The sequence below is a fragment of the Gymnogyps californianus genome, chromosome 1 (genome assembly GCF_018139145.2).
Source record: "Gymnogyps californianus isolate 813 chromosome 1, ASM1813914v2, whole genome shotgun sequence".
Taxonomy (NCBI): Eukaryota; Metazoa; Chordata; class Aves; order Accipitriformes; family Cathartidae; genus Gymnogyps; species Gymnogyps californianus.
Window position 1 is genome coordinate 129,010,322 of NC_059471.1, and position 143,753 is coordinate 129,154,074.

At 46.1% G+C, this 143,753-nt stretch overlaps 2 protein-coding genes across 2 annotated transcripts; one reads left to right on the top strand and one right to left on the bottom strand.

The window, feature by feature from the left end:
• The first annotated feature begins 24,320 nt into the window (after positions 1 to 24,320).
• Positions 24,321 to 29,897, top strand: UPK1B (uroplakin 1B). The gene is made up of 7 exons (XM_050908044.1): positions 24,321 to 24,389; positions 24,936 to 25,136; positions 26,675 to 26,749; positions 27,488 to 27,610; positions 27,910 to 28,089; positions 28,873 to 28,956; positions 29,587 to 29,897. The coding sequence occupies exons 1-7, from the start codon at positions 24,321 to 24,323 to the stop codon at positions 29,635 to 29,637; spliced, it is 783 nt and encodes a 260-aa protein (XP_050764001.1). The 3' UTR covers positions 29,638 to 29,897.
• Positions 29,898 to 37,112: 7,215 nt separating this feature from the next.
• ARHGAP31 (Rho GTPase activating protein 31) lies at positions 37,113 to 97,203 on the bottom strand. Its single transcript, XM_050904994.1, has 12 exons — positions 97,104 to 97,203; positions 61,312 to 61,414; positions 60,662 to 60,806; positions 55,860 to 55,942; positions 55,118 to 55,225; positions 53,337 to 53,482; positions 51,345 to 51,543; positions 49,435 to 49,559; positions 46,932 to 46,991; positions 45,639 to 46,265; positions 44,991 to 45,304; positions 37,113 to 44,097 (listed from the first exon to the last, which is right to left on the bottom strand). The coding sequence occupies exons 1-12, from the start codon at positions 97,201 to 97,203 to the stop codon at positions 41,629 to 41,631; spliced, it is 4,479 nt and encodes a 1,492-aa protein (XP_050760951.1). The 3' UTR covers positions 37,113 to 41,628.
• Between the last annotated feature and the right edge of the window lie 46,550 nt (positions 97,204 to 143,753).

Below are 143,753 nucleotides of genomic sequence, written 5' to 3' on the forward strand. Positions count from 1 at the left end.
AAAAAGTGTCCCCAGGAGACAGACACTGAATCTCTAATGGCTATCTTATTTCTCTGACAATTTATTTAAGTTTTAACTTAACAGCAGGAATGATAGCCACAGTTACATAGTGACTCCCAACAAAGGAGCGTATTGCTGATCTGCAGCTGGTGTTTTCTTATTTATTTCAAAGTCTTTAAGTTCCAGACTTAGCATATGGTGCCATATAAATAATGATATAATAATACGTTTTTGCTTTCCATGTGCCTGGATAGAAAAAAGCCATGTGATTTATGTTACATGAGCATTGTATTTAAGGCATTATTTTGCTCAGAATTTTTAATGCATTTAAAATGCATCTTCTGCTTTTTGTAATCTGTTCTTTTGAAAGAATAAACAGAGCAGTGATGTTTATTTAATGGAGTCATTCATCTTACTTCCTTGTACAAAATCCTAGCTTTCCAGCCCCAGCAGCCAGATCCCTGCAGTAGGAAGCAGGGTTGGAAATGGAGAGATCTGCTGTTTACCAATGAGGCACAGATGAAAGGAAGACATGGGGCTTGAGATTTACCCACAGCAGGACACTATTTGAAGCCAGCAGGCAGCTGAGAACTGCTTAGCCCCGTCCAGTAAAGGATGAAGAGGAGAAACCCATGGGAGAAGTTCTGCAGGGAGTCATGCTGCGGAGAAAACAGCACTGGGATGCCTCAGCACACAACTACCCATACACACACAACTGAAAGCAGATGCCTACTTCAGTTAAAACTGTAACTGCAGTTACTAGAGCAAACACCGCCCCCCTGAAGTATGACAGGGATGTAACAATTTACAGCTTTCCTTTCAGACCCTCAATAAACTAGCTCTGTTGAGCATTACAGCTGTGCAGAAATACCTAGCTGCAGGGCAGGGAAGATCTCCTCACTCACACCTCAACTGTTTCTGGACGTTGCTGTCTTAGTTTCCAGACTCACTGGCAGCAAGACCTCATCAAGCAAAAACTTCTTCACAGCTACAAGGGTTGCAAATGTGAGTTTAAACATGCACAGATCACTGCAGAAGAGACAGAGTATTTCTAAGCGGTGTAGAAGACAAACCAGTGAATATTCTGCCTACAAACTTAAGCCTGCTCCATTGGTCCACAACTCCTAGAGGAAATATGTCAGGGTCCACAAATCAAAGACTGATGTCCTGGTTTCGGCTGGGACAGAGTTAATTTTCTTCTTAGTAGCTGGTACAGTGCTGTGTTTTGGATTTAGTGTGAGAATGATGTTGATAACACTCTGATGTTTTAGTTGTTGCTAAGTAGCACTTATCTTCAGCCAAGGACTTTCCAGTTTCCCATGCTCTGCCAGTAAGCAGGTGTGCAAGAAGCTGGGAGGGAGCATAGCCGGGGCAGCTGACTTGAACTAGCCAAAGGGGTATTCCATACCATGGACCGTCATGCCCAGTATATAAACGGGGGAGTTGGCCGGGCGGCGCGGATCGTGGCTCGGGAGCTAACTGGGCATCGGTCAGCGGGTGGTGAGCAATTGCATTGTGCATTGTGCATCACTGGTGGTTTTTCTTCCTTTTGTTGTTGGTTGTTTGGGGTTTTTTCCCTTCCTCCCCCCTCCTTTTTGTTATATTCCTTTTCATTACTATTATTATTATTGTATTTCATTATTACTATTGTTAGTATTATATTTTACTTTAGTTATTAAACTGTTCTTATCTTAACCCACGAGTTTTACTTTTTTTTTTTTCTTCCCTCTTTCCTCCTCCTCACCCCACTGGGAGGGGGAAGGGGGAAGCGGCTGCGTGGTGCTTAGTTGCTGGCTGGGGTTAAACCACAACAACTGACAATGCCGCGCACCAGACAGTGTACTGTACCCTCTCCCATCATGTGAGGACGGGATAATCAGTGGAGGCTGAAGAAGTCAGATCCTGAAATCTCCCTGAGAGTCCACCCCACCCCACCAGCTGCCTAAAGACCCTTCAACAATTTTACAGATTTTACCCAGCATCTTTCAAGATCTTTCCACGTGAACACAGACCAAATAAAACCCACACTCAAAAAGCCATCAGTCCCATGCTGTCCGGAACCATTGCAGTCACACGGTAAAGTGGGAGAGGCAAGATGGGCTCAGAGAAGTTGAGTAATGACCTGGCATCCCATGAGTGTAAACAGCAGTGCTCCAGTGCAAGATGATGTGAGTGGCCAGCGTGGCTGAGGATACGGACAACACTGTCATGAACCTAGTACTGGAGCAGTGGGGAAGCCGTTTCTCTTAAAAGGTCAAGAGCATAACCTGAAAAACACACAAACTGAGCCACTCTGAATGGAAGTGACATCTGTTAGTTTAGCACAGGTTTTGAAGTCCTGTATCTGCCTCCCTCTCACCCCCCATCAACCCCCCATGGCAGTTTCAGCCACTCGTGTTTCAATCCCAGCTCTTGTCACACTGGAGCATGAACCAGAGTATTTCAGAAGCTGGTTACTGTGGTAACCCAGCACAGCTTTCATCTTTATTCCTTTCATCTCCTCTTTGGGGGAAACTGGCAATCTGTTTATTTGCTTTTTCTGACGAAGTTCATCACGCAGCACACCAACCGTGTCTCTGTAAAACTGAGAAAGTACCTCTCACATGAACGCACATGTAAATATTTCTCTCAGCGCTCTACTACCCTACCTCTTGCTTCCCCGCTTCTCTTTACAAGCTATTTGACATGTCCTTTTCCATCTGACCCTCTGCATACAGCTTGTCTCTGCCCTTCTCCTCCAGGCCTCCTCACTACCATGTTACTTACTAACAAGGCCAACAAGAGCAAACGGCTACCCTGGGCTTTCTCGCGTCCTTTAAAGGAGCGTGGTAAGGCTGAAAGGCCGCAGCCAGATCACATTTTGCCGAAGGGACACTGGAATTCACAAGTGAAGTGACTCGGCTCCCTTCAAAACGCAAGGCCGCTGGCAGGCCGGGCTATGGGCGACCCCCACGCCCTTCCCTCTGCCAAGGGACCCCTCGCTTCCACCAGGCCACAGGCAGCCGGAGGCCCCCCCAGAGGGCTCGCTGGCTGCTGACACGCACCAAGGGGCCTCTCCCGTTGCTGCGGGGGGAAGAATAACGCAGGCGAGGGGGAGGTCGCCAGGGCCAGGGCCAGGGCCAGGGCCAGGGCCAGACGCCGCCGCGGCCCCTCGCAGCTCCTCACCCCCCACCCCCGGTCGCCCAGCCGCTTCCGCCCTAAGCCATGATGGCAGCGCGGGACTCGCTGCCCACGTGACCCCGGCGGCACCGCCTACCGAGGCGAGGGGCGGAGGTTTCCCCGGCAACCTCCCCGGCGTCTTCCGCCTCCTCTCCCGCCTACGGCGAGCGACGAGCAGCACAAAAGGCCGGCGCCGGTGGGAGGCGAAGCGCAACCTTGCCCTGCTATGGAGACTCGGGGGCTGGTGAGGGAGGGCCCCGGCCCCGGCCCCGGCCCCGGCCCCGGCCCCGGCCCCTGCCCCTGCCCCTGTCCCTGCCCCCTCTTCCCCTGTGCACACCCGCACACCTTCTCTGGCTGCGTTAACCTGTGCTGCCCCCGAGTGCCCCATCCCGGCCTCCTGCTACCCCTGGCCCCCTGACCCCTGCGGCCTGCTGCCCCCCCCCCCCCCCCGCCACTGCACACACACACACGAAGCATCCTGCCCCTCTGCACACCCTGCCCCCAGGCACAACACCCCCCTTCCCAATTACCGGGGTGGGTGTGGGTCCTGCCTCCCCTCCGGCCTCCCCCCAGCACCCTGCTTCAGGCAACACAGCTGCAACCGGGTAACCCCAAAACCTGTGAGCAGCCGTCATGGGTTCTGCCTCTTCTGCCCCAGGCGGTTTTCGGATGAGGGGGAGAAATGGGGCAGGACCTGCCTGAACTCAGTCACAGGACTAGGAATGGGAGTGTGGGGCATGGGTACAGCATAGTCCACAGCCAGTTGCTCAAGGGGGAGATGGGTGAAGCCTACCCAAATTTCAGCTGCTTGCTATCAGGGAGCAAGACCAGACCTGCACCAAGCAGGAAGACAAGCCAGGAGCTGAGGGCAACCACACCACAGGCAGGGCAGTGCCCTTAACCAACAGGGCACAGGCCTACAGCACTTGGGCAGGGTGCTGATAAAAGGGCTCACCAACAGTCCCAGACAAGGCAAGGTAATGAGTTGGGTCAGAGATCCATCCAAGGGACTTCCATCCAGAGACAAAACTACCTACAATATACACTTAGAGTCCCCCTAGGAAAACCAGTCAGTAAGCGAGGAGCAGGCACAGGTATACCTACTGCATAGCTCAGACCAGGTCTGAAGGCTTGGGTCTGAGCTTAAATGGAGTTCCCGGTCTCATCAGTAGAAGGTATGGGTGGGACCAGTCACGGGAATTAAAGCATATTAGTGCATGCTCTAAGAGCGGCTGCAACATATTTGCAGAAGGATGCAGTAATGTGACGTATCTGGGCTGCGGGGCTACATGTTTAAAATATTCTCTGTTCTTTATTTGTTAAATATTTTAGCAAGAGCCCAATGATCACTCAGAATCTGAAGTGGAGGAATCTAGCATACCACCAGCTGCTGAACCATCTGAGGATCAGACACCTATAGTTGAATCCCCACCGTCACTGGATGACTTACCTGGGATTGAAACACCAGCGTCTGCAGACCAGCCATCTGTAGTGGAATTGCCAGTGTCTGCAGATCAGCTGGTTGTTGAGAAACCACCAGGTTCTGAAGACCAGTTACCTGTCATTGAATTTCCTGTGTCCAGGGAAAACTCACATGAGATGAGATCACCTGTGGGTGAACTGCCAGGTTTCAAAGTCAAGATGTACGTGTCTGACTCCGCACAGGCTGGTGGTAAAACACCTGAGGCTGGGTCATCGGCAACTGTAGTCAAGCCAACAGAGACTACATGTGAAATATCGGAGCAGCCAATGGTATATGAAGACCCCTTTGAAGTCTCCATTAAGTACATGGAGAAACATAATATTCTGCAGATATTTCAGGTGAAATATCTCTTTCCCTTCTCTCTCCAGAGGCTTGCTTGAGAAGCTGGGCCTAAAGTTAGCTTGGACCAAAATATCCCTTCCCTGGATCCCTCCTTGTCCTGTGCTTTCTTAAGCGAAACTTAAGAAAAGCAGTAGAAAAGGACCATTGATCATCTTTGGGGATTGAAAGAGATGCTTGCTTTTTAAAATGCAGCTAGTGTTGGAGCAGGAAGTGCAGCCACCCATCTACCCAAGGATCAATACTTCTCTCCTTCTGTCTGTCTCTGTCTCAGGAGATCACAGAAAAACTGGTGTACCAGAAGCCCGATGATCCCTTGCAGTTCATGTTGCTGCAGGTATGGTGTCTTGCTGGGGCTCAGCGGGGACTGTCTGTTAGGGCCACAGCAGAAAGCCAGCTTTGCTGAGCACACCAGAAACATGGTCAACCCATGACTATTTCTCTCACTGTGTGTCTGCTCACTTGGGAGGAGGAGAAGCACGGGGCAGGAGCAGAGGGCCCAGGGTGCAAGGGACCACATGTGCTCTAAAAGGAGAGGGAGGAGAGGTATGGGAGGGTGGGTGTGTGGAAGAGCCGGATGTGGGGGGGAGAATGGGGTGGATGTGCCCTGGAGGAGTGTTATCTGAGAGGTGAGGGAAGCTTAGGGACAGACACAGGGCCCCTCTATGTCCCTGTGACCTTTCTCCAGCTCCCTCTTTCCCACACTCTGAGGGACAACTTTTCCTGCCCACACAACCCTATTCAGGAGAGCTGTCTCTGCTGGTCCTGCAGGGTATTAAAACACAGGATATTCAAAGTCAGTGGAGTCAGGCGATAGTTTGGGAGTGAGTTAGAAGAAGTGTGGGGAGCTCCTTGGGGAAAGGAGGAGGTTAGAGGAAAGAGAGCAGACAGAGAAAGAGGGAGTCTTTTCCTTCACTGCCCTCTAGTCAGTCAGGGGAAGCACCATCTTTGTGATTTGCTGCTGGGTTCATGCCGTACTGAATGCACAACCTGCAGAGGAATGGCAAAGTCAGTTCTGGGCACCAGTGGTAAGGAAATAGGCTCTCAAGTGACCCTTTTCCTTTTCCTTTTGCCCAGGTGCAGTCTATGATAAATGCCAGGCAGGCAGAAATGGAGGGAATATTTGAGGAGAACGAAGATGCAGAGGTGTTTCTGGAAGAGGTCCTGTGCGCTCCTTTTGGCTCCTACTGACCTTGCTATTGTGGTATTGCATGGGTCCTTCACAGCACTGTGCTTTTGTAGTCATTGGCAGTAACTTTGAACAGGTCTGCCTGTATCTCTGTTTCCTGATTTTTCTGTTTTGTATGCTTGTGCTTCCCCTTGGGTTTAGATCCTGCAACCAAGTATTGGTTTGGATGCACAAACTCAAATCTTAAAGTGTGCATGGACCTGCATGCACATATGGCACACCTTGAAGAGGCAGATCTGCTGAACTCCTATGCAGTCTCTGCATACAAATGCATAAATCCCACATTTAGGCCACCCCTAGACTCTGCTTTTCTGTGCAGAGAAACCTCACAGCTCAGACAATGCAAGCACAAAAACAAGTGGAATTCAAAAGCAGCCCTGGACGACCCACAGTCCTCTCTTTTTTCATGCTGCATTGGTGGCTTACTGTCTCCAGCTATGTAGCAGCACCAATGCCCATCTAATACTTTGAGAGGCTGGGTCTGTGGCTTTCCCGCTGCCCCCAGACCTCCTCTGATGCAAGAAGCTGTCTCTCTGCCACTTCCACACACCGGGTGCAGCTGTCTCACCCTTAACCGTCCCTGCTGGGTTCCAATCACTCTGCTTTTGGGGGTTGCCCTGCTTGTATCATTGCAAGTACAGTGTATATTTTGATAAACAGAACGGTAAAGCAACAGTTGCACGCACCCTCTGTGGCTTCAGAAGACATTGTCACTCAGGAATGTGGGAGGTGAATAAAATTAAACAAACCAAAAACAAGCACTGGCAGCCCAGGAAATTCAGAGTCAAGGTACACTTTGCAAACACATCATTTGAACTGCTTTTGATTCTCAAAACACTTACAATCCTCATTTTCATACCGTACAAGTGTCTTGTTTCCACCCTGTAAAGAAAGTTTGTCTTTCTTTTTCTTGTCTCTTGCCTGAACATTATTGAAAATGTGCAACAGAGCATACTGTTACTTTGGCTTCATTTCATGTGCATGTGCAGTAGATGCCAGAAAGTTTTTTGTCACTACAGACTTTTTGCTTTTTTAGGCAAGTGCTCTAATTTCCTGATGGATGGTAGTGTATTCCCAAATGACTGTCTCTATGGCTATGAAGAGAGCACCATAGAAACTTATCTTCCATCTATCTATTTTCAGCTAAAAGTCTGATGATTAGGTTGTGTGATACTCCAGAGCAGAGCTTGGGCCCCAAAAGTTTGGGAATAACAGAGACAAGTATTTGGCGTACAAAATCTGCGTCTGAGAAGAGTTGCCTTTCTATCCAAGACTCTCAGAAAAGATCAGTTAACTCATGTGTTTCCAGGTTAAAGGCAGGTAAGCACCCCTGTCATTCATAGGGCAGGAAGGTTTTCAAGGTATTGTGAACCTAAAGACGGCTCAAGATTCAGATAAAATCTTCAGGCATTTTATAAGAGGTTTGACGTAGACTTTAGGCATCTAGGTCCCACTGAAGCACTGAGATGCTTTTGAAAGCCCTACTTATCTTCAGCTACTGGAAGAACTGGACACTTAATCAAGCAGAGAGAGCAATTGGTTTTCAGCCTGATAAATATTTGATCAAGAATTTGTAAGTGGCCCTGTACATACACACCCTGTGAACATAAGGGAAGTGCTAATGCACCTCTGTGAAACAGGCAATGAATGGAAGATGAAGATACCGGCTGAAGCCTTTTCATCAATATGGTCACTTGTCAGCATGTTTTCCCAAGAGATGGAGATGTTGGCATGTCTTTGAATTTTGTTGTAGAACAGAATTAGGGCGCTTTGGGGTACAGCTTTAGCTGTGAATTTCCTGGGTTTCTGTCATTTGTGTATTGTACTTTGTTGTTCTCTTTTACTTATGAAAAACTTCTGAGTTGTAATATGTTCTCAGACTGTAGGTGTATGCCCTCAACTTCATGTCAGCATTAAGGGAGTTATGCAAGGAAAGATCCTTAATTTCTCTTTCAGATAAGTTGAAGTGAGCTGGAAAGTAGTCTTTTTACAGATGACAAAAATTTTGCAAGAGAGGCCCTACCCAGTGTTCCTCAGCAATATCAGGGCCAAAATTTTCCTTTCGTGGCCTGGCCACATTATCTCATGCTACCAAAGTTGCTGCATGGTAGCAAGAAGTCCTCCCCAGTGCACGAAAGAGAGAGCAGCTGTCTTTTCTGTTTCTCAGGATCAAGGTCCCCCTCCTTTGAGGAGCAGCAGTTGTATAGAAATGAATGCGGCTGCACTCAGGACAGCTGTGTGGGCCTGCAATTGGCTTGTGTAGATGGTAAGAGACTGTGGAAGGCAGTAGGCCAAGGACAACCCTTCAGCTTTCACGAACTTAGGGCGGAATTGATCAGCTCTGACCAAGGGCTTTGACCAGAAATCTTGGGAAACCCATCATGAGCTATCTGAGGAGAAATGTCACTTCCTTCTCCTCAAGCCTCGCAGATGATTGGATTGTATTTTGAACTGCATTTTTTTAAGGAAAAATGTCCAGGAACTTAGTTTTATGAAAACAAAAAAGCATCCTCCAGGAGGTGTGTAGATTATTGTCTTTAGGCTAGTGCAACACAGCTGTCCTTTTTGATTTGCTTCAGAGTTTTGCTGAAAAACACCTTAGCTCTAGAAAAAATTCTACGTCATGTTAAGGCACTAATGCACCACTGCTGTTTGTGTGTGTGAAGGCTTTTTTGTGGTGAAGAAAAGGAGAAAGGTTAGATTTAAAATGGAAACATTTGTTGTAGTCATAATTCCAGAGTGATTGTCCCTTTTCCATAATTTCTTTCCCAAACCATTGGATCCATGTTTTTTTCTTCATAAGTGGACATTTATCAACATGACATCAAACTGTCATTAAATTTCTTGCCTTGGGTGCTCTGAAGGAATTAGCAGTTCATTGTGCGTAACTGAAACTATTCCATATAAGTCCTTACAGCATGCTAGTCGCTGTATATTTGAATGCCCTCCAGTAGTGTGCTAAGCAACGTGACTAACATCTGTTGTTTGTTCTTTCTCCTCTCCATGAGGGAGATGTCTGTGCACTGAAGTGCATTTTTTAAAAGGGTGTTTTGGTTTTTTACCCACACCTGTGTGTTGCTGTGTGCTTCTAATGGATAGGGATAGGTCATGGAGCGGAAGGTGGGGAGGGTGGAGATAGTTTGTAGTTCCTAAGGATGTTTCCTCTGTAGTTTGAGCTGGACACTGAGAAAGCGCAGTATTTTCACAGATGAGATTTTTTGTTGATCCGTGGACTGACATAGAAGCATGACATCCAGTTCAGCTGCCAAATAGCATGGTCTTATGGTGCGCAGACTGTTTTTGTTGTTAACCTTGTAATCCCCCAGAAGGAGGTTGCGGAGGGGCCAGCCAGAAGGAAATTGTACTCACCTTGAAATAGGTGTCTTGGATCAAAATATCAGATTCTTTTTCTGCCATCTTTGTATGGAACTTAAAATGACTCAGATGCCCCAAGCAATACTCAAGTTGCTTGTGTACTGCCTCTAACCAATTAAGAAAAAATAAATAATGTTGTAACTGCTGATTAAACATCCTTTGAAAAGTTCACACAGACTCTGCTCCACTTCTTAGTTAGGCGGAGGGCACAAGCAGAATAGCTCTTCAATGGCCAACTACTTATAGCATGAGACATTTCATTGTGACTCACTGGATATGAATCATTCCTACATAACACCAACTTTAAGCTAGTTTAATGCCATTGATTTCAAAGTTTCACAATCATGTGAAACTCGAAGTAGGCAGCATCAACTATACAGAGCTTGCATGTCTGAAATTAACCTCTGGGTAAAGCCTGACAAAGCTTAGCTCAAGAGAGAGCTCAAGGTGAAGACTGGAGAATGTGGGAGCACTTAGAAAGGGAATATACCATGGCAAATTGATCAAACCCTGTCTGACATGCCTTCAGGTTGTATTCAAGGGAAAGCTTCTCTTGACCATTCTTTCAGCCAATGAAATGCAGAAGAAAAAGAAGAAACATTCCCTTAAGGTCAGGCATCAATATCCATGGCTGCATTCCTTTTTTGGGACTGCCTTCATGGACAACTTTGATGTAGCAGCACCACCAAAAGTTCATGGCCATGCCTCCACATACACAAATGAAAAGGGGAACTTTGAGTTGTTGAGGTGACATGGGTTGGATGAAGAGTCACTTGCCATCTTCTCCTGGGGCAAGGTGGTGGGCTGGAATGTCACTGCAGAACAGCTGAAGTTAGGCAAAGCAATCCCAAGAGATTTCTATACACATAATTCAAGACTGTAAACTGACTGCAGACACTGCGGTACTTGGTCTGTATTAGAATTGCCTGGTATGAATGAATGGAGTGACTCTTTCTTTCTCCCTCAAGGCTATCATCCCAATTCCCCATGCAACTCCTCTCCCAGGTGGGAAGACCTCACCCTCCTTTGCTGGTGTCATTTCATAAACTGCAGTAAAATAATACCAGGGAAGAAACAAACTGTGAGATGGATGCAGTTGCTTTATTTGTTGTTACTTGCTTCGAGACCAAAATTAACCTCTTGTTCATTGTCACTCATTAAAGTGGCAAGAGATGGAGGAACACAGGGCTACAGAGAGCCAGACTTACGATGGTGCACAGCTATCTAGCACAGTTCACAAAGTAAAAAGGTAGGCAATGTAGCTAGGGGAGTGCAACACCCAGCTTACACTGACTGTGAAAACTTCACCATAAAGTTACAAGCCTTTAAGACAAACTTCTTACTTGGAATCACCTGGTCCAACACTTTAAAATTCTTCTTACAAACTAGGAGCCAGGATCTAGAATTAGGGAGTTTGTAAGAACAAGAGGTGACCTCTGTCCTTCCTCATTCCTGTCCCTGAGCTTATCTTCTTGTATAAAACAGGAACAGAGGTGAATAAAGATATGCGGAGTAGCACATTTGTTTGTTAATGGGAAAAATGCGTGTCATACCAACCTTTGAAGAAAAATAGTTCCCATCTTGAGGAGCTGTTGGTGTTTGGACAGATGAGTAGACATTAGGGAGAAGGCTATATTAAAATTCAAGCAAGTGGTCAGAGAGCCAAAGATTTTTAACAGTGACTCATAGTTGCATAAACACCATGAACACCACAGGAGTCCCTTTGAAGAGCAGAGCGATGCCTGCTCTATCCCACTATTGTTTAGGTATACCCTTGGGTCTAGCAGAATATCCTGCCTTTTTGCAAGGAGATTCGGGGAAGGGCAGTGTTGCCAGTTTGCTGAAACCCCACACTACTGAAAGCAAGTACTGCCCGTTGGACAACCCAGCTTTTGGCCCTGTTGTTTGAATCCTTGATAGCATAACAGAGCTATCTTGAGAGACTCCTTGACCATGGTATGATGCCATGATGCTGATATATGTTTGACATGGCAGATAGGAGTGCATATGGGAGAAGCTCAGCCTGGTTTTGGGAGCAACAGCTCCCTACTTTTTGCCCTATTAGAGGTCTAAACGTTTCCAAATGAAGAGCAAAGCTCTTTAGAAAGGTAAGAGCTGGGCAGGGTCCAGCACAACTATAGATAGAATTACTTTTCATAGTTACCTTTCATAGACCTTTTAGAAGTTGTTCATAAGCCTTCTTGGCTTTTCAGAAATCATGTGTTGAAAAATGGCGCTTGACTTGTAGGTTAAAAAGTATCTTGAAGAAAAAGAAGGGTGAAACTTAACCTTTCCTATCTGTGCCCATGAGAGGGCAGCACAGACCGGCTGAGCCTTCGCTGAAGGCTATTAAGAGGCAGGGAGACTAACTCAAGAGTTTATGTCCAGCCGTGGAGTAGCTACAAGTAGAGGAGAAAAGGTCCACGTAAAAGGGCTGGATGGCCCAAAGCACAGCTCCATCCATCGCCCACCTGAAACTAAAACCCAGGTACAGCTGGGGTACCGGATTGACTGGGTTAAACCCCAGGCACACAACAGGGTCTGAGTCTCACAGAATTCTCAGGGAAGTTTCCAGTTAGCTATGGAAATCTTAAAAGACAGTTTCAGAGGAAGAATATTGGACAGCGCCTACATTTCTGTCAAAGCAATGAGTCGGTGTGAGACATCAACCACACCCTTGCCAAAGCAGAGGCTTTCACCCCAGGAGTGCTATAAACTCGCCCAAGGCATGCATGCTATGTATTTCCATCCCAGTACTCCTAAGCACCGCACCAGCCAACACCCCTCTGCTACTCCCCTTTCCTCCTGCTGCCGAGACTCTTGCGATGTAGCTTTAACTTGACTGTCCTCCCTCTTTCTCTCCGGTGCTGCAGCCCCCTGGCAAGGTGGATGGTAGAGATGCTGAGACAATATGCTTGCAGCACTTGGCTTACAGCAAGTGTGTTGGAAACTGGATAGTGACAGGCAACCGTATGTAGATGGCAGTGCTCCACTGCCAGCGCATTACAGCCTCCCAGATCAGAAGCAGCTAATGCCGAGGAAGGAAGCAGGACGGATTTGGGAGGAATGAGGTATCCCCAAACACCCTTCAATAATGAGCTGGAACAATTAATATGAACAAATTTCTCTGGCCCCTTGCAAACAAGCAGTAAAGGTCCCCAAACAAGACCTCTTCTTTCTACCATGTTGTGGCTTGTGACTGACACACGGGATTTTGGAGGAGAGGTTTTTAACCATCAGCAAGAGCAATGCAGTCACTAGGTCCAGACAGAACAGCTTGTTCCCAGTCTGTTAGATGAAACTCAACTGAACCACCAGCACCAAAGGACCATCACAGTGCCAAGGCCATTCGGGAGCTGGGACCACATCCTAACAGATATATCGACACTGACATATGCAGTCTTTCAGAGGCCAGAAAGCCATCAAATTCACAACCAAGAGCAATAAGGAGACTCTTGCTAGCAGACCTTCCCTGGACATTGTCAGCCTTTTAAAGAAGCTATCTGAAACACAAGCAGAAAATTTCTGTCTTCTCAAAAGTCTTTTCTCCTGCTATGTGTTTTGCAAGATCCCAGGCAATCCTTTGCCCAGGCACAGTGAGATTTCTAGCCTCCTGCGAGCCTTCCCTGCGGTCAGGCTCCTGTTCAGAGTGACCTGGCCTGCCCTCATCTGAAGACGAGATTCAAGAGGAAGCCACATCCCATTTACTGACCCTTTTACACCATCAAGGGTGTTGCTGGGGAGCGCCACTCTTGCAGGGGTTGGGTCCCTATCCCTGCCCGGAGAAACTCCTGCCAGTGGGAGGGGGAGCCAGGGCAGGGCTTGACCTCAGGTCTCCCCCAGGCTCCTCCATGCTTGTTTTATCTTCTGGTCTCTGTGTGCACAAAAATGTGACCTGTAGCTTGCTGAAAGACCTAGGTGAGATCAGCAGCTCTAAGATGCAGATATTTTGGTCTGGGATTTCCTTTGCAGAAATTAGCCTCAGGCCTGTGATGAGGCTCTCCTACGAGTTTCCTTCATAGTCAGCAAAGTAAAAGAGGCATCCTTAGGGGGAGGTTTAGAGCCCAGATCTCTCTCAATGTGTACAAGAAGGCACCCTGAGGGTCTTCTTTATTAACAGTAGTAGCAGCCAATAGAGATTAGCCTTTATAAACATCCACTATTTCTCTAAGCTTTTGGGTTGAGACCACTGAGGAAGGGAGCCACAGCAGCTGGCCTAATTGTTAGCAGTGGGGTACCAAGATTTAATTTGTTACTGCCTTTACCCACATGTGCAAATTTCTCTATGAGCACTAGCCCAAAACTCCCTGGGGAAGCAGTTCCCCACCTGAACCCAGTTCTTTACCACACAGAGCAGCTTCCTCCAAGTTGTTTGCCCTTTCTGCTTGCTTGCGTGTCAGAAGGAGAAGAAACAATCTCTTCTGAAAGGCTGAAAGTACAGATTTTCATGCAATCACATGATTCTGCTAGCTTGAGCTTTATGCAACACCCAAAATTGCAAGTCTTAACAACACCAAAATACAGCCATGGTTATAAGCTCATGAATAAAACTACTGAAAATAAGGTGTATCCCTCTCCTTCCCCAAAAGATTGAGAAACCCCAATCCTTGAGAGTGTGCTTTATAGCATTCTTCTTAGCAACGAAGAGTGCAATGCCATATTCATGGGTGGAATATGCATTGCCAAATGCAAAATACCAGGATTACCAGCATCACAAAGATGCCTGTATCTGGATTTTCTGTAACGCTCTTCATCAAGGTATCTGAGGTTTTAGAAAGAAGTTACTTACTGCATTCCACATTATACTAAATATATACATACAGTTCTGCTTTTCAGTCTATATGTTTGCAGGCTTAGCTGGAGCGGCTAGCCCAGCGACCCGGTGGTTTATCCTAACCCACTATAATTAGCCCATGGTTGTTGCTAACGGTATGCCATTTGTCTCCCCACACTCAGCACTGTTTGGTAAACAATTTCAGGGACAGAGTTGCTCTCCCCTGATCTCCCTAGGTGGTGTTCAGTTATTTATTCTCCGCACCCCGCAGTTATTCCTCTCTCTTGAGGCTGGGAGGTATAGAAGTGGCAAAAAAAGGGCAAAAACTTTGCAGAAAGGGGGAGGCAGCTGTAGCAAAAGCCACGACCCGGCTGGGGAGGCAGGAGGCAAGGCTGGCGTGAGGCCAGGCCAGCTGCAAACCCGAGGGGTGCAGCGGACACCTGTCCCCCACGGCCCGCATCCTCGCCCCCGTGAGGATGCACCGAGATGGGAGAGGAGGCAGCCATGAGGAATTCCCTTCTCCTCCGGGGAGGAGCTGGCTCCCAGCCATGGCACGTGGAGGGCTTGGGTGGCAGGCACGAGCCTCAAACCCAAATCTGGCTGAGGGAAGGAAGGTCGAACTGTGGACCGGGAAGCAGCTGTTCACAGCCCTCCTGGGAATGCGGGAGCAAAGCCGGGCGGCAGGAATTGGGGCTGGGGCCGCTGGCGGCGGTGCCCTCAGGGGGAGGTTGCTGACCCAGCTGGTGAAGTGGGGACTCCGCCGGGAACGGCAGCAGCCCCTCCGCTCATGGGCAGCACCTTTGCAGCATACTGCGGCAGAGATGCTCGGCTACACTCCCTGCTCCTGGCAGTGCTGCCGTGCACTGCTGCTGTGCGCTGGAGGGAAGATCATCAAAAAAGTCCCCCTCCCTGGGACAAACAGATGGTGTGGGTCAAGCTGAACCTGTGTGTGGGTGCACAGGCTCGGCCAACGCTGCAGCCACACTGCTAGGGATGTGGGATTTCCTGAGCCTTCTCCCTTAACCGTGAGATCTGATCCTCCTGTGCAACATCGCAAATGCAGTTAGGAGCCTCCTGTTCATGGATGGGAGTGGTTCCTTCGTGACGCTGGCATGAGGTGGTCACAGAAATGACTCCTGGTGTAATACGTAAGCTGTCATGTGTAAAGTAATCTTATCTTGTATGTATATAGAGGATTACAAAAGGACGGCTGATCACTTCACAATGTTCTGCAGGCCAGTATATCTGGTGCATCTTGAAGGAGGATGCAAACAGAAGCAGTTAATCAACTTTACTTAGATAACTTTGAAACAGACTCAGCAGTATTGTGGAGTTAAGTTATCCCTTAAATGAACTGTCTCATTAGAATACTTAGAATCACACCACAAACCTAGAAGCGCCTTATTCACAGAAGCCCCTTCCTCTCTGAGCATGCGTGGTAGAAAAAGGAAACTCTGTACCTTTAAATGAAACCAAAGACTACCGGGACCTGTAAGAATCTTGAAGGATTACATGTAAACAGTATTGTCCTGATAACGAATGGTCAAACAGTATAAAATGTTCACTGTGTGTTAACCGGGTGTGCTAGCTTTGTGGAATTACCACCTAGCACCCATCTTTGCACAAACATGAAATAAATACCTTGGCTCTGTGTGTGGCTGGATTATTGCACACCAGGTAAAAGAACCCCGATTTTGGGACAACATTGGGACTCTGCTGCTTTGACCATAACCTCCTTTTCCTCCCTGTGTGCTCTCTCCCTCTCTAATTCCTCCCTCTCACATTCTCTCATTCTTAAATCATTATTTCCAAGCTATGAAGAAAAGAAATTCAAAGGATGCAGGAAGGTGAAAAAGTATTCTTAGAGGTTAGGAGCAGGGCCAGCCCGTTGGAATTACCCACAGCATCTAATCAGCCCTCTTCAGCATCTTTGTTCTCACTTTGGGCATCCTCCAGCATCCCTGCCATGCCAATTTTGAAAAAACACAGCATACTTCATGACAGGCATGTTCCCACATTGCCCTGTCACCCATAGAGCACATTGCTGTAGTCAAGTGATAGATCTCCTAAGAAATTTCATTTTCCACCTCCGTCTGAAAATGAGCCAGGCTGTCGCCTCAGAATCTGACTGTGTCTCCACATGAAAGCCCAAATTTCAGTGTGTCTTCACTCTCAAGCCAGCACTTTGCCTTTAACCCACATGCAACAGAGGTCTGCATGTATGTGGACTTATGTCTGGATACACATGAGGAAAGCACATGCATGTATGGATTTGTACGTGCGTATGTATGGCTCTGTGAGGGGGTGTGTGCACTCGTGAGTCTGTAGCTTTCACAAGTGCAAGAGCTTGCAGAAATGTCTGGGTCTGGGTATATACAGGTGTTGGCGCATTCTCATCTGAAGTATGCCAGCGCAGACGCAGACCTACAGGGGAGGCAAAAGCAGCTGCAAGCACCCCACTGGAAGTACCCACGGTGGCACCTGGCCTTGCCACTGCATGGTTTGTCAGCCCCACTGCATTCCCTTGCTCAGGCAAGGTCTCTGTCTGACCCTCTGCTCTGCTCTGCACACTCATTCATGCAAACTCATAGTCTGACCTGATTCACACACACCAAAAAAAGTGCAAGCAAACAAACAAACCCCCCATCCCAGCTCTCTCCTGCCCAATACCAAATTTCTCTCCGGATACCACCAAAAATATTCTTACCCACTAAACCAGATTAACGACAAGCTGTGAGCAGCCAAATGGTGATGGCAGCTCAGGACTGACCACCACCCTCCCCAGCCTTACCCACTCTTCCAGCCCAAACAAGGATTCACACTAACACCCTTTTGCAACTTCCCAGACAGGGCTATGGAGCAGCAAGAGCTCAGCCGCACCAAGGCTCTCTCCCAACAGCCGCTCTCAGCGCTGGTGACTGGCAAGACTATGAACTTCACTACCAGCTTCCCCTTCCCTCTCTCCTCTTTCCTCATCTTCTTTTCCCAAAACAGCATTTCCACACTTGCTGCCTTGGCAGCCTTACCATGGCAGCCTTGTGTCTAACCGCTGCCCCATGACCAGCTGGGCTGTGATGCTCAGGAGATGCCCTGCTTATCCCCCCGCTGGCTGCTCTCAATGTCCAGCAGCGATGATGGGAGCCTGCCTTCCTAGACCCTAGCACACCAGCTGCCTGGTCCCCCCAGCACTGCCGAAAGATGGGGTGGTGACTGCACCAAAATAGACTTCACATGTTGTAGGGAGCACAAATAATGGGCAAGCAGGTCTGAGTTACTTAGGTCTAGACAAATCTGCATCCCTACTCTTGAGCACTCAAGTGACAAATTTCTTGTCCCTGTCTACTAGATCAGGCTGGCTGTAATGGCTGGGTCTTCTTTTGCTTATCGCTGTGATAACTCATGGAGCTGGAAATGCCAAAAGCACTGTCCTTTCCTCAGGGTGAAATCTCATGGGGATTTCATGGGAGAGCTGGATCTCTCTTCAGTTGCCTCCAAGTGCCAAGGGGATCCATAAAACATTAGAGCTATTGCAGTTCTCACTAATTTCCGACAAGATATTTGCAAGGATGGCTACCAAGGAGATAGAGATATATATTCTTTTGATGTTTGCTTTTGACTTGTGAAGGGCTCTAAAAACGTGGAGCTCCCATCACCCTTCCCAAGCCCATTATTCATTTGTCTGGTTTTTGCACCAGCAGATGAAGAATACCAAGCACAAGCACCTGCGCTATTGCCAGAGACTTGCTCAAGGCTCCAGTAACGGGAATCATGACTTTTGGCAGACTTGTACTGGAATGGATGAGGGAGAGGAAGGTGAGAGACATTCCTTTTCTGCTGTGCTCCTCAGCCTCAGCCCTTCTCAGTTCATCATAGACCAATTAATATATATGTCCGTGCTTGACTTTGCTCAGTCTTAATAAGACTGAGTGTGTTAAAAATCCAGAGGGCCCAAGGAAATGCAATAGTCTCCCCACTTTTCATGTTATCCACAGTGCCTTGCAGAGTAGCCAATGCCTACACTTCTGTTTCCAAAAAAAATCCCAAGCTAAATAAAATGAAAACAAGTCCAACCCAAACCACTGGATTTTCCCCATGCAACATAATTAAATGAAAACATTAGAATTAATTTACTTTCTTTTTCTAGTCAGTACATTCTTCTTATACCCATGTTCAAACAGAAGTCCAGCAATCCTAATATTTATATTTACGTCCTTCCAACTTGCCCATCCTCTTTAAAGTTCAAGTATCTATCTCATACAAGTGAGTCATTCATCCACCCTTTCGAGAGTATAATAATAGAAATTCTTTAAAGCTTTCTGTTTTCTGCACAACGGCATTCCGATACGATCTAAGAACCACAGAGACACCCTCCAGCCCCAGGAGGACCTGGGAACAGGTTTGGCCAGAAAAAAAGTTTTCCTCATGTGATGGGCACCCTACCAATCACACAGCACTTTCCTCAAGCAACCTGGGCTCTTTAAAGCCCAGCAGAGGTGGGACAAAGGGGCTTTTTCAGCTTTGCAGCTGGGTCAAGATTTCTGCTGGGAAGCATCACGAGAAGGGAGGGGTGAGTGCCTTGCTTTGGTCATCGTCTTCCTCTTAATGAGGCATATGAGCGATAAGCGCCTGTTAAGAGAAAAGGAAGCTTTTATGTTTAATGGGTTTTATTTTAGTCCTGGGGCTGTGTTTAGTATGTGGGAGTCTGGTACCTGGGTAAGGTTAACTGCAGAAGATTAAGTATTTCATTTTTCTTACCTCAGGCTGTGTCTTCTCTATGGCTGTTTTAATTTGTTTCATATTTTTTCTCCAAAAGACTGGGGAGGAGGGAACGGGAAAATTAAATCTGTTGCAAATATATCTGAGTGTAAAAAAAAAAAAAGAAAATTGTTGCAGAGAAAGATGAATCCTGTAATTCCCCCTCACTTGTGAAAATAGGAAAAGCAAAAAAAAAATCTTCTTGTTTTGGCTGTGCTGAACTAATGAGGGAGAGAGGAAAAACCTACCTCCCAGCTCTATTTCCGAGGTAATTATGCTTGATGATGATTTACCAGCCACTCCACTGTTCACACAGGCTTCATTTCATAGCAATCTCTCTCGAAAGGAAACTTAATTAGTCTCTGACCCCTGCTTGATGCTGAGCTTTGGTTTTGCTTTATTTTTCTCCCCTGGTAGCACAGAATAACTGGCTGGCTCTTCCTTTCTGAGTGTGGTCGACTCCTGGCGCACAAGCTGTTCTCTGTCAGAGGCGGCTGCATTTCGGGGCAGGTGGAGCAACAGGGAAAGTCCTGCAGGGCAGGAGGAGGTGTGTGGTTTTGTGTGCACTGGAGGTGTTTGCTTTAAAATAAGTAAACGAATGATGAATTGACACTTGTAAAGCATTTGGCTTCTTGCAGCAGAGTCCAAGCGATTCATCAGTAACATATTTAACTGTATCCTCTTAAAAACTGTATAACTCTGAAGATGTCCCAAGCACTTGGAAACTTCCTTCTCTTTAAGCACCCTAGGGGCTAAATTTTCTGCTAAAACCAATTAAAAAAAAAAAAAAGTAGGTTTATTGCTGTCTGGCCCCTCAAGACTTGATGCGTCAGAGCCCACAGCAGGTCAGGGTGTGGGCAGGCCACCAGCATTGGCACCGGCACCGGCACAGCACCTCCGGCAGCGGTTCCACCCCACTGGCTTCCCTCCGTCAGAGCCCGAGCCCCAGCCCAGGCATCTCGCTCCTGCCTGTAGAGACATGCTCTCCAGCCGGGGCCAGGTGAGCACGAGGGGCAGGAGGTGTGGTGCCCGGGCTTCTGCGCCGGAGGGGGGTACAGGCAAGGACCAGGTTTCTGCTGTTGAACAGCTGGGTTTGTTTAGTTGCACTCGAGTGGCGCGGAGCCCTTCGGTCAAGGCGTGCGGAGCCCATGAGTAATAAAACAAATGCGTCCCTTGTCTCTGCCTCCTTACACCAGGGGATGAGAATGCAACGCCCTGCACAGGGCCGCCGAAGCAAAGCAGGGTAGCAAGGGGTGAGGTGAAGCCCCTGTAAGCCCTGCCGCCACGCTGAGAGACTTCCAAGAGCACAGTGTAGAAACAAATGATACTCACAGGAGTGTTTTTGGACATCCCTTGGTCACAGTGCTGTGACTCCACCATGACAACTGGCACAAAACGCAAGGCAATCAGAATGCAACCCGCTTCTGTGTGGGGCAATGCCAAACCAATTCTTACTAGCTTTTTTGGCTATAGATGGAGTAGGACTAGGCTAAGCGGGGGCATTCATCTGTAAGGCTACTGAAATCCTGTCCCAATCTATAGAAAGAGCATGTGGAGGCTTCAAAAGATGAACCACCCCAATGTGTGTGAGGGCTGCACAAGAGAGACTGAATCCTGCTTGAATCCAGGAACTGCCGTGAGCACGGCTTCCTTTGAAAGCCTGCATGGGGTTGTCACCTAAAATACAAGGGCAGAAGCCAGCCTCTGCAGAAAGGAGCTTCCTTTTCGGCTCCCACAGTTGTGCTGCAGGTCTCGCAGAGCCAGTGTGAGTAGAGGAAGGGAGGAGATGTCAAGAAAGCTCCAAGGGCATGGAAATAACAGATCTGTCTGCAACTTGTGGAGGAACAGGGGGAGGCAGGGCTACCACTGCTCCTGGGCTCTGACAGGCTCAGCTGGACCCCCATGAGTGTCAGGAGTGTTTTGAGGGTGTGAGGGGAGAGGAGAGGGGAGAAGTTGCAGTCTGGGTTGTGACCAGGGTGTAAGGAAGAGGAAGAAAGATGTGCTTCAGGAGGGATGTAGGTTTTTGTGGTACAATGGGAACAACAGACACCTTTCCAAAACTGCTTGGAGCATGGAGCAAAGTCTGTGGTAGTGATAATTGAATACCTGGGACCTAGACGGGTCACGGCTAAATTGCAAGGTGCCCGGGATGTGCTGAGGAACACCAGGTCCATGCAAGCTCAAGACTGAAATCCTAGAACCTGGTCGCCTTCTTGTGTGGAGATTTTGGGTAACGTCTGCAGCTAAAGCTCCGGTTTCCTCAGGGGTTTCCCTGAAACTCCCAGAAACTGTATTTGGGTCATAAAACTAATCTTAACCAGCCCGAGAAGAAGGCTCCTCTACCTCCAAACATATTTGTGTCCGCAGGCAGGAGCTGCTGGCATCTGTCTCTCTGGGTGCTGGGAGGAGGACTGCCTACCAGCGCCACAGCCGAGGGCTGTTGTGAGTCATACCTGCATGCAGCTTGCCTCGGGCAAGCCAGCCAAGGTTTGCCTCATGCCTCTGTTGTCATGCACCTGCGCCACATGCTGTGCAAGCTGCTCTTGCCAGACGCAGCTTACCTCTGAGGCGTGAGGAGCAGGCAGCAGGTGGAAAGTCCCAGGCCTCCCGTGGCTTCTCCTCTGCGGCGTGTTGGAGGGTCGGCTCTCCAGCTGCCCAGCTGTTGTCATGGCCTTGGAGCACCTCCCCAGTCTCTCATCTGTGATGCCAATACTAGACCCTCTACAATCGAGAAGGGGCCAGACAAGGGGTTGCCACATGTGGCACAGGGGAACGAAGTGGACACAGAGAAACAGACTCCTTCGGTGCCAATCACTTGGAGGCAGAGGGAGAATTCATGCTAATATGGCAACATCATTACAGTGTTTATTTTTAGGTCTACAGTAAAGGCTCTTCCTTACCTTTTCCTCTTCCCGGTCTCTCTGCTTCCCCCTGCCCTGCAATCCCATCGGAATTAGGTAAGGTACTGGAGAGCCCTAGGTTGCCTAGAAGCCTGCCGCTCTCCAGCTGATATCTGTGTGGTGGTGACCATGTCCAGCTTTCCTCCCAGCTACAGTAGCCTAGGAGATGGGCTTGCCCCAGGAAAAGAGGCTTGCTTTCTCGGACTGGCGTGACTGCAGTAACACCTGCCCAAGGAGAGGCAAGAGCGAGCCAGGTCCTGCCTGCTAGGGAGGAGAAGAAAGCCAGCTTGTGGGGAGGCAAGTTCATGGGCTGGGTGGACAGCCCACGTACGAGGTGTGAGTGCTGTCGTTACACTGTAGGGGTGTCTGTAGGAGAGAAAGGGAGGCAGAAAGAGGTTCCTCCTATGTTAAGGAAAGTGTTGTGACTTTGTTAATCACACTTGGTGTGATCTGTCGTGCTAGCCACAAGGCACACTCAACCCTGCTATCTACATAGCAGCTGGAGCAGACCTGCTTTTCCATGTAGCAGTCAGAGTTCACATGCCTGCATTTGAGCAGGGAAGATTTCCTTGCTTTTTGGACTGCCCCTTGACTGTGATGTCTCTTAGACTGCAATAACTAAAGGCTTTTTGAAAATCTCTGGAGTTTACTGCACAAAGATCCATGAGCCAGGCGGTGGTCTCTCCAGCTTTCAGATGAGTAGAGGACCAGTGTCCGTCTCAGGTTTGGCAGACTCTGCGGTGTTGTATTGTAGACCACATGTGGCCAAACATTGCCCAGACCCAGATTTGACCTGCAAGGCAGTTTTATATGGCCCCCTGGGCATGCTGGCTGGTCAACAAGTTTGGCAGAGACAGAGCTTCAGGCTGACCTCATGAGCCTGCCATTTTCAAATACAAAGCCATACAGCTTCAGGTGTATTGGGCTGGCCTCCAAACACCTGGCTGGGAATAAAAATGGCTTCTCACCTTGGAAATAACGGCCATCCCTACTCACGCTATCATGGGAAAATACTTATGTGGTCTGCTGCTGGTATAACGGTGAGAGCACTGGAGATCTCTCCATGTGTAACCCTCAAACCACAGCAGGAAGGGTGGTAGGAAATTCTGGTTTTCCCCCTGCCACTGTTGGAAGTTCTGCCTGCCCTAAAAGGGCCCTCAGCAGCTGCTGAGGAGGCTGAAGGTGGCATTGTTAGAGAGGTCCCACAATACTCTGTTCCTCAAGAAACTCCCCTTCATTGACAGCTGTGTCTGCTCTTATCTTCCAACAGCTTCTTTGAAGAATCCCAGAGTCAGTAGCCCCAGCAAGAGAAGGCACTAGTGCAGGTACTCCGGCAGAAGAGGGGTGTTCAAGCTGCTTTTCCTGTTGTCTGCTCAAGTTGGGCCCACTTCAGCCTTTCTTTCACGGCTTATATTTTCTTAACCACCCGGCAAACGCAGCTGTCTCAGGGTTGGGGGTTTTTTCCCTCCCCCTCTCCATGCACACATGCACTCCATCCCTTTGAAAGAATGACTTGGTTGGTGCTGGCATCTGGGCTTGTTTCTCCAAGAGGTCTACACCTCTGACTAGTGCCTTTATGCCGCTCGCTCTGGAAGGGGATGAATTCGACACGGGGCGCCTGGCCCCAGCCTGCAGGATATAGAGCTCTCAGGAATTTGGTGGGAATGCTATTTGGCCCAGCTCCCGTGAGCCAGCTGCAGCCTGAGCTGCTCCCTCCCTCCCTTGCACCTCACCAGGAACAGGGGGCCCAGCTCCAGTTCCCAGCATGGGTGGGAGATGGGGCTACCCCAGCAAGGTGCTGCCAAGCTGGGTGCTGTAGGTATGTGTGTGGGATACAGCTAAAGCGCCGTGGTTACCTGTTCGGTCCCACGGCAGCACTGGCCAAAATCAAACAGCCAGCGGGGTGGATAGCATACCCTAGGGTAAAGCTGGCTCCTTTGGAAGAGGAGCGAGGTGAGGGCACTGAACTTGTCCCCTGTCCATCCAGGTGTAGCTGGTGTTTCTAGCCAGGTGCAAATGAAACACCATGAGCTGAGGTTTGCATGGGTGCTGTTGTGATGATGAAAACCCTACCCAAAAGAGAGACAAAGACACTGGCTGCTCCCAGAGTGGTTCCAATCTTCTGTAGCTCAAGTATCAGGGAGAGTTTGAGTTACCAGATTCACACCTGGGGAAGCTTCTCCTCTGAAACTACTACGAAGCAAGGAGTGGAAGGTGTACAGACAGGCTGGCAGATTCTGTCTATCCTTCTTCTCAGGGATAATTTCTATTTCTGAGTGAAGCCTATTGTACCACTCTAACTGAAGACTGTCTTTTGTTTTTCCCAGGTTGCATGAAGAATTAAAGATGGCGAAAAGTGATGATGGCATACGCATCTTGCAGGGTCTATTAGTCTTTGGGAATGTGGTCATTGGGGTAAGTCAAGTGGGACAAGTATGGGTGGAGGCTTCCTTCCAGTATGACACTTCTTAAAACAGCAGTTCCCAGCCATGAAATCCCTCTTCATGTCTGAAGTCTACACATAAATAAACCAATAAAGCGTGAGAGGAGGGGTAAAGGAGAGCTGTGCTAGCTGATCAGTTGGGTGAGGAGGGGACAGCAAGGGACAGAAGGGGCTGAGCCACAAGACCAACATGTGTTCTAGGGGAAGAGCCCTTGCTGCTGACCAACATCTTTCCAGCCACCTCCCTCTATATAGTGATGGGAAAGGTTCTGTTAATTCTTTCTTAACATCCTCAAGTCCTAGGCCAGACCTTTCAGGTCTAGGCTGGGTGAGTTTTGCCTGCAATTCTTCTGTGAAGGCACAATACAAGAGATTGTAGAGTTGGGCAGAGGAGGAGTTGAGCAGCTCCTGTTTGGCAGGAAGTTGAATGAAAGGAAAGCGGTCTCTGTCTTTTTCTGTGTCTGCTATTTCTTCGGGGAAGCTTGATCTAATGGATTTCCCAAACTTGCGCTTCTCAGATGTGCGGCATTGCCTTGACAGCAGAGTGCATCTTCTTTGTGTCTGATCCCCATGGTCTCTACCCTCTGCTGGAAGCCACAGAAAACGATGACATCTATGCTGCTGCCTGGATTGGCATCTTTGTTGGCTTTGCACTCTTTGCTCTGTCTATCCTTGGTATCGTTGGAGTCATTAAGTCCAACAGGACCTTGCTGCTGCTGGTAAGTATAGCAAAGTTTGCCTACTTATTGCTGCTAAACTGAAAAAATGCCACCTTAGTTTCCCTGCTTACCTTGGTAATCACCCACTGAGAAAAGACAACTTTTATTAGTGATAAGGCGCCAAAGGTTACTCTTGATCGTGGCTGTGGTGTTCCACAAGGTGACTCCTGTGAGGACACATGCATGAGAAGCTCCCAAACCAGGCTGAGGGAATTAATGGTGATGATAGCCACAATGGAGGTTTAAGCTGACTGGCTTGACCCTGACCTTGCCCTGAAGCAATGCAGAAGCACTTGTATAATCAGATGTAGCTGGGATGTGGTTTAGATCCTTTTTTCTCCCCACCCCTTACTGCCTTTCAGCTGTCATATACCATTCAGTTTAGGAGCTGATAAGTAATGACTTCTGTGCAAGGCATTAGTATGTGTTAGTATACCAAATATGGGTGCAACTGAGAACATTAGACATCAGCAGACAGGCAGAAATTACAGGGGTGTGGACAGAGAGCTTTGGATAAGCCAAGGACAATCTTAAGATGTGAACAAATCTCTGTACAATTTCTTACTTAGTCCTTCAGGTTGGCAGTGGCGAAACTTAATTGGTGCTTGCATTAATGAAGGGTAGAGCTGAAAGCTCTGGAATCGGCTCTCTCTTGGATTAATGTGGGATGGCAGGGTGTCTGTTTTAAACAAGAAACACTCAGAGATCTGAACTCTTGTGCCAGGGAATTTGCTAGCAAACAACTGATGGAAGAGAATTCCCTTAAGTCTGAATTTTGGTGTCTTGGCTGAAACCCAAGGCTGTGGTATAGGAAAGAAGAGAGGGTACAAGGGGCAGAAGCTGGGGTAAGAAGAAAACAAATGCCTTGAATCTGAGAAGAACATTATAAAATGCGAGAGGAGAAATAGAGGCATGAGAACTGCAAAGGGAATATGGGAAAGGTTAAAGGGGTTGTGCTGAGAAGGGAAGAGAAACAGTGAAATAGACTGAGAGGTGATCCTCAGGATCTGTTTTCATGAAGGATCTTTGGTCACAAAGTAGGAGTGCTGAGGAAATCTGACGATGCAAAATCAGGAGGATCTGAACGACACCCTAAATGGCACTTTCTGTTTCCCCAAAGTACAAGCTCTCCTACTAGGAGTGAACAGCTTCTTGCTGAAAAGCTTACAGCTGGCAAGTGGAAGTGGAAGGAGGAGACATGGAACAAGCATAAGTTGCCAATGAGATGCAACAAAGAAAAGGGCCAATGTTATTCTGGGACATATCAGGCAAAGTATTTTCCATAGAAGCAGGGTGGTATTAACACCATGAGGTTCTGAGGAAATCTTGTCTGTGAGATGGAGAACAGTTCCAGTCATACACCTTCAAGAAAGCAGATTGCACAGGGAAGGGCGACATGAATGTTCAGGGGCATGGAGAAGACTGAGGAGACTAGGGTAGCCTGGCCTCCTTTGCCTTGAGCAGGGTTTCAGGCTTAATTTTGAAAGAACTGCTTAACTGTCTCTCCAAGAGCTAACTCTGCTGTCTGTCTCCCACAGTATATTATTCTGATGCTGATCACTTATGCATTTGAAATGGCTTCTTGTATCACGGCAGCGACTCACCAAGACTTCGTGAGTATTTCTTTCCTTGTGTATTCTTGCAACTGTGCTGGGAAACATTGCAGTTCTAGGGCACACGGCGGTTCTGTTCAGTGTAGTAAATGGCCTGTTTGGTGGTACAGTGTAAACTCAAAGGACTACTGCTGAGTTAGAAAAAACCCCACAGGGAAAGTCTCCAACATCATTATTCTAATTAAGGAAATAACTTTGTACTTTTTAACATAGCTTTGTTATTTTTAACATTTTAAAATGTTTACAACCTTGTAGTTAAGGAAATAATAACGTGGGTTAGCTGAATCATCAATACAGTGTTTAGTCTTTCAGCTACAGCCTGATTAATCTATCATACATGCAGAAGACAAATCTTCAGCATTGACCCAGGCAGTGTTAATAGTGAGGGAAAGATTACGTGGGTTATTGGAGATACTGGTAGGGAGGGAAATGACTTGTGGTGCTTTAGTTCCAAGCAACATATCAAATGTAACCGATAGCTTCTGCACATCTCCTGTGATCTGACATCTGGTAGAGCCTGCTGAAGAGTCATGCTCAAGTTCTGCATCTTTGTTGCTCCTGCTCCTCAAATCCTGCTCTTTATTCTCCTTTGTGTAAAACTGGGGGAGAAGCAGCATTCCTGTTCTCCAGCAGGACAGTGAAACAAGCAAACAAACCCACCCCAAATAACCCTATATTTGCTTTACATGTCCACTTATTTACATAGTTCCTGCATTCTTCTCTGTTTTTTTTCTGTAGTTCACTCCGAATCTCTTCCTAAAGCAAATGCTGGAGAGGTATCAGAAGTCAGAGACAGACAATAACAATGACAAATGGATGACTGAAGGGGTCACAAAGACGTGGGATAAACTCATGCTTCAGGTAATAATAACACTGAAAACTCTCACTAATTACTAAATGCTCTGCAGCCCTGGAATTTCAAGTCCTCCTTGGGGCCGCTCGGTAATAGAGAGGACAGCATCTGCCTTGAACCTTAGAGAAAGTCCTGTTACACTCCCAGTTTTGCTCATTTATCAGGTGGCAGACTGTCAAAGGCAAGCACTTCAAAAATCTCTCCCATAAATCTGTAGTTAATGCCTAACCAGCCATGTGCAAGGTCCAGCTGTGTGCAGAGCTGTGACCTGGGCCCATAAAGACCGTTCCCTTTTCTTGCCCCACAGAATCAGTGTTGCGGGGTGCAGGGCCCCTCCGACTGGCAGGAGTACATGTCCGCCTTCCGCATCACGCACAGTGACGCCGACTTCCCTTGGCCGCACAATTGCTGTGTCATGGATGCCCAAGGGTCTCCCGTCAACCTCGATGGCTGCAAGCTTGGAGTCCCCGGCTACTATAACAGCAACGTAAGATCCTCTCCCCTTTTTCCAGTTAACATATGTTAGTCAAAAGCACCTTGCTGGAAGGGAAGGAAAGAGTGAATAGCCTTCCTCCTCCACTGTAAGCTACAGGTGTTCAAAAGATTTCTGGAGGAGAAGCAATGCCTGTAGGGTCCTGGCCATGTTGCTGAACACAGCATAGGTTGTAATAAAGACTTTCCTGATGGAGACAGAACTATTAAGAAAACTCTCCCAATGCCACCAGTAAGAAGTGACATCTCCAACACGTAGATGGACAGTAGCTAAATCAAACTTAGCCCAAAGATGAATGCATACAATATGAGTGAGCAAGTCAGCAGTTCTCCTCCTCAAGGTAGAACTTTTCAGTAGACCAGCTTGTCCTGTTCAAACAGATTGCTGGGTCATGAGCATCAACTTTTGCACTAGCAAGCATTTCTAGAAGGCATTCAAGCTTCCAAATTTGCCTGCAGCTTCTTGATTCTGGAGGTCAGCTCTGTGTTGGCCTGTGTTTGGTTATATATGTATACTTGGCAAGTGGATGGCACAGAAAGTTGTCCTTGAAGTGTCTGAGATGGGTCTACTTTGTGTTGGGAGCTAGAAACAGGTAGGCTATTTGCAAGTTGTCAATAAGCAGTGTAGCTCTGGCTTGTCTTCTTGAGACCCTGTGAGCTATCCAAATTGCAATAGGAGAGGAGCATGCCACCTCAGTCTCTCTGAGAGGTGGATAAGCTTGTCGCCTTGCAGTACAAGCTCAAAGCTGGTGTTGATTCATTCACGGTTGTCTTACAGGGTTGTTATGACGCTATTTCTGGGCCAATGAACACACATGCCTGGGGTGTTGCCTGGTTTGGTTTTGCCATCCTCTGCTGGACTGTGAGTACTTAATATTTGCCTTTATTTCATCTTCTTTTTTCTTGCTATTTCACACCCAGTTGGGTGGAGGTGGATGACAGGACTGATGCATTTAAAATCTCTGTAGATTATGGTTATTAATTCGTCACAAATCTGCCTGTAGCCTGTTCCAGTAACAGGGCTACATTTACAAGTTTCCCTCCATTCTGGCTTCCACAGGTGAGGAGCTAGATGGCTTTCCAGCCTGCTGCGGCCTGCTGCCATCTCAGCAATACAACACAGCAAACACAGCTTGCAGATACTTGTTTGTGAAGGGTATTGGATCATCTAAACAGTAATCATGACACATAATTCAGTTTCTAGTTTGAAGACTTTGTATGAGTGTTTTAAGTACTCAGGGTTCAGCAGCTTCATGACAGATAATCCCCAGCAAGCTGAGTGATCCAGTCAAATAGTTATGGCTGCACATATCTTTTCTTCACTGTGAAGCTTCTGTGCATATAAAAAGCTTTAAGCTTCCTCTGCCTGAACGAACTTTGCTTATCAAGAATTTCTGTTGCTCTCTCCTACCAGCAGGACTAAATGGGGCTGGGGGAGAGGTGGGGAGAAGGAAATGGGGAGCAAAGAAACTTAGTAGTCTTGTCATTTCAGTTCTGCGTCCTCCTTGGTACCGTGTTCTACTGGAGCAGAATTGAATACTGAAGGCCCAGTGTCCTCAGCGCTGTCCTGAAGCACCATGTGAAACTACATTCGTTCGTCTCCTGCTCCATTCTCCTTGTGTCATGGAGGATTTGAAGTTTTCCCACTACCTCTCCCATATATACTTTTGCCCCTCCAAAAACTTGACACACAGAGCTGATGACTCCAGGAAAGAATCTTCTTGTCCCTTCTTTGCCCCTTGTTCTGCAGCCTTAATGCCTCCTGGCTGAGGCACAATCCTTCTTTTGCTGTGCAAGAAATCCTTGGAGCATAAGATAAGAAGTGATCTGATTTGTTCTGTGATGACATCAGAAAGGAAAATGTCCATATATGCTTGCTCCAGGAAAATTTCTCTCTAAAACTAGGTTGAATGTAAATCATAATGCTAAAGTCTCCGGCAAGGGCTATGTGAGCAAAACTGTAACCTCCTGTGACCAATAAAGACGGATGCTGCAAGGGAGAAGACTGCAGACCTCTCCAGTATATTTTATCGCTCAGCTTCTGTTCCTGGTTTCTGTCACCCCTTGCCTTAGAATAAGGCAGATTCTCTAAGAGTTTAAGTGTTAGCAGTAAAGACATGTCACAGATAAAAAGTCTGTTGCTAGTCAAGCCCAATAAAAGGCTAGCTCACTCCTCAGCAATATGCTGCCTATATTCAAGCCTACCTCCTGTCACTGATGAAACTACTGCATGTGCTTCTACCTTCAGAAGTGCCAGTCCCGAAAAAGCTCAGCTTGCTAACAAGTGACTCCTTCAAAAAGCTGTTATGTACTTCACACAAGATTTCACACATCTACGGGCTAGAATTTGTGCAGAATACAAGGGGTCCTGTGCTGTAGTTGGCTTTGCGAAAGTGGCTGTCCCACGCCCCTAGATTACCATGCTTCTTGCTTCAGCTACCTGCATGTATATGGTCACGTCCCCTGTGTAATTCCCCTTCCACACCCCCAGATCAGGTAGGACAAAAGGCAAATAATGGCAACAAGTAACTCTTGTGAAAAATGGAAGGAAGGAGCTAACTGAACCAAATCTAGTCCTTGCATCAGCAGTTACAGTTCTCACTCAGTTCAACAGAGGCTGGTTACTTTGGCCCAGACTGATCTGGTGCCTTTCCTAGTGAACACTTCAATAGTTACATGTGTCGTGTGAACTATGCTCCTGTATAGAGTGTTTTAAGGTGAAGCCTCTTCCTAAGGTGTACTGGTTCAGGTACTGACACTTGTCAGCTGCCTTAATTCTTTGTTTTTGTATATTCACCAAAATACTAATTAAAAAGAAGTGGAAGTGAAATTTTTTTCTTGTTCAAGATTGTGTGTTTGGGAAGGGGAAATGATAAAGGTTTGTATCTATCATCTGGGACATCTGGGGCAGTGCAAAGGCAGGCTTTGAAGTCCTGTAACCCTGTCCTGAAGATCAGAGTGCAAAGCACCACGATGCACGGTGCTACAGAAACTCTGTAGCTGAATAGTGCCTTGCTAGGGTGCTGGGGGAGAGAAAGAGGCAGCTATGACGGTGAACAGGTTGAGGAAGAAACGGGTCCCTGAAACACAGAAGGGTTTTTCTGTATGTGTGCCTTCAGAAAGGAAAATCCCCATGAATCAACCACTCCACTGGTTCAGTGGGGTGGTGACTGTCTTGGAGACCCTGGACTCTCAGCAATTTCCATAAGGAAATCAGTCTTCAGCACTTTTTTGTGAGACTCGAGGCATGGATAGACCATGCAGACCGTGTATGTCAGTGGTCTGGGTTTGTTTTTGAAATGGGAGGGAGTTTGGTGGTAGGGGGTTTTTTTGAGTGTTTGTTGCTGAAAGCTACAGTAATACCTGAATCTAAAGAAATCTAAAGACAATCAGTGACTGCCTAAGTTAGGCAGCAATAGCAAAGACTGGGTTCTCTGCTACTTGCCATGAACTGCAAATCCCTGCCAACTGCAACAGCAGAGAGGAGAGAAATGGGGGAGGAAGGACAGTGCAGGTACACAGGCTCTGTCCTTGCGTGGCCAAACCCCTCCAATAACTCCTCAGTCATGGTAACATTTGAGGATATCTGCACTCCTGCGTAAAGGTCTCTTGCTCGAGTTATTTCTGAAACTCAAGTAGCTCTGCAAATGGGTGAAACAACTGGCTATGGGACTTTCTACAGACTAGCCAAGCCTTCTGCATATGGATGTAGCTGGAGATATGGCCTGGAGAAAACTTAAGGACCACAGAAGCAGGTAATTTCAAATATTGTTTTCCTCCTCTGGTCTTTTGCTTCATACCCAGAGGTCTCTTCCGTCCTGCTACATCTAAATGTGGTGTGATTATAGCACTGCACTCAATATAGAGAAAATGCTGCAGGATTTTGCAGGAGAAGAGAAACTGAGACTACTTTGAATAGACTATTGCAGTATTAACTGCTCCAACCAGTTGTAAATGATACCATTGACCTATTGCATAAACGGCAGCTTAAGCCAATTAAGTTTGGGTTCTTCAAATTTGCTTTCTGCTTCTTAAGCCTTTCCCTCACATTGCACTTTATGATTTATGTTTTAAAAAAATAAAACCTGTGATGAACAAGTGATCTGGGCAATGGTGGATCTATGCAGAAGTGCCAAGCGTGCCACAACGCAACCAGAAAAACCCAGCTTTTTCTGCCTGAACTAAGGAGGAACAAGACAACTGGACTGACGGCAGAATGATGTTGAGCAGGCTCGTCAAAATTCCTCCACAGCTTTTTCTGGTTTTTCAGCTTCTGAAGGTTGATTCCAATCTCTGCAAATTCCCTACCTGGGATGCCAGAGGAGGGTGAGGAAGGGATGGAGTCTGTGACAGGAATGGTGGTGAACTAGTTTATGTGTTGGCTGAGGCTCATAAAGAAATCCTGGTCATTCTCAGCTGTTTGGACTGCTGCCTGAAGGTATGGATGTATGTGGTCTTCAGAGCAGGCAATATGCATATGTGCATGAAAACTGCTGGACTAAGACAGGATGAAGAAAAAAATTCTCCAAGTGGAAGCTGTGTGGTTTGTTTGCAGATTTGCTCTGAGTATTTCTTCTCTGCAGGTATGAATATTCACAGTTTCTCCTGGCAAAAAAAGCATGTTTCAATTCTCCCATGGAGTTACCAACTGTATTTTTAGATTATTAATTTATTGTAATATTCCCCGCTCTGAGAAATCAGAGTCTTGCTGAGAAACGTCCTCTGTTCATACTTGACAGAGCAGCATGGCCTCCAAGCCAACAAGAATCCCAAATCCTCAGCTGCTCCCCTCTCGTACACACACAAACGTAACCTGATGTCTTTCACATTGTTGAATGTTTGTGGCTGGCAGTACTGAAGGTCTCCGTCCCTGCAGGCAATGGGGCAATGTGGGGCTGCCTTTGTGTATTTTGTGCCTTGCCCCCACTTTTCCAACAGGCTTTCCTACCCCTTCCTCCTTTCCCTTCACTCCTTCTTCTGCACGAGAGCTCTTTGCACAGACTCTCTCAGGCCCTATTTCTCCTTACTTTGCTGGTTCATATACGACATACAATGCCCACTATGTGCCGTGCTTGCATCTGCCTACCCACCTCATTGCGAAAACCAGCAACCAGGCTGTCGGTGGCATTCGGTATCTCTGACTCAGATGATTTATTCCCCATCCTGCTCACTGCCCTGGCATCTTAGTTTTTCCCATTCCTTAAAACAGGGACTTGTGCCAAGCAAATGTTTATTGGGACCAAGTATGACCTAAAACTAGCTCATAAATGAAGCCTCCTTGTCCCACCCCTTGGCAGCCCTGCCCTCCTTGGCAACTGGGGAAAGCCTCTGCAACGTGTGGTATGCTGGGAACCTCCTGCAAGAACTCTCCCTGTAATCTCAGGCATCTATCTTTAGGAGATCCTGCTGCATGAGGAGTTGAGGATGACTGCTGAGGGTTTATCCTCAACAGGAAAACAAGGTGAAGGTGTTTCTGACTGAGGTAGCTTGCACGCGAGGTGAAATTCCAGCATAGGCAAGGTCATCTGCAGTTCTTGCACGCTCACCAGTCGAGATAAACTCTGCAAGAGAGCTAAGTGATGAGCAGCGAGCTGCTTTGGCTACTCAGGGCTGTTACTGACTGTGAGTGAACGCAGGACTGAAAACCTTCCCTCTCTCTATTCTTTCCAAGGCAACGCTCACTTTTAGCAGGGTACTGTGGCTGGTACAGAGGCTGAAGAAGGTAAAGCCAAGCCACTTCAAATAATCCCTGAAAACAACCACCCTAGTCTTTTTACATCTCTCTTCTGCCTCCACTGACTGACCCTTGATGTTTAAAGCAAATTATCTCACAATACAAAAAAAGGTGAGTAAAGCAGTTTGTGAGCATCTATTTTTTTTTTATCTAATCTTCTTCCTGACTCTTATGAAGGAGGAGGGAAAGAAGTAGTTACCTGATATTTTTCAGACTGGTTCAACTCTATCTTATGGCTGTTTTTTTTCTTCTTCTTTTTCCTTTTCAGGTTTTACTTATCTGGAAACTTTCCCTGTTTAATAATCATTACATGTGTTATTCTCCTTTCTCCAGCTCTGGTCACTCCCATGTTCCTGTTCCTTGTGGTTCATTCTCAAGCAGCTACTCAGTTTTCTTTGAAGTCATTTCCTCTCACTGAATTAAAATATTTCCTGGTCTTTTCAGATAACGGATTTAAAAGATAGAGAGATATGTGCTCCCTGTAGCAGATGTGCTATGGGAGAAAACAGGTCCAGTTTTAAGATATATCTGGACCTAAAGTGCATTACATAATTGCTATGAATTTTCTAGGTTTGCAAAATGTAGTTCATCTCGCACTGCAGTTTGCAAATAAGACATGAGAAAATAGCTACCCTTTTTTATTACAGAGTGAACCAAACGTTATTGTTTCAACACTCATGCTCTAGCTAACATTTGGGGGCACCAGGACTTAGCCAGGTCTGAGCTTCGCAGCTCCCATTCATTTCTAATCCTTAACTCTGAAACTGTTCATCCTTTACCCTTGTGGTGAGACATGTTCTTTGAAAAGTTTATCCTGCTCAGACGGAAAATGAACTCAGAGATCTCACTGCCTTTCTCCATCTTGGCCATTATGATCCTGTTCTTTTTGCTGTTGTTGACGCCTTGTGCCAGCTTGGCCTAAGTCTCCCCCACTGGGCTAAATTTCCTTCCATGCACTGCCTGCCTTCCCTTTGCTGCCAGCTGACCTTTAGCTCCATCCAGTGGGATACCAGCTAGACGTGTCCTGTGTCCCGCAGCTGCTGGGCTCCTGTGTTGCAAGGAGAATGCATGAGACACCGGTATCAAGCACTCTTTGGCGCTGGGTTAGATTGTTTCCTGGTTAACAGCCAGTTTGGGAACTTGCTTAATCCTATTTTGGTTTAGCTGAAAGTATCCAGGATGTTATAGCTGGTGCTTCCAATACAACCTACACAGATGTTTGTCCTGAGTCAGACTTTCAAACTCATAGTGATGGCAAAGCAGGCAAAAGGAATTGGCTGAAACTATGTTCAAGAACTTCCACTTGTTTAAGCACCCTGATTTAGGGCACAGTGCTGAGTGGAGCATGAGTAGGTCTGCAGTGTGCCTTTTGCTTGATTTTCATAACCATGGGAATGCTGGGGGGCAGTCTGAGATTCTCCTATTGTCTTATGGCTAAGTCCTTGATAGACTCTGTGGCAAAAAGAATACAAAAATACTGTTTCTCGTAGAGCACTAATAATTGGCTATGGCTAACAACAATTACAGAGGTCAACAGACATGGTTTTCTCTCCCACTTTGTGTGCCAGTTGCCATGGTAAGCAGGAAGCACAACTCAGGCATTTTCCTAAAGGGAAACTGAAGTCATGAAGGACGTAGGAAAGGGAGTCAAGCCCTGAATTCAGCGGCTGAGTAGGAAAAAAAAGTATTTCGTTTAACCTAATGATTCATCTGGGTTTTAGTGAGAACAAAGAGCAGGCTGAACTGCAGGTATGCCCACTGAGGCTACAACCACAAGAACCCCTCTCTTTCCCCCCCCGCCAGGGTAGAATAACGGACAGATACTAATAATATTCACTTCCACGCTACAGCTCAGAGATCGGATCAATGAGGGCACTGCAAGAATCCAGAGAACCAGGAAACTTAATTCATAATTTTTTTAAGTTCTTGCTTGTCCTTTACAAATCAACAGAAGTGCATATACAATGCACCAAAGGCTTCATAGTAACTTCTCTTGTTCCAGCTTGGCTTCCCCTCTACAAGCATTGGGATCCCAAAGTATTTCTGTACTCTGCTCTGCATTGCTCTACATTATCACAGGCAAGGCAGAATTCTGCAGGAGATGTGCTAAATGGGAGGACGTGGTTGTGCATCACTGAAACTTCAGCCTGGAAGAACTAAAAATGGTAAGAAAAAAGATGAATTTTACCCTTGTAAATTTTAAAGCATTTCAGATAATGGTAATTCTACAGAAGTCTCCAAGCCCTCACTTCATTTTCAGAGCTGCAGAGCAGCTTCAGCCTTCATACCCTCCAATCAGAAAAGCGTGTGATCAGGCCCTAACCTTTATTCCCATAGTCAAAACCCAGACAAACACAGCTTAGTGCCCTGGCCACTCACACAACAAAAGAAGGGCTCAAACTCCATGTCAGAGGAAGACAAATGCATTTGCACTGCATTCATAAACCAAATCCAGGAAAAAGAAAATGTTTCAAAACATCACTAGGGCACAGGTCTGTTTTTATAAAAACTCCAGTTTAATCTCATGGCTGAGACCTGGCAAAACGTCTTTTTTTTGTGGCTGTTGTTTTTTTTTTCTTTTTTTAAAGCAATAAGGCACAAAGGCAGGCAAGTCCACACAGAGAACAAAGCTTAACAAAAATACAATCCATCAGAGCTAGCAGGAGAAATAATCACAAACCAGGGCCAGTGGGATGGGGACAGTCCTTTTCACAGTGTCTGACTTCCAGCCCTTCCCTTGACCTGGCAGCAAATAGTATTTCAAAGCGGACCAGTGCCTGCAAGAACAAGATCTAAGTTCTGGGCTGCTGCATGGAGCCCTCAGGAAGCACTTGCCTCCTGCCATCCTTCCTTTCCAGGGCTGTTAAAGTCCTGCTCCATCTCCAGTTGAACTCAGCGGCAAGCTTTCCATTCCTTGCTTGGAGCAGAATTAGTTATCACCAAGCCTTTACATTGATTAGGAGCAAGCAAAAGCTAAACCAAATTGGGATCAGCTACAGCTTCTCCCTGACCCCTAGAGATTTTTTTTTTTTTTGCTAGAAATGGAGAGAAGCAAAAGAGACAACTGCAAAACCTCAGCATGCCTGAAAAGTAATATATGCTCCAGGAGATTGTTTGCATTTTCAAGGACTGGGGAGAAGCTTGTGGTGGAAAGCTAAATGAGTCCTTGCACTCTGGTCTCCACTCATCTCATCCCTCGTCTCCCAGGACATGATCCGGCTCAGGAAGGCAGATTCAGGCCTTCTGCCCACCACAGATTAGCCAGAACTCATTAGCTTCTCCTCTGTGGGCAAAAAGCCAGTTGATCTCACGTCCTCAGTGCTACAAAAGTTGCAGCAGAAAACAGTTCCATGCATCAGCCCAAGTTTCACAGATGTGCAGGATTCTATTTAGGCAATTCCTTCATTTTAATTACATTTCCTTTTTAATATATTTATATAGAATGTTCTTTTATATATATATATAAAAATTTAACACAGTATTCACCACTACAGGCATTTCAGAATTCATAAAGAAAGAAAAATTACTTCGATTGCACCATTTGGACTCTGGATGAGGGAAAATGTTGCAGGGCTTTATGGATGCTCTCTAATGCAGACCTAAGTTCCTCTGAAGCTCTAAAGGTGAAAAAGGAAGTGCTTCAGTCTTTCTGAAGTGACAGCATGGGATGGACAGCCCAGAGGAATGGGGTTTATAAGGTAAAATACAACCCTCATTTCTGTTTACTCTCCCGCCAATAAGACAGCTGCCACATGAGCTAACATTATCCATGTCCCTCCTTTCCATCAGAGGATTCCCATCTTTGCCAGCCCAGCCTTTTCACTCTGAGCTACATTTAACAGAAGCTGCACAAACCCCCTGACTACATGGGAATAATAAGTGAAATTTAGTCACTTGTCTCCCGTTGGTAAAAGTCCACAAGCAACACATGCTGGTGATACCATATCATGACTGAGACTGGGGCCACCTGCAAACTTGGGAATGGCCTTTACACTCTTCACAGACTCAGGAGAATCGAAATGTACTGCAGGGTCCCTGAAATGATCCTTGCAGAGCTGCAAATGACGTGACAGTCTATTTAGGAAGGCCCTTTCCATAATGCCAAGAACAACCGACTTAGCTTTCCTGTACACAAAACTTCAAATTCTGGGCCAGACCCATCTCCCATAAATCTGATCTATCCCTCTCCATAATGCTTCACAGAAAAAAACAAACAAACCCAAAAACAAGCAAAAAAACCCAAAATCTTTTCTTAAAGTCTCTAGTGTTGCAGGGTTGTGCTGGAAGGGCAGGAGTTTGGTACCCCCAGTGTACCACTGCAAAACCCTGAACTTCAGAAGAGCTTCCAGTCTCAGGTTCAATCTGCTACTGCAGGGTGGCAGAGGACAATCTAAGGGCTCTGAAGCAAAGATGACATCACGTCTGACCCTGAAGCTAACCTCAGGAATGGCTTAGTAAAGTTGGATCTCAGGAAGCTCCAACCACACAGTCAGCACCATTCGATGGGAGATGGCTTCTGTCTTCTGGCTCTGTCCAGCTATCAAGCTCTGGTCCTTGAAGCTGACCGCGACTATCAGTATCAACATGGATCCATCATCAAGCATTACAAACTCTGCAGAAGTCTGAATCTGGAGTTGGGAATGGTGACACCTGTGCAATGGTTCACCTTGCAGCTAAGCAAGTACTCTCAGCTCTGCAGGATCTGGGGCTTTATCTCAGCACTCTTGACACAAGCCCACTTGTGACCATAAAGCTATAGTGACATGCCTGCATTAAGCCCACGTGGCTAGGCTCTTGGAAGTTTGATACATCAGCTGAAGGCTGGAGATTAAATTGTAGATAGAGATGGGATTGAGCTACAAAATAGAGATGTCATTACAGAATCTCTGCTTAATTAAAATCCAGGACCTGGATCTGAGTTCAAATTCTGAAACACTCTTAAAAAGTATATTCTGGATACAGATTTTAGTTGAGGCTGATCTTTAATATTAAAGTAAAGATTTCTAATAATTTTCTCTTGCAGGAGTTTCACCACTTATGCCAAAAGCGCTATTACTTACTGGAATGCTGTTAAGAGTTGAGACAGTGTATTATATACAAATTGCCAGACCTCATTTCTTGTTCATAGATCAGCTTATATGAGAATAAGGAGGGGAAAAAAAAAAAAAGAACAGTTTTAAGGTGCCAAGGTTTCATCAAATTTTCTTTTTCTTTTGATACATCACTTTGTGAGCTTCACTGGCTCTGTTCCAGATGCCTTGACAGTCAAAACTTCCAGGAACTGAGAGAATATAAATCTCTGTCCAAAGTAAACTATTTTGTTGATGCCAAAAAAAACTGGGCATCATTTCCACAACTTTTACTTCCTCTCATGCCTTACCACAATACCTTGTATCGCACCTTCCCAAGTCATTTGCCATTAACCCAGCCATGGTGGTTAAAGTCTTTCCCATGAGGCAGTAAAAAAGGCATTTGGGTGCCATATAAATGTAGTGCAGAGCTGTGCAAACTATGAGGAGCATGGAGGACTGGCAATCCCCTAGTTTTAATGAAAGGCTGCACAGGCATCTTATGGTCTGGGAGAAGGATAATACAATTGTCATGAAGCTGCATATTCTGAACCTGCCATCCACGGTTTGCCCAGGTAAAGCATAGGCTGACGTCTGTGAGAGAACATGGACCCGAACAAGAACTCCAGGCTCTCGTCTGGTTTAATATTCTCCCTCAACACAACTGACAGCATAGACTTAGTTCTCTGCTCTGTTCCCTCTTATATGGCGTTATGCACAAATGAGGAGTACAGTGGGGAGGATCAAAGACTGCAACTGGTGACAGTGAAAAGCTCTCTTGTTTTTTCACACTCCCTTTGGATATGGCAGGAGAAAATTCTGCTGAAGATATATTCCTTGCATTTGTGGGCCCGGAACTTCTCAAAAGTACTCTGGCATCTCTCCCCTTTAGCAATCAAAGAGTGCAGAGAAAGCACCGTACAGGCTCTGGGCCCTCCAGCCACAATGACACTAATTACGTGACACATTCAGTACAGACCAGGAGCTCATGGGTTGAGTTTGCTAACAATTTGAAAATGCCAGTACTTCAGAAAAAAAACCCTAAACATACATCTGTTGGGAAATTCTGACTGACACTCATTGTGGTGCCTATAGCACTTCCTACCAGATGCTCAGTTACTGCTTAAACTATAGCCCGTAATACCCATCCGAGGGCCTACAGACTCAGATATCTCCATGAATGATGGCCCCTGCAAGCACCATTACAGGGACAATCTCAGTGCTGGCAGCAACACCTGTGTTCCCATCTCCTCTGTTGTCACTAGTGACACTTAAACTGCAGAGACAGCACGGGCTGTACTTGACTTTGCAATCACCCACGGTCACATACCAGGCAATAGATGAGCCTGCGGTGAATGCAGAGTTAGAGGCTTTATAAAGGAAGCTTTAATTCTGTTCCCATGGCAGCTGTTGCTTATATGAACGTGTATTTGCCTGTAACAATAACGGCCCTTCATGAGAGAGTTTAATTCACTTCAAATCTCCCTCCCAGGATATTGTTCATGATCTGTTCTGCAGTCCCACAAATCTTCCTCTTTACCATACTCTTAATCAATCTGAAAGAACTGAGGGCCAGGAAGGTGACAACCAGCCATGCTCTCAAAGAAACAGTGTAAAATCACAAGGAGAGGAAGTTTAAAGGAAGAAGAAGCACCTGGGGACATGCCACACAGTGGCAACGAAAGAACAAGGGTCAAAGATATGTCAGTCAGGGTGCAAGAGGACAATAGCCCAAGGACATGCAGATCAGAAGATCCTCTTGCTTTTCGCTGCTGTTGGCAGTGTGAAGCACAGCTGGAGATAGTTGCAGAGGTGTCATCTGGCTTCAAGCAATGATGAAAATAGTTGACAGTAGCCTTTGTTACGACCATATCTTCGCTTTCATTGGTACCAGCCTGAGAAGTCTCTACTGCTGGACAGCCAGCTGCACACTCATTCCCCAGCCACACAGATCTTGTCTGTCCAAGGAAGGTGTGGCTGAGCACAACAAAACTCATGAGCGGGACTTGGAAGATTAAAAGAACAACTAGGTGTTTCCTGTCCAGCTACTCTCATTCCAGCCCTTGCACATGCTGGAAAGAGACATCTTTGATGCAAGGACAGAGCTGGAGGCAGCGCCTTCAGGTTGTACATTTGTCACTGGAACATGCTTGGGTGTCTCACACTCTGTGGGACTTGCTCATGTCAGTTTCACCTCCCTCTTCAGCTATCCCCAGCCTCCTGCACTGTTTATTTACACTGTCTAAATCAGACAACAGAGATGGATAGGCATGGTCCTTCACTGGTGGCTGGGAAACAATGGAAGGAGGTCCCAAACATCTGGACTTACCTCCTCAGCAGATGTTGTGCCCCTGCACCCTGGGCTGCAGTGCTTTGGAACAGTGTTTCCTCCCAGCCCTGTTTTCTAATTATACCAAGATTTATTTTTCCTTTTTTCCATAGGGAGGATGAGACTTTCACAGGGCTTGTTAGACAATAAGTATGAGGAAATGCAAGTTCCCTGGGACTGGCTTACAAAAAAAAGCAGACAGTGAGGGACTAGGCAGGGGTGAGAAAGGGAAGGAAAAGCAAGACAAAAAGACTATGACCCTCCATAGCAAAATGCTTCGCAGGAAACTGTAAAGGATTCGGGTCCATCTTGCACAAAATAGTTATAACAATAGCAAAATGGCAACAGAGTTGGTCTTGGACACTCCCATCCACCACGGAAAAGGAGTAAGAGAAGCAGTTACTATTCGATCTGCCTTCCACTTCGTCCATCCAGAATCACAGAGCGCCTCTGGGGCTGGTAAAAGCAGCTGGTAGAGGTCTCCAGTCTCTGGCCATTCTTGGGGATGGTCATTTTGTTCCGCAGTGTCACCCCCTCAGGCGTTGTCCGCGAAGTCTCAGACAGATCGCCACAAATGGGGCTCGAAGAGGTGGTCAGAGTGGGGCTCCTTATGGGTGATAACAACACCCTGGAGTCTGCTGAAGAGGAAGGGTGGTCCATAATTGGGAAAGGGGGACTGAAGAGAATCAGGCTCTGGGGCCTCCCGGGCCTAGATCTATAGGAAGGCTTGAGGAACCCTGATGGCCTCTCCATCTTTGAGGACTGTGGGTTATCTCCAGCTGTCTCCCCCTCAGAGGTGCGCTTTCGACGCAGAACAGGGGCATCCAGAGCGGGGTAATGACTGAATTGAGATGGCTCCAGCGGAGAGCCAAGGCTGCTGTGCCAAGGACAGGCTGAGTCCTTTTGAGCTGGGTCACTGTTTTCTTTCTCTGCTTTGGCTTTCTTCTCTGTCAGTGGGCTCTTGGGGGCCTCCAGGTGGCTCCATGCCACCCGTTGAGTCTGCCTGATGGCCTGCTTGGCTTCTGCTTCCTTCTTCTCGGCCGGTGGAGCGGCGTTCTGAGCCTGCAGGGGCTGGGGGATCTGGGTGTACTGAATCTTGGGTGGTATCACGGGCACTGCTCTAGCCTGGCACATCTTAATCATGAAGGAGGTCCTGACTGCCGACACGCTGACAGGGGCAGAGTTACGACGGCCAGTGGTGGCATGGGCCACTGCCAGGTAATCCAAGTCTAGATCCACGTGGGCATTGAAATGAGACCCCCAGGGAACGCCTTTACTGGCAGCAGGGCAGGCAGTTGGCAGGGATGGGACAGAATCACTGCTTTTTACTTCCTTCTGCCCGCACAGGAGGTTCCCAGGGGCAGAGGGCATGGACAGGCTCTCGAATGTGAAGAAATCTGGGGCTGGAAGGAGTGAATCCAAGTTGAGGGACGATGGCCTAGTCTTCACTTTGCGAGGTGTTTCTTCACCTTTGTTACCCAGCTGTGACTCAGCGGCAGAGCACAATGTTTTGGTAACAGTCTCTCCTCCCAGGGCAGTGTCCTCAGACATGGATAACTCCTCCTTTGTGTTCTTCACCTGTGAAGAACTGCCTGGGCTATTTTGGTACGGTAAAGACAGCTCAGGCTTTGAGCTCCAAGAGTTTTCTTTGCTCACATCCACTTTCTTTTCCTCTGGCTCTGAAAGAGCGACTCTGGAGGGCCCTTCTTTCTCAGCTGGTGCTTCCTCCCTGCTGAGGGCGTACCTCAGCTCCTCAGGTTTCAAAGGTTCTTCTGGAGGACTTGTGCCATTCTCATCTTGCTTAGCTTTGCCCAAACTAAAGGGGGAGATGGGTTGTGTTTTGGGCAGCTCACAAGTCACTGGCAGAATGCCACTGCATGGTTGCTGCTGGTCAGTGGCATCTATGAAAGAGAATGGAATAGTCCACAGACTCATCACTGTGTCTTTACTGTCCAGGGAGAGGCTGCGACTGAATCGTGGTCTAAGACAAAGGCCTGTCTCTGCTTTCTGGCTCTGTGGCTGAAACTCCTGTATCATCTTCTCCTGAATGTCCTTAAAGGTGGGGGAATGGAGTGGGCTTGTAACCCACTGGTGATCCTCCCATGGCTCCACAAGTTCTAAGCTCTGCACATTATCTGTCCAGGTATCTTCGTCATCCTGGTCACCAGCATCATGGGTTCTGCTAACAGCATTGCCCTCCTTCAGCTCCTGGATCCCAGCTCCACTCAGCACCTTGGAGGAGAATGTGTCCCTTTCATCAGCAGTCATTATCTCAGGCTTCTCCCTCTGAGTTTGGACTCTGGTAAGACCATCCTTTTCCCTCTGCAGCTGGCAAGTGCTATCTTTTTCTCTCCCTGACTCTGGACATGCTCCTCTGGAACACGAAAATTCATCGCTTGGGGCAACCTCATTAAATTCTGATTGACTATGAAGCTTCCAGTCCAGGGGAGGAGTAAGACATTCACTCCTGCTGTCCACCACTGGGTGGTGGTTCTTTGGAGCGGCTGTGCCCGTCGGAAGAGTACCCAGTTTGGGCAGGGCTGAAGCACAGCTCTGCTGTGCAACCACATCAGACTGGCAGTTGTGGAGGCTGTCTTGTCTTTCCATGCCGGTGGCACCAAATAAAGGTACCTCAGTTGTTATCTGTGGTGTTCTGCTTGCAGATTTCTGCTCAGACAGTGTTGGACTCTGCCCTGGGCCAGAGGAAGAACTATCTGTTTGTACTGAAGAAGAGGATTCAGAAATTAGGCGTGTCTTGGGGACAGCTGCTGGCAAGAGCAAGAGCTCCTCTTCAGGTTCAATAATTTTCAGTTCCTGCTGTATCTCTGGCCACAGTGGTTCTAGAAGGGCATTCGCAGAGTCCTCCTCAGTCTGAAAAACAGAAGAAATGCCATGACCTGACAGCTCACAACTTAGCAGTAAAAACCCCTTTGTTTTCCTCAAACAGCCCTCTTAGAATAGACAGGCTCCTGGATGAGCACACTCATGGGTGGAGAAACACAGGAACGTATACTGCTACCAGTTCAAGGAAGGAAATATGTCTATAAACAAGTGGGTTTATGGAGGAGAAGATCTGAGGTGCAGCCAAAATGAGGCCTGGACAGATGTACTGAAAGAGTGAGGTGAATGAGTAGCTGGAATGTCTCAGCCCGTTTCTCAGCTCTTCCCATTCAGGCTCGCTTGGCCTTGCCAGAAGATCTGCATTCCCAAATCACACACGAACTGGAATGAAAAATCTATTCAAGGAGCTATGCCAACAGATCTTTAAATAGCTGTCCAGAGATGAGTATCGCTGTAAGAAACTTGGTGAAAAAGCTCTGCTAGAGATACAGAGGAGGCAAAAATAATAATTTTTAAAAAAATAGTGTGTAGAGAATGGAAGAAAAAAGGACTGTTCAGGCTGTCCAGGACAAATGGCACAGCAAAAATAGAAGGGGAATTCAGAGACCATGGGTCAAAATGCTCAGACATCCGGACAGTCTCACATCTGGAGAGTCTCAGAGCAGACAGATTGTACTGACTGCAATTGTATAGTTACAGGAAAAGAAGACCAAAAGGGGACAGTAGGTAGTTGTGTAAAGGTAAATCACCACATGGTGATGTGGACAGAAGTGAAATCAGTACATGGTCAATTCTTGACCCTGCTTAGCCTAGGTCATAGACTGAGTTTTCATGACTATGGACACACAATGAGACTTTAAACAGTCTCCCAGTCACCACCATGACCTTGTCTCCCATCTTTTTTCTCATGCCTTCTTCCTTACCACATCTCTTAAGCGCAACCCTTCTTCTGTCTTAGCTGTCTCGGTCTCCTGCTGGCCACAGCTGCCTTCTGAGGAGACATCCTCTGTCTTGAGCTGTCCTTGCTCTGCCTTGTCTGCAGGGAGCAGCACCGTATGAACCTCTGAGGCTGGTGTTTGTTCCAAGGTGGGACTCTGCTCTGAGGACTGCTGGGGGCTGCTGGTGCTGCTTGTGCAGCTGCTTTGCCCACATAACGTCTCCTGATTTTCCACTGCTGGCTGTGGAGTTTCTAAGGATTCAGGTTTCCTGGCGGCCACCAGCTCCTCAGGGTGAGAGCCTGGATCAGAAATACAAATGAATGATGTAACTACTTGCGACTGAAAACATGTGCCCTGAGACAAAGCGGTGCTGTTTCAACCCAATGCCAACTAACAAAGCTAAAGAACTCCCTCCAGGCGTAACAGGACATTGCTAGGAGGCCACCCACCTCCCCAGTCTCATTACTGCAACAAGCACCAACCTGACCTGCTACCGTCAACACCCACCCTGCTACAGCTTGGTCTCTTTCCTGCCACAAGAGCAGGCTGGAGCAACCTCCATGCCACCGAGCTGCAGGGCACCTCCAGTAGCCCGACAGAGGCTCCACATCCCCCTCCTTAACACACTTTTACCTCTGGATGCTGCCGCTGGCAAGGTGGGCCCTGGCTGTTTCTCCTTCCGCTCTGGTGCCTGCTCTGTCCTCGTGTGGGTCCCTGCTTCCAGAGCAGAGGGGCTCGTGTTCTCAGCCACCAGGGAAGACAGCTCCTCTAGGCTGGAGAGGGAAAGCTTCTCCTTGGTGGGCACGCGGCAGGGGGTGCTGTTGGTGCTGATGACTGCAGATACCCGCAGGGGGACAGAGACAGCAAAAGGCTCTGAGATGTTCAGGGCTTTCCTCTGGTGACGAGGGGAGGCCTCCAAGGGAAAGAGGCTGCTTGGGAAGCCTGACTTGGCGGCTGTTTCGGAGGTGTAGAACATGCGGCCGCCTTTGGGGGAAGTCTGCTCGTTTTCAGCATCCTCTGCTGCCCGGAAGACCTTCAGCTGCTCAGGAGGTGACTTTGCCTGCGGTGTCCGGGGAGGACCTTTCTCCCCACTCAGCTCTGAGCTTCCTTTGGCCCCCATGGCAGATCCTTCCCGCTCCCACTCATTCTCTTTGCTGAGGTCATATGAGCTGCCTGTGCCTCCTGTCCGTATCTTCATCACCGGAACAAAAAACCCTCCGGTAGTCACTGTCCGTTTGAATCTGCTCTTTTCATCCTCCCCTAGAGATGGGAAGATAGGAGGAAGTCAGTGGGAAGCAAAGCACTAGCAAAGAGCCTTCCTCTGTGAGGAGCCCTCCTCAGTCCCTCCAGGGATGTGTCCTGCCCTGGTGAACACCCGTATTTCCCCAGAGAGATGGGCACAGCAGGCACTGAAGTCCTTCCAGGCTCCAGCCCTGGGCCCTCCTTCAAACTGGGCAGGCAGGGCTGGATAGGATGCCCTCCAGTGGAAATCACCTAAGACTTTTATTAGAGGCCCCTCTCAATCAGATGCAGCCAAGCCTAGGGCTAGCACGCATTGCCCACAAAGATCACAGCTCCAGGCTTTGTTGGCTTATTGCAAGCACTTTTCACTTATGAATGGGAATTTTTGTGCCCAAAATAACCAAGAGCGAAATCAAAGCAGTGCCACTGCTAATAAAGATGCAGCTAGGCACAGTGGTAACTCTCAGGTGCATGCACCGACACAAAAGACACAGAAAAGAGTTAAAAATGCATGCACATAAAGGTGGGGGCAAATGTCAGCAGCCATGGCATAGCAAACAAAGATACACAACATGGTGAAATGGGCAAAGAAACAGACCACTGCATCCATGCAAGCACAGGGGAAAGCTGAGAATGCAGAGGTGCAATCCTTCACCCTTACAGTATAGGCTATTCATGTCTCACCTTCCACTGGCAGGGAACACAGCGAGTCCATGCTCTTCGCGGGCCGAATAGTTGCTTTTTCTGTGGAAAATGAGTTTTAGAAGCAGGCTTCAGATCCTGTGGCTTTGCAGATTTCAACCCATAAAGACCAAGGGCTACATATAGATGGGCATGCCACGCAGACATCAAAGTTATTTTCCATTTCCAAGCATTCCCCCTCTGTATCCGCACCACTTGGCTTATTACCCACAACACTTGTCCACACAGCTGGGGATCTGCTAGCGCTAACAACAGCTTTGCACCTGCCGGACATGTGGAGAGCTATACTTAACCCAGCCAGTCAACACCATCATCTCCACTGTGAAGCAGTTAAGCATCCCCAAAGCTGTTATGCACCACTGCCCTCCTCGATTGAGTCAGGCTATTGGTTGTGGGGACTTTTTAACTAAACTGACATAAATGCCTTCTCACCTCTCATTTCTGATAGCAAATGTTAGGTTATTTTTACATTGCACTCCCAGGCTCTTTTGCTGGCATGAGCATACCCTGCCTCCAGCAAGCACTCCAGGAAATTTATGAGGGCAGTAAGCAACCTATTTTCCTGGTCATCCTCGCTGGACTTGCTTGTCCAGAAACAAGCTGCTGTTTGTCACCAGACACTCTACAGGTCTGTTCCTGAGAGGTTTTGGAAGCATGTTACCTGGAAGTAACATGGAAGTAGCTGTTACTGCTCTGAAAAGGGAAGATGGGGGCAATGTAGCTGGCAAGGAAGACAAGTCAGTCTCTGGCAGCCCAAAAAGGGTCCGTGGAGCTCTGGAAAATGTCTGGGAGCAAAGTTTGCTATTTACAATGTTGCACAAAGTAAGGAAGGCAGAAAGTGAGCAGGCTTGTTGGACTTCATTTGTTTATATAAATAAGGCTTCTGGGACTGACTTTCACATGAGCATAGGAGAAACTCCAGCTAGTTTTTGCATTTATATGGAGTCCTGGCTACCTTTTATGTTCATATGGCATGATGTCTTGAGCGCTGGCTCTGCTTTCCTGGAGGAACAGAATTCAAGCTGTGGAGCTTCCGTTTTATGTGACTTGCAGACTAGTGTGCATGGACACAAACTGTGTTAAAGCATGTGCTCAGTTTCAACAGCAAGTTCATCTGTTTCCTCACATTAGGCTGTAAGCAGAGAGCACACAAAAATACAACATGGTAGCGCTAAAGCACTGCTTCTCAAAAGCATTACTTCAGTGCCTAAATCTCTGTGCATGGTTGTGCATTTGTGTGTCCTGCTGGTGAAAATGTACAGCCTCCTGTCACTCAGTACTGTGCTTGAAACAAGGCTCGGCCCCCACGATCACTGGGCTCCAGTCATTCCTGGGCATCCTTGGGTTAGCACTATTTTGGGACAGAGTATTCTTTATCAAAGTGAGAAGGTGATCCCATGATCAAAATAGGATGGAGAGCTATTTTGAGGTCTGCCACGGGCACCCTATGTGAGGCCATCTGTACATGCAAAACATGGGGGAAGGCAGGGGTCCAAAAAGAGCTGGATCCGGCATTTGGCTTCATACTCACTTCTGATCCAAATACAGCCTCTCTTATATGTGGTGGTAGGCAACGTTGCCAACATCATTAACTATTTTATTTTAAGTCTTGCAATGTTTGGTAGTGCTCCTCCAAACACCAGCTCCTGGAGCCATGAGATTATCTACAAAAAATTGCACCTTCATCTTCTTTTTAAAAAGTAAATTTCTTGACTTGAAGATACTAAAAAAATCTAGGACATATAAACCTGAAACACTTCCTTATGAACTCAGGTAAAAAAGGGTATGCTTTCCTTTAAAAATTGTGATTACTTTTAAGTCAACTTCATGATTTTTAGAACTTGAGTCATCATTTCTGAATGCTGGGAATTGGCACTGCCATGTGATTTTCTAGGAAGCAGAGTGTTTAAGAGATTGCAGCTCAGGAGGGGCTAGAACTTGGGATTACAGCCAGGAGAAAAGACAACTTCTCTCTTGTAAATTCTGCAAAAGTAATAGCTTCCCTTGAAGTGCTGAGAGCCAGGAGCCATAGGAACTCCTGGCGCCTTGTTTTTCACAAAGACACTGAACACAGTTGGTTCTTTAATGCCCTTTAGTGGAAGGGCAGCCTGGAAGGACAGCCATTCACCCAGTGCCATGTAAGGAACATTAGGAGCCAAAGGCTGGCTGGGCTGGAAGAGTGGACTAATCCAAACCTACATAGCATTTCCTAGTCCCCAAGTTTGACAGTTGGGCAACAGGAGCCTGTTTATCACATACCAAAATGGAATATTTACTGTAGCTGTCTGGCGTATCCTCCTGAAAGGGTGCTTCTCACCATCACATGAAAATGAGATGTGCATGAATCCAGGCAACAAACATGACCCCATTAGACTATCTCAGGTCTAATGGTATTAGTGTCATGCGGATACAGGGTGCCCCATGCTATCAATAGTGCAGGAGAAAGCTGCAGAGAGAAATACTTAACCGAAAAGTGTGTTCTTACCGGAGAGTTTCTGTGCCCTTACAAAGACACTCCCGTTTCGATTCAGTTTAGACTTTGATTCTGAGCCAGAACGGCCCAAGTTAAATATCGACTTCCATTTCTTGGACTTGGTAGATAATTTTCTCCTGGAAGGAAAAAGGGCTTAGGAGGTTACCAAACCCTAGAGACTTTTGTCTTTTTAATATCCCACAAAAGCCTCTGAGCTCTCTCACTTCAACACTGTCCCTCTTTTCTTCTCACACCTCTTTTAATTCTAAGTCATGCAAGGCATAGCTACACAACCAACTCTTGCTTTTCTGTAAGTGATTTATCTGTATTGCTGATTTAACCGTGTCATGGATGGAAAGACACCTAAGCCGATTCTTCAGAGAGCTGGCTCTGGCATCATGCTACAGCAACTGTGATTGACTGAGTGATCAACCATGCTTGTCTCCAGAAAGGAGAGGTTTCTGAGGCTAGAACTATCTTGCAATACAGTAAAGAAAAATTGCCTTTTTAACAGGTTTTAATGACAGAATGCAAGATAAATTCCAGAGAACTGATGGAACTGGTACTATCGCTCAGTTCACAAAGCTATCCTTTAAAGTCCACATGTCTTATAGTTTTCATGAACTTGTGAAAATAAAAGGATCCCTTAATACAAACTAGCTATTAATGCTTCTCAGGCCAACATTAATTTAATCATAGGTGTTATATGCTCATATGCAAGTATAATGTACTAACCAAAAAGGAGGAGGCTTAAGGGAATTAAATCAATGTCTCGTAACTGTCAGAGGAAGTGGGACACCAGTTCCCTGTGTCTCTTTGGAAATCCCAGCTTTAAACAGAAAGAAGCTGCTACGCCTGAAGCCAGTTTTCTTCTATGCATATTACTGCATGAAGCTCTGTTTCAGTTCCTTCACATACCCATTCTGACTCCTCTTTCAATGTCCCCTCTTCCAGAGCAAGAACCCTCTTATCTCCCTGTCCTGCTCTCCATAATGGGCTTTCTACCCCCATAGTTCTGCTTTTCTTTCAGAACAGTACTCAGAAGAGCATCAATCAGTCCTACAAAGAGGATTAATATCTTGGGGATAGGACTGTTCTCTTCAAGTGAGAAAGGAAAAGGCACTCTAGAGAGGCAATACACCCTTTTGTCTTAAGCTGGTTATCCTCTTGCCAGTATTCTGTTAGATGGCTCCTTTTTGCTTCAATATATCAAGTGCAAATAAATATCTTTGCCCTGGTGATTTAGGTCAGTAGATTAATAAGCCTCCTGCTGCAGAGGCTATAATCTCTCAGAACCAGGCAGTAGAGTGGCCATATATTAACAGATAGATAGACCAATAGATAAATACTTATGCTGGGCAGCAGTGCCAACAACTGCAGCAACCTCAGCTGAAATCAGACTCTTCTCCTGGCATAGGCATAGGTGGCATAGGTGCCACTATGTAAATATCTCTCCATGCTAGGAGTGAAAATTTGCCTTACTGCTTGGCTATGAGTGCAGGGGAACCTGGAGAACAATGAAGCTGAGCAGGTCAATGCCACCAGGCGCATCGTGGACCAGCTGCCAGCAGGTGGAACTTGTAGGAGAGCTGTGTCCAGACCTGCTCTACGTTCAGCCCGTGTTTAGCCAAATTCTGAGCTGACACAAGGATGCAAAGACAATTAATTCCTCCTGCAGGAGGTCTGCGAGGTTCTGCCCCAATGGAGGGATGAAGACTAGTGGAGCTATGAACCCAGCAACTGCAATGCTTCTCAGGAGCAGCTGCACCTCTTTTGAGAAGTGCACACAATTTTCTCTCAATGGTGGCTGTAGATTCACCCGTGCAGGTGTGGGGGTATCACGCTAACAAAAGTCTCATTCCTGATCATGCTGGGGAACCTGCACTTTTTTGTTTGCGCTTTACACTCCTCTTGGCACTTACTTGCTGTCAGGGAGGTCAACAACTGTGTGGAAGAGGGAGCCAGTTACAGGGACAATTTCAGGCAAGCTGTTCTCTCTCCTCTCCTTCCGAGCAGGGTGGGAGGCAGACAGACTCCGTGCCTGCGCTTCTTCCAGGCTCACCAGTTTCATCGGCAGGGAGGCCGAGGGGAGGGTCAGACTTTTCACAACCGACACGCTCTCTGAAAAGCAAGAAAATACATTCCAGCCTGGGGTGAGGAGAGATGAGAGCAAGAGCTTCATGACTTTATTTGACTGGAACATCTCCTGCGGAGGGGGGAAAGGAGCAGCACGTGCAGGGAGAGAGGCTTTTTGTCAGACAAGTCTTCCATCTCCCCAGCAACCTTATCCATCTGAGTGCACTCCCAGCAGGGGCCATGCTCACCAGACAAAGGCTGCGTTGCACAGACTTGCTGCCTCTGCTGTAGACACTTCGGTGTGAAAGAGGCGTCTCTGAAAATCACCAAGATTCACACATTCCCCTTTCTCCTCCCTCCCTCCCTCCTCAGATTTTGGAGAGTTCAGTTCCCAATCCAAACCTGGTGCCTAATTCTTTCTCACACTTCCACATCTTTCTCCTTGTCTTGTTCCAGGAAGGGGGACTGTTCTAAAAACCAGCATTACTTTACCTTCCTAATGCATTTCAGGGCTAGGGAAAGCAGTGTGACCAATAGCCCTGGGAACTGAAGGTCTCTGTTTATATGAGCAGTGGCAAAGCCAGTTTCCCATATGCCACCCCAATAACAGCCCTGTCTTAAACAGACCACCTCAAGGTGCATGAAGGAAGCGCAAGCTCTGGAGTCCACTTAGTACTTAGCCCTACTGCTGAAGCAGGGTGCAAGCTACTACCTGTGCAGAGGGGCTGGGTAAAGGGGCACTTTCCCACTAAGAAATCAACTGGGACCATCAGCATATTCCTCTCTTGACTCCATATGGCTGTTAAAGGCCAGCAGTGTTCAGCACTTACCAAACTTGGGCCAGTTTTGGGCCAGTGACCTGCAGTACAACAAGAAGCCTTGGAACTTACTAGCCAGTGTTTCGCTACAATGCTTAAGGCAGCACAGGAGCAGTTCCTCACTCCGTGCCTTCTGCTAGGGCATAAATGAGGGCATAGGAATGGCACCCGCACCGGCAGAGCAGGGATGTTACAGGTGGAGCAGGGCACCGCACTGCAAACGTGGGCTCCAGGGACAGACTAGCAGATAATGCCATGTGTTAAGGGAAAGGTGGACGGGACGAGTTGACACAGGGCTGGAAAGCAAAAAAGTGGTTACTCTCTCACTTCTGAAGGTATTACGAGTCTTCCCAGTGTGTAAAACAGAAAGATGCACATTTCTGAAATTATGTGAGGTCACTGTGGATCCAAGCCCTCTCAATTCCCAGACTTAAAAGCATTTTGACAACAAACCCATCACTAAATAACAAAATCAGCATCTCTGAAAACTGTTGATGTCCCAGGAGAAAAATAAATCTCTTTTATAAAATGTCCCCAGGTACAAGACATAAGTTTTTAGAACACAAGCTTAAGTTTTATCCTGGGAGTGTGGCCTCTGACTTGGATGGATACGGTGGCTGCAGGGCAGGTATCATTGGTATGAGGAATTACAACTGGAGGAGTCTGAGAGAAGAATTGAGACTGTGGCTGATGGGCTTAGAGAGAAAGATTAGACAAGGATTGAAAAGAAATCAGGTGGTCTTCCTTTTGTGGAAGGGGTTAAGCCAGGTGAGATCATGCAAAAGATGAGCCATAGGGCAACCTGGGAGCACACTGAAGGAGGCTAGCATTCAAAAAGAAAATGTTGGAGATGATAGGGATGAAGAGGGCAAGGGTAATGAGGGATTGGGCTCAAGGTGACTTTGGGGGAGTCTGTGAGGATGGTAAGGATGATGTGCTTGAAATATTAGTTGAAGGGGATACCATTAGAGCTGGAGTACATGGCAAGTGACACATGGAGTGGTTCAGGGAGGTTGTTACCAATGCTCTCTGCAGAGCTGGCCTTTCTGTTGTTGTTGAAGATCTGATCCACGTGATTCAGGATGAACTCAATCACCAACTGCTGCACTCGCACCTCCAGGAAAGCTGCATCCCCATTGCAGCCAACTGCCTCAATCTCCTTTGACCTGTGTGAGGAAAGAGGTATACTAGTAGCCAGCATTGCCACACACAGCCCCTGGGAAGGAAAGATCAGCTTTCTTCCTGCAAGACTTGGAACAGGGATGTCTTCCCCACTCTTGCTGCACCTCTTTCTCTCCTTCCCTCACAGGCCCTCATCCTCTCTCTGCCTTTTCACTCTTTTAAAAATTATTTTCCCTGTGCTCAAACTCCATTCCTCTCCCTCTTTGCTGCTCTTTTAGCTAGTTCAAAGTTGGGCCTGAAAGACAACACAGGAGCCTTCAAACACTGTTTCCAGATCCCTACTCAACGCTTCAATCATCTCTCAGTGAAGTCGCTTAGAACCCTGCACAGGTCTTACCCATGCCAATTTTTTCAATGCTTTGTCACGTGCCCCAGTAGTCTCTTCTCTGCCCCCCTGCACTCCCACATTCTCACCCTTGCTCTCAGCAAAGAAACATTCCTTATCTTGACATGCCAAAGTGTTGCTGAAGAAATTATCTCTGGGCAATGGATCATTTGTAAAGTTAATGACTGGTGTGTTAGATAATAGCTTGGGGCATTGCCAAGAGGATAACCCTGTAAGGAGACTGCAGTTGCATTGCTTGCTCCTTTCTTTTCCTCCTTGGGACTTGCACTTACGAAAGATTGCAAAAGGAAACAGGCTTCAGTTTTTTTGACAAGGACAGATGCTAGAATGAAAATGTCTCAGTAGTAAAGGTCCACTTTGTGATATTCCATAGAGTCAACATTTGATTCATTTTCAGAACCTACTCTGCCTGTTTTGTGATTTAAAAGGGTGAGACAACTCTTTAGAGAATGCTTTTCAGGCCTGTACCTCTCTAGTCAATGTCCCTCCCTCCTGTCCTCTGCCAGCCCAGGCCTCCCCCCACCAGCTCTGCCATAGCCCCTCTCCTGCCCAGCTGTAGTCCTGGACTCTGCCTGCATAGTTCATTCCTTTCAATATATGGATATGGGATGGATGGAGAAGGGAATTTCAACAAGATACAAAATATTTCTTTTTTTTTTCTCCAGATACTATTTTTTCTTGTTCTGCTTAGCTCTATAACGTATCAGCCAAACCTCTGCCTGCATCTTATCCGGGCCTCTTTCCAGCAGAGTGCCAGGCATAGCGAACATGACAAACTAGCTGGTGGTCTTGAGATCTGACACTAGCTGCCATCTTAAGCCCACCAAGCTCATCTCACTTTTGCTCAAGCAGATGTGGGCACAGGCCTGTAGTATTATTGCCCTGTTGGTCTCCCTTCCAAGCCTTGCTGTCTCTCACCACCCCACTGCAGAAGCACTGGCACTGTCAGAAATGTCATTTCCGTTCCATAGTGATGAGCTAACTCCTCATTTTTAAATCAATGTGCTCAACTTGCAAATAACAGCTTTTTTTTATAAGAAACACACAAAACCACAAGCTTCCTTGGATGCTGGCAGTAAAACCTCAGATTATTCAACCTGGAAGAATTTTTTCTCCTTTTAAAAGCTGTTTGCTCTGCTCTACTGTTCCCTTTAGTTGTTCTGCTTTTCCCTGTCTTTGCATTTCCCTCAGGGGATGGGTCTCCAGGCTCAGGTGCTGGCGCTCCTCTTGGTGCTCAGCATGGTGCTCTGGATGAGAGGACTCTCTACTGTACCTGAGGAGATTGGGAGCCCACACCAAGGCCAGGTTTCTGGTGTGCATGTTGGTCATGTTGCTGAAGGAGGCCAAGTGAGTCAGGTGCTTGATCAGGTATTCCAGCGTTCTGCAGTGGTTTCACATGAAGAAAGAAAAATGTGTCAAGTGACCGATGTCTGCCCACCGGGACAGCAAGGCTCAGACCCAGCCCTGGCCTCACAGTTGTCCCCTCCTCAAGGAAGGCAGTGTCTGCAATGGCACAACAGGACCCATAGGACAGAGGATTTACAGCACCAGCATTTACACAGGATGGCAGTGAACACCTGAACCACTGTGCTCTGGGGTGGCCAAGGATGGGGCATGAACCAAACAATCCTTAGCATGATGGGTGTGAAGAAGATGGCAGATGGATGGGAGAGGGAGTGGGATGCTGCAAAGGCTGAGGGCTTAGCTCTTGCTAAAGTACCTCCAGCAGATCATCTTCTCCTCACCACACCCAGGACACTGGCCAAGGGTGCCATGGGGGTCGTACCCAGGGAAGGAGGATGATAGACTGCGGCAGGGAGAGCTTGTTCAATCTCTAACAATGGTTTGTTCAATGATATTTAAATACCAGATAAATTGTTGTCAGATTTGGAAATGGTGAGTCAGCTTTTGGGAACTGACTTCTGGAAATTAACTACAGTGCTGTTTCAGGCAATATTCCCTGATGGTGAGGGTCACCACACTGTTCCTCAACACCTCGGTGGACACGTTCTCACCTGTAATGCGATGGTGGGAGCTCCTGGATGACATTTTGAATTCGTGCCAACTGCTCGTCCTCAGGGAAGCGTGATACTGCTTCCTGCGGAGATACAAGGAAACAGTCCGCCCTGGCAGTGGACTCAGGGGAAAAGGAAGAGGGATAAGGAGAGTCACATGAAGCAGTCTGTCTCAGAGGGAATGCTCTCTTGTTACCTTACAGAGCTACTGGTAGAAGAAGTTGCTTTGTGTCCCCAGTGCAGCAGAGATTTGCTGCACTGTTATTTCATGTCTTCATACATCCTTCCCACACGTTGGGACATGGTGGTCAATGTTTTGGGGAGAGGGGCATTTAAGGACTGAGACCTTCAATTAGGAGTTATGTTTCTTTTCTTTTTTTTTTTGTTCTTTTTCCCTTTTTTAACTTGGGCAGTGATGGGTGGAATAGAAAGAGAGGGAAAGAGAGAAGTGAAAATAATGGAAAAAATTAAAAATAGTGACCCCTCCTCCCTGAAACTGTGTTAAAAATAAAGCAGGTCTTTCAAGTCCTGTGTAATGCAAACAGCTTGTATATACATGTTCCATACTCTTCAAAATAAGCAATATTTTGGCTGTCATATGAAGATAGCTATAGGGATTGTTTGTGTGAGTTTGCGTCTTTTATGATGGGAGAAGCCTTAGCAAAATCACTGTCCAGGTAGATTAATAAATTCTTATATGCAGGGTTAGACTAGGTTAGGCAGAATCAAGGTTATATATCTTGGTCTTGAGCAAGCCTCTATGGACCAAAAGCTTAGAGAGCCACGATAAGCTTTTGTCTGCATTCCTAGGAGTTTACTGCATTGGTATTCATCTGTTCAGCTATCCCCTTTCATTATTTGTGCTGGGGGAGGACAAACCACCAGCAAACAATGCATGGCTGTCTGGGAACCTCCTGCCTACCCTACTGCCACTGGAGTTTGGAGTGAGTTCAAAGAAAGATGCTGGGACCCACGCTGCCAGCAGAAGCTTTGCCTACAGACAGACGTCAGCACTGCTAGGAAAGGAAAGGAAGGAAATAACCCATCCCAAACCACCCGTCGCTTAAAGATTATGAACCTGAAATTACCAGCCACAACTAGAGAAGCATCTTCTTGTAGCAGTCACTAGAACATCCACACTCATGATGCTGCCATCTCTGTTCTGGTCACTGTCCTTTTCCCAGCAGACCACTTCTCATGTACAACCACCAGCAAACCAAACATTGCTGGTTTCAAGGCCAGAGATGAATATGAATCATGTTTTATTCCCTGACACTGGGAATTGAGATCTATGACCTCTAGTTTGAACTTCTCACTGTTGTGATGGCAAAGAAAAACAAGTGAGCTCACTAGTTTGGTGTACATGAGATGCGGATGCACTTGTTTTGCCCAAATTAAAGGTAGGTTAACAACTCCTTCTAGTACTTTTTACCCATAACTACAGCTCCTTTTTAAAAAAAAAAAAAAAAAAAAAAAAAAAAGCCTATTACCATCAGCCCAGAAATCCTAAGGATAAGAACTCTTGTGATCTTCATGCAAGGTTTCCAGTTGAATGGCCTTGTCCAAAGATGGAGATGGAGTGAAATATAAACTTTAACTGGTGCATCTAAAACATTAGATTTCAACTAGATTGTACATGGTATTTTCTCCCCCAGTGCTGATTTTCATTCCCATATTTAACTTCCAGGTCTCAAAGACCTAATGCTTAGACAGCAAGTGAATATCAGCTTCTCTGAGGTCACGGCCCGTTCAAACCTCTAAGCCACATTTCTGACCCATACATGTTGTGCCTTTGAAATCTGAGGCTCCCTCCAAAACTCAGGATTACAGCAGCAGAATACAGAATTTAAGGAAGAACCAACAACTCCATTTATTACACGCCTGTTAATCATGGTATGAATTTAGGATTTTTTTTACTCTACTAGTGATTCTGGGAGTGCACAATTCATAAGCCCTGGTTAACAAGTGGAATAGAGTCCGGAGAGAGAAGGTAGGCTTGGCTTCCTACAGCTGATTTGCTCTGAGGTAGTACTCGGTCCCTCTATGCCCAGGCTAGAACAAGTCAAGCAGAGTCAACTTACCTATCCTGTGAAACAAGCATCCATCACTAGAATACAAGATGGCAAGCTGGAGAGTGTGAGAGGGCATCATTTTGCAAAAGTTGATAGCCAGTGAGGTCATGACTGGGATGTTACCTCCGTGAACTTGACATAGTGATGACCAAAAGGCCAACCCTTCCCTAGTCATTAAGAATTTGACTTTCCTTAGCCACATATGTCTGAATCACTCTGGTGACTCAAAGTGGAGCCTATCCCATCTCAGAGACAGCTCCGACTGAGTCAGGCTGGGATTAGCATGCATCCTTTACTCCTACCAGCGCTCTTCTGCCGAGGCACAGCTGCCGCCGTTCCCTGTTCAGACGCCCCACGCATACACACACTCCTAGCGGTTTTTCTGCTCCTTGGGGAATTGGTCTTTTTTCCTTCTTTCCTCCTGGTATCTGACTGTGCTTCCTGTCAGCTGGTTTACCCATTATAAATCCCTACTGAGCAGACCTATGTGAATAATGGATTTTGTGGCGGAGTGGACAAACTAAAAAGCCGGAGATTAGAAAAAATTCCTTTTAGGTCAATCCAAAGTGATAACATTTTGGGGAGCTGGCACAAGATTTTAAAAACAATTGTTCGCAGCTGACCAAAGCATCACACTCAACCATAAGTGAAAGAAATTGTCATTTAAATTTGGGGCTGTTTAACCCTTTTCTGAAAGACGTTTTATTTAAGAGTTAGATGTGTTGATTTAATGTTGAAACATTTCCTTTAGAAAGTATTTGTAAAAGAAACATTTAGACAGTTACAGAAATGTTTACCCTTTTGTTTTTGAATAAAACTATTTACTAAATGTATCTAGTGAAAATCTGCAAGTCATCATCCCAAAACTGCACTTTTCAGCAAACATTCTTTCCTAAAAAAAGTTTCCATCTAAATCTTCATGTTTCCTTTAGAGCATTTTTCTTTCATAAATCAGTAGTGATAGCCAAAAAGACACCAGCCAAATAGCTTCAACAAGAATGAGACTCATCAGTTATTGTGAATGGTTGGATAATACCTGGTATTTTCAAGATCCTATTCATCCTGACTGTCTCTAGTTTAAAGATCCCATCCTATATCCTCAGGATCCCTATATCCTGAGGATATAGGTCAATTTTTCAAATCTACTTAGAATTTTGACTGAAGTTTTGACTATACATCACCTTGAAACACAGACCAATCTTTCTTACTTAAAATTTGGCATCGAAACAGCGAGACACCTAACACTATTGCATACCTGTCAGGCAGGACAGCGAGCCAACTCCCACCCCATGTTCCCCAGCTCAGCTGTAGTCCCTAACAGCTACCTGACTCCTTATAGCAGGTTGCTGCTTGGCTGGTCCCATCTGGCTTTGCCCTACAGCAAGCCCCCTTGCACAGATGTGTCTGCCTCTTCCCATAGCAGGCAACAGGGAGTCTTCGGAGAATGTCTTCTTCTTGTGTGGACCCCATGGATCTCTCTCAGTGCCTTCTGCGCCATACCAGTGCCAGTTGGAAATGCCTGATTCCGGATAGAGGCAATGCAGACAGCAACACCTGAAGCTAAGTTTGCTTGCCACTTCCCGTTTCATTCGGACACGATTTTGCAAAACTTCTTCTCTGCAACATCTGACATTTTTGGCGATGTCTGTCCCCTCCACCTCCCAGCAAATGGGAAAGAGTGGGATGACAGAAATTCTTAACAAAGGACGGATGTTTCTAACACTGAGAAAACAATCTTTCCCATCCCCCCACCCCAGCTGTTTTAAGAAGTTGGGGAATTCTTTTAGCTGAAAATTCACACCTCTGGCACGTAAGATTTCAGCCTGAATGACTGGATTTAAATTTGTTGGTGTCATAAACAACTGAAAGTGGATTTAGAGCGGTAAGAAGCAGGCAACCTTAACAACAAGCATAGCTTGCTGTGCCACCTTTTAATAAAATATTATCTGTCATCAACATTAGCCAACTCTCTTAAAAATTCAGGCTTTGTGGTCTTATTTTTCGGCTCCCCCGCAGTCTGCTCCTAGGCTCCAACTGTATCCATGTATAATCTATGGTTGTTTTGCAGAATCGAGTAACTACTCTTTGAATTATAATCTCTTTAAACGAGGTTAGAGGTTTCTGCTTGGCCAGCTGCCACTTTCCTCTGCCATTTGAATTTATGGCGTGATCATGATGGACCTGATATGCCATAGCTGGCATAACCTGTGTCATCATTTGCACTCTGACAAACTGTGTGAAAAATGCTACAGATGCAGAAAAGTTGGTGCTTTACACATGGGTTGAGCAATCAGTTTGGGCAGGTGTCAGGGACTGTCAGAGGGACAGGGAGGCGGAAACCGCACCCTTGTGATTATGATCACAAGCCCCAAGTGACCCAGAAGACTCTCAGTGATGGACAGTAATAAGGAAAAGAAAGAGAATTAGTAACTCTGGAAGGAAATGCACAGTGAGGAGAAAGAGTAACAGCAGGGAAGCAATGCAGTGAAAAAATGAGCAAGATGAAGGGGAGGAAACAACAGAGAAACTGAGAGAAATAAACATGAAATGGGGGAAAGAAACAAGGACAGGGAAAGAAAGTCAGCACAAGACAAGAACGGAAGAGCAGTGTTTATACAGATAGATGCACCAGAAGCCAGGACATTGGAGTGAATCCCAAACAGCTGTCATGGAGGAACCTGCAGCACATCCACACTGCTGGAGAGGAACAAGAACAGCAAAGGGTCTCACCGTGAATTTCTTGTAGAGCTCATAAGTGAGGAGAGGGTTGGGCAGTTCCCTGAAGTACAGCTTGCAGAGCGACCCCACGCAGTGGATGTCCTGGAGGTAAACTTCCCTTGTCAGATCCGGGCATTGGTCAGAAACAAACTCTTGTCTGAAACAATATGGAAGCATAACAATGTAGGCAAATAACAGCTGTAGCATCCCAGTACTCCACCCTAAGCACTCTTTTACAGCTAGAAGAAAAAACAAACTGGAAAGCAGAGATGTCTCTGCAGCCTGGCCCAGATTGTCTCCTGGGATCAGGCCCCGAGGTTTCAACCAGTCTCCGGTTTCTCTAACATAGTCCCATGACCAGACCCCAAACTGATATAAAGAAATTGCTTTGTCTTGAAGTGAGAGAGAACAACTCAGCATTTGTGCTGAGACCCTCCAGGCCTTTCCCATTAATAGATGCAGAGGGAGATAGATAGTTCTTTTCTTTGTCATGGACTAATCCCTGAAATGTTGTATTTCCCTGTTACCAGCTTCAGAGACAGTTTATCTTCTGCATCAGTGTAGGGCTCTGTTGGCCCCAGTCTATGCCTGAGGGACTAACAGCAAAAAGGTACCGAGCAATGTGACCGAATCCCTCTGGCACTCAGACAGATTGCCCTTACCTCAGCTTTTGTATGTTGGATGTCACTCCGGAGAGGCGGTAGATCCCATCCACAATGCCATGAGTCTCAATGAACTCTGCACAGCTCTTCAGCACGTAGGGGACTAGGAGAGGAAAGCAAGGCAAGATGCCCAATGAATACACACCGAGAAATTCCACAGGTCACCCCAGAGGAGACAGTTTCATGAAATAGCAGAGGCCCTCTGCCGATGCAGGGAAGGGTACAGCAATGGGAGAAATACAGGGCAATCAAAAAATAAACGCCACAAAGTGGCCATAGCCAGTTTGCAAAGTGAGGATATGCTATGGTTGTGCCATGCCACGCTCATTGACATATGACAATGACTGACCCTGAAGTGACAGAAACTTCGTGGGAAGAAAGGTAGAGTTTCTGTCTCTCCCTTTTTCTTTTCTTTCCAGAAAAAGAAGCAATTTCACTCTAATTGAAAGCATGAGGTAAAGCATGAGGTCCTGGGAACCTCCCCCCTCCCCAAGATAGAGCTCCAGCCTCGCTGAATTGTGCCAAAAGGTCTGATTGGCTTGGATAAAAATCAGAGAAGCATTCGCACTTCCATATAAGCCTACATACCCACAGTTTAGTGCTCATAAACTCCCACAAAGGGGGTATAAAGTTCAAATATTGACTAGATCTGCACACTGACAAAATCTGACATTGGCTTCAAAAGAACTCCATCAACGTAACCAGCCAAAGACTTAACCAGCCTTAAAGCTGAGAGGAGCCTGAGGCACAACGTTTACATCCAGACCTGGACCCAAAACGTATGTTTATTTTTTCCCCATTATATAGGTATAGGAAACCCTCATCCTCTTGGTCAGACCAAGCCTCCCTGTCCCCAGTACTATAGCAACCCTAGCTATAATAATAACAGTAAGAGAGCCCTTCCTTATTAGGTGCTAGAAACTACTGTGTATTTAATGCAATGCTTCACACAGCCATAAGCACAAAAGTCAGTAAATGCAGAAGTTTAAGTTAAGTTCCCCGCTGTAATGCTGACTCTGCTGCACTGCGCATTCGGAAAGCTGTATGGAAGAAAACAGACTAAGCCATATATTTGAGTGGAAAGCCAGGCATAGCAATTACTGCATCTTTGCAACACCACAGAGCTAATGCCCCTGGCTGGACCTTCCCTGAGTTCTTCTGCTCGAAGTTCAGGACCATAATGACATATTAACATGTGCTTCATCAGGCAGCATCCAAAGAAAGCACTCCAAGGACAGCCTGAACTAAAAACAGCTGGTACATTATTGTATTTCTCATAGGTGCCACTGAGGCTGGAGTCAGCTCATGGGTGGACTTGCCCCTACCAAGCAGCCCAGGGCACAGGCACTGGTGAGGAGGGCTCCCAAGCTGGTGCCTACCTCAGTGACACACTATTACTGAGCCCAGTCGGTCAGAGAAGGGCTACCCTTCTGCCTCCCGACTCTTACCGAGGGAGGTAAAGAAGTCCTTCTTGCGTGTCCCTTCTCTTCTCTTTTGGCCAACCCAAATGCAGGAATACACAAAGTGTGAGTGATTACTTGGAACCCTGAATGATCCAGACTAATTCTCTTCAGTTAAAGCAGCCTCTCCAAAACAACAGGGAAAATTTGACTTTGTGGTTTTTTGAGCAGGGACTCATAATGCAGGTAATATTAGTCATGCTGTATCACACTCAAAGCCCTTGGGCTGATTTTTAAGACCCTCAAGTTGTTGGGCTAAGACTAACAGCGGAGCTTCTGGCGGGGGCCCTAGCCTACTACAACAACATTCATGGGAAACCATGAAATCGCCAAGAGAACAGGTGAAGTCTACAGGGTCAAAGCTTTGTCCACAGGAGTCACAGAGCTATAGGATTCTCTCCTCAAGGACTTTTGAGGAGAAGGCACATCAGTGCCTTCCAGAAGGATCATGGGAAGCATTCCTTTCAGTGTCTACAGCACCTACTTCCTAAGAGGACTAGATGATGTGGAAGGAGACAGAGCAAAAGAAAATTATGACATTTCCTTAAAATCCTGCCAAGAAAAGCCCAAGTGACACATCAAGAAAGAGGACCTTCCTATCTCTGAGTAAGTTCTGATCATCTGTAACTGCAGCAGGGAACTCAAATCATTTGATGATGAGCATGCTAGAAATATAAAAAAAGGAAAGACAAATGACTTCAGGCCTCCTCTTCATTTCTGGCTGGTCAGGCTGCACTGTCTTTGTGGCAGGAGCTATGCATACATGGCATATTTCCTTCTTGGTAGGGGTCTCTGGGAATAAATCTAATGTAAACAGCAAAAATGAAAACTAGGCAGATCCATGTTCACTTCAGATCTGTTTGGGTGGGAGAATGGGTGAACCACTCCATGCTACCTGGAAAAAGAAGAATTAATTGAACAGAAAACGTATTTGATCAGGACAGCCACGTGACAAGGTTTGTTTAAAAATTAAACAGTCTTTCATATAGACAAACTTCATATGATGGTGCCTAGCTGCCACAAAAATGGGGTTCATGCCCACAGCACCCTTTATTAGATATCTTTTAAAACTTCGGTGTTAAGAATAAGCACACCAACTAAAAATGCATATACTGATGTTTGTTGTGATTAATTTGACCTCTTGAAAGTAAGACCTATTAAATCACACTATTTTTTTGCTGAGTTTTAAGTTTCCTTGGGATAAATTAGGTCAAGAGGCCTCAGGCAGGTAAGCAAACCTCTTGTACACAAATCAGAGAAGGCTAGATCCATCTGTTGAGGACTGGTAAGCAAAAAAAGGGGCCTGAGGGGAATAATCTGTAGCAAATTCAACCCATTTTTAAAAGCAGGTGAAGACTGCACAGTAGAGACAACCTATAGACTGCAGATGATAGACAATATACACCAAGCCCTTGCAGTATCTCTTACTCCAGCCCTGCAGTCTTCCCTGTTTTTCCAGCCCTGGGCTTCTCACATATCTCTGCCAGTGCCCTTCACTCATCATGTACATGATTTCCTGCCATACCAGGTCTTTGGCTCTTATGAACAGAAACAGCCAGTTACACCAAAATGTGTGGTGGTTTTGTGATGTCAAAAAAAAATCCCACATAGGACACATTTCACTTGCAACCAAAAATTACAGACTTTGACCTCAGATCCCTGGAGGTGAAAGGACTGCATCAGCTTCCTGTGAAGCAAGCCCCTAAATGCAGCGCTTGTATGAAACTGGAGCACAATAAATGTTTTCTTTGAGCAGAACCTGCAGCTCTGAAATTCCTGAGCAGCTCTGATCTCCTACAAAGCCAAGTCTTTTGGGCACTTAGGGGAGGTGAGGTTGGAGCAGCAGTGAGCAGCTCCCTCCCACTTCCAGGCGTTTCTGAGGTGGTTTGATTATTTCAGACGTGGCTCCTGATGAACCAAAACAAAGGCTGTGATCAACCCTGAATGCAGGGAGGTACAGACTCTAGCATATGCTTTGCAATGGGACTCTATCATCGGCATTACAGGGCACACATAAATCACAGAGCTGGGTCTCTCCTGAAGGAAGCTTGGATGTGGATGGGGATTTGTAGCAGGGGCTGTGCGTGTGCGTGCAGGCACAGAAAGGGGTGGGTGAGGGGGTGTCCAATCTTGACACTTCTATAATTAAAACTGCTGGAGGCTTAGAAGTTGGAAGAGGCAGCTGGTGTCATACAGACCCCGCTTGTTCTGCCAGACAGCCAAACTGTCCTCATTTAAAACTACAATAGAAACCAGATGGAGGAGGAGAAGAGAGCATGGAGCAAGGCATCAGTCAGAAGGGAAATTGAGTTATAAACATACTGCACACAAAAGACAATACTGCTCTTCCCCTAGACAAAAATAAACCAGAAGGGCAGTCTCAGTAACTCATTCCACTCTCACTGGATATCACCTCCGAGCTCAGTGTACACAGACATTCACCTTCACCAGGGTCTTTTCCATGACCACAGCTTGTGCCACCTCCTTCACACGTGTGTGGTACTCCTGCTAGGTCAGGTATTGCACCTCCCTCCCCTTCTGATCCCTCCGGCTTCCAGTGCCAGCGATGGGTGCCAAGCGTCTCGCCTCCCAGCATTGCTGGCATTGGGGGGGGGCTCTCCCTTCCCAGCCATGGTGCTACCACCCACCAAACCTCCCCACCAGCAAGCAAGGTGCTCACTCTTTGCCTGCCTGACAAAGGCTTCGTCTGGCACAAGGCCGAGCATTTTGGATCAGTGTGAATACTGTCCAGTAAGACTGTGCTTAAAGTTAGCTAACCTGGACTGGGTCATGTGTTCAGGGTAGCCTGGACTGAACTGGACTGAATAGCAGCAGGCTTCATTTTTGTCTTTATCCTTCTGTTGTTCTCTCAGAGGGCTCCTTGCAAGGATAAAAAATAGTGACAGAGCTACTCAGGTCCTCTTTAGTGGTTGGTTTATGCCACACGGAAGAGGTTTCACATCTACTCTAATTTTATTTTAATTTTAGTTCAAGTAACGGGAGGATAAATGCAGACCTTTCATTTCACCTGAAACACCAACTTTTTGATGTTTGACTTGCAGGAAATAGTTTGGGGTTGTTTTTTTTAATTTCTCCTGAAAATGAATCCTGCGCCATAAAAAAAGTTGTGGGAATTTTTATTTCACTATTTTGGTTTTGTTACATATTAGTATTTTTTTTTAATTATCTTCCATTGCCCTCAATAGCAGTGCATGCTTCCTATCATGCTATGTCAACAGAATGACAGTAAAGGTCAAAATAGTCTCTTGTTTCAATTTAAACGACTAAATTAGGAAATATTTCCTCCTAAAAAGTAAGTGTTTCGGTCTGTACTAAGCAAGAGTTGTTATTTTGTACAAACAAAAATAACAAAACAGTACACATTTTAGAACATACTAATATATTAACTCAGCCTCCTAATCACAGGAAAGGAACAGCACTGTATAAATGGCAACATACTTGAGAGTCAGTATCTCTGATGTTACATTTTTCTGCATTTCCTGATGCTTCCTACTTTAAATCACGAGCTTTAATGCTGATTCACTGGCTTTTTTTTTTTTTTCTGATCTTGTCTTATTTTTACTAGGTGTAAGGTTGTCTGAGAAACGGATTCCAGAGGAGATCAAACTGTGATCTGCTCCTTGCAGCTCACCCGAGCCCTGGTCCAGCATGGCAGTCATGATTCCAGTTTGCCTCCCAATGCACAGCCCTAGCCCGTGGCAGCTAAGGATAAATCCTGCCTTGCCTCCAGGTATCATCTCCTTTGCCTTCCACCATCTCCTTTTCAGCGGTGGCCAGGGATGGAAGGGACCACAGCATCCGAAATCGCTGCAGAGGATTTCTCCTGCTCAGAGCTGAAGTTGGCAGAGCTGAGGAAGGGGAGGGTTTGTCCTGCCTGGACGTAACTGCTACAAGGACAAACAGAGGGCTTCAGTCTCCAGGATGTCTATGCATACTTTTCACCAGCACTAAATTCATTTTACAGAAGAAGAAAAAATAAACTGTGTCACCATCAAATTCCAGTGTTTAGTTTGGCTGTTAGCGCTAAACTACCACAACCCCCCCTATGCACACACACACCTGTGTTTGAATAGCGTGAGATAGCTAAACACCAAACAGGCTTAAAACCAAATCAACTTGTTAGAGTCCTCCTTGCCTCTTCCCCCTTAGCTGCCATAAACACAGTTAAAAAAAGACGAATAGCTGGCGCCGAGGTGATCCCGTCTGCATGAACAGCACAACTGAATCACCATATAAGTCACACGCTTCATATCTTTTTTTCCCCTCTACTTCTGTGGGAAATGTCTCTGCAACGTCATGAAGGTTGGCACAACAGTGCCATTCCCTGCGATGAAAGCACCGTCCTGAATGCAGTTGTGATTCTGGTGGGCAAAGACGTAGGAAAAACGGATCTCAAATCTGTCAGATGCTGCGAGCCATCACCTTCCATGGCCTGAGCGGGAAGTGGAAACGCTGAGCACTGTTTGGGATGTGGCACGCTGATTTCAAACAAATGCATTTCAACACAGCCTGCAGGCCCAGTGTGAGTTTGAATGAAGTCAATGGCACCACTATCAAGGTTTTTTTTCCCATTGATATTATACCCAGCCTACATCTCACATATCTAAATAAGACGTGTAGGAACCCCTGATTTTCCAGAGCAGATCTGACAACTGTGATGTTCCAGGCAGAAATGAAAGAGCCTGCGGCAGACCTGGCCAGCTCATCAACAACACACATCAAAGAAAGCCTAAGAGAAAGCACTGCACAAGCAAATGTTGAACGCTGACTCTCAACCTTGGCGGTCAACATGCCCCTCTGAAACGTGACTAGTACCTTGATATAGCTGGCAAATTCTGTCATGCAGGCACTTTTGAAAAGAGGTTGTACTAAATACTAGAATAGTTTTGTTAGGAAAACATCCTGCTGTGGGTTTCCTGGAAAAAAAAAAAAACAGATAACCGAACAGGATATCTCCACTCCTAACTTTTATGGCTCTGTGGTACAGCCACCTCGGAAAACAGTGGCTTAGGTTCTGCAGGGCAGGTCAATGAGCTGTGCGCGTCCTCAGCCAGCCATTTGAATCTTAACAACTTTGATCCACAGCAGATTAGGGTGGATATTGTACAGCGTTTTGTTCACCACAGCACAAGCAATTGGAGGTAGGAGTAACAGGACAATTTATGCTGTCTCAGAAAAGGGACTTGGGTATAAGTATAGAAAAGATCAGAATAGTTTTGAAGCTGCATGTAATGAATTGACCTCCATCTCGGTAAACGCCTAGATACTATGAGAATAAGCAGGGTGTGAGACAGGAGTTCTGCCATTAACCTCATTTCTGATGACACATACTAAAAACACTACCAAATCCAAAGGCTGTGTCAGCGCTGATGGAGCACAGGAGTGAGTGGGGCAATGCCGATGCTGCAGCTCAAGGAAGCCGGGAGAAGCAGCCTGCAAGGGAAGAGTGCAGGTAAGTGTTGAGCGCTGGGATTGACAGCCGGTGATGTAGGCTCCATTTGAAGTCTCTTGAGTGCCCGCTGTCTTTCATCCAGATCAATAAACAAGCTTATGGACTGCAGGTGTCACACTGTATCATGTTTTCCTTCCTTTCTCCACTCTTCTTAAGCATGGACACCAATGTAAGCCATGCTAACCTACTTAACTGCTGGCAACAAAGCAAGGAAAATATATGGACTTCACAAGTTTTTTTCCTCCTCTCAACAGATTTTGACCTATATGTTTTCATTTACAAGGGCTTCAGAAGCAGGTTAGAAAACAAACAGTGCACAGTCTCCATCTTTCACCTGAGCCTGCTAGCTGATGCAGACCTGCTCAGTTTCTTACAGCCCCAAAATTACTCTAGATGTGACTTGTAAGCTATTACACCCATTTCTTGACTGTAAAAAGAGTGTAGAAACCAACACCTCCTTTGACACATGGGAACTCTTACATGGGATTCTTAGGGTCCCAGAATCTCGAGAAAGGCAATTCAAGGGGATCAACACATACTCCCTACCTGGCTGTCAGTGTTAGTTTGTTCCTTATTCCTTTTCGACTCAGACTTTAGTTTGCCAGGCAATAGGGATTCCAGGTTTCTCTTTATAACGAAGCCTTTTGGGGGTGTTAGAAACAAATTCTGGGTGCTTAGATCTTGACATGCATCCAAAAAATACCAGTTACTAGTTAAACAGTTTTGAAGTCCTTTGTACTGTGCCTTTCACAAACACCACCTCCATACACTGAAATCTACAGCAATCTCTATAGCACATAGAATTTGTCTGTAGTTTCTGTGCTGTTCTGTCATGCTATCTCACTGTTAGAGAGATCCTTAGTCCACTTTTGTAGTGATGGCATGCCGGTGACAAAGCAACTAATTTCCAAATAAATGCTCTTGGGAGGCTTCAGGAAAAATGATGCTGCTGTTACCCTGCTGGTGAAGAGACAGGGGGAAGCGAGGACCTGGGCAGCTGTCTCATGAACTCTGGTGCTGCAGCAAAGAAGTGGGCTGCTCTGCAGTTCTTTCCCAGGAAATTTGTTGCCCCTTTGAACGTGCAAGGATAGGCTGGAGGTCCGTCAGCACTCATGGTTCTCTTTCCATGCTTGCTGCACAGCAAGTCATTTACAAGCATATATGACAGCCATTCCCAAGCTTTAGAGTGGACATCCAACTGTGCCAGCTAATGCAGAATGGCAGTGCCAATGAGCTCAGGTGTGTGAAAGGGAGAGCAGGGGCCTATCACCCTACTGAGAGCCCAGGTTAATGTTCAGTAGCAAGGTATGAAGTAACTGAGAAGCTGGTCCTGGACCAAGCTCTCATATGGATGAAAAATTGCATGGCTGAATCACACAGTACATATTTATATCTTTTCTCTTCTTTTTATTTTGCGCTCTGTCACACTGATGGACTGATGCAGACTGACACCAGATTATGCAGCAATGTTCTTTCACTCAGGCCTCTCACTGATCTTGCCTCTAGGGCTCTCCTAGTGAAGAGTGGATACCGCAATTTCCAGAGGTTATTCCAAATGGGCTGTTTTACGGACAGTCAACAACTTAGGGCAAAGAGCAGGGAAAATTGCTGAGGATCATTATATATCACAGACAGACAGATGAGGAGCCTAAATACAAACCCGTAAAGGCTGCAAATGAGAAGTGAAAGGCAAATGAAAACAGACTTTTGAGAAAAAGTAAATAAGGCTTTATGATGTCAATCTGATTGAAAACAAACATGTAAAGGTACTAGTAATAATCGGTCATTATAGTTTGAAGCCAAGCAGCACAAAATCCATTCCATCTTTGCTCAGTTGCTGAGCATATATTTAGACTGAGTGTTTTCATTGCAAGGCTGTCTGGGCCTGACCCAAAGAACCGCACTCCTACAAAAAATCCCATTGAATTCAGCAGTATTTTCCACAAGAGAAAAAAAAAAATCTGTTTGTTCTACTCTCTCTTACCTCTTACCCTGGCATGCAAATACTAGCAAACAAGATGTAGGAATGATAGAAGCATTTTCACCAGCTTTACAGGAGCATAAAATGATGGTGTGAGGTTCAGAGTGGAGAATTAAGACTGCTGCTGGCAGTGGAAGGTCACCTAGAAATGCTCCTCCCAGCCCTGCTCAGAGGAGGCTGAAAACAGGTCAGTCTTTATTTGAAGAGGATTAAGCTGTGGGTGACTCAGATTGCTGATGTTTGTCTGGTGAAACGAGGTGCTGTTCTACCCATCCTAAGTAATGCCCAGGGCATAAAATCACCACAGCCTGTGGGCTCAGTTTCTGTGCCTGAGCAGCATGGAGAAAATTCTGCCAGAAGCAGCACCTGGTCAGACACACATTCCTCTATACATAAATAAATTTGTATCTATGCATATATCAGCATATATATGTGTGTGCATACATATACATATATGCATGTATTTTTACATATACAACTATATTCATTTATGTATGCATATATATGTGTGTGTGAGAGGTTTCATGTGGATTACCAGGAAATTCTTTTTAGAGAAATCACTTTTTTTTTAATAAGGTGTTAATCAAAACCTAATACCTAAATGTGGTATTCACAGAGTTGAAAGCTGCAAAAGTCTTGCTAGGCTGACATCATAGGTCTGGGGGATACATCACTACATGCTGGTGCTCTTACTTGTTGAGGCTTGCTCAGCCAGCCAGAGAATAAGCCATTGCCACAGACATTTTCCATGCTCTCCTGTCCCAGGCAAAGTGCATTTAGCTAGTGCATTGCCCTGCATGTTGCTACTGTGCTGAAGGCCTTTCTGGGTGAAGTGCTTACTCTCAGCCAAGGAAAGCTGTTGGTTTGGGGGTGGATTCCTCAAGCATGCATGGATTTCTACATTAGCAAGTCCAGAACCAGTCTCAGTCGATTGATTTCACTCAGTAGCTTAGTTAAGAAGGGTAGTCCATGGGATACGGGTCATTTTGGGTACGCCTTTTCATCTCCAGAGGCTGCAGTTCTCTGAAGTGTACCTTACAGCCTTGATCATAGGGATTGTATTTTCCTTTCCATACACCAGGGAGGGTAAAGAGCTCTAAAAGAAGCTGCTGAGCAGCCTGGCTCCAACATCTGGATGTGGCGCTGCACCTTCAGGGCTTCTTTCAGAAGCAGCAGGGAATACAGCACTGCTCCATCTGCAGCCTTGTGGCAGATCAGCACTTTGCGTATGTTGCAAGAGGGCAGCTCGCTCGCTCTCCAAAGCCTGCGAGAATCATCAAGGACAGCAGAGGAGGCAGAACAGCATTTGCAGATGGTGTTAGAACAGCCTCCCAGCCTTCTAGAGGTTGATGCCGGCCTGGGATTGTTTAGAAGAAAATATTTCCTGCCATGTTGTTTGTGTCTACCTCCACCCCAGGATGTCGGCACACAACTACCGAGATGCACCCAGAGCGTACGGTATGGTTTCTCCAAGGCTGACCTGCAGGGACTGTACCTCTGTAGCTGCCTGCCAGAGGGGTAAGGGTATCAGAAACAGAAACTAGTTCTGTCAGAAGGTCAGTGATGAAAGGAGGTACGATATGGCTTTTACTGGCCCTAATAAACAGGGAAAAGAAACAAAGCTGAATATTACAGCATGATGGTATCTTCTTATTCCCCAAACAGGCGTCTACCCCCTCACATAGCAGGGACAACTCAGGAGAGACATGTATCTATATGCTACTCTTCTTTGCATACCCAAGGCCCTTCAGCCCTCAGTGGGAGCAGTCGTCCACATGACTTTCCTCCTCCACAGAAAATCCCCCCAGTTCCACATGGGATACAAGCCTCTCCCTCCCTTCATCTCTCAATAAATATGCATGCCAGGGGTTATCAAGCTGAGGGTCATTCTCAGTGCTAACAATGGAAAAAAAAGCAATATCCAGCTGTTACTAAAGTAGTAAATCTAGTCACTTCGCAATTGTGCTCCTCAGTTTCCAAGCCCCCCAACGGATTCCTGATATATTCCATATTTTACTCTTTATTTTGTTTTCCATTTGGCAAAGGACAGGCTCCGAACCAGTGTGAAGAAAAACAACCTAAAAGCCTTTTTTCCCCCCCCTTTTTTTCTTTCTTTTTTTCACCATGCTATCTCTGCTCCAAGTCAGGCCAGGTAGTGCTTATCATTTCCTCTGCACTGCAAACACCAGCGTGCATGCGTTTCCTGCCGGCGAGTCCTAAACTGCAAGCTGACATTGTTTTCAAGGCCCCTCTCGCTTGGAGGCAGGAGCAGCTCTGCCGCACAGCGTTTCCTGTTGATGTCAGGCCCCTCTTCCTCCCAAAGCAAATGGGCTTCCTGCCGGCATCTGTGTCCTTTTCCATGAGGACTAGCAGGAGCCATTTTCCTACACAGTGGCCGGGGGGAAAAAAAAAAAAGAGGTAGTGGAGACAGGGATATAATGGGGAGGAGCAGGGGTGGATGGTTTTTTTTCCTAGCAGTGTTGAAGAACATCTGGGACCCCTCTCAACGAGGAGGAGAGAGAAGAGATAAGAGGTCAAAACAATAGAGCTATGTCTCAGGGATGCCGGTATTTGCAAGTACCAGAGAAATCACTTATTAGCAGAGAACATCAGAGACTAATTACAGCTGCTGATTTCCCACTGCTAAGGAATGTAAGCTCACAAAAGAAAAGCTACAGCCATGGCCCCCATGCTCTAGCGGCGCTGTCATAAGCTGTGGGAGATGCCAAGACCTTTACACCAGACCATTGCCTTCGTTTTTATTCTTTCAAATGGAGGAATCTCTACTGCTGCCAGCACTGTTTCATCAACAGTGGAGAAACTGGACCATGATTGCAGAACATGGCTTACACCAAGCTGAAGCACTTCAGCTCCGCAGACTGCCACTGCATGAGCCACTGCCCCAGCAGAGAAGGGAAAACCTAACCAGACACCATTTCGGACCCCCCCACGGTTCATGCCATTCAAGGTTTGCATTTGTCCCATTAGAGAAGCTGATGGGCTTGTCCCGCCTCCCACCAGGAGGTTATCAGTTTGCTGCACAGTGTAAGAAGCAGCCCGGGAACGTGTGATCACGGGCTCTGTCATGGTGGGGACACACAACAGGGCAGAGAGCGAGGAGCACAGCCAGCCGTGGCAGCGGCGTTGCCTGCCCTCCGCAGCATTTCAGCCACGCAGCTCCCACAGCCTCCCGCACAGGGCAAGGAGCTGGCTTGTGGTAGCACATGTTCCCCTGCAAGCAGAGGTTTCCCATTACTGGGGAAATAGAGTCCCCCAGCATTTTCTATACCAAATCTAAAACTATGGCCAAACGGGTGGGGTGGGGAGGGGGTTTACTAGGTCCCTAGGAATAACCAGAACAGGACCTGTCCCTTAGAGTCTCAACTGCTGCTCCTAATGGTCCTCTGGGATGAGTTTCATGTATATTTCAATAAATATTGTTATAATGTGATTTTCTCCTCCTTTTCCTATCTGTTGCCTGGTCATCTTCCTGTGTCACTGTAGAAACTAAGCAAAGGGTTACACTGCAAATCTCTGGCTGTAAATTGCCACAGAGGCTGACAAAATTACTCCAGCTTTATGCAACTGTAGCCAGCAGCAGATGTGGCCCCAAGTCTGGCAGAGCCGGCGGAGTTGCAAGAGAGTGAACTGGGGCTTGGTTTTCCTCACACGAAGAAATCCTTACTCAAGGTGCAATTGCAAAATCTTGACAGCTGGTGCGGGTGTAAGATGCATAGGGAAAAAGCCCATCTACGTTCTCACAGCAGAAGTTGGCCAGGGCCACTGAAACTCACAGCGCTGACACTTAGGCAAGCATTTCCAGCCATAGAAGATGCACCCTGCATGGCTAAACTCAGCTGGAGCTGTGCCACTGCTTGCACATGACAGCAGGACAGGGGAGCGGGAGAGGAGACCTCCCCGTGCTTTTTAGGGAGCTCCAACCTACACGGTGCCAGTGGCTTTCCTGGAAGGCGCCTAGCAGCTGGCAGCGCCAGCTAAAACCCGTGAGCACTTTGCAGGATGGGACCCCATTTCCAAAGCTGCTCTGAGAGCAAAACCGCACTTTGACGAAGGAGTGTGCAAAGGCTCCAACCGAGCTCACATTTTCCTGTCGTGCTCTCCCTCTCTTTTAATACAGCTTGCTATTCGTGAATGAATTACCTCAATCCCTCTTAAGCAATGTACTGACCAGGAAAAGGGCGTGGGGATTATTAATGGAAAAATCCTTGAATCTTTTAGCCCTGTAGCATGGCTACAGTTACAAGGAAAACAGGATACCATGCTGCCTATGGGGAGGAGGAAGAGAAAAGGAGCAGAAACTCTAATGATCTACAGGGACTGACTTGCAAGGAAGAACAAAGTGGTGGTGGTAAATAGGCACAGCTGGCCCAAATTACCAGGGGAGAAACGAACGCGCACAATAGCAGTCTGCATGAGGTGCAAATACCACTGAGGGAAAGGGCTTGTTCTGGATGATCAAGGGGTTGTAACTAGGAGTGACTGAATGAAGTTATGAGGGGAAATTTAGGTTGAATAGTAGGAAAAACTTCCTAAGAGTGAGACATAGTATCATGTAGAATTGCCTTCTCAAGGGAGGGGGTGGGAGCCACGCTGCCTGGATCTTTAAAATTAGGCAGGAGATTACTCTGAAGGGAACAGCCCTGCATGGGCCACCATGACAAAGACAAAACGATCTTGCCGGCCTTCCCATGTCGTTATCAGGCAATGCCTTTTAAGCCACAGCGAGATCCCCTGGAAGAGCTTGCTGTGTTAATTATAAAGGAAAGCACATAGTGCCAGCACTCACTACAACAAGGGACAACCGCAACCAGCAGCTGGAGTTTAAATTGGATACTAAAGCATGCGGGAAGAAAGGCTACTTGAAAATCTTCCAGCAGAATGATTTTTCAGTGGGAAAGTGTGCATTTCACAGAATCAAAATGTTTCACCAGAACGCAGGGATTCAGTTCGATTTTTCAACCAAAGGAACACTCAAATATATTGTTTCTAGACGGTGAAATATGTTCCTTTCCATTTCATTATTTTCAACATCATATAACCTTTTGGAGAATTTTTATTTAGGGGAAGTTTCTGCTTTTTTATTCCAATTCCGGATGACAGGAAGTCTTGCAATAGGGGAAGATGGAGCACAGTGCAAAACAGGAACTGGCTCTAATGGATATCAAGTGATATCATCAATGACTGGCTAGTGTTTGCTCCTCTCTGTATACTTCTGAGGATGGCAGCACCGTTTCTTGCAAGCTGAAGCCCAGAATATTGTGTGTGTTTCTCGTCAATGAACGAGAGAAAAAGGAGGCGAGTGTCCTAGGGTTTGCTTTTCAACCCTCGGGATACAAAAAACCCTCATTTGAAATCTTGCTTGTATCTCATGTCCCCCATTGTGAGGATAAAACCCCAGCACAGTCTCACAGAATGTGCTTTGCTTCCGTCAGCAAAAATCGAACCCCTTGGCAAGGAGTCATGAATTAACAGAGGATAAGTATCGTTCTCATCCCATAGGTGCAAAAAATGAGAAACAGAAATGAGTTGGCAGCCTGAGGTCATGCAATGAGTTAGTGGAAGAGCTAAGGTTAGAGCCTACGCCTTTGATTCCCGCTCTGTAACTAAACCACACGGCCAGTTTTCTGGTATCTGAACTCCTGGTAAATAGAAACTTTTACGTTCAAAAGTTCGGAAGTTGGTAAAGCATGCAGAGATTGCAACTGGCTTATCAGAATCACTGACCCAGAAAGTTGAGTTGAAAATCTCACACCGATGTGTTTTTCTGGGAGAGGCTCAATTCTTCCCAAGCTTCTACCAAACCAGAAAGACCCTCCCTACCCAAACTTCCAGCCAAATCCTGGACACATGGACTAAAACTTCAGAAGGAGATTTGAGTCAGACATCGCTGATCACATTCTTGAAGCAACCTTTTGGGTTGGTTGTCCTAAAAGTTAGCCTTGTACCAAAAGACCAGACTTCAGTACCCCTGTGCCTGGGAATGTTTGGAACTGGAGCCACGCTTTGTGGCTTGGTCTCACTTCTAATTCTTTTCTTTTTTTTCCTCTTGAATGGTTGTCTCATAACTAAATACCACAATAATGGCAAGAAGCTACCCAGAGGCCATCTGGGGAGAAACTACATTATTTCTGATCGTTTCAGGGAAGGGAGGTTGGTGGGGGGTGGGAGGGAAGGCCTGAATTCACTGGAAAAGATGTCCTGTCTGTTCACAGATCAGTTATACCAAACTACTTGCGTTCCCTGTCTTCTGACTTCTTCCGTCTCCTCAACTATCCATTGGTTACCTGTCTTTACCTTTCATTTTCATTTCACGGCGCACTCAGTTTTCAGCATAATTTTCTTCCCATGGAGACCAAACTCAAGCCTCACCTTTGGGACCTGGACTGAGGTTTAAAATCCCTGCCCAGCAAAAAGGCACTTGGATCTGGTATTTACGATTCTGGCCCATATCTTCCAACTGCAGCTCTAAACTGGATCAAAGACTTTTGTTCCTAGCTTTTGTTCCCAGCTTTTGTTCCCAGCTTTTGTTCCCTTCTCTGTTCCCTTGAAATGTCAGCAAACATGATGGCTTTGTTGATGCCGTCAGGGTGGTCTGACCGCTTCCCACGCTGGGCATGCAGATTGGGTAGCCATGGAGCAGTCAGCAATTCACTGGGTGTCTCCTCTAGGATGTTGTTGTTCCTCACACCAAGGCAGTGGCCTGAAGCAGCAACACTGCCATGAAATCAACAGAAAACAAATCCACCTCCAGCTGCCCTGGCTCGCACAGGGACACGCAGACTGTTTGTTCCAAACCAGCAGCTGCCAATGCTGCCAGGAGGACAGGAAACCATGCTGGGAACTCAGGGCTCTCCTCAGATATTGGGATGGATATCCACCCCTTCAGACATTCCCCGCTTTGTCTGGAGCAAGGCTCAAAATACATGCGCTACTGCTGCCTCCTGAGCCGACAGACTGCAGGGCTGTCAGAGCTCACAGACCTCACAGCTGTTCCAGCTCTCTGCTGACTTCCAAGTGGAAATGGTTTCTCTCAAGTCCAAGCAGAGGGACACAGGCATGTCCTACCCCAGACACCTCCCGTCACCTCCCCAGATGCCCCCGGGGCTGCTCTGAGATGACCTGGGACCTCCCTGGCTATTGGCTGTTCCTTGGTCAGCGCTGGCTGCACTGAGGGGTAGGGGCAGACAGCACTGCCGGCCATCCTGACCCGTGGTGTGCCCTGAAAGGTTTTAGGAGAGCCTGTGCAGAGCCCAGCAGGCTCTGCCTGAGCCGTGGGAAGCACCCGCAAAATATGTCTGCCTGCTGTCGCAGCATCACAGGGCAGTTCACAGGAGGGATGGGGAAAAAGATAGGCTACGAGTCAACTACCAACCACAGGCCATATTTCTCTGCCCCATCACAGGAACCACTTTTTAGCCTGCACTGCCCAGTAAGGGTTGCCTCAGCATCACTCCTCTGCCCACCTGAAGTGTTTGTACCAAAGGGGATCCTCAGGGCTTCCAGGACATTTGTCCTACTCTCTCTGCTTTAGCTGCCAATATGCTGCAAAATATCTGTCGTGGCCTCTCAGCTGTTCTGAAATAATGTGTTTGGCTTCAGCCTGAAGAGCCCGAATAGTGCTGCTCTACTGCACTTCCCTGCTAGCCTTCACGTTAAGGATGCGATCATATTTAGGAATGAGCTGAGGCTCTTCCTGCTCTCTGCTCTGCACCTCTCAGGTTCAGTCGATCTTTTCCTACCACCATGTTTTTTCCCACTGTTTATTATTAATTCATTTTCTCCAATTACAGCAGAAAAGGGCCCTGGCCAAAGAGGAATTTTGCAGCATGTCTCAAAAAAAGATCATATTTGTCTGCAGCTTGGCTTCATTTAAGGAAGGTCATTCTGTGGTCAAGCACTCTCAAAACAGACAATGCCTTGTCTCCAGGTCTCCAGAACCTCCCATCCAGGCACTGTCATCGAAGCTTTCAACTTGAGTGCTCCTCTGCTATGTATCCAACCTCACCAATACCTTCTCAGCAGTCTGTCCTTCAAGAGATTTAGGCCAACACAATCCACTTCTCTTGGAGTTGATGGTACCACCATCTTCAATGCCAACTGCAGTAAATTACAGCAGTGCTACCTGTTGTTGACAAATCCACCTAAAATTTGGTTCTTTTTTTCACTCTTGACACCAGTTGTGTTCTGGTGCATTCCTTGGACTTCCCTGGAGCTAATTTGTAGCTTACTCTGGTGGTAACAGGGAAAGTGCGGATGTTGCGGAAGCACTTTGTCACAGGGGAGATTCACAAGTACCCACGTCACATGGACGTTGCTTTTGTTTGTTTTTCACCAACCTAAATCATAAGCCCCTTTACGGCTGGGAACACTTGCTGTATATGCAGATTTGAAGTACTTCCACACCAGTTGGCTGCAGCATCCCATATTTATACTAGTGTCACTAAGGTCAGAAGCTGGCCCGATGCCATGCAGCCTGTGCTTCTGGAGGAGCTCAATGGTAAAAGGCAGTATGCTGAAATGGAGGCAAGGTGTCAGAGTGCTGCAAGGTGCTGGAAAAACTTTTCAGAGACACAGTAACAAAATGAAGACACCCCTTCTCTGCCAGCATGTAGATCCCTTATACTTCTTGTGTCCCACTGTGAGAGACCCTGTGTGTTGGAGCACTTGAATGGACACATGGGGTGCCAGGAACCACATGCTAGGGAAGGCCTGTGGTGCAACGTGCAGCCAAGGAGTATTTTCCTAACCGGATCCCTTGGCTTGTACAGCCCTGCTCCATCCAACTTTGCCACACAGCCCTGCACGTTCGCTTCTACTCCACAACTTCTTACACCAGAGGACAGCTGGGCAGGGAACATTCACTCAGACCCAGCTGTGCCTCTGGCCCACCCGAGCAGAGTAGGAAAGGGGCTGCAGGGAGACACATCAATCCGAACGCATGAAGTGCAGACACAACTGTCACAGAGTATAGACCAATGCCCTGGTCCCCTGGGCACAGGTGGTCCCATGTAGAGTTAGAGCCTGGTTTCACACGCAGCGTGCGGGCCATCCCAGGTTTTAGGATGAGCTCTGGGTAGAGATGGGAATCAGTTGTATGAATCCCACACATAATGCGCTACCCTTGATCTGAAATGCTGGGCATAATGGCATGATTTAGCAGCATAGCCTGGTTCATAACGCCCTTGGTTTTGCAGTATGCAAGCAGACATTTGGGTGGATGATGTCTTGTTGGACTCAGGCTGGAAGGGGAGATGGCAAAGCGGGTGGGAGTCACAGTCAGGTGTACATCAGCAAGCTTGACCTGCTCAGAAGAAACAAAGGAAACATTGCAAAAGATAGTGGCATTTCCAGGGAATCCACTTCTGAATCTGGCTTGCCTGGCCGCGACCTGAGACTCCTTTATAAATCACATCAGGAAGGCAGCATTGGCCAACAGAACACAACAGCTAATCATAAAATCCGAAGAATATCCATTATGTGCTCAGCTAGTGACATTTTAAAGCCTATAATTTTTTGCATCTGTACTCTCCTGGCCTGTAGTATTTACTCTCCCTTCCCTTGGAGCCAAGCTAGAGACAGACTCAGATAAAAACCCTGCAGCTGAACACCCCGGATTTCAGGGAAATTGAACTCAGGCATCTGTACTTCAAATTCAGCCCTTGTCAGAGCAATCTGAGAAGAACCAGTTCAAAATGAGCTGGGCTCCAGACAGGCATCTTCATCTCCCACTTTGGGCAGGAGACAGCAGAGGTCAGTGCCAGACCTCCAGAGTGCAATCCAAGAAGGCTCTTGAGATATGCAAAACTCTGGTGCAACTCAAGTCAGCTTTGTAGACCTGTAGACCTTTGTAGACAACAGACACAAGGTATTTTTCTTCTGATTTCAGGTTTTGTTGGGGAAATTTCTTAACTTTGATTTGGTAGCACTTGGGTAACGTCAGTCCTCTTTTACACAACAGCCCAGGCACTCCTGACAGGAATCCTTATAGAGGGTTTGAAAAAGAGAATTGGAAAAATACGAATTTGGGAAACAGGAATGTTATAACCTTGCTAGAGCAAAGGCAAAAGCCATTGCGCGCACACAAATTTAGAAGCAGCAACAGCAAAATCCTTTGAAGGAAAACAGCAGTGATTTTTATTATTGCCTTATATGAGTTCAGAATGTTGCAAAAAGTTAAACAAAGCAATTATAAAGCTGGGTATTTAAAAATATGTAATGTTTCACAGTCTCCTTTGAGATGAATCAGGTATCCAAACATCTGGGGACTGCAAAATCCATCAGGAAACACAGACAGGTGAGACACATCAAGACAGGAAGGTTCAGGGCTGCCATCGGAGAGAGAAGGAACAGCAGGAGATTCCCGCAGCTTCTTTTGGGTAAGAAATGTTAGTACTACATGGATGTGTACACTAAACAAATAGAGGAAGAAAAAGAGAGGGCTAAAAAAGGTTTTTGCAAATCTCCTGCTGTTCTGTGTCTTTCTCACTTTGCTCTGATCTCTCTGTACATGTCACTGGCTGGCAGGATGACTGCTTCCTGATTCATGATTTCATATTTAATTCTTTCTATATAAAAGGAATTTAAAGGAAATTATTACAAATAGTTTGGCCACACTGCATCAAGTCATTGGAAACTATTTCATTAACCCTGATGTTTTCTTTTTTTTCCCCTCCTTTTTTTTCTCCTTTAAGAGAAAAGTTAGATGCTTTCCTAAACGCTTTCCAGACCTGACTGCATGTGGAAGGCAAACACAGCCCAGGCCTGGAAGAAAGAGGCTCTCATACTGGACACCCCAGTAGCTTGGGGCGTTGCAGGCGGTGTCCTCGGCAGTGTTTCCTTTCAGAGAGCCGTTGCTGCATGAAAATGCTTTGGGTGTAGCAATCCTGTGCTCATCCCACAGGCGCTTCATGAAAGAGGCAACTGTTCTATGTTGGGAATTCAGAGAAACCTCTGGCCAGCAGCGGCTGCTGGAGGCGCCCTGATTAAAGCCCCATTGTTTTGCCCACTCCAGCAGTCCTCCTAAACTGCTCCCTGATGAAGCTCCTGTCTGTCCAGTGGTTTGGGAAGAGGCAAATAAGTAAATACGGTCGTTGCTGGGAATAACAAAGATTGGGGGAAGCAAGGAAAGAGGAAGCAACAAAAAAATCCTTTAATGTATTGCATTTCTTCAAAGGCAAATGCCAAGGAGTTGGGTTTCTGGGCTGTGTTTCTTTTGTCTTTCTGACTCCTGGATCTTGCTGTCCTAAGGACTTTGAGACACTAACAAACACATTGCAAACACAAGAAGGGGTGTTGCAGGAAAAGGGCGTTGAGATCATACTTAATCAAACTTCCTTACATTTTGATAGCTACAGTACTGCTGTATAAGTCAATCATCTCTTTGCCTTTGCAGTTCTCTGCAGCCAACACAGCTGAGCCACACACTTCAGGCCAAGACCTATATCCTGATGTTATTACATGGCTGATGGGTTTCAGAAGAAAAAAACGCCAGGCTAAGTTCATCTCCTCGCACAGGACTATCTCAAAGGGGGACGAACTGCATGATCTAAAAGCAGGAACTTACTTGAGACTGTAAAATCAGAGAAGTTTTGATTCATAGCACAGGCTTCCAAAGCAAAGGAAGCTGAGGCACTGCACGCCCTAAGCAGGCAATGAAGCTGAGCACATTTAAACATTAAGTATTGAAAGCTTATCCAAGCGAGACAAAGCTGCTCTTGCCCACACCCATAGACTCTGGAATTGCTCAGAGCCTGAAGCTCATTTTAACATCAGTTAGGCACCAAAGGGGGAATGAAAAAATGTAGTTAGCTGATGAAAAAATGCATCACTCGCTATGCAGTAACTCAATGGCATCTCCTTGCACTTTCCAAAACCAAGCTTGTTTCAAGGGCTGAAAGGAGCCAGAAATAATTCCCTCACCTCTCGCCCTGGCTCAGTTTTGGGTAAGAATCTGGAAGAGGAGTCTTGGATAACAAGAGTTGTTGGCACTGTGAGCATCTTCCTTTACTCTCCACTGTTTCTGATGAACACTATTCCTGTCTATCGTCCAGCTGTCTGTACCCAGAAAAGCATCTCTTCATCTGCTCTACCCCTACTACAAAAGCTGCCAGGATTTTGAATTTTGCTCCCACTTATAGCCCTCTCTCTTCTACCATTCACTGGCAATCTCCAGTTCTTCCAATACGGTCAGTTTTGCTCTCAGACTAGTTTTTCCAACCTTCCCCTCCTCCATTTCAAGCATATGGGAATTTCCTCACATGCTTTATCCACTCCACATTTGCCCTTATTCCCTTCCCCCATTCGTTCCCTCCAGTCTCCTTTTTCATTTCTCTGCCACACTTCTGCCCTCCCAGCTGTTTCTTTGGATGCATTATCATTAGCTTCTATCAATAACCTAAGGTTGGGCCTGGTCCCAAAACCAGAATCAATTGAAATTGCTGCCGGTGACTTGTAAGGGGCAGTCCTTCCCATGAGCCAGTAATGAACCATGTCCCATGATGTGCAATGACAAAGCTGTGTTACTGCATATTCTCCCTTCTAAATCAAGGACTATAAAATGAAGATTGCAGTCTTGCAGAAAGTCTTTGTAGCATTTTTCTTTTTTTTTTTCCCTTGGTTTTTTTGCAAGATTAGCAGAACTAAAGACAGTATCCTGGACAAATTCCAGTTTAGGATAATCTCTTCTGCTATTTCAGATAGATGCTGCATTGTTTTTCCATTTCCTAGACCCAGAGGTTAGGTGGTAAATGGCTGTCGTTCTCTTCAAAGCTAAAACATCACGTATCGGGGCAGAGGCCTCACTAACTCAGAAGGAAGCGCTAGCAACCTTCCTCTCTAGGTATGTAATGCCACCCTGGTGTTCCTCGCACCTCCCTCTGAGGCTCTTGGTATGGGGCCTGCCTGAGACAGGCAAGCTGGGCAAGCGCCGTCCTTTTCTGCCCTCACTGTCATCCAGCGTGGCACTCCCCACAGCTGCAAGAGCCCACTTTTCAGTACCGGGTGATGAAAACAGCTAAGACCCTCCACATTTAATAATAATAAAAAAACCAATAATAATACTGAGAACTTTGTACCAAAAAGAAGACGATACCAGCATCATTTAACCACTGAGGAGAGTAGAATGTGGAAAAAGGAGGAGTGGCCTAAGGTCTCTCACTGGGTCAAGCAGTGGCAGGAGCAGAGCTTGCCATAGCCTGTGGCATGCCACTGGTGTCACTCCTACCATCTCCTTTGCTCTACGCAATTCAAACTCCAATGTGAGCAACTCAGCCTTCATTTGTGTACAAACACGGGAATGTAAAGAGAAAAGCAGAAGGTGTGCTTTTAAGCTGCTTACATCTCCACCAGGTCACCAAACCAGATGTGGGATAAAGGAAGCCAAGCTGAGGGTGCAAAATCTCATTTCACACATGAACGTCCATGCTCCCTTTTAGCCACTGGTACTGCCTCGGTGCGGGGCGTGGAGTGGACGGCACTGCCCAGAGCATGCGTGGAGCATTTCCCAATATTTCAGACAACTGTGCTGCTGGTAGCTCGCAAAAGCACTCAGTCAAAACCGCTGACATGTGTCAAATCCCCCAAGCAGCATTACTGGCCCAGCCAAGTGAGTTCGAGGAGCCATCTGGCCAGGGACATGGAGCCCATGTGCCGGGGGCTGGCCTCTTGCTCCCTGGGCTGGGATAATTGGACATTGTTCAGCCGCTGAATCGCCGCTCTGTCAGGCTGCGGGCTTGTCTCGTAGGGACAAGCTAATTAACATGCTAACTGCCAAGGGAAGGAGTGGGTCAGGGATGGCCCTCACCCCTTCCTCTCCCCCATAATAAACAGGTTTATGTGAAACCACAACGCCCCGGCGCAGGGAGGGGAGAATGGGTGGGGAAAGGGAGGGGAAGGGAGAAGCCCCTTGAACACTCTCCATTCAAACCCTAATATGGGAGCCCTCATCAAACATTTCCTGCCATATCCAGGTTTCTGTTTGCAGTCGGTTCTCCGTGAACTTGCGAGCAGCCCCCGCAGCTGCCCAGAGATCTCAGTGGCACACAGTGCCACGCTTGCTGCCTTCTCTCCCTTGTCCCGCATCGGCTGAGGTCCCGCTTTTCAGCACCACAGCCCAGCCAAAGAGCTGAAAGCACTGCAGAGGCAGGACTCCACCGAATGTCCCAACCTCCACACTGGCGTCACCATGAGGTAAAGCAAGTAGCACTATTGCTATCAGCCTCTTTTCAAGGAGGCAGAAGTGGGGAAAGGGCACAAGCTAAAATATCTTTCCTTAAGCACAAGAATTGATGTCAGGAGCACCTGCACTGTCCCCTGAATCACAACTATACAAAATGTTTTCATATCCTGCAAACATTCTCTGTCAAGAGGCAGGAACACATTTTTCTGATTTTTCCCATTCTCCCAAAGAAAACACACATGTCTCTCTCCCCTTTTTCTACCAATGCTCACTTAAATTTGCTTCATAGGTATACAACGTTGCAAAGAAAAGCCTTGCTGTCACCCTTTGTCCATCTGCTAAATCCTTCCACTATCCTGCCGCGAGTTCAAATCGGTAGTAAGAGATGCATGAAAAATCCGAAGTAGGGAACCATTATTAGGTCAGGGATAAGCCTCCAGAGCTGCAGTTCACATCTGTCTTTAATGCCCAAGAGCTAACATCAATAATTTAACGAGCGCCTTACATCCTAAAATATTTCACAAACTGCAAAAACAAGACTCACTCCACCCAATTCTAGGCTGGGAGGTGGCAGCTGTTGAACTGGGCAGAGCAACACTACATGACAGTTTAGGACACTGGGTAAAAAAACAAATCATGGCTCCAGCTGAAATTGCTTCTGGAAAGGGAAAGACACAGCACAGCATGCACATGTGTAAAAAAGTACCTATCCCCTAGAAACAAAAGATAAACCAGAGCTTTTTTTAAAGGATTGGGGCCCTTGCTTTACCCTGTGCCCAAATGGCAACGTTTCGCCAAATGATGCCAAGGCAGCAACTTGACTGAACTGATACTACGCTTGCCATCTTCTGAATCACCCACCCCATTCCTGCAGCAGATCTTTTTGGGCAACTCCCATGCAAGCACTAACCAGACATAAACCTGCTTAGAGTGTAATTGCTGCAAGCACAGCTTAAGGCTGAACAGCAGCACACTTACTGAGCTGCCATGTTTAGGAGCCTAAGTAGTATCCAGTTAATCTTCTCAAATCTCATTATTGCAGCAGAGTGACAGATGGGTATTTTAGCAGGCTAGAAATGAGGACTAATTAGGACTCCTAGCCCTTCTTTGTATTTATTACATTGGTTCCTTCCCCGCCTCTGAAGCACGTTTGCGAGCAGTGCCAGGGGGCTGCCTCCACCGCCGCGCTCTGCCTGCCACCCCGAGGACAGCGGGTACTGGGTCACCTGCGCCTGGCTGATCTAGAGATGGGGCTGCAGGAGGATGTCACTCCTCATCCAGGTTCTGGCAAGTCTAGAGGGGGACCCCAAATTGAAGTTATTGGGATCTGGGACTGAATTTCCTGACTCAGACCCTGTTTGTGGCTTTACACAGCAAACCTTGGGCAGCAGTATGTGACTGGCACTCACTATCGAGCCAGGAAGGAAGAATAATGCACTCAGTAGATCAAAACCAGCTCTTCCCATTTACCGCTCCTAAGCCTGCCCCAGGCGTAGACGCTTGATGTATTGACTTTGGCAACATGTGCATACTGCCATCCTGGCAATAAAGTTATTGAAACGGCGGGGGGGGAGGGGGCACACACAAAAAAACCCAACTAAGTAAGGGGAACCGAAAACACTTGAGAGAAGGGAGAATCCCCCACGCCCCCTCTGTAACCCTGAGCCGTCGCCTCAGGCCAAACCCCACGCTCCTTTTAGAGATTCCAGGACATTTGTTTTAACTTTTTTTGCTGCATTCCTCTACCTTGTTGTACTTCTGGTTTCCAGCCAGGACTGGAAGGGAGACAACAGGATTATAGAAGGAAGTCTGTTGCTCTATTTTTCTGGCTTGATTAGAAGCAGAAGATGCAATAAATCTCACAAGAGAGTTTGTTCTCAGTTAGCCCCTCATGTATCTGAAACTACCTGACCAAAGCAAGGGTAGGGAAAATGCAATACCAAGTGGAGCACACTAGGAAGATAAAAAGAGAAAGAGCAAAATGGTGAAGCTGTTCCCCTCTCTGATTTTGCATAAGAAAGCAATTCAGTCCCTCTGACAGCTTATTTATTTCACACAAATTGCAGCGCAGATGCAAGGGATCCAGAAGGAGCCTCACCCTGCCTGATCACACCTCTGAATCTCCTGAGGTGTGACTGCCATCACTACAGGCAGCACCATAATGAGAGATGAATAGAAAAACAAGCACTTGTTGCACATGGAGCAAAGGGGTTTCCACATCCTGGTTGGACCTGTTGTGCTGCCAAGCTGCCTGTCTGCAACAGCACTGACAGTCATATTCACTGCTGAGATGGCAAATACAGAATACTAACAGTATCAAAAATATCCCAACTGAACTATTCAGATCCAGATAAACACCCCCCCTCCCCATTTTCTCCCAGTGTTCTGGGTTTGCTAAATCGGCATTTTTTGATGAGCCAGTGAATATAGACGGTGAGATCAGGCACAGATCTAGCCTGGATTCTCAGCCCTGCATCCCACATGTAGAGAAAGTTTGTGAGCACATCAGCTCCTTTCAGAAAAAAAGGCAGTACCAATGCTGCTGTGTTTGGTGAAAACCAGCAGTGGTATCCTTTAAATGAAGTTTGTACTGGAGAATCTGATCTGGTCTCCTGCCTAATGCTCTTTAGGAAACAAGTTACACAACTTAGTTACAGCAGGAATGTCTCCTGGCCCTTCGGATGTTCAATCCCTATTTTAGAGATGCAGGTATATCTCCTCTAACCATTTCACCATGTGACAGTACTTAATGACATTATAAAACCAAATGCACACACATTCCCAGATGGGAGAGAGCAAAGAAAGGACATGAGATGTAAAGAGAGCTTTGCATTTGGTTTGGGGTTTAGTTTTTGTTCTTTCTTTAACTGTTCGGTGCTTTACAGAACTAAACAAAGCCTCCTGTTCCAGATGATAAATCTTCAAGCTGCTCCTGGCCCCAGAGAGCACAGGAGAGAATAGCATTTCCAAAGGCATTTAGTTAGCTGAGCCTTGAGTGTAGAAGAGGGCAGAGAGAAGAGCTGGAGATAAATGGCCATGAACTCAGCTCAGCTGCTCTGGGCATATTTCTGAGAGCAGCAGCCACAGCTGAGAATCCTGCATGAGGATGCATGTTTCCCCTCCCCTTGCTCAGTCCCCGTGCTGGAGAAGGGCATGTAACACAGCCACCACGAAAAAAACAAGTCAGGCCACAAGCCCCCAGTTCGGTGCACAGTGCCTTTGGGGGGGCTGTACAACCACCACCTGAGAAAGGTGTGCTGCTTCACAACATTATTTGTAGGCTTTCTATCAAGCCAAGGCTCTGCACAGCTTTCATAAGATGCAGCATATCAGCATATTGTATAAAGCATATATTAATTCATTTGAGCTGGCCAGCAGCAAGGCTGCAGAAACCATTAAAGAACAGGGGCCCTTTATGAAAAGACAATTCATTTTCAGCATTAACCAGGGCAGAAAGGATCCTTTACACTGTCCCAATTGCATGTTAGTTATTGACTGAAATTGCCAGCCTAGGCTGGGAGACCAAGGCCAATTTCTGATAGAAACTGTATAAATTACTAGGAACATCAGAAGAATTAGGAAGACCATTGCCAGCAGGTCAAGGGAGGTGATCCTTCCCCTCTGCTCAGCACTGGTGAGCCCACACCTGGAGTCCTGTGTCCAGCTCTGGGCTCCCCAGTACAAGAAAGACTTACTGGAGCAAGCCCAGCTCAGGGCCACAAAGATGATGAAGGGACTGGAGCATCTCTCATATGAGGAGAGGCTGGGATTCTTCAGCCTGGATAAGAGAAGGATCAGGAGGGATCTTATCGTTGTGAACGAATACCTGACGGGAGGGAATGAAGAAAAGGGACCCAGACTCTTCTCAGTGGTGCCTACTGACAGGACAAGAAGCACGAATTAAAAAATGTGAGAAACCATCTGAACACAATACTATTTTACTGTGACGGTAGTCAAAGGCTGGATCGGGTTGCTCACAGAGGTTGTGGAGTCTCCATCTGTGGAGATATTCAAAACTCATCTGGACAGAGTCCTGGGCAACTGTCTCAAGTTGACCCTGCTTGAGCAGAGGGTTTGGTCTAGATAATCTCAAGAAGTCCCTGCTCATCTCAGTAATTCTGTGATTCTGTAACATTTTCTACTGCTGTTAAGGTAGCTCTTCCTATATGGACATTAAATCACCTAAGTCGAAGCAGCCATCCAGCCAACCCGGCATTGCTTGGAACTGGGGCTCTCACACACGGCATCAGCTGCTGGCACCATGAGGGAGGTAGGCTGGTTTGAGCCTAGGCCAGGCTGCTGCTCCCGAACGGGAGGACAGCAACTGAGGTAGAGGAATTGAAGGCAAGTGCAAAAAGTGTGGGTTTTGCTCTATCCCTTTTGGTGCACTGTTAAGATCAAAAGTGCCTCCACCGGGCTGAAAATGGGGAATCTAATCCGGCTGCAGGGTTGTGTTCAAGGCAGGAGTGTGAGACAGAAGAGGATTGGGACTTCTCTGTCTGCTTACATGGTGTGTGCCAAAAGACTTGTAGCGTTAGGGACTGAACTCGTTCTCACACACAATGATAGCATTGATCTGGCACTTGAGTGAGGGTGAAGTTTTGTATTGGTGTCTATAACTCCATTATATGCAAGGGCCTAAACATTTGACAAGCTAGGTCTTAAGCCCATGGTAAGTACTTTCATATCTGCAATCACACTGGTGCAGAAGACCAGAAAGTCTGCTTGTCATTTCAGATAAATATAGAAAACAGAGGGTTACATTATTGAATTAAGTATGAAAGTTAATAATACAGTCAGCACAGTTACCCCACATTATTTAATTTAACACTAAATTCAATTTATGTTACACTGTTCTCTGTCTGTGTCCATTGTAAACATGCTGCAGATTTTTTTTTTGTTGAGAATGCAAAACACGTTCACTGAAGTTATCAGCAGAGAAGCTGAAGGTTCTGGCATACGAACAAAGGACAGCTGGGGCTTAAGGCTCTGGGAATGTATGGAAAGTAGACACTAGTAAGCAACTAGCAACACTAGTTGCCCTTAGAACAACCAGCAGTGGAGCCAATTAGCAGTCTTTGTATTGTAATAAGGTATCTGTAGGTTTCCATGTCAAAGCTCTAAGGGCGTCTGGCACCCTGTTGGTGGTTTAGGACTGGAGGCAGACGCTGGTAGCTCTCCATCATTTAATGACCCTCCATTTATATCTCACACTTAGGAAAATGGTATCCAGTGCAGATCAGAGATCCAGTCCAAGCCGTGATGCGGGCAGTCAGTATGACAGCCACCCCACCCCAGGCCCTTCAGAGCAGAACTGGGTATACCATTACTGACAGGCTGTTTTCATTTCCCCTATTACCGTTAAAGGAGAAACACTGGAACATAAATCTTTGGCACAACCCTGACTGCCAGCAAATGTTACTGCTGTAGAACTGCGTCATATACGCAAAGCCCAAGTTACAGATGCAAGCTTTCTAGTATTTTGTTCGTGTCACGAGCTCTCCAAACTAGAACCAGGCCTACACCAAAACTTTGGATCCAACCACTGCAGACAACTGGGAATCTCCCAGACTACGTGTTCACCATGTCTACATCAGCCTATGTTGTACATCCACCCTGTGCAGTGCCAGCATTTCATCCACTGCAGTTATTTCCTTGAGCCTTTGAAAGCTGTGATACTACAAGCAGTGAAGTCCCTACTCCTTGGTTTCCCAAGTTCAGATGAAATCAGCTGTTACCAACAAAGAGAAAACATTTGCTAAATCAAAATATGTTTTCTAACCTAGAATCTGCAGGCAAGACATGTGATTCATGCTGTTCGCAGGGGGTGGGGGAGAAGGCAGGATCAAAGTGGGGCTTAGTGCATGCAAACGACACATGTGCCTCCTGCAGTGCTTGGTAAGGGAAATGTAAAGCAGGAGGCAGCATGGAAGAGCTCTCCGCTGATCACATAGCACTAGCAATGGAAAGTCAATACAGAACAAGGAGCTGAGCTCGCAACGTGAATGTCTAACTGCAGTAATACTGTGCCACAGAGACACAAAAATCCAGCTCCCAGGAACCAGAAACAGATTGAGGAAGTAACACAAACATCATCCAAAGTAAGGAGGAACAGCAGAGTAACAGAAGCAGACAGATGGCTTCTGCTCCCGTTGTTCTCAGTGTCTTTTTGCTCTCACTTCGTTGCCATAGAGGCTGATATCTGGGACTCATAATGTGATGCTCCACTTGTGAGAGCGGGTGGAGAAAAAGCAAACTTTACATTATTAATAATTTCCCCCACACTATCCATTTTGGCAGCAGAGTTTCTCACTCCCCTGTCCACTGGACATGCCTTGGCAGACTCTGAAAGGCCAAGGAGCTGTTTTCCCCCCAACCCCAGCCCAGCTCCTCCACCTGCCAATTCATGTACTCAGCCCTCAGGGGCCCTCTGTCATGGCTGTTTTCCACTGTACGAGAATACAGTCCCCCTTCTTTCGCCCCAAAACTTCAGAGCCTGACTGTCCCTTTTGCTCCTGTCACAAAGATGAGTGGATGCAGCCTTAAGTATCCACACAGGCTGCCTGACTACAGCCAGGGAGAGACCCCACAGAGTGCAGGTCATGGGACTTCTTGGTATATCAGCAATGTGAAAATGTACTGCAGCAGCACATCAGACAAAAAAAGAGGACTAATGCATTTCAAGCCAGCCCAAGAGGCTGTTCTTGTCTTGTTCTCCTCCTAGACCCTGCTGCTTCCTTCCTTGCAGGGAGACAAGTGTTCACATAGCCTCAGAGTGAGGTAGGTCAGGAAAGAGATCTGAATTGAAAGCAATTTGGCTATGGAAAAAGGTTTCTTTTCAGCTCGATCAGTTCTTGAGACAGAAATCCCCAGTGCCACAGTTTCTAATTTTGAGAGCGGGATGAATTCAGCTCTTCATTCTTCTGCAGCAGATTAAATGAGCGTGTGGCATTTTCATTTTTCCAAGGGGACTTTAAAAAAAAAAAAAAATGGCCTTGTCTTTTTCCTCCACATATTGCCATTAATGATCCTTCAGCAGTTTTCCCAGGACTTTCTGCATGCATCGCTAACCAAAAGCACCTACCCAAAAGTATGGGCATGCATTCACTTGAAAACATCAACACAGGAAAAGCAGCTTAAAAAAAATATACTAAGTGGACACAAATGCATCTTTGTGTGGTACACTATGGACTTACATGCGCCCTCACGCACATCCCTGCATGCTCTTACCCCACAAACACATGTAGCTGCACATGCAAGTGTGAGGAAGGAAAGCCACACAACCCAGAAAAGCTGCTTCACATCTGGGTAGCAGGTTTAACAATTGGCTCCGAAGGGAGTCTGTTCTCGAAGCAAACTACTTTCTTCATGAGTGACAGGTCTCCTCATCCATCTGAGTATGGACATGGCAGCTTCACAATGAAACACATAGCATCAAAATCAGGCAGAAGATAGCATGCTAAAGGGCTGTACCAAAACAGCCAAAGAATATCCAAGGCCACCTTTCCTTTGTACAAAGCATATTACTACTGAATTATTGTTACTGTTTTCCCTCAGAAATACTTGCCTATCCTACAGTAAAGTCTTGACCTACTGCAGCTCTCAAAAGTGGTTCAGATCCCGGGGAGCCAGTGCAAGCCAGAGCTACCACGTTTTTATGAGACTACTAACACTAAATGAAAATTTTCCTTACTCTTTTGTTGAAATGCAGTTGTGACAAGGCAGAAGCAGTCATTGCACAGCCACACAGCATAGAATAATATCATATGGGCTACTCATATTGTTGTCTCCTTCCCCATATTACAATCCAGGGGCTTGTAAGGGTTTCCTCACCCGTCTCCCTGTGCTACATTTGCACACAACAGCTCCCTTTCCCTCCCCAGCCTCAGGGAGTGCTGCTGGCCAGCCCTGCTCTCTGCCATGGCAAGAAGGAGCCTCAAGGGGAGAGCATGAGGGAGTTGGTGGCTTCAAAGCTCCTCAGATGAAGCAGCCCTACTTCTACAGGAAATAACAAACAAAGCCAATAAGCAGCATTAGACAAAGAGATAGAAAGTGCTTTGGGTGCTACAGGCTCAGGATGAGAGACATTGAAGGAGCTGTGGGGAGTGTGGGAGGGGGTTAAGGGGAAAAGCTGAGCTCATTGCATCCCAACCAGACAACATCAGGCAGGAAACAGATGTGTAAGAAACCACAGAGGGGTACAGCAACAGCAGAATTAACTCTGCAGCAAATAGGGGAAGCTCGGACACACAGAGCTGACCCACACCCTGAGAACAAGGCATCTAATCTGAGATTTGGCTTTTTGCAGTCCTGGTAGCACCTCCTATCCCAACATCTAGACACCATCATACTAAAAATGAAGGAAATGATTCAGCCTTTCTCCAAGTCCCACTTGACTCTAAGCAAATGAAGCAAAGGTAGGTCTGAATCAGTAGTGGTTCCTATGCAAAAGACTGGATTATCTTTTACTAGCACAATCCAATTTTTGTAGATGCTGCGTGTATTTCTATTTTAAAAAGTGGAAGTTGTACCTGGCTGTGTACCTGAAATCCCAGTCTGAATCTCCCACAGTTAGAAGTACTGGGAATATCCATTTTGACTTAGTCCCTCTCACTTTAACAGCTTTGACTTTTTCAGCTCCCTCTTACAACACTTCCGTGATATAACCAGAAGCAAGACTATTCTTTGTGACTGTTTTCTTAAGCAGTTCGGACTGTCCTGCCCCAACTAAGGTTTGTGCACAACTTTGTGTCTTGTCTTCCCTGCTGGCCCATCTGTCACTAGAAAATTATACTGTTATTACAGGAACTGAGGACCTGACGTGCAGCTCCCATTGACTTCAGTAGAGGCACTATATGCTTTTCTCCTCTGGAAACCAGGCTGGTTATCAAGAGGCCAAAACATAGCTCTAATGTTAATCCTTCAAGGCTAATATCTGTTAGCTCCATTGTACCCGTACAACACTTTAATAAAGTTTGACACAGCAAAATGTTTTAGCAGAGGGCATGAGCACTAACTTCCTCCTGCATGGGTGCCTATCCATGCCCAAAGCCTGACGCTGCTTTCTAGTGAAGCTCTGACACTCCAAAAGATTACTTTGTCTCCGTGTGTGGATTCAGCGCTGGCAGCAACAGAAGAGGGACTACGTGAAATCAGATCACTTTTACTCATTGGTATTGTCAGCCACCATTCTTTTATGTCTTATGTGAGCTTTTCCTCAAATCCACTGCTATTAAAGTCAGCTTGAGAATTTTAGTGGAAAGGAAGAAAAGCTAATTTTTCCCCAAGTTTCTAGCCCTCTTGCCAGGAGAAAGACCTGAAAACGTAACTCAGATGTACACTGATGTTTCAGAAAACAGAAAGCAGAAAAAGAACCCGGCACTGATTTTTATTTTATCTCATTATTTTTGTGGCCTGAGTCATGTTTTTAAATGCTTGGGAGCACTGATCACAGTCTGCCCCCATAAGGAGCATGACCAGTCTCTGTGTAGAGACTGCCAGCAGGAAAAGGCCAAGTAGGGTCAAATGCGATAGTGACAGGAACTGACTTGAAATACAGTAAATTCAACACATCTGAGCTTCGAACCAGCCACCAGACAGCAACATCTGTCCATCACCACTGACCTGGGTCAGATCTGAAGAATCAACTTAGGACTAAAGGCTTTGTATCACATTTTTAGTCTCCTGAGCTACCCCACTGTACCTGCTAAAGTCTTTCCATCTACACCGCTGTTAAATACTTTGTAGTTCTGCTGCAGCTTTTATTGTATTATCATAAAGCTCTTCATAACAGAGCCTTAGGTACATCTGTCTGGTAAGGGAGACAGCGGGATCTTTTCACCCTTCACTGAAACGCAGCCATCTCTGAAGCAGACCATAGCAAGTTATTAAACAGTTAAATGACAGGAGAGGAAATGCTGATACCTTAAGCAGAATATAATTCTCTCCACTGGAATTTGGCAACGACACAGGAACTAAGGTCCTTGCAGAAAGCACAAGCTGCTCTTCAACAACCGCAAGCATGCAGGGACTCAAGTTGTGCATCTCCTCCACAAAACATCACACAAGTAGTGCAGCAGCCCCTAACTGTAACGGACATGTACCAATAATCCGGAGGGAAAAAAGCCAAATTGAACTTTCTACACTAGCCTTGGCCGTCCCCTGTGCTCCCTTTGCCATCTCCAGCACCAGCAAAGCAGTTCTCCGCTTCTCTTCGCCTGTGCGTGTGCAGAACCAGTCACAAAAAGCAGCACTGCAGGATGGTGTAAAGCAGACCTGAGCATGAAAGCACAACCAATCTGACTTGTGTCTTGTCTGTCCTAGTCTGACTTGTGTCTTGCTTGTCCTACAGCCTCTTCTTCTTTTCCAGTTAACCCTTCTGAGTGCATTTTAAAACTTACTTTCACAAAGGTCTACAACAAAACGTTTTCTGGACAGCAGCCAAAGCGCTCTCCCTCTCCTCATCATTCCCAGATATCATGAACAGTCTTACATCTTCATTGCTTCCAAGTAGGGAACAACCAGAGCCTGCATCCCACCAGTTAAACACACAGTACTATCTAAAGTAGAGAGAAAGTTACTGCTTTATATCTCTACCAAAGCCCCAGCTTGCAGGAGCACTGGCTTGTCACTGGAAATAATAATTAGCAGGACAATTCAACTGTTCCCAAATCAACCATCTCTCATACCCTAAATGCTCTTCTAATTTTGTTTCATAGTTACAGGTTGCAAGTTTGTGATGTCCTGGTGACATCTGAACCTTCATTTCTTCCCAAGACGTCACTTTGGCATACTTGGTCACATTCCTATTGATCCTGAGCACCCTACTAGCAACAAAATGAGTATCTCTAATACTCTCATTTCTTCTCCCCCTGTCCAGATGAATTGAATTGTACCAATCTAACTTATACCCTTCCCAATAAACCTATAACAATTGAGTCTTTCATTTCTGGATCCCACGGCACTGGGCAACGGGATGTGCTATTCAGCAAATAGCAGTACTACATAAAGGGAAAGGAACTTCATATTCTCCCCCACTGCTCCTCAGCATGGAGAGATAAGTAGGTTGGAACTGTGAACCATCCCACAAATGAGACTTGAGACAATGTCCTTCTTTCTTGTGCCCAAAAAACTATTTAAAAAAAAAAAACCTATGGGATTTCTGGTAATAAATTTTGCTGTTCTGGCCTAATTTCAACTGCAGTAACTATGTTTCTCCCTTTAAAATCCCCCTTGCTGCTTCAACTGAATATACTGCGTGCGCCTGCCTTCCCTGCGTTGTTTTTCAGTGTTCCTGTAAACAGCTGTAAATTGTTCCTCCACCGCAGAAGCTCATGTTAGCACTGCATGGAATTTATCTACCTGTACCTCGCGCTGGCAAAGTGGTATCAGTTCATTAAGTCTGTTATTTTTGCTATTTTGATTCAATTGCCGTTAAGGGCTATATAAGTTAAAAGACACAGTAATTGTTACGGACGACTCACAATGAAATTGAATGACTGGTTTTCCCCCATACCTAAATAAATGCACATATATAACATTTTATCTTAGTGATAGATGTGCTGCCCTCTTCACTGTGCAACGGAAAGGACTACTGTTATGTAGTCCATCCCTCTGCCAGTGCAGTTCCACACTGTACTTCATCAGCCATGCTCATCAGCAAATGAAAGACCTGATTGTACAGCCCTCCCCGTACAAAGCTGACATTGCTGCTAGAAGCTTTTTTTGCTCGGAGTGGCCTGACATTGGTAAAAGTTAGTTAATTCAAACTGGAACATAACGCTAAACGTGGAACATAATGCTCACATCAGGGATGGTAACAGGCATGTATTTATTTTTCCTCTTGCTAAACTGCAGGTCTTTCTGTATGCCAAACTCTCAACTGCTTCTCTCATCATCCAAGCCTCTTTAAGAAAAATCGTTCTGCTCCTTCTCTCATCCAGGACTGACCATTTCAAGCTCAGGACCCTCTGATCTTATTGCAGCTACCTCTTGTCTGAGCTACCACGTTCTCATCTGATATCTGGGGGCATGGAGGTCAGGGGGAGGAGGAGAAGAGAGAAAGATAACAGGCAAGGTAGTGAAAATATTAGCTCAGCTGCCCCCTACACCTCACAGCCATCCCTACTCCACCCCACCCCCCAGTCTCTGTCCTGTCTCCATCCAGCAGTGAAAGGACAACATGGGAACTGTACTGGAGTCCAAGAGGGGCAGATGGGACGTTCCCAGTTCCTCCCTACAGCCCTGCAACACTCTAGTCTCGTGGACTTTGGGAGGATTTCAAAGTCCAGGAGGAGGCAACGCTAAGCGCAGTTCTGATTTCCGAACCTAGCTCCCTAAAAGCCTGCTACGCCCTTCCACGGCCAGGCGGATGGGAGAGGGCATCGCAATGTACAGCTGGCCACCTCTGTCCACACTTAGGCAGCCCGAGAGCCCTAGCCCAGTCCTTTCCCCACACACAGCACTACTCATGCAAGGGTCATGCAGACGCGTCACCAAAGCAATCTTCTGATCGTTCATTCATTGTAACTGGGCAGTGACTCCACTTCCTGGGGATAAACCAGCTCCAGGTTGTCTAGCCCTCAGCCTTGGGAAAGGTCCGGTTTGCAGTCCTACCAGTAAAAAAAGGGGGACACACGCTCTGCTCCTCCACAACCAGAGTGAGAATAAAGAGGCATTTACCATCCTGCCCAGAGCTCTCCAGATACTCCGTCAGGTCGCAGCCGAACGCGCTCGCGGCTCCCTTCCTCTTGAGTTTCTGTTTGGCTCCCTTGTTCTTCATGAGGTTAGTCCCAAAAGAGGTTCGCCCCCCTCCTGCCTTGCCCCCCTCCCCCCGGCCTCACGCTGGGTGACAAAAATCTTGCTCTTCTCCTCAGACCACCGCCCGTGTCCCGCTCCCAGGGAGCAACATCGGGGGTCCCGTACAGCGTCCAGCCAGAGAAGTAAACATTAATCCCCACCAGATGTTGGGCTGCTCCTGTGGCAGAGGAAGGTCAGGGCGAGAGGAGGCTCCCCAGCTGGCAGCAGCAGCGATCATAGCCCGAGCCCGGAAGGGTTCTCATCAGAGGGAAGTGGGTGGTGGACGGGTGCCCGCATCGGAGCTGGTAAGTTGGGGGCAGGCGATGGTGGGGGGGACGTCTTTCCCTCAGTGCGGTCCTGGGACCCTCCACGGCCACCTTCTGGGTTTCGTCAGCCGCGCTGTCGCCAATTCCGGCAGAAAGCGTCCCAGTCTGGTCGTCCTTCTCTCGGCTTTCGGAGGAGACTGGAAGTTCAAACGGACTAATGAAAAGGGACGGTAGAAGAGTCTGCACAAGGCTCCTCTTTGGCTCCCCCCCTTCCCCTCCTCCTGCCTTCGGACAGTTAGAGGAATGAGAAACCAGCTTCCTGTCCTGACTCCCGCTCGCTCGCTCGCTCCTTTCCCCCGTTTTACAAATCCTAGGATTATCCAGCTCAAAAAAATGCTGAAAGGAAGTTAGCTGAGGAGGGGGGCGGAGGACGGTTTTTGGCAGTAAAGTGCGTGTGTGTGTGTGTGTGTGTGTGTGTTTGAGAGGCTGAGGGAAGGCAGGGAGAGGAGTTAGGGGACGGGGATGGGGACAGTGGGGAGGAAGAGGGAAAGCCTGTCCTGACAGTCGACAGATAACGGACTGCCTGAGAGGAAATCACTGCGAGCTGAGCTGCAGCCCGCGGCGCGGTCAGACGCTTCCTGTGCTACCAACGCTCAGCTCTGAAAAGGCCCGAGAAGGGGCCGGCGAGGAGGAGAGAGAGCAGGAGCCGCTCCGGTAAATCTCTGCCTCTATTCATCAAGTCCTTCGTCACAAGGCGCCTTCCTGCCCATGACTCTGTCACTTCAGGATTTGCCTTCCTCTACAGAGGCACAGGCTGGAGATACCGAAGTCCAAGAAGGGGGCAGAAAGCTGGGAAACTAAAGAGAGGGGGGAGGAGGGAAACCTTCAGCTCCCTCCTCCCCAGCAAGCAGAAACAGATGCCGTCCAGGTATCTAAGTTCCCGTACTTTCGAGTCAGCTCCCAAAAAAGGCTCCCCTTGACCAATGAAGGGGTTTAGAGATAAGGGACAGAAATCACCCAGTAGCGGCAAGAAGGGAAATGGGACAGGTCTGCCCTCCGGCCCCGAGTCTCATTCCCCGCCTGCCCAACACCTTTCTAGTCTAACTTTCAGTACACGCGTATCTCTGCTTGTAAGGGCAGTCACTTGCACTTACTCCACATTTATCCCAGAAATTCAGACCTTTTTACAGGGCTGGGTAAGCTGGTGGGCTGCACGCTTCACCTAGGGAGGCAAACTTAACTCTGCTAAGGCTTCACTGCCCGCTCTTGCTCTGCACCAAATATAACTGTATGGGTCTGGGTGAAAAATAAACAAACAAATGAAAAACAGGAAATTGCAGCTTTTCACCAAAAATCAGACCAAAGACAAATAGAGTAGTTTTGGTTTGGAGGAAAACTGGCCAGGAAACTGGGCAAAGGATTCTCTTAACCCACCTCCCTCCTCAACCCTGGGCTCCGCACCCTTACACGGCAGAGAAACCCCATCTCCTCCCACAGACGTCTGCACACTAACCACCTCACCCCTTTATTTTGACAGAGTCGTTTTTCAGAGAAATCAAGCCTCCGACTGTGATCCGACTGCTGCCAAAAGCAATTCAGGTTCTGTCTGTTGGTATGGTGACTTCTTTTTTTTTACCTCAGAAGTCTTGCATGTTACCACTTCACATACAAGAACACCACCAAGAGCCCTAGTGAAGGACCTTGAGCAATTATAACTCCTATTGTGCAGTTTATTACTGTAATTATCATCGTTATCCCCGTTTTACAGCTTGCTGGCTGACAGGTTGGGGGGAAAATGATTTGCAGAAGGGTGCCAGAGAGATGTCTGGCCTGTTGGCTCCCAGCCTCCTGCTCCCAGGCTAAGGGGGAAAACTGAGCTCTCACCGCCAGACTGATGGTTGTTCTCAGGGACCCTCAGTGCTCATGAAACACTTAAAACTTCCTTGAATTTATTCTGGGCTTCTCACAGCACCTTGATGTCGGGTCGGTGCACGGGATCCCTCCCTGTACCGGCGTGCTGCCACACCCATCGCGTGCCGCAGCGCATCCTGCCTGCCTGCCAAGGGGCAGACTTCAAACGGGTCAGACAGACAACAGGACGCTCAGACCTGGATGTCTCGCCAGGCCGTCCACCCGCTGCCCCAGCGGCTGGCTGCCTTCTGTAGGAAGAGAAAGCCCTCTCCTTGCCCCCTCAGGGAGGAGGCACATCCTCCTGCACACGCTAGCCCTCTCCCGCAGGGCTGAGCCCCAGCACTGGATCAGCTGGGGGGCAACAGCTTCACCGCAGCAAGTAACCACACCATCTTCTTCGAAGTCCTGAACTCCCCTCTGCAGACACCTCCCTCCCTCCACAGAGCAAACAGGACATTTAAACTCCCCGTGCTGATCTCCTCCGTCGCCCTACATGGACAGCCTCACTAACAGGGTCTGTGTCCACAGCCCTCTCCTGTCGCCACTGCCTGGTGACCCACTGTATGCACACTCCTGTCCTCACCTCCATGTCCTCCCTCATCTTAGATGTGGTTTCCCCACTCCTCCCTTGCAAGCCTACCCAAATAGGATGTCTTCAGAAGAGGATGGCTTCATTAAAAAAATAAATAAATTCAATAAATAAAAATCAACCCCTGCATGTATAGAGCTTCCTCATGTCACCAGCAAGGGAGCTACGGTCCTAGGGGCAGTGGAGAGCACCCTGGCATGGCTGCCATGCGGCATGGGCCCCCTCCCCTCCCTTGCGCAGCCCCGCTTCAAGGAGCCTGGTGGCCCATGGGCCCAGAGCACAGGGACTCAGCAGAACTGCTGGGTCAGCCCGTCACCCTCACCCCTTGGCATTTCTCACAGGCGGCAGGCATTTTCAGCTGAAAGCACCATTTCTTGGAGTCAGCTCTGTGGCAGTTCCCTGCAGCTGCTGAGGGAGGCGCCATCTGTGGGAGCCATGGTGGTGGGTCCCGCTGGCCGAGGAACACTGCAAAAATCGAGTGCTGCCATCTGATTTTGGTTATCTGGGGCCTGTGCTGTGCTGCCTTGACCCCAGCCAGGCTATGGGTGGGTGACACCTGTCCAGGGCCAGGCCGCAGGACCACCATCAGCCATTTCCACCAGCGTGCTGCGGTGGGGGACGGGGAGAGACTGCCACCCCCGTGCCAAGAAAAAACAGTATTTAAATCACAAGTGGAGCAAAGAGGAACTAGAAACAAAACAGGGAGGATTCTCACTTTATTCATAGAGGCTCTTTCAGGCGTTGCAGTTTGCTGCCCTGCCGCCCCGTGCCAGGTACCCCATGGAGGGAAGAGGGAGCCGGAGAAAGAAAATGGCGTGGCAGGCAAGGTGAAAGAGGCGTGTGCTGTGGCGAGCGAAAGAAGGTGCTCCAGAAGCACCTCCAGAAAGAAGAGCTCCAGGAGAGCTCTTGCCAGGCAGGCTGGGCTACGGGGGTGGCTTTCCCTGTGCCAGGACAAGGTTCAGTGAGAGGACAGAGGGGAGGTCGCTGTGGGATTGCCCAGGGAGCCCAGGGCTGGGAGGAGGAGGAGGAGGTCAGGCAAGGTGAGCAGGAACCAAACAAGGGAGGCTTTACAAACAAAGCGCTTCGTATCTATCGGAGCCTGAAATCAGTGCTGAGCCAGGGGATTTTTCCGAGGGAAAAGGGCGATGTTCTCCTCCATAGAGGAAAAAATAAGAAGTCTGGATTTGCGCAGCCTGGGAGGCAGGGCAGGTCTCTGCAATAGTTAGGGTGAGCAGTAGGGTTAAGGAGTAAGCCAGCGTCCCTCCTGGAAAAGCTTTCACAGACGAGGACAGGCAAAGCCAGAGAGGAAAAGAGCTCAGGCCAGAAGTATGGAAAGCAAAAAGGAGTTCAAAGCTGAAACAGCTGGAAAAGAAGGGGGAATTTCTCTCCCTCCTAAGAAAAACATAGAAGAAAAAAGTGAGTCTGCAGAATAAGAGCAACACCGAGCCAAGCCATGGCTCTCACAGAAGCAATCTCTCTGTAGAGATTACTTCCTAGTCCCCGCCGCCGTACAAACAGCGTGATGGCCAGCTGCCCCAAGGTACCACAGCCCAAATCAGGAAGTCATGGCCCACAACACTTACTTTAATTTCTTCCCTTTGAACCTGTAAAAATAGGTCAGGATTTGATGTTAGTCACAAAGGCCTCCCTGTCAGAGAGGGCCGCAGGATCATGCAGGAAGGTGGGGCACATTCCCATCCTGCTTCGCTGCTGATCTGCGATGCCTCACCCTTCAGCTTGAGAGTGGATATGGCAAGCCAGCATTTGTGTGAATGAACGTAGGACGGATAATGACTTTATAGTTCTCTCCGTTCTCACAGACAAGGTATCGTTGACCCCAGAAGCAGTCAGAGAGCCTGGGGAACAGCTTTGGCCATTAGGCCTAAGTATTTCTTCCCCTTCTAAGAGCCGGGGGCCGCAGCGGAGGCGTCACACAGGCTATTTCTGGGCACCCATCTCTCCCCTCCCTGCTGCGTTTCCTTCATTGTGTTTGAGCTCTTTCCTATCCGTGGCTTTAAAATCTCCACCAATCTTCCAGGCGCCACTCAGCACAAAAGAGCGGGGGGGGCCAGGGAGTGGAAGACCCGGGAAGGGGGGGATCTGAACCCCTAAAAATAGCCCTGCCAAGTACGACTGTTTTCCTGACACAGACGGTTCATTGTTAGACCCTGACACACCAGTTCACCCTCCCTCCCCTCCCCTCAACATACTCTCTTTCCTCTCCTGCCCCTCTCCAGCCCAGTTTCCTGTCTACTCCCATCCCCATGGCCAAAGCTGGAGCGTACTGTGAAGCCTAAAGGCTGGCGTGGAGGCTTTTGTTTCTCTGAGTACAGGTCGGACCACAGACTATGGGGCTACCCTTCAGCTTCCCTTGCCACAGGGCACCCACCACTCTCAGTTCCTAATTTCACCCGTTCCCAGCCACAAGCCCTGTCTCCCCCAGCTCTCACCTCCCTTTCTGCCCCATGCAAGCTTTTTGTTAGCTACTTCACAGATCCCAGCACTTCAGCTACAAATGAAGGAGGCACCTCATACTCGCACGCTACCGAGCCTCCTTACTGCTGGCTGCATACCCATGACACGACAGTGTAACCAGGAGGTACAACAGACCTATGCCCAGAAGGCTTTAGTTATGAGCCTGCATGACGATGTGATGTCATCACAGTGATGTCATAGAAGGCAACCAGAAGAGAACAAATGGAACATCCCTTGTACCAGGAAGGTACTTTTCTCTTACTTTGCTGGTTAGGGCATAGGGCAAGGATCTACGGCCAGAGGACCAGCTATAGTCACTGATACATTAGGAGCAGACATATACTCCTGTCCATTCTACCTCCTTGAGTATTGTCCCAGATGCAGTGAAGTCTGAAGTACATAAGTAGCCTAACATAGAATGATATTCCGTTATTGACTATACACACCACAACTACAAAACATGCAACTACATTTTTAGCCAGACTGCCTTCTCCCACTGTTCACAGTCATTTCAGAAGTGTCTTGCATACAGAAAAACAGATAGGAACGTATCTCCCTTCCCTTACTCAGAGCACAAACTTGTCTGAACAGTGACGATTGCTTAATCCTGTGTTGGTACAGCATCTAGCACAGAGGAACTCTAATTCTTGACTGGGGATTCCAACTGTTCTTTATTTAAACAACATAAAGACCATTATAGAAAGGCTTTATATCTCCCAGTGTAAAACTCTATTGATAGCACAATAATATATGATAGTATTATAAAACAAACATTCAGAGAAGAACTCTACCAGACAAGCCACACAGCTAGCAAAAGCTTTCTTCATCTCAGAGGCATGTTCTGAACCTTCTCCAAGCATCTTACCAAAGAGATGACCCATTTGGTGAGGCAGGAAGGCCACAAACCTCACACCATGGAGCCATTCCAAACTCACACAGGCCTTTTCAAGAGCATCCTGCCAGCAGCTTTTTGGATAGCATGGAAGAGGCAGCTGGCAGCCCTGTGCTGAGTATGAGCAAGGCAGCATGTCATAGAGAGAGAGGTGATTTCCTCAACACATTGCCTCACTGCAAATAACAACAATAAGGATTCCCACCAAACCAGGAAACGTTTTTGCCTCCTTTTTTCCCCTGATCAGGTAACCAAAGAGACCTACAGAAATCAAACAACTTGCTTAAAACTACATTGTGACTCTATAGCAAAGCAAAAAGCCAAATCAACAGCACCTATGAACTTGGGAAATGCCTTAACCATAAGCCCATTTCTTCTCATGTCTTACCAGCCTGTAAACACAAGCAATAACCAGATTCTCAAGCACAGCCAGGATGTCTAGAAGCTGAGAAAACTTAATCAGGGAAGAAAATCCTGAGATCTATCTATCACTTCAGACACTCATTGCTTAGTCGCTGTGTCCAGCAGCTATACTACCACAGCCTAAGGGAGAGCAGAAGACTTTCAGTGTCTGTTCCTCCACACTTGCACTCTGCTGGTTTTGTAGGAGTTTCCCCCACCCTTTATCTTATAAACACTGTTCTAGCAGAAATGAGAAATCTGTTGAGCCAGAGGCCTATAATGCAAAAAGAGAAATTATTTAGTCTCTCCTGCTCTCAATTCTGCCAAACAGCAGCATTGGTAGTATACTATAAAGGACCCCACATGTATAATTTCTGATTAGCCCAGCTCACCTCCACTCAGAGGACACTGACACCAACACCCACTTCAGTGCTTGTATTTCCACCTTCAGATGTCCCTCTCTTATTATCCATTCTGCTAATCATGTTGCCATGGGAGAAGGAAGTTGTGGGTTAACCTGACTGCATAAAAACAGCAGTCCATTGCACTTGCACTATTTTAATGGTGATGCAAGGCTAAGGACTGAGAAAGAGTCTCTGTTATAAGGACTAAGCTGGAAGAGAAGAAAGAAATGAGTTTAGGCATTCACTCAAGCAATAATCTACTATTTTGATCACTTTCTGCAGAAGATAAGGGCTGTTTTGTAATGATTTTATTTGTTGAGAAAAAAAAAACCCAACAAATAGCTCAGGGGATGCTCACTATTTTAGGGATTAAAGCTAGCCTGTTACATGCTATTTTTAGAAGTCACTTAAAACCTGACTTCTTTTATTCTTGGGTCTTCTCTTGATCACTTGTGAGAATCATCTTTTCTGTGAGAGAGTTACGTCTTGTTTTAGCACAAGCTTTCAACTAAGACTCCTTTTATTGTGTCAGAACGTCTAGCACCACAAGGAAGAGTTCCTATGAAGAATCGCCAGCTATGATGATGGTCTCCAGCTAGGACAGACTGCTACTTCTACCCCTTCTCTCTGTCTCTAGCAAGGCAAAGTATGATTTGGTGACAGGAAGGGGGAAGAGAGGAAATACAAGTTTGCAAAAGCCACATGTCCCCTTTGCAAACACCTCTACAAGAGGGCTGTCAGCTGTGATGAGTAGAGTGCTAGCAGCTGTGGCAGGCAAGGCCAGGTGTTCTTGCAAGTGGCAGGCTCCGGCACATTTGTTGTTTCTTATTTCTACTCACTGAGCTAAGTCCCTGTAGGGAAGGCATTGGTGGGTCTGCACAAATGATCTCCTATTGTCTTCTCTGCAAGGCTGACCATATCCCCTCTCCCTTCTAGGCTTTCTCTTCCTGCCTTGCACCACATCCCTCTTCGTGGTCAGGCGTGTGCCTAGGTTAAGTGGGAAAAAAACTTGCCTTTCTACTGTGTTCTCAAATGCTGAAGGTACCAAGCAGGGAAATCAACCATGTGGGGAGATTCCTTCTGCCTGTGCTTTGAGTGCCCTCTCTCTCGGGATGTATAATATTAAAGCTCTCTGTATAGTCCCTCAGGGAAAGCCACATTTCTCCTTTAACGTTTCCTTACCTGCGCCCTGGCTGTTCTAGCGGGAGGTGTTTTCTGTGTGGATGTGCCAGGTTGTGGAGGATTTTTAAAATTCTTTGGCACATTTGCTTTCTCTTTTCCTCTGCTTTCAGAAATGTCACCAGCCCTGCAGTACTGTCAGCAGCATTATTTAGTTTGAATCCTACTGAGTCTCAACACCTCCAGGCAAAGGTGGCACAAAGTTATCTTCTTTCCATCACAGGCCAAAAGGGCTTGACTTGCCTTCACTCTGACACCTCATTGTCTAAATCTGTAGTTCAGATTATTTCCTGACTCATGCTGAAGTTATATTGGGTGTGAATTATAACAGAAAGTACTCAGAAGACTTCAGGCTGGAACCAATAATACTCTCTGTGTGCTTTGCAATTACTTACACAGCTTAACAGGCTGCTTTCAACTTTTATGGCTAGTGTAGCATCAGTGTAGCTGGCCAATATGATTGGGACATCTAGGGAGCCCTCTCCTGTGTAAGCGGGGTGGCCTATAGCAGAACTGGTGTCTTTTCTGTAGACTAGCAGAGAGATTTTGTTATCTTCAGCATAAGCTTTGGCTAAGAAGCCTGGCTCCCTAATGCTGCCCTGCTATATTTAGACCCTCTTCTGGTGTGCCCACCCAGTGCTGTTCCCCTTGTTTGTTTCCTACCAAACAATGAGACCTGAAAGAATTGCTTGGAAAGGGGCCAATGCTCTTGCAAATGAAACTGTCAGGCGGCCAAGCTTTGCAACGGCGCTTTGTAACATACTGTACTGGGAAATGGGAAGCAATTGTCCCTCTTGCTTCAACCTCCAGCATGGGCTTTTTCCCCCTGCTAAGAGCTCTGTGGTGTGGCCCTGCCCCAGGGACTGTCTTTGGGGAGGTGTCAGAAGACATGGGGGGAATGCCAAGGGGCAACAAATCAGGGTGGCAAGGAGCAATGTAAGATCTGCTCTCTGTTCTCCCTCACCTCTGATCCTGTATTCCTGCCAGAGCGTGTTTTAGCAGTAGGTTGTTCCTGGAAAGGCTTTGCTATCTGCCCTGATTGTAGTAGAAGCTGCTCATGTACATATAGGGTTACTGGTGCAGTCATATGCCCTTCTCACTCACCCTGTGTTTCTTTTCTGTGCTCTTGTGGTGCTTGGCTACCATTTTCTACAACCTCAGCACTGTAAAGGGAGAAAACAAGCAGCCCCAGCCCTACTGGTGAGCAGAACAAGAACCACGTTAAGATTACTTTTGCTTGTTTTAAACAAATGGAGCCAAAGGAAGAAACAAAGGAGAAGGAAAAAAAGCCAGACAAGGGAGAAGAGAGAGAAGAGGGATTTCTTTAAGACAGAGGGGTCTGCCTGATCCACAGTAGCCTAAATGATGAGAGCCTGGAAATTGCAGATTTGCGTCCAAAATGGATTTTGTTCCATTACCTTAGGTTCCAACTTTGTTGCTTCTTTTGGCCTCCTGAGCCAAACCCTCTCTAGCCAGAAAAGGACATGTGTATCCCTGAGGGAAATTCCAGGAACATCCTTCAGTTGGATCTAGTTTGGGTTTTCCTTTAGGCCCATAAGCATTAGAGAGGTCAGAGCTTGCAAAAAAAGAAAAAAAAAAAAAAAAGTTGCCAACATTTCCAGCAGGGGAAGAAAGGTGCTGAGTACCAGAATCATAGCAAAATTTAGGGCAAGAGAAAGATCAGCTAAAAAGGTATTTGCCCAAACCACGCAGGCATCTGCTGGTCCTGCCTGAGAAGAGGGATGTAAATCTCCTCTGAGGAATAGGGGGAGCACACATGCCCCCAGTGCCAGAATGTCATGCTCTCACTCCACTGATCACCACGTACACACTGTTCTCTGGCAAATTTAAGAGATGCTGGGACAAATCCAATGGTTTGAGTTACAGTTACATAGCATCTTTTTGTACTGATACCAAGTATTTGCAACTTGAAAATGGAACCAACTTTTAAGAACGGCTTAGGCAAATGCATGCTGGCAGGAAAAATGCAGCTGGGGGAGAAATAAGTAGATAATATTTTGACACCATGTGCACACAGCACCAATTGACAGGCATTGTAGGACAGCAGTCTTAGGCAGAAATTGTGTAAATGAGTGGAGAGTACAGGGAGCCGTTCAAGTGTTACCTCAGGCAAATCAGGTAAAAGAGAGAAATTAAGGCAGCAAGGAAAGGCTGCGTTTCAGACTGACCTCTAGCAGACAGTGTCCATAGGATACAGTAAGCAGGACCCTGCAATGTTGCACTTCAACATATCACAGAAGACAACTTGAATAACTCAAATGTCACTAAAAAACCTGAAAAAGTCAATTGGGGATGGCCCTTGTCATAGGAAATAAGGCAGTTTCATATGCATTGGGTTTTCTGAGTTGTAATATTATTGTCATATGTAGCAACTGTCTTAAAGTCCCAGCTCCTGGAGTCAGGGGATTTCTTGTAAGAATCTCAGCTTTCAGTATAAACCAGTACCAAAAAACTACATCCATCACTAGTGTACAGGAAAATTTTAAAGACGCAAACCCTAAAAGCTTGGAAAATTTTGGGTGGCGGCCTAAAAAACAAAGGCCTGTCTCTATAGCTGCTCCTGATTTGGTGCACACAGGCTGGCCGAGAAATCTGGGATCCTCTTGGTTCATGTTGCAGTAATAAAGGGGGTTATTTCATACTTGCTGTTTATTGCAGAACACAGATCCACTGTGTTCAGTGACTAAAGATCATTTGTGGAGCCTTAATAGTCAACAGGAAATTATATACTCATTTTGCCAAATCACTTTATCACGATGCCATTATGAAAAGACTGTTCATCTATTTTAGTGGTTGCTTAGGAGATGCGAGAGGGATTGGCCTGCAGCCATTTGCCTCTTCTGACTCTCCCCAGGACAGTGCTGCAGCCCCTTACCTATAAGAAAGCCACTGGGCAACTGCTTGAACAGCCCAGGAGATTTTACACTCAGACTCCTTTTGTGACCTGTTGGGGCAGCAAGGCCAGGTGGAGGAAGTCCTGAACTCCAGCTGAACGGGAAACAGAAAAGCTTACCAGCAGGGAGGATCAGGGGAAGAAGGTGGATTAATGACACTCTGAGAAGCTTAGGGATGGCAAGGAAATGGCTGCTGAGGTGGTGCTAATTCTCTGAGGAACCCGCAGCAAAAACCTGCATTTGGTGGTTGCATGGTGGACCCTGTTCTGGGAGGAGCCTCTTGCAGAAACTTTTGTTTAGATGTGAAATGGACTAGGAGGACTGCTGGAGGAAGAATCATAGTTGTCCTTTTTTTTTTTTAATTGTGTTTTTAACCTTTAAAAGAAATGGATCTTCCTTTTAGAAAGTGAAGCTGTTTGTTTGAAAAATGAATGTGAAATTTTGAGACCGTGTATTAAAGGCCTAATCTCACACCAGCAAAGTGAGGCAAGTCACCAGTACAAAGTCTAAGAGAAGTTTGCTGAAGTCAAAAAGCTGATTTCCCTATAATTTGCAGCCTTTTCTGGAAGTTATAGGAGGTTTTCTGAAAGGTATTCTTTTTTTTTTTTTTTTTTTAATTCAATAACTAATGTCCTGATCAGCACTAAGAAATTCATAGCAAGTTGGAAAACCAAGGAAGACTAGATTTTTTTCCTGGTCTCAGTATAAATGAGATTTGAAAGGCTGAGATCTATTAGCTCTAAAACCTTGTAAGACATATTGACCAAAAAGAAACAGTTCAATTCACTACCTACAGATAATATGTCCTTTCCTTGCTTAATCAGTTTTGATCAACTTGTCTTGTATATCCTGCACAGCTACTGTGTAGCTTCATTATCTAATAAAAAGCAGAATTAAAATGCTGGCTTTCTGCATCTTAATTGAATTCCAATTCTCATCCAAAAATATCTTGACACAAATCAAAGTAAAAAAATAATTATCAAGTAAATAAGCAAAGCCATTCACTATTTTCTAACATAACTAAATGCAAATTATGGATCTGAATAAGTGTGAGTGATTAGATTGTTCTATGTACATGTGCAGAGAGCCCAGGCTAGCAAAAAGTTACCAAATTTAGTGGAAGAGCTATATTTAGTTTCAAATCAGGATGCTTTAATTACCAGCTAACAGGAAGCAACCTTTTTAGTTTAGTTTAGTTTTGTTTTCTGGTAATTTTTATGAGGTTTTGGAAATAACTACAAATGTGAAGCGTAATTAAAATAGATTGCTCCAATCATCTTTTTTTGCTATCTGATATTTTTAAATCACACCATCTTGAACAGACATTATCACACACCAGTCTTGTGGAAACTTTACAAATGCTTTTCCAAGATATCCCAGTTCATGCCAACTCACAGTTGTCTCCCGTTTAAACTGTCTGGGCTACCCACAAATGAGTTTGAGCTGGATCATCTCCTCTCTTCAAGTTAACTTTTGCAAAAAGTAACACAGTCCCTTATGTGTTTGCTGGTTTCACTGGCTTTTTATGGCCAGAGCCGAAGGGGATACAGTGGAGACCCCAACACTTAGTATGTGCTTAGCAGCCTCCAAATAAAAGAAAAAAACAAAACCAAAACAACACCTTTTCTGTTCACTATAGTCTAACACTACCTACTGCTTATTACAAGCATGTGAAACCACAGCCACTTAATACCTGAGGGTTATAAAATTTTTTTTAACTTGCTGCCTAACCTTTGAAGTGCCACTGCATCTGAGTATAGCTCTTGCGTCAGGGGTAGTTAGGCGCCACATTTCCAGAAGACCTTGGAGTCTCTGTCACCCCTGTCAGTCCTCTTGCTCTGCCCTTTCCTGGTACAATGCTTCCCGTACTTCAGCTTTTCATGCCGTCCTTGGGTTCCCAGAGCCCATTTGTAGGCTGCAGAACAATAGCAATTGCTGAAAATATGAAATGGGAGAAAAGAAAACATCTTGGTAAAACACTCACACACTGGGAGTAGGATATAAAAATAAGAAGTGACAGCTCAGCTCTGGGGCCCCAGGATCTATGGGTTGTGGATAAAAACTGCTTCTATTTTTCTTCTAGAGCCTTACCTCTTGTTCTGCTTCTGAAAAATGCCAAGAAGGAGACAGATACTCTTTGTCATCGCTCCTAGGAAGTACATTCCTCCTGTGCCAATACCATCATACCTTCTATCACCGTAACACATTCTGGATCCTTCTCCCTCCTTTTATTTGGCTCCCAGATCTCAGTGAATAATTTTACAATGAATTGTTTATTCAGCAAATCTCGCTGCTTTTTCCATTTTTGGAGTATCCCAGAGCAGATTGCAATTTCCTCAGGTTCTTTATTATCTGATGTTATCTGGCAAGTTTTCTGCAGTTTCTTCCTCTCATCCATGGATTGACTGTGAACTTTGAGGGAGATATTTGGCTAGTTGTGGTTTCAGGCATATGGGCCAGTTGTGATGAGTGAGACTGTACGGCTTGAGAAAAATCAAGAGCATAGTCATGTGCCAATGTTTGACTGCAAAAAGATCATTATTATTACTTTAAGTTGCTATTAACTTTTACACTTGTATCTTTCACTTAAGGAAAGTGAATGTGAAAGAAGGATGCTGAAGGGAGAATCATTTAAAGTAGGACTGCATGTCATCAAAGGGGAATAACATTTTCATTACATTCAGAACAAGATATAGCCTCAGATATAAAATTCAGAGAGAGAAATAACGACTGAAAAATTATATTGTCAAGCTGCCAACAGCTGCTTCATTTCATTGCTATCCTAGGGCACCCTGGTGTTTTCCATGTCCCCATCTCCGCCCCTGCCAATTTGTTGTCCAGTTGCAGGAGGCGACTCTGAAGGCAAGCGGAGCAGGTAGTCACACAGGAAAAAAACAAAACCATCCTTCCTCTAAACACCGTGTGGGTGTGGGTTACCATAGTAAGGAGATCCCATTAAAGGGTGTCCTAACGTTGGTATAGTATGAAGGAGGGCCCTTGAAGGGAAATGCTTGTCTTGGTTGACCTCCTGGGTTGTGTGCTGGCCCCACCTTGCTGTAATGAGAGGGTTGGTGGAAAGCGCAGGTTTGCTGCAGGCACCCGTCATCCCTGAACTCCTTGATTTACCTTTCCAGTGAGGGAAGGAGAAGCAGGGAGTGGAGAGGAATAGCGACAGTTTCTTTGAACAGGCACTGACTGAGAGCCAGAGTACTTTGGGGAAAAAGGAGAAAAAAAGGAACTCCACCCTTTTACCACAGAAACGTCTCAACCACATCCCAAACCCCGGCTAGCTACAGAGTCCTTCCTCGCATTGAGAAGCAGGCCGGAAAGGGAGCCAGGAGAAGTGGGACGTGCAGGGACCCAGAGATATTTTTAAACGTGCTGGAGATTTGGTTGCATAGTTTTGGCCTGGTTTTGTTGGCACAAGGCCCTTTCTTCCCTGGTTTTGACAGATCGCACTTGCTGAGGAGGCTCTCCTCGTGTGTCAGGATGAAATTTTCTGGCTGACGAGATAGCTCTGGGGACAAGTAACCAGACCCAGCAGCTTTTCTGACTGCGCTTATTCTGCAGCCTGTTTGGTTGAGGAGAACCTCCTCTCAGACGTGCTGTTCCATGCACAAAAGCAGGACTGTCAAGGAGGACCAGCTGTGAGCCTTCAGACAATGTCACAGGTTTGGCTGAAGGACTTCAGGCCAAGACAGACTTTCCTTCCCACACAGCTTTTCAGCCAGAGCCTCCGTTCCCCATGCAGGAGGCAGACCACCACCATGCGATGTTTGACAGACCCTCTGTCCTTACAGAGCTGTGCCTCAGGGCCTCTTACTGGCTTGCTGGTCACAGAAGAGGACCACAGGAGGTACTGAGGAGCACCAGTCCAATAAGGGACATGAGCCGTGACTAAACGTTGTTTGCACACTCAGCGTATGTGGAGGATGGACAGGGAAAGGATTGTGGCTGTAGGCAGGGAGGGAGCTTGGTGTCTTCCACCTTTCAGAGGTGTAAGGCACCATTGCTAAACAAGAAGATCAAAAAGAGGTGATGAAATCCTCCCGATTAGGCTGTGGCGGAAGCACATGCCTGTGCTGGCTCTGCACCCAGTGTACCTGGTCACCCTTGATCCACTGGGGGATGATGATGAGGAACTGCAGGCAGGAGGGGCCCTGCCACTTCCCCACGCAAGAGAGGGCTGAGCTGATCTCAGCCCATGTCATGCTGCGGTGATGTGGTATGTTGTGGTGATGTGGGACATCCTGTGACACAACTTGTGACAAAGCCAAGAAAGATTAAAAGTGCTAGAGAAGAAAACCCTTGGGGTGTTTATTTTTGGTAGAAACAGGAAGGATGCTGGGGAGGCTAAAAAGAGCCCAAGGAGTGTCCTTTCAGAAGCCTACACCTAACTATGTATTTTCCTACACATTATAAAGGCAAGATCTCATCCTTTACGTAATAGCTTTCATGGAAGAGGCATTTAGTTAGATGGGAATTTCTTCACCTCCTGCTGAGAAGAAACCCCATCTGGGTGGGAACAGAGCTGTCATTTAACCACGAAGGTGATGAAAAGAAGCGCACGTCTGAGAAGTCAAACATGTAGAAGGTAGTGAATTCAAACCTGGCCAGAGTAACAGTGCCATAGACCTTTCCTGAGGAAGGAAACACAGGACTTCTAATAAACACCCTTCGTTAGGGGCTTCAGTGTTCAGCTCTTCTGAAAGGGAGCACCTCCACTGCTTCCAAACTAAGCCACTCGAATGAATCAGCTGCTCTTGTGCGTTTTGTTGCGCCCAGGGGCATCCTTGATCCAAATGCTGCTCACGACTTCCGTGCTTCACATGCAAGTGCTGCTAAAGCTGCAGTCCTAAGCTAAAGGCTCCTCATTTTTTTCTCTTACTGATTTTGGTTTTAAAGCAACTGAAAGTGGCCAAGAGGGAACAAAGAAATAATATAGCTTCTATTGCTGATAAGTTAACTTTTTCTCTATGGATCTATATTAATTGCTTCTTTCATTAATGGTGTGAGCAGGTAGATTTCATTTTTGAACAAAATCACAGTTAGTAGCTGTTAGTAATACTGAGCCTGCCTCTCTGGGCAAAGTACCCCTTTAGAAATCCCTGTGTCTGCAGTAGCTAAAGCCCTTCAAACATGTCAATCATTTTCCTCTGAGGAAAAATTAAAATCTACCCTGACACTGTTGCTGAGATGGCTGCAGCAGGAACAGTAAGTAGGGGCCTCCACACTTGACACTGGAGGCATTTGTGGGATTTGGGGCACAGTTTGACATCTAGTGGTAACGTGTGGTATAATCCCAGAGCTCACACTAGAAAGTGCAAGGGTCACAGTCTCAGATCAGGCAAGCTGAGGGAGCATCCCTCCATCAGCCAAACACACATTTGTATACGGCATGTACAGCCACACACCTTGGTGTTATGTGTCTTCTGTCCTGCACTGACATTTGATTAAGGGAGAAAAACAGCTAAGAGATAGGCCCAGGTCACATTTCATCCAGAAAAGCAACATCTTTTAAGATTTGTGGTTTGATCTCTTTGCTTATGATCTCTTAGATCATTATGCATGCTTTTACCATGCTAATGAAGCAATAGCAGGAGCGTCTTAACCCAAGTAAAGCAACAGAAGATGTCCAAATAGTTAATTCTGAAGTCTGCTAGGAGGCTGAGTTTAAAGAGATTTGGGATATTTCAGCTTCAGGTTTGATTGGTGCCATTTATGACTGCAACCAGGAGAGTCTTGTGGAGCTGATCTGCTGCTAGGAACTGAATAATGAATGCACAGATAGAGCCATCTTTATTAAAAGAAAATGTAGGGAAGAGCAAAATTATTTGGGTGACATGAGCAGCAGCCCAACCTAACACTTCTGGAGGGTTACAAAGAGATTGAAATCTTCCTTATTTTTGTACTTCTCCACATTTCCTACAATCAGAATGGGAAAGTATCATTATCGCTTCAGAAACATGATTTTATCCCAGCCTACACTCAAAATCTCATAGGGAAATTGCATGCTCTCAAACAGTTTGGCCGGTTTCTAGCTCTAAGAAACTCGGCTTGGACTGCAAGGCTGAGCAGCTCCTCTGAACTTGCAAGATCTGCTTCTTACCACTAAAATCAACCTGTGCAGATAGGTAGTGGTCAGGCAGTTGCTCTATCTGCCTGGAAACATTAGATTAAGTATGTATACAGGGATTAGTAACAATTTACCAGGGAGGAATTTGGCCCACTGTGTACAGCTGCCGAAACGAAAAGAATAAATGTTAATTAGAAATTACATTAAGAGTTCTGGAGCATTTAGGGCAATTGTTTTCTTTCTATTTATTTTTAGAGAGATAAAATAAAAATAATTCTTAAATCAGAATAGCAATGATGGGTTCGAGCTGATGAAATCACATACCCTGTCCTCCAGATGTAGCAGAGTAGAGAAACCCCATTCGCCCTCCTCTCTGGGAAGTAAACCCTTTTTCTGTCTGCATTAAGGCAGGGGGTAGTGCCCAGTCTCTGTAGTATCATTATGTGAACCCTGTGTGCTACAGAGCAAACCATGTTTGAAGTCCACTCTCTAGTGCAGTAAAATGATGTTTCTCCCTGGGGAGCAATTTCTCAGACTCTGGAGTGTGTTGAAGTGTGCAGTTTTAACTCCCCCCCAGGATGTAGCTCAGCTGGTCACCTGCAAATTGCCTTTTCAGCCTTTTCCTGGCAGAAACAAACCCAAGATTTGTGAGTGTCCAACAGATACATATGGGGATGTTCAACTAAAAAGGCCAAAAGCTTTGGCCTGCTTTATCAGCCTGCCTACTTGGAAGGATTCCTCTGTTTAGTAAGTCAGGCAAAGGGTCTGGCTGGCTGAAGAGGCAGGATGGGTTGGTTTCCCCTGGCAGGTGGATGGGAACCAGGCTTCTCCTCTGAGTCAGTCTCCAGGTTGCAGAAGTCTCCAGGTGCAAGAGGTGGAAAGGGGTATGAAGCGTCAGTGAGCACTGGTTTGTGGTAAGGGAAATCTCCTATTTGCCTGTTCTTGCTCTGTCCAATGACCCATTCACACACCATAAACAGCCACAAGGTCTGAGTGTAAGAGCACCTATCTCAGTCAAGGCTTCAGACTCTGTTCAGAGCCCTGTTATGCACTTCACAGCTGCTTGCTTGCTCAGACAGTCAGATGAGCTGGTATGGTTTCCCTAAGGAGACCCTTAATTCTGAGGAGAGATACAGAGCATCCCCTCGCAGCATGGAGCAGAGAAAATCTGCACAAGCAATTCCCTAAAAGCCTTGCATTTCACTCTCTTCTCTCTATCATCAGGTTTCTAGCTTTCTTTTCTTTTTCTTTTTTTTTAACCTAGTTGCAGTCAAGAGCTCCTTAGGGCAGGAACTATCTCTTTCTATCTGCCAGGAGGGTGCCACAAACATCTGTGGCACAAGACAAACAACGTAGTAGTGTTGCCTCTAGAAACCAGGCACTACTACAGAAAGAGGAGAAAATCTAGCAGTAACAGGAGATCCAGGGCAAAAGAAGCAGCATCCTGGCCAGTGGCAGCTCTAGTGTTTTCTAGCTGGTGGGGATCTTGAAAGAAAATTTTGTAGTAGATATGCTTATGCATGTATAATGTGATAGAGGTTTTAAAGGAAGAATATCTGACAAGAACAGTGAAAGATTATTCGTAATCAAGATATTACTATCAAGGTGAAAGTATATAGGGTTCTTTTAGGGGGTGGGCGTGAAAAACAGAAAAAATGGCCATTACTTTGTAAAAGACCTTGTAGCCTTCTCCTACGTGTCCCATCTTTGCAATCAGCCTGTGTTGCTGCATGTCCATCTCCAAGCCTGGGGACAGCCAGTGAAATCCCTGCTGAGGACAACTGCACAGGAGCACAAATGCAGAAGAACTCTAAAATGTTTAAGCATTATTTAGAAAGTGTATAAATCTATGGGAACTCATTATGAGTACTCTTAACAAGTTTCCATGGATATATTTTTTTAAATAACACTTGAATATTTTGGAGAGTGGCAACTCAGATGAACCAAAAAAAGCCTGCGTAGGAGGAAGTTGTAAAGGTTAGTCCTTTACAAGGTAACGGCCATGTCTTCTGTCTTCCAACATATAACAACGAAATGTTCTTGTCTTGTTAGCATTATCTTGATAATGATAACCAGTGCTGTTCTTGCTTTGTACAATATTGTTCCCTTAAACACCTGTTGCATTGTGCTGCGACTGTACATTGCATTAAAACAAAATAACAAGGAAAGATTTTAGTGAAATTTATAAAATACTGGTGGGGCTGGATGCTGCTGTCCCCAAGGTAAGAACTGTCCTGGTCTTGGCCTTCAAAACAGGAGGAAGAAATAGGATTTTCATCCCTGCTTGTGGAAGTTCTCCCTTCCCCTTTCTCCTCCCATCATGTCTCCTCTAACAGCCAGATCCTACAGTCCTCTCCAGCTGGGAAGGTGAAATCCTGAATAATCAGGTGAGTGCTGGCTTCTGCTGTCCAGAGAGGGGATCCTGGTTCTGGTGTTTTACACTGCAAGTCTCTCAGCCTTAAGGGCATGCTGTGTTGCCTGCACAATATCATCTCTCTATGCTCTTGTTCCTCAGCTGACCTTTTACATCCTAAAAAGCGTAATAAAACAAACACCAGTTTATTTGCAATGGAGAAATGGCTGAAAGAAGCCATGTATTGCAGTGTATCAGCAGCTCTGATGCCTTTTGCAGGCACAACAGAGCAGGGGCTTTTGCAATCCATTTCTGGATATTGTTCCTAGTTATCAGTAATGCCCCTTCAGCTTATAGCTGTGCTGGCTTCCTTTTACTGCCTCAGCCCCTGCGAGCCCACACGGACAGTGCAAAGCACAAAGCCAGGACAGCAGGGTACACAGCAGCCGGTGACCACTACCCATGGTGCTTCCAGCATCCCCCGCGGGCAAGAGCCCCAGCATCACCACGATTTAAACACGAACCAAACAGCCAGGTTAAACCTGCCCGCGTGTTTCTGGGCAACAGTTTCCTTCATAACCCAGACCTTGGACACTTACTCTCTGCAGCAGTGCAGCTCATGGGCAGAGCCCACGCTGAGGTACCGGAGGAGCAGAGCTTTCCGTGCCCGCTGGCAGGTGCTCTCGTTATGCGACGCCTTTGCAGAGGAAGTGCCGTTATTGCGCTGGCCGGGACCTGTGCCCGCCATGTGCTCGGCGGTCCTTCCCCTGAGGTCCCATCTCGCCTCATCTTTAAAGAACTAAACTGCAGCATCTCCAGGGCTGGAGCTCGAAATGTTTTTCCCGACAGATTTTCCAAGGAGCTGTCAGGGGAGGATTCTTCTCCCCCAGCTGTGCGATGCCTACATCAGAGCTTGTCATCTACGGTATTTCTTTTTATGATCAACCGAAAGGAACAGGCACTTGAAGGGCACAGTTCATTTCTTTTTGCTGACTATAAAGGGAGTCCACGATGATGAGCCTAGCTGCAAACGTCTGCATTCAATCAAGCTGAGGGAGATGAATTCCGTCCTGGTGCCCAAAATTTTTGGAGGATCTAAACATTTAACCCCATTGCTTAACATTCAGAAATTATTCTACACTTTTTAGGTTGGATGCATTTCTCTTTTTTTCTGGCAAGCTCAGTCTCTCCCTTCTTTCACACTTTAAAAAAAAAAACGTCATCTTGGCATCATCTCAGACTAAAACAGCGGATGCTAGTTAATTGTCTAACAAAATTGATTGATTAATTTTTTATCTAGCTATTTATAAAACTCTTTTAACACTATGAAGTGCTATAGAAATGCCATGTTGTTGTCAATAATTAATGAAGTAACATCTGGTGGGCACAAAGATGGATCACCGTCCCACAAATTAAGGTACACTGTGTTAACCTGAACACTATTTTTAGGTGAGTGCAGCTCATTACAAGCCTTCACAGAACAGTTTTGCTGAAAGAACAGTCCTTGCCTCTGACAGTTTTTATTGTTCTTGCTGCAGCTAAAATAAAATAGTAGCCCAACACTTTGTTTTCATCAGGATTATTATAGATATTCTTTCCTCTCGCTCCATTCTGCTCAGTTTCTGGAGCCACTCCAGCAACTGGGATACCTGGTCTCCTGCCAATGCTCCACTGAGCATCTGTCCTGTGTGCCTCTCCAGTACCCTCCCCAAGAGGTAACTTCTGTGAGTGTGTGTGTGTGTGTGTGATGGTAATGAGAGGCATGTGGCTTCGTTTGATAAGTCCAGAGAAATGTGTTGTGCATTTGGGTTCCAACCGATCCCTCCTTTTCAAGGCTGCAGGAAGTAAATCAGTCATGTTTTAAATGATCCCACGCTCCAGCTGCTGCAGATTTGGAAATTGTTAATGAATGCTGCTCACAGCGTTATCTGCTTGTGGCCATATGGCTCTGTAGGGAGAAACTTCCATCCTGAAGTATTCTTTGCACCTTTCTGCTGTACTTGCAGTGCCGTTGGAAGGCAACCATCACCAGGCTGGAGGGTGACAAACAAATTGTGTTCAGTAGCCAGTGCATTGCAGCTGGGCATGAGGGAGAATTTTTTTTGTTTGTTTTTTTTCACAGGCTACTGGGGCAGATTTTGTTTTCTGTGCCAGTGTAGAGCAGACTTTGAAGGCCTTGACTCCTAATGATGTGTGGACAGCATTCTGCTTGGCATACTAATGCATGAAATTAATCCTTTCTGATCGCATAATCTGACTTGGAAACTCTCTGATTCCCTTTTCAAGGCTCAGCAACCTTTGGAACGAATGTCCATTCCTTCTCCCCATATTCCAGTGCCAAAATCCTATCCCCTGTGTGTGGCTAGTGTGACACTTTATCATATTGATTGTAGACTAATAAAAAAAATGGGTTAAAAGGGACCTCAAACATTTTTTTTATCCATCTACTGCCCAAAAGAGAATTACCTATATCTGGGCCATTCCTGGCAGATATTTATCTAAGTTTACCATGGTGGAAACTCACCCTTCCTAGACAATCTACTTCAGTGTGTCTGTGCTGAAGCCTTACCCATAAAACTTTAATGTCCAGCTTGAATTCCTCTTGCTGCAGTTCATTATGTGTCCTTTCCCCAGCATAGATATGAAAAAAGGATTATTCCCATACTTTTTGCAGTGGCGTTTTATGTGTTGAAGACTGTGCATCACATCCTCCTCCTCAACCAATGTCATCTTCTCTAGATTAAGCTAGGCCAGTACTTTCTGTCTTTTCTCATAGATCTTGTTTTCTCAACCGTTGACCTTTGTTGGCACCCTCCTCCGAGACTCTGCCCAGTTGATCCACAAATGTTTTGAAGTGTGATGCCAGTTGTCGAGCTGAGTTTGTACCAATACTAGTGCTGAAGGACTACTTCCCAAGTCTTAACGGGAGTCTAGCCATACTTCATAGTATGGTCTTACACATTTTCACAACAGTGTGACATTGATGATTCACAGTCTTATTTTGATCTGGTGGAAACCCTTCCCACCCACCCTTTTCTCAAGTCCCTCTATACAGGTCTGTTACATAGGTGGCAACAAACAGTTGCTTTTCAGTATCTAAGGGACTTGCTTCTCTTTGAATATTACTGACTTTCCCCCTGGGAGAGATGAAAAATCCCCTGTGGCTCCCAGATATACCTTAGAAGAGCAATCTCCAATATCCTTAAAGTGATTACACCAATTTGCATAGCTGTTCAAAAATAGGCTTCTCCATGTGAGGTCCTTTTAACCTCTATATGAAGCTTTCACCCTGTTTTGGCTGACACCAACTGGGTCTTGGCCCTCCCTGGCAGCAGAACGGAGCTCCCTCCAGCAACGGGCAGGTCAGGAAGGGCTTGGCTTGAGCTGCGGCATCCCATGAGTATGAAAGAGAGTTTTGTCTCCTGTCCTGCTGGAAGGGAGGACTCGGCATCGTTTAGAGGGACAACACTTATGAGAGCCCTTTGTTAGAAAACCAATGGCACAGTTAGCATATTATCTTCTCTCGCTTCATTGTGCAATGGAGAGCTGCAACGGCCCCTTTAACATTTCACTGCAGCTTCAAGGAAAGGCCCCTCTGAGTGTTGTTCCAAGGGCTTCAGAGCAGGCCAACAAAAACAGGCAGGGATGATTAAACTACAGACCAGCTGAGGTGAGCTTGACACAACTGCTGATGTTCAGGTCAGCCAGTGCTTGTCTTCCGTCCAGAGGATTTTCCCTTTGACAGAGGAAGGTCCTGCCTCCAGTCACACAGCTTGCTAGGCTGAAAAAGGGAGACAGTGCTCAGAGAGGAACTCCTCAGTGGCCCAGGGGAGGCAGATGACATCCAAAGGGGCTGCTCCACCATTTTCATGGCTGTTTGTTAGTGTGCATACGTGGCTGGAGGGGAGCACTCAGGGGAAGGTCCGTAGCAAACGCTGGCTTGATGGCTGTGTGAGGAGGACATGGCAATGCTCTGCACAAAGCAATAGGTGGGTTACTCCTCATCTCCACAGTATCACGACACCACCACGAGCTTCCTACCTGCCTGTGGCCCCCTTCGCCTCCTCCTGCTGCTCAGCCGAGTTCTTTGTCCTCCGCGCTCCCTGCTCAGCTGAGAAGAAAACAGCCCTGCAGCAAGGCTGAGGACAACGCAGAATTGTCAGCCTCCACTGCTGGTGTCAGGGTCAGGCCAGCTGGCAGACAAGGATTCATTGAGCTCAACTATTTGGCAAGCTAAATGAGCAGTGCTGGGATCGATCACACACTGGCCTGTAGATATTCATCATGGGCTAGATGCACTGTTCCCAGAGGATGGTGCTTCACATGAGGGGCATCCCTGTCTCAGCCTCTCTAGTTAAAGAGCTGGAGTTGGGGAGAAAACCTGAAGTGTATGGAGAGACTTCCAGGAAAGTTAATGCCCTACTATGTTTTAAAAAAAACTTTTTTTTCTCAACAGAAAATCTCTAACTCTTTTAAAATGAAGCTAGTTGCTGATCTAATTCCAAATGTTCTCTGCTTGACTTGAAAGTGATTTCAGCAACGCTTTGATCTACACCCCAAAGCCACTGGGAATAGCACCAACTGCTCAAACAGTCCAAAGCCAACAAAGGAAAGGATCCCTACACTGAAAAAAAAAAAGCATCCTGGTTCCTAGGCCTCCACCAGATCCACTCTGCACCCAGGCAAATTCACAGCCTCTTGGGAATGCTGTTCAAAAACACCAATACCCTCTGGAAGGTCGTGTGCTGCTGGGAATGTTTCCCTTCTCTTTCTAGATCACTCTATCCAGCCTTCTAATTACAGCTGGCTAGATTATTTTTACAAATAAATTATCCGACTAATTCAACCCTTTATCCAGCTCATGAATCATTAGCAAACAGACTTTGCTTTTTGTTGCTCTTGGTAATTATTTCATGAATGGTTCATGCAAATAAACTTCAGTCTGTGGGAGGCGTCTGCAGCTTGCTCCCCTCTCCTGTTCAGGCCGTGGAAGTGGCTCCCTCACTGATGTGCTGTGCTTTACTGCTCTTGAACTGCATGTCAGAATGCTTTTAATTACAAGATTTCTTCCTCATACAGAAAATATCCCTGCCACAGCTGTGTCCCAAATGTTACATGCCAGGCAGAACCCCATTCACACCAGTCCTCATGAATAAGAAACAAAAGAGAGTGGAGATGAGCAGCTGTGCAGAATCTGAATAAATATTCACTGATTCCCTTTTCTGCAGCATCTGCTGTCTAAGTCTCCTTCTCATGTGCAAATAACACATGAAGTGTGTGCAGGGAGTGCTAGGAGACAGTGGTATGCCACATTTTTCTAGGGGCTGGCCCACAGAAGTTAACAAGTCCTAATAATGTTTCCAGACAGAAATAAAGATCCTTCTGTTTATTATAATCCCTGTTGCTGCCTCATCTTCACACCTTATGTTTTAGGCTCCACCAGCCCCATCTCCCTGGGACATGCAGCTTGGCATATCCAAAGGAGCCAGAGGAATAGCCGAAGTTTTCATGCTAGAGCAGCTCTGTTCATCATTTATCATATTATCCTCTCCTGAAAAATGATCAGACATATGTGTTCTAAAATGTAGTAAAATAGCTGATGACGCATCTCATGTTTTCATGTACACTTTGGAAAGAAATGCCTTCCTGATGGTGATCCACTTAGATCTTGACACATGACAATTGGCAGCCATGGTTGTTTTCACCTACTAGGTAGCCCTGCAAATTCTGTTCTTTTGCACAAGCTAACGTCTTCCTCTTCCCCTGCCCTTGATTTCTGCCTAATCTACCTTGCTGTTCTGTGTTGAATCCACAGCTGTTCTGCTGAGTGATATGTGTCCTTTGTGCCCATCTATTACTGCTTGTAGCCCAATGCAAAAAGAAAATGCTTTCTGCCCTTTAAAAAAAAAAACACAAAAAATTTGGAATAACCAATTCACACTTAGCCCTAAGGCAGTTGTTCACAAGATGCTATGACCCAGCTCCCTGTGATTCTGTGTTCACATTCTCTGTTCAATGGTGCTCCGCTTTATTTACAACCTTTGATCAGCCATGCCTTGAAGTCACTAACAGACCTTAACTGCCCTGGCTGGCTTACCTGGGCCCTCCATCCATGCACCCTCTGCCCATTAGCCCAGACCTGAGCTTAAATAAAGCTCCTGGGCTATGTTGCCTGTGTACCTGTGCTAAGCTCTGTCCTGGCTTAATTAATTTTTTTTTCCGGAGAAATGCTGGATCCACCCTGTAGAAAGCCTTGTCTTGTTCCCTGGAGGGACCCTGGACTTGACTCATCACCTTGCCTTGCCTGGGGCTGTCAGCAGACTCTGTCCCTGTCATCGGCACCCTGCCTGGTGCTGTGGGACTGTGCCTGGTTGGTGAGGGTACCACCTGTGCAGCAATCAATCAGCCTTGTCTACCTTCTTGTCCTCCCTTGTATTATCCTCCTGGTTGCCTTATGCCATGAACAGCATACTCCAAGGGGTTGTCATTTACTCTCAGTGTTGCACCAGGAGTTCACAGAGCTGAAAAGATACAGAAACTTGCATATACACCAAAATGTGTGAAGCCTCTGACTTCAAAATAACATGACTACCTCAAATCTCTTCCACTCAAAAGTAACCATAAGTGGCTACCATCTAATAATGGCTATCTCTTGCGGATGATCCTGTCCTGCTGCTCTTGAGGAACTGTCCAGGTCACAAAACTGTCACCACAGTTGTTCCCCTTATACCCAGTCTCATCAGAAGGGATGAAAATTTGCTGGATCCTGTCCTACATTTGGAGTAATCTCTCGTGTGGAAGATGGGAGATCTCAGTCTCAGCAGTTGTCAGGTTGACATCTTTCAGCAACAGTAAACTCAACAAAGAGAGTGAAGGGCACTATTATAGACAATTAACCTGATTTCAGACTATACGTAGCCCCTATATGCATTGCAGCCATTCACAGAGAGATTTCTGCCATGGTATAGGGATTTCTATCACACAGTAGCTCTAAGCTGGAGGTGGAAGAGTGTCTTGTGGAAGCAGTGGAGGAGCCTGCTGTGCCAAGTTCGTCAATCCATAAAAAGCCATCACAGGCAGCTATCTGTTTTAAGAGGCTATTTGGCTCTTTTTGCTTCCAGAGGGTATCATTTATTATTGTGGTTAGAGTGAGCTGCTAATGTGTTCATCAAAGGCTTGGTTTTCTTTTTTTTTTTTCTGGAAGAAAACTGAGTTTTCAAAGGAACGGATGCTCATGAGAAATATTTGTTCCCTTAGAGATTTTAATTCTTCAGAATAAAAAAAGCACTTGATTCTTCTCCAATTTTTTGTTTGTTTAGGCTGAGGAAGGGGTATTAAAACAAACAAACAAACTTTTTTCTATTAGAACTGAAATAGGATTAAATTGCTTGATATGACTGAAGAAAGATGGTCCACATGAAACAGAAATTATGATTTAGTGTTCATTCCTACATGAAACAAAGTTGTGGGTGGAGGAAACTTTGGAAAAAATGAAAGCTCTATATTTGTGGGGGGACATCATGTGGAAAACAGCCACCATTTTGCTAGTCTTAATGAAAGGTAAATGTGTTTGGATAAAGTGATGGAAGTTTATAGTTAATGTTCATCAATTTTAGTCCGACCTCTGGCTGTGAATTTCACAGCCACAGACTCCCTGTTGATATTCTTTTTCTACCTTTGGTTTCATTGAGTGCAGAATGCTTTCAAAGTGTACATTGCAAGGAGTGAAACTAATACCAAGATTGCAGTCAGCTAAGAAAGCGTGCCAGACTGTGAAGATGTTCTGGCATCAGAGCTAGATTTGGGACCCTGGCAACAGGATCTGTCAGATAGCTCTTACTGAGTTGTAGGCTCTTAGATAATGCAGATTACTCTTGTTCCAAAAGAAAAAAAAGGATCATAGGGTAATTTAATTCAGGTTGAAAAGGACCTCAGGAGGTTATCTGGTCCAATCCCCTGCTCAAAGCGGGGTCAACTATGAGATCAGATTGAGTTGCTCAGGGCTTTGTCCAGTCTGATCTTGAAAACGTCCAAGGATGGAGACTGCACTTGACCCATCAAACTAATGGTTAATGACCTGAACCATATCATCCTAAACCATATCATCCATTTTATGCATCTGTTTATCTATTCATCTTCCCACCACAGCAATATATCTGATCATAGCAAGAGAATGTGATGCTAGAAGAGCTGTACAGAGAGGACCCGTCTCTAGCAGATAACTATCCTGCTGACTGACCACCACTTCCCTGCTATCTCACTGCAGGATTTGCATGCATTCACTGTTAAATATTCAGATTCTTTGGTGATAAACATGAGCAAAATCAAATAACAGACTGAGAGGCTCTCTATGTCACTTTAAAATGCATCATGTCTAGCAAACTCTCTAAGAGGCTGTTTAATCCACAGGTATTTGCATGGAGTCCTAACCTCCTTAGACGTCACTTTTTTAGATCCATGACTGTTAATCACCTGTGCTGCTTGCTGATAGGTAGGCTGATATCAAATATGCGCTGTGTAAGATTCAGAGGCACAACTGTTCTTAATCCCAAAGACACACTCAATGTTAGAGATTCATATTTCATACTTGCAAGTCCATTATAAAAGCTCAATGCTTGTCATAAGCACCAGGGGAAGATCTTTGTGTATAGGAGACCTAACACATGTGGTGTCACAAGTGAATGGTAAAGTTCTGCAAATTCCTAATGTTCATTTCTGTGGTCATGGCTATAATGGAGGCTGGAGTTGCTCTCCAGGAAGGACTGGATTGGTTCTCCACCAATACCGGTAACTTCAAGTGGCTTTCAATAGCCAAAAAAAGTAAATTTGGTGTGTCATTATTCGCGCAGTTGCCTACTTTTATTAGGACTAACTCCTGAACCAGTTAGTGGACCATGCAGTATGCCTGTACGCTGAGAAGCTGTAGTATTGGACATTGGAGAGGACAATAGATGGAAGGGTGGATGCAAAGTCATCTTACTGCCTGTGTCATTACATGCTCTGTGAGACTGGGCTCCTGGTCAGTGAGGGTGATCCTTGTTGTCTAGAAGACACTCGGTGATGATGACGGCAGTTACATTTTTCATTTACTTCTTGTCAATTGGCTCTAGCAGACAGCTTCAGCACATAGCCATATACTCTTTTATCTACACTGGCATATGCCAAGACAGATAGAGCCTAAGTGCCTGTACGTCTAGAAGTTTCATCCTTAAGTCCTTACAGGAGCAGAAAAATCTGAGAGTCAGCAGGAAGGCTGCCAGCACTCAGTCCAAAGCTGCCTGTGAGGGTGTCTGCACTGTTGCTTTAGGGACACAAGGAGCCTGCTCCCCCTACTCTTAAAGTCCAACTGCACCTTTTAGGGATCCAGGAGATGGTGGAGAAGAGCATGCCAAGAGGTGGCCAGGAGGAATCAGCGACTCTTGACTTCCTAAAAATTCTTGATTTTTATTTTCCACAGGATACAGGGGAGAGGTTTCTCCCTCCCTTAAAATGATTTTTTGGGGGCATAACAAACTTTTAGTCTGCTAATGTGTTTCATTCCAAGGGCTGGTATGTTCATAGAGGTGATTCTTACACAGACAGAAATTTCAAAACAAAGGCCCTAAAGAAAAAGAGGTTTCTAATACCTAAACTGAGTGCCTCTGTACATATTCTGGGCCTGATTTCAGGAACTCAGTTTTGGTATATATTTTTATGCCATCATGTTTATAAGACATTATGTTATGGATGACCCATATATTTTATATGAAAAAAGAATCCTTTGTTAAAACAGTTACAGATGCCTAATGCTAAAATCCACCTACAGAAATGATTACTGGCAAAGAAAAGTCCTTTAGCATCCCCTCCTTTAACATCTCTCAGCCCAATAAAAGATATTCACGTTTTCAGCTAACTGAATCCCACCTCTATAAATAAGAGATGGGTACTTTGAAAATGTGCAGTAACACAATAAATGCCAACTTTCTTGAAAGTCGCCCTGAAAGTCAAAAGTTCACCTCTCTGAAAAGCCAAGATGGATGTGCACTTTCTGCAGCACAGAGGGTGTCAGATGTGTTACTTTTCCAGGGGGAAGGAAGAGATTGTACTTGAGATTTTCCATTTTAGTGCATTTGAGAGACATTTTTTATCCATTTACTCTTCTAGCATCAGTAGCAAGAAAGTGTGCGTGAAAGAGATTACTGAAAATATAAAGTCATTCAATAAATCAATAGTGTGCTTTCACTTGGAATATTGTGTTCAGTCCTAGTCACCAGACATCAAGTGGTTGCAGCAGAAATGGAAGAAGTTCAGAGACGGGTGACATGAATGATTACCTGCTTGGGAGGCTGCTGTTAAAGAAAGATTGAGAAGGATGTGATCCTTTAGTTTAAAGAAGAGACAGACAAGAATAGTTAGGTTAGGGGAATATAAAATAGCAAATGGAACAGGAAAAGTAGAGTTAGCATTTCTTGAGACTCTTTCCATTAAGACAAACACTGTGAAAATTCCTACCTTGTATCATTTTTGCAAGGGATTTATTATATATTATTATAATAACTACTGTTTAATACAGCATCATTTAAAACTGTGTGCTTTATAGACAGACGTAAAGACAAGAAGCACCCACTCAGCATTCAGACTCACTGTCCTGCAGGACAGTTGTAACCAGTCTCAGTCAGCACAAGCCACCACAGAATGAAAATTCTGCAATCACAAACATAAGTTTCAATAAGTATTTTTACCAACATGTATAGAAGTGCTGTACCCTTCTTCCTTCCTCTGTCTGTTTGTTTTCGACTAACACTGCAATGAAGCACAAGTTTTCAATAACCTGATCGTCAAGGACAGCTAATCTAGGTCCTGTAACATTGAGGGATCAGTGAGATGATTCCTTTGAATGCGTCAGTGTTCAGCAGCTGAACTTTCTCTGCCACTATGACAGTTTTTGCCTCTCTGTTTAGATGCTTCAAAGTCTTTCACAGTCTTTGGTCTTATATTATGTGGGGTCCAAGGGAGAGAGGGGTCAAGCCACATAGCTACTTGGACTTGATCTTTTTATAGGAAGCATTGTGGTACAGTTGCTTTTGTTAGCAGGGGCTAGATTAAGTTGCCTTGGAGAAGTCTTGCATTCATATGTTCCGAAATAATTGCACATCTAGCTGCAGAATTTTCCAGGTGTCTAATTAGTAAAGTGTGTCCAATATGAAAGCCTGCAGCATTTTGCCCCATTACAAGATAAACTTCTGGTCATACTACTGGTTCTCCTTGCTGCAGGCTGAACATCTGACCCATAGGACAGTTTACTCCTCTTAGTTTCCTTAAGTGTTATCTGCTATTTCTTTTATTCATGATAAATAATATCTTATTCCCTCAGCTGTCCTGCTGAAATAAAGAGAGCCACTAGTGATGGAGCAAAGTACAGCTACATGCTGGGGGAAGCGGTGGAATTTGTGAGACCTAGTTGAAAATGCAAATTTGTCATATTATCTCAGAGTCTGGTAGAATAAATCCTGACACTTCAGTCCTGAAGGCATGGAGCACATTTACACAGGGAGGCTTGGGGAGTAAATCATGCTTTGCTCAGAGCTTAGGCAGTATGAACTGTGGTGCCCATGTCCTGAGGTGGCTCCCGCAAGAGCGCTCTTTAAGCACCACCAAGGCAATGCAATGCCGTGATTTTTTTGTCTGTAGTCTTCACCGGGACATCAGGACCCCACGACTCTGAGGGCCAGGAAAGGTAACAGCCACCTGAAACCATATCCCCATCAGCCCAGGGTTTCACTCCAGAACCCCCTGCCACAGCCCTAAGCTTTTGTGACAAATATGTTTCTCTTCAGCCACACTACTGTTAAACATTTTGCCAGTAGCACTGCTGACAATCCAGCCATGATTAATACTGTTCAGATGGAGCTGAGCTCCTCTTCCATTTTATCATTTAGGCAGCAGTATGAAAGGCTGAGGAAACAGCTGATGTGCCCCTTCCTCTGATGTCTTCTCTTTTAAATGCTTGACTCAGCTGAGAGGTGACCATGTATCTCCTGAATGATTCGCATTGGAGCAGGCACCTGAGCTTTTCCTCAGCCTGGAGTGACAGAAGTGCTGGTACTTGGTGACTTGATGCTTACAATGCGTTGAATGTGAGAGGGGAAGAGATGAATCATAGGCAGGCAGAGAAAGTGGTTGCAATCTGGGGCAAAGGAATAAGGTACCTATCCTGACCCATGTTCAATGGCAATGGAAACTATGGCTTGCAGCAAGCTGGACAACAATATCCCACATGTTTTTGCATAGAGACTGGGTTGTGAAGATACGCTGGAATCAGATTTTAGACTAATTGCCATTTTACACACTGTGTTTCCCAGATAAACCGCTCATTGCCCTCTTGGGTGTTTACTGTTTGTTTGTTTCTGCTGTACAAGAGCAAGCTGAAGCATATGAGCAAATAAGATCTCTGTCTGGTGTTGCACTTAGTGATAAAAGTGTCAGAGATTGTGGCTGAGAGTCTAAGCTAATGATAAGCATGGACCAAGAGCAAGTTTCTGATAAAGGTATGTGTTGTGCTAGGGACATTTGTTTTTTCTTGCTTTGGTTTGTTCCCTATTAGCCACTGCTGGAGAAACACCAAGTGGTGTAACCAATGAGTCTTTCCCTTACAGAGGAGGTGAGGACACTGGCTGGGTAGATGCCTGTCTTGCTCCAGGACGAACCAACGCTGGCTCTCTCCCCACAGCCTGCTCCAGGAGAAGCCTGCTATGGGTTGGGAAACCACTTGTCAATTGAGTCAACTTCTCTTTCCTGGTGATCCCAAGGATTCGAAACCGATGAGTGAGATCACAGCATCTGTGGGATTGACTCTTTATAACAACAAGAAATTTTTCAAGGGATTATACTGAAATTTTAATCTATATTATCACTCTATCTAGATGTGTATGACTATCAGCATTGCAAGATGTCCTGTCTCAAATTTATTATTTGGTATTTGATGTCCTCTGCTGCAAAGTTTTTTCTCCCATCTAACTGTCTGTCCCCTGCTCAGCAAACAGTCCTTGTAACCCAGGCCCCAGGGAGGCTACAGAGGAGACATCGTGTTATGATGGGCAGTTGCTCATCTGCCTCGGAAGCTCCTGCCTGCATGACTTAATACTCTATCCTCTGAAAACCCTTGGGAAGATGGAGAGAAGTCACTGATTCACAGTCTATTGCTAAACAACTATGCATGTGACTTGGCCAGCACCACTGGCCCAATTTCAATGAGCCCTGCAATATTTAACTGGAGGGAGAGCAACTCAGGCAAGCAAGACGTTTAGCTGGAGCATAGAGGGAAATAATCTGACTTGCCTTATGGCTACTAGCTAAGGGACTCCTTAGAGTCCTCCAGAGCAGTTGCACAGATTCAGCTGCATCCTGGAGTGTTTATCTCATCATCTTTGGACCAAAGTACAAGAGGTACCTTTTCCACTAACTCCCCACAAAACTCCCTGCAGCTGTAAATATGAGAAGCAAAGACATTTTTGCCTGCCTTTATTTAGTATGTTTTGGCATTAAGTATCATATCATGAGCTTACTGAAGACAGACAGACTTGACAGGTGCCAAGTTCCAGTGCAGTAGTTTTTACAGTTCTTGTAGGCAAAAGAGCAAGCCATCTCCAAAGCTAGCCTCTAGCACTATTATAAAACAAGTCTGCTGATACAATCCTGATTGATACCAGATGATACACTCCACACCCTGAGAGTCAAGCCACAGAGTGCAGGAGTGAAAAACTGACATTGAACTCAGCTCATCACAGATAAGCTGCACTGATGTGGCAGCATATATGGGAAGAAATGTTTCAGCTGCTCATGTTGCAGTGCAGAGAGAGTCTGTAACAAGCAAAAGAAATTAGAAATTCTCATTGATACAATTGGCATTGCTGAAACCTGGTGGGACAATTCGCATGACTAGAATGTTAAAATCCATGGGTTTAATCAGTTTAGGAATAAGTGAGCAGATAAAATAAGTGGAGGTGGCAGTATGCATTAAAGACATCATTACTTGATTTAGAGTTATTGATAATCCAGAACCAAAGAACGTTGAATGCATACGGATTAGCATGTTACCTAATAAAACCCAGGAGGCATGCTGGTACAGGGATGTTTCAGACTGCTAAATCAAACCAGAAAATAAGGTGAGTTATTCTTTAAGCACCTGTCTCTTCTTCATACCTACTGCAGAAGGAAAAAATGAAAGCACTGTTTTAAGGAGCTTTGATCGTAAGGATATATGCTGGAGCTGATTGATAGAATTTAAAGGTTTCTAAAATTACAGATGATAATGACTGTGAGATGATTACATTAAATGTGGGCAAACAGAGGGCAATTGCAAAGAGCTAATTTCTCAACAGTAGAAGAAAAATACAAGCGAAATTGATGGAGGAAAAATTAGGCATGAAAGATGAATGAAAATTGGCAGGTCTTACAGAAGCATTTGTTAGAAAAAGTATGACTTTGCAATCAACAAAAGACATGCTTTGGCTGAGAGCTCATCATCCTTATTCAGCTGCAAAGTCAAAGCAGCAATCAGGAACTGGAAAGACATGGCTGATAAATGGGTTATACTGTTTCAAGAAATAAACGGCAGTCAATATAAATTAGAAGTCATGAATATAGAAAATTGATAAAGGAAACTAAAGACAAGTTGAAAATAAGTGACTGGTAGAGCTAAGGACAATAAGGAGAATTTTAAGTGTGTTAGGAACTAAATAAATTCTATCAATCAGTTGCATGGGTTCATGACTAATGGAGGTAATATTTTATTACATATTGGAAAAAGGGAGACTGACTTAAGTACTTCTTCTGGTCTGTATTAAAAAAAAAAAAACATCATAAGAGGATGAAGAAGTACTTTCCAGTCCATTAGTATCTGAAGATATTAAACATCACCTGCTAAGGTTAGATAGTTTAATGTTTCCAGATCTGAATGACTTGTACCCAAGAGTCCTAAAGAGTTCGCTGTGTTACCTATTGATTAAAGACAGTAACCTACAGTAAACAAATCTTGGCATGGAAGGCAAATCTCAGAAGACTGGAAGAACGCTAGGGCTGTGTTAATGTAGCAAAAGATGCGAGCAGCTTTTCCAAGTAATGGTAGATCAGATAGCCAGACGTCAGCTGCTGACAAAGGAATGAACAGAAATATAATTAATGCCAATCAACACGTTCTTACTGAAAGACATGTCAAACTTGTTGTGATTTTCTTGGATTCGCAAGTTTAGCTGATGAAGATAACCACACAGATTTCTGTTCACTTAGTAGCACATGATATTCTGATTAAAAGATAGACCTGTGATGATTTTACAACATCCATAAAGCACATCATAAACAGATTAAGAATAAACAGCTGTAAGACCTCTAAAAAGAGTTGTCAGGAAGAACAACTGTTCAAATGGGGACAGTGTCTCACACAGCTTCACAATCAGAACTGGGCCTGATGCCTAATGATCTGGAAGTAAATAAAAAATCACAGCCAGTAAAGTTTATAGAGACATAAAGTTTGGCAGAGTAGTAAATACAAGGAAAAAAGACGGTCATGGACCCTGAATTGCATTCAATAGCAAGTGGGTGCTTACAGAGAAAATGCATTTTGACGTGGTTCAATGTAAAGCTAAGAAGAAAGAGCACAAGCCATTCCTACCAAAAGTGCCTCTGTACACATCGACTCTGAATAGGATGTGGTGGCTATGCCAGACAAGCGATGATCATCTTGTACCATTGTGTGATAAAGGGGGCTAATAAGCCCCTTGAATGCAGAAGAAAAAAATGTTTCTTACTTCTCTGGTGTAGAGCGGTTATTTTATGTTTGTATAACAGTATTAGTGAGACTAAGTCTAGAATATGTTCAGTTCTGGTGTCCAACCCTTAAAGGATGCTGAAAAATCAAAGATGAAAGAAAATAGCTACTAAAATGTTTAGAGCGCTGGAGAAAGTGCCTTACAATGAGAATCTCAGTGTTTACTTGTGACTTGAAGTGCAACGTACAAGTACCTTCATGGGGAGAAAATGCCAGCTACTAAAGGGTCTCTAATCTAGCAGAAAAAAACAGAGCAGGAGTCACTGATTGGAAGCTGAAGCTGGACAAATTTCTGCTGGAGATGAAGCATGAATTTCAACAGGGAGGGTGGTTAACCAGGAAACAGCCACTGGCGTAAGATACGGATGTCCCATCCCCTGCTGTCCTTAAATCAAGACTAAATACTCATCTGAAAAAGAGATGTTTTCATCAAACACAAGTTCTTCCTGTCATTACAGTGGCAACGGAGTAAGAATGCAAAAGACCCGCGGTGCACAAAAGGTCAGACTGCTTGATCAAACTGTGATTCCTTTCAGCCTGAAACTCGGGAGACCCAGGAATTGCATTTGCGTTCACTTGGTCAAATGAGCCATGCTGTAAAAATCTGATCTCCAAGAAATAAAGAGAGAGTCTGTTCCTGCCGCCTGCAAACGTGTTCTTCCCCTCTACTGATTGTCCGCCGTGGAAGCAAATGGGGAGCTTGGAGAATCACAACTAACACTATGCTGCTCCTTCATCTGTCTTCCTTTTTGTTGCCTTTAGAGTTTCGGGTAGCAATCCCCAAAAATCAGCAAAACATGAGCACAAGATCATCTGTGGTGGAGCATTGTGGAGAGTGTTGAACTCATTTCTCTCATCTGGAAGACTGTCTTTAACCAAAACCCTTTGGTATTACTTGGTAATATTGTGTTGTGCTGTAGTGTAGCAGGGAAAGAATTTGTACAATGCAAGACCAGCTAAAGGCAGCCACAGAGCCACGAAAGGTCTTTAATTCCCAGGACAAAACAGCACTGCAGTCCAAGATAATACTTCCAAAACAGTTTGGGGCTGTTTTAGTCATTGAGTCAGACTGGCTGCATAGCACAGACCATAGGAGGATAAGAATTGACTGGATTTATGGGGGATCTCTACCACTGACAGACTATGTACTAGTGTCCACTAGCCGGAGGACACTGCACCTCGCCTCCTATTTGAGGGATGAACACGTGTGTACTGTTTCTCTGCCTGCCAGCCCAGGGGCTGGCTCCTGCAGGTCGAACTGGCTAACTTCTCCCTGCAGTCTGAGCAAGGGGAAAAGGATGGAAAAAGCCAAAGGGAAAAAAACTCAGCTCCATCTTGCAGCTAATTATTAATCATACGCGGTTTCCCAGCATTTCCAGAGTAGTTCCTTGGTCCCCTCAGGACTATGCCTTAGCCTTATGAATCAGAAACAAGCTTTTCTCTTTCTCTTTTGCCACATCTTTTTCCATTTTTTTGCCTCTTTCCCCTCTCCATCATCATACACCTTCATTCCTTTCTCTGATCCTTCTTTCCCCAGCTCCTACTTAACAGTTTCTGTTCCCTGTATCTCCTTCTCTTCCGTCATCTCTTTTGCTCCATACTGTTTTCTCTCATATTCCCTCTCTCATAGCTCTACAACAGCAGTGCCCTGACACAGAAAAAGTGATCTCTTCCTATAAGAATGATACAGCTGCAGCCCCGGCCTATTTAATGAAAGCCTTCAGTATATGGCAAGAACGGCTTGTGAGTCCCTGAGGTAGAGGTAATATTTTGTATTAATATTTGATATCTTATTTAGGATGCTAAATCAGAAGCATGAAATCTCCCAGGAAGAACTGAAGGCAGAGTTCTGTTTAAATGATATAGTGCTAAGCTAGGCTGCCAGACCACCCCCTCTTGTCTTCCAGCCAGACCTCTCTGAGCTGCCCTGGTTTTAGATGGAGCACAACCTGCTGTCAATCTGAGAACCAGAGGAATAGTATTTATGAAGCCCCTATATTGCTTAGGTTAAAATTGCCCGCAACTGTGTCATCCTCCAACTTCTGTCTTGAGTTGTTTCTCTGGTGGAGTGCGTAACCCCAAATGCGGAGTCAGATCCCTTCCCACATACCTTAGATCAAGCAAAGATGATGATTGTGTGTTTTTTACTCTCTCTCTCACACACACATATGCAGAGGGACTTCACCTCCTCTCTGCATCCACATATATGTGGCAGGGGGAATTAAAAAAAAACCCTATCACTCACTGTCTCAAAATGCATAAAGCCAAAGGGATTTGGCCCCTGTTGAAGATGAAGAGTTCCCAGCTTTCCCCTCAAAGCTTCATCCAATTAATGCTTGTACCTTCCCTCATGTTACCCCCAAAACATGTATGTGCACCCTTGCCTTTCCTGCAAATGATTTGGAGACCCTCAGCTCCAGAGAAACCTCTTTCTTCCAGATCTGCTCCTGCAGCTCCTGGCTGAGCTCTTCTCTCCCCTTTCTGAAACCCTGCATCTCGAGGTGGCACTAGCAATAGCCTCTTTCCCTTCCCAAGCCTAAAAGGGAGGTAGCTCTGGGCATGTTTTGTTCTCATTGCATTTTTCTGTACTTGGAGGGGTGGGAGGGAAGGCAGATGCATTCTCTATTTGTCCCTCTTCTACCCCTACCTTGAAAAATATCTTCTCCTTTCCTGAGACAAGATGATGGGATGGGAGGGAGTAAGAAACGGGGAGCAGAGGCAGAAGCTGCCTCTCGCTGGAGCCCTCATTGCGTTTTCTGCCCCAGGAGGCAGGCGAGATTGGGTAAGATCAGTCCTTCATGCCACAGGCATGGCTTGTGTTCAGACAGGCATCAATGCTGCAGGAATTGTAGTCAGACAGGAATCATGAGGCTTGGAAAAAAAATTATTTCTCTGGCCTGCAGTTTTGGTCTCAAGAGGTCAGAGCTATAAGAAGCTATGATCTTTGTGTACTGCTTCTTGAAGCTAACGTTCCCCTACTCTGCCCCAGAGAAGCCCTAGCACAATGGCTCCTCACTGAGTGTCTACTACCCTTCATCTAGGCACTTTCCAAAAATGCCATACCTGACTGGGTTCCTTTCTTGAGGATGCAATATCTCAGCATGAGAGCCACCTCAGCCAATGGGGCAGCGGGAGAAGGGAGGTTACCTGCCCCACAAACACCCAGAAGGGCAGTAACAGGAGTAGTGAGAAAAAAAACCACGCTTTTTTTTTTTTCCTTCTGGGCTTGGGCAGACTGACAGGCACAATGAAATATGTGGGTGTCACTTGGCAGGTGTGAATCGTTCAGGCAAGCTACAGTACACATATTTAGTTGTTTTAAACTGTCTTCATACATCAGACCTCGCTGCCCCTTACGCAGATTTATTGCCGCAATCTTTCATTGAAAGGATTAATGTTATCCAGGCCTGGCTGCTTTGGACATTTGCATCAAGGCTGCCAGCCTGGTAGTCGACATTTCCTCCATGGCCGTTTCTTTACCGAGTCATTTAGGAGAAGATCAATGCAGGGAAGGGGAAATTCTGGCATCCTTCAGGTGAAGCAGTGTCCTGTCAGTAAAATCACTGACTCTCTGTGGCTCCTCTCTGCTAATACACAGTGCATTGCCTTGGCTGAGCAGAGAAATCCCACCCAGGGCCTGGGGGCAGGTTTGGGGAGGACGTATAGCCAGAAGTCTGGGCATGCATCCGGAAAGTCACACATTCTCTTGTTAAACTCTGAGGCTGACTCACTGCATGACCCTTGCAGGCAAACCATCTCCCTTTGCTGAGCTTGTTTTCCTGTGTGTGAGTTAGGGCTGATGGCAGTGACATAGCTAGGTGCAAGATGGGGCGTCTAATCTTACTACTGTGAGCAAAAAATCATTGTTGATGTTGAGCAATTAGGCATGTGTTTGTGTGTAGTGTTTGGCAGAGTCCAGTGTTAGATCTGGCTTCATACAATCAGAAGATTTTTTTTCCCCCCTGAGGAATAGTGGTCAGCTTTATCTCAAGAATAAATCGGAATAACTTTCCAGTTCTAATTTCCTCATGGAAGCAACACAAATATTTTCCCACCCCAGACGAGCACTTCCTTTTCTCTCTTATTCACTGCTGGCTACACAGGAGCCGGTGGGCAATTAGCTTTCTTTTATCAGGCTGCCTGCCAGCACAGTTAACCTATCAGTTCCTCAGCAGAACCATTACACTTTTGGGGAAGCAAAAAACCACTGCCACCACAGACAGATAGCCCTGCCTCCCTCGCTCTGCGCAGTGCACACACAGAGTTGCTCCCTGTATACACGGATTACGTCCTCACCATGATTAACCATTTTTTCCATGGCTTCTTGTTTGTTTTTTCACTTCGAGACTCCGAAATCAAGTGGCACCTTGCTATATGCGCATCCTTGTCTCTCTGTATTTAAGCAAGCTGGAGAATGCTGGCCTCTCACTACAACAAGCACAGACCTGAAGGCTGTCTGCAGAACTGTGTTACTGCCAGACAGCCTCTCTACAGTACTGTACTGTGGCTCCCGAGGGCACATTTTCTTCCTGATATAAAATACACTGTTCTTCATGTCCTTCTCTTGGCTACTGCTCCCAGTCCTATTTTGGTCATATACATTTGTGCTATAAATGGTCTCCTAAAATCAGAGCTTATCAACATTGGCTCTGGGGTCAGGGCTTCTTTTATTGCATCAAAGGTACATTGACATTCTTCCATCTAATTTACTTCTCTTCTTTTTGGCTTTTTTTCAGCAAATCGGTCAGAGGGACATGGTAATAAGCAAAAATTCTAAAACAGATCTCTGATAATAACCTTCTACCCCTAAGATTGTCTTGCTTTTTGAAGCTAGGAATTCAGCACTTCCCCTGCAACTCCAACTTTAGAAATTACTTGGTTTTGATTTTCCCAGTGCCCATCAGATACTTTAAGTATTGGCTCTCTGAACCAGTCAGTGTATGTTTAGCAGGGAAGGTAAAGAAGGCGGCTGATAGTCATCCCCACTTTGACTATTTAGGTTTTGAACTAATGATGTCACTGGGGTTGAACATTGCTTCAATCAGTTCTGTAAGAGATCATGTCCTCTAACTAGGCTGCCATATCCTCCACTTGGAGCTGTAGAAATAAATCCATGAGATGCTGGAAGGCTGTCTGTGGCCCTCAGAGTCCAGAGAGCAATGTAGTCTTTTAGAGGTGGCAAAGCAGATTTGCATTTGCATTCCTACCCCAGGGCAATGAGCCATACACACTGGCAAGGTCTAGTATGGTAATGTATCTGGCTCTGTTTTGCAGATCTAGCAGATCGTCTAGGTGAAGCAGAGGGTAACTGGTGCTTCAAAGCAGAAGTCAGCTCTTGGGAATCACCAAGTGCTATGAAGAGACAGCAAAGGCAGCGATTCTGTTAGCTGCGGACACCAACACCTGTGCTGCTTCCTTTCTTCACCCAGGGTTTGGAGGACTGTTTTTGGGGAGAAGCATGTCTTTTTGATATCATGCATTGCCCTGCATTGGTCTGCCTTTGCCTACGTACGAACACTTTGCCAAACTTGTTAAGGCTGTGAGCTCTTCCCGCTAGCTGTCCCTTTGGCTGCATACCCCCTGTTCCCCTGATGACTGTGTGCTTCCACCTACAAAAATACAAAAGGGAGGGTCTTTTGTTTTTCCACCTCTGAAGTACAGTTCAGAGCTTCCTGGGATTTCATTCAGGCCAGAGTCATAGTAAATCAACTTCAAATATTCTCCTCGGACTGCTCCACCCCATAATCTTCATATCCCCCTTCCCTGCTCAGCCCAAACAGCTCTTGCCATTTTGCCAGTAGTTTATCTTCAGTTGCAGGTAGTAACAACAAAGCTCTTCCTTATTGCCAGCCTGATTAGTTTTATCAGCCAGCCTGCCTTGCTGCTTTTGTCTGAGATTTTCCCCTACAAGCTTCTCTCTCTTATCTCTAAACTGTGGTGGAAGTGTTTGAGGCTTAGCTTCGGACTGAGGTCCACGAGGCTTTAGGCTGTCAGCCATTCAATACACCAAATGGCGAAGGTCCTGCTGAATCCTGCTCAACCTCCCAGTGGACAAACAAAATGTAGGACAAAAATCACCTGAGCTCCATTCACCTGCTTACGTTTCTTCTTAGGGCCTGATTCATCCTCTCTACTAATTCGTCCATCCAGTGATGATCAAAAGACATTCAAATGGCTTTTCTTGGGGAAGGAAAGCCTGGAAGTAGTCCTCTACTCCATTAGAGTTTCTCAGCCTACTCAGAAATGTTTAACCAAGTCTTGCAGAGCTCTTTCTGCTGTAGTGCTGTGTAATGGAGCTCCCTCTGGCCATCAGGTCATATTATCACAGATAATCAGAGCGTATCAGTTTCATGCAAAGCTCAGCCAGACAAGCAAGACAAGACAGTCTCCAATGCACCATGAATCTCTCACTCACATCACACATCATTTTGCTTTTAGCAAGACCACCCTGTCACAGCATATAATGTATAGTACCCATCTTACAGGGCAGCAGTGAAAATCAGGTTATAGCTGCAAAATGTTTTATTGCTAAGGCCTATTTATTCTTTTTATCCTTATTCTGAATCTGAACATCTTAATTTCTATGTTTCTGTGTTTGGTTTAGGTTTTTTTCACTGTCATGCCTCAGAAAACACTTCCTTCTGCTCAGTAACACCAGATAATAGAGTTTTTCAGACTGCAGCAAGGGAGGAACCAGTGTGCCACAATACTGATGATCAGAAGGTAAGAAAACATGGCCAGGAACCAACACAGAGTGCAAGAGGTTTCTTGCCCAAAGGGAAGTGACGTGGAGGAACAGGGTGAACCTGCATCCAGCTTCCTCTCCGTCTTTCAGACTGCAGTGAGCAAGGAAGGACCGTGTGGGATCACAGAGACATGGTGGGATGTTACTCACAACTGGAGCCATGGTCATGGATGAGTTACAGGTTGTTTAGGAAGGACAGGCAGGGGAGAAGAGGCTAGGGAGTTCAGTCCTATGTAAAGGATCTCCTTGACTGCACAGAACTGCAATGAAATGGTCAGCCTCTGAATCAAGGTCAGCAGAGAAAGAAACATGAAGATGTTGTATTGGAGTTCCATCACAAACCACCTGACCAAGAGGAGGACGTGAATGAGGCTTTCTAAAAACAGCTAACAGAAGTCTCCTTACTGCAGGCCCTGATCCTCACAGGGGATATCAACCATCCAGACATCTGCTGGGAGGGCAACAGGAAACCCAGGAATTTCCTAGGAAGCTCAAAATGCTACAGGGACAAAGCAATGCTCTTCTTCCTGCTCACAAACAGGCAAAAATCGTGGTGAATGTGGCCACAGAGAGTAGTTTGGACCACAGTAACCATACAATAATTGACTTCAAGATCTAGAGGATGGCTGGGAAGGTAAACAGCAGTTAATACTCTGGACTTCAACAGAGCAAACTTTGCCTTTTTTTAGAGACTTTCTAGGCAGAATCACTTGAGAAGCTGCCATGAGGGGTTAAGATACCCAGGAGGGCTGACTGATTCTTAAAGCAAAATTATTGAGAGCTTAGGAACAAACAACCTTACTGGGCAGGAAGACTGGGTGTTTCAGCGTAAGGCCCATTTGGATAAGCAAGGAACTTCTCAATGAATTAAAATGCAAAAGGAGAGCATACAGGCAGTGGAGACAAGGCTAGACATCAAAGGAGGAGTATAGAACCATTTCTTGGATCCTTGGGGATGAAATAATGAAGACCAAAGCAAACAAGGAACAGAGTGAGAGAGATTGGAAACCTCAGCAAGAAATGTCCAGATGGGATTCATTTTAAAAAGTCAAGGCTAAAATATTGCTAGCACATACTCAGCAAATAGAAGATATGTGAAATGTTTCTGGTAACAGCATAGGTCCTAGGGAGAGGAAGCACCAACTAAACAGAAGGTTTTAATATTAAAATGTGCTGAAATTGGTCCTTCTTGCTTTGGGCACCTAACAAAGATGGGGAAAAATCTGACTCTGGCAAGAGTTTACATCAGCTGTTTACTTGTAGCACTTCTGGCAATTTCTGGAATTGGAGATCAGAGAAAAATGATGAGACCAGTCAGAGGGCTAGAAGGTCAAATTTACAGCAAGTATTACAGAAGTTAAATCTATATCTGTGGGATAATAGAAGACCAAAAGCAAACACAGCTATTCATCAATAGCTAAAGGGCAAGGCTGCTAAGGAGTCAGGGAGACAAGCTGGCATAAGTAGAAGCAAAAGAGGATATTTCCAACTTGGTGTCAGGAAAATTACATGGCCAAAGTTGCACTGGGTCATGGAAGAGTTTCCTGTGGGCAGAGATAGAAGCTCTCTCGCCTTCGTTTCACTTGTATGGTGGCCTCTGTGCTGGGTAACACAGGGTGATCTGTGCCAGCAGTGGGTGGGAGGTTTTGGAGTCAGGACGCGAGAGGGGCAAGGAGAAAATGGTGTGAGGTCCTAAGAATGGAACAGTGCCACTAAGTTTGCTTGCCCTGGGTTTCTGCCCGCCATATGCTCTTCCACCTTCACCTGAACCAAAACATCCAACAGGGATTGCTGCAGGAGATCAGGATTTGGCTCAGAATACAAACCTAATTTCTTGTAACCCTTATTTTTTGGTCTCATTGTAACAGAACTGACTTACCTCTACCTAGAATGACACAGCACAGCAGGAGCTACAAGCATCTCCCATGGACCCATTTCTGCTCTCCAGGCAAGAGTGTTAGTCAAGTCGCTCAGTTCCTTTGCAGTAAAGTCCCATTCAGTCAGATGAAAGGGACACAAACAGGATTTGGATTAAGAAGGTGTTGGAAAGGAGAAGGGGAAGGGTGCTGGATGTCTGGGAGAAGTGAATCCTTACTCACTGGGGGCTATTTGGGGAGGAAAAATCAAAGTGGGGCCATATAGACACAGACCCCAGGAGCAGAGACCTTCACATCTGGGGTGAACTGAGTGCTATGTAGGGTAGGGAGAGGCTGCATCATGGTTCCCCAATCCTGACCCCTCTCCCACCACATACACTCCCTGCCCGAGGTGCTGCCTACTAACTTTTTGCATCCTATCCCCTGACTCTTCCACGCTGGACCTGCGACTGCAGATTTAACTCTTAACACATGCTTCAGAGAGAAGCGGCAGCTTTGGGTAATTGCAGTCTGGTCAACTGGAAAGCTGCCCTGTCCGTGCAGATGGCAAAAAGCAGGCGATTGCCCCATCTCCCCCGGCCGGCTCACACCTTGCGGTGCCCTGACTGAGCGCCGAGCTGCCAAGAGAGGAATCCCTCACTCGCCCCTGACAGCTGCCGAGCCGTTAGAGAGAAGAGCACTTGGTAATGATGTGTATGCTTTGCTCTGTCAACGCGAAGATTTGTCCCCCTGCTACCCTCCCCAGCCTCACCCTGCGGCTGGATTTCAGCCAGCCGGAAGCCCTTTAGAAAATGGAAATGGATGCATCTTTCACAGTCATTAGTGTGGATTGTGCTAATGGGATGTCATGATAAATACTGACAGTTAGCTGAGGGCAGCAGCGTTCACTGTGAGACTCCAAATGAGAGGGCAGCAGATGCTACAACAAGCCTAAAGTGTGCCTGTGGAGGGGGAGGATGCAGTGGGAAGGCAAAGGCAAGCTGGCGGGCAGGCAGGCTGGTGACGAGATAACAGAGCTTGCTGCTTCAAGGTCACCAGCCTGAGAGCAGTCCTGGGTGCTAGCAATGCTGCAAAGGGAGAGCAAGGAGGGTAAGACCCTACAACGGGTGGGGATTTTGCATATTAGAAAGGCGAGGTGCTGCTGAAACCTCAGGAGGATCCACATTACAACAGATGTCAGCGTATGTGTGGGGAGCCCCGGGAAGGGCAGGGCAGGGGGCTACAGGGCAGGAGGGGGCACGGGCAGGATCACGTAGGTGCTGCTGAGTACTGCTAGCAAGGGTGGTTTCAGGGAAGAGATGAGATGCTGATGTTTAGGGGAGAGGATTACTTGACTTGCATTATCATTTGAGCTCACACACACAGGAAAAAATGAGCTTAGAGCTTTGGTACCTCAGGGAACTGACCAGCATAACTATAGTTAGATAATTATACCATTAAATCTATGCTAATACTACTAAGGCTGGTCATGAATTTTTTAACAAACTAGTGTTTCATTGGAAAATACCAACTGATTTTATCAAAGATGAAACTTTTCTCAAGGACAAGCACTTTTCAACTAAAAAATAAGAGAGACAATAGGAGTCAGAACATGTACTTATTACAGTGAAGTGTTTTCAGGACATTTCTCTCTAAGCAGGATTTCCGAGTAAATGTCCATCCATGAATCAGACAGTCAAGGGACCTCAAATCGTGGATCCTCCACCCATAGCAGACACTGATCAGCAGGCTGCTAAGGAGCTCTTCCTGACCTCTCAGATTTATGTTCCCTGAAAAATCTCAAAAGAATCTGATTTTCATTCTGGTGCAGATCAGAAAACAATTTTTGCATCCTGAAGTTTGGTAAGGCAGGAAAAACTAGTTCATTCTCTGTTCTTAGTATTATTCACCCTCAGGGAAATGCTGTTCTAGAATAAAAGCATTTTCTTACTTTGGAGTAATTACTCTTATTCCAGAATAGATTATGCACATGAGGGAGTTAAAATAACATAGCTAGAGCAATAACTGTTATTCTATTGCCACACTACTCAACTTCCCAGTATATTCAAGTCTTAAAGGATACAAAAGTACATTTGTACTCTTTTTCTTATTGAGAGTATTAGCTCTCCTCAGGTCAACGTTGCGTATAGATGCCCTATTGACAAAATTAGTCTTGCCTGACAAAATTAGACCTGCAAAGACAGGTGAAGGATGAACCATGACTTGTTCAAGGAACTAACATCAACTTTACTTCTTGAGCAGCACTGGTGAGCAGTATTGGTGTGTGCACACGTCCATGTATGGACACACATGCGTGCACACATACATGGAGCCTTTGTACATTCATGCTTATTTCATGTCCCTGGCCTGATCCTTGGCTGATTCTGAGATGGGAAGCGCACAAATAACAAGGAGGCCTTTCATCACGGATGAGACTGAAATGAGGAGGGGATATGAGGTGCGTGTGGTGTCAGCACATTACGTTACATCCACTCATCATTTTTCTCCCAATATTTCTCACTGGAAGTAGCTCTGAAGATATCACAATAATGACTATTGGCAGGATTTGTGTGGGCGAGGTGCTGAGAGCCAAACAAGCCCAAAGTCTGAATTGCCGTTTGAGTCTCCCACGCAGAGTGGCCTCTTCAGCTCTGAGATGAGGTCA

What these genes read in the sequence shown, in the direction of transcription:
- UPK1B (XM_050908044.1), top strand. Translation starts at nt 24,321, where the DNA reads ATGGCGAAAAGTGATGATGGCATACGCATCTTGCAGGGTCTATTAGTC. An exon ending in TTGGGAATGTGGTCATTGGG is followed by an intron (nt 24,390 to 24,935) that starts GTAAGTCAAGTG and finishes TGCGCTTCTCAG; the next exon opens with ATGTGCGGCATTGCCTTGAC. An exon ending in CCGGCTACTATAACAGCAAC is followed by an intron (nt 28,090 to 28,872) that starts GTAAGATCCTCT and finishes GTTGTCTTACAG; the next exon opens with GGTTGTTATGACGCTATTTC.
- ARHGAP31 (XM_050904994.1), bottom strand. Translation starts at nt 97,203, where the DNA reads ATGAAGAACAAGGGAGCCAAACAGAAACTCAAGAGGAAGGGAGCCGCG. An exon ending in GGAGAGCTCTGGGCAGGATG is followed by an intron (nt 61,415 to 97,103) that starts GTAAATGCCTCT and finishes TTCCTCTCCTAG; the next exon opens with TCCCCTACGTGCTGAAGAGC. An exon ending in GTTGACCTCCCTGACAGCAA is followed by an intron (nt 49,560 to 51,344) that starts GTAAGTGCCAAG and finishes TTTTCCTTCCAG; the next exon opens with GAGAAAATTATCTACCAAGT.